Source organism: Bos grunniens, chromosome 7 (assembly GCF_055505025.1).
Source record: "Bos grunniens cultivar Pamir isolate PY7600 chromosome 7, Bosgru_T2T1.0, whole genome shotgun sequence".
Classification (NCBI taxonomy): Eukaryota; Metazoa; Chordata; class Mammalia; order Artiodactyla; family Bovidae; genus Bos; species Bos grunniens.
This window is the reverse complement of record NC_141171.1, coordinates 1,670,599-1,805,001: the sequence shown is the minus strand read 5'-3', so window position 1 is coordinate 1,805,001 and position 134,403 is coordinate 1,670,599. Positions and strand designations below refer to the sequence as shown.

General features: G+C 43.1%; 3 protein-coding genes, 1 long non-coding RNA gene and 1 pseudogene across 7 annotated transcripts; 2 read left to right on the top strand and 3 right to left on the bottom strand.

Moving 5' to 3' along the window:
• Positions 1-12,155: 12,155 nt before the first annotated feature.
• CBY3 (chibby family member 3) lies at positions 12,156-14,124 on the bottom strand. Its single transcript, XM_086407885.1, has one exon. The coding sequence runs from the start codon at positions 12,602-12,604 to the stop codon at positions 12,179-12,181; it is 426 nt and encodes a 141-aa protein (XP_086264011.1). The 5' UTR covers positions 12,605-14,124; the 3' UTR covers positions 12,156-12,178.
• Positions 14,125-35,428: 21,304 nt separating this feature from the next.
• Positions 35,429-67,810, top strand: CANX (calnexin). 4 transcript variants are annotated; one of them, XM_086407882.1, is made up of 17 exons: positions 35,429-35,617; positions 35,918-35,977; positions 36,663-36,768; positions 51,400-51,576; positions 51,838-51,911; positions 52,340-52,398; positions 52,877-53,018; positions 54,383-54,464; positions 54,930-55,122; positions 56,754-56,943; positions 59,361-59,474; positions 60,001-60,157; positions 61,246-61,461; positions 62,367-62,486; positions 63,367-63,493; positions 63,676-63,755; positions 65,648-67,810. In XM_086407882.1, the coding sequence occupies exons 4-17, from the start codon at positions 51,403-51,405 to the stop codon at positions 65,699-65,701; spliced, it is 1,782 nt and encodes a 593-aa protein (XP_086264008.1). In that variant the 5' UTR covers positions 35,429-35,617; positions 35,918-35,977; positions 36,663-36,768; positions 51,400-51,402; the 3' UTR covers positions 65,702-67,810. The 4 variants fall into 4 exon arrangements, with proteins under 4 accessions (XP_086264008.1, XP_086264009.1, XP_086264010.1 ...); XM_086407883.1 differs by having other exon boundaries at positions 35,918-35,983; XM_086407884.1 differs by lacking the exon at positions 36,663-36,768.
• Positions 45,165-45,255, bottom strand: LOC147367981 (U6 spliceosomal RNA; annotated as a pseudogene).
• A 1,883-nt stretch (positions 67,811-69,693) lies between the features above and the next one.
• On the top strand, positions 69,694-131,714 carry MAML1 (mastermind like transcriptional coactivator 1). The gene is made up of 5 exons (XM_086407880.1): positions 69,694-70,287; positions 120,676-122,082; positions 125,201-125,440; positions 126,513-126,609; positions 128,190-131,714. The coding sequence occupies exons 1-5, from the start codon at positions 69,967-69,969 to the stop codon at positions 129,167-129,169; spliced, it is 3,045 nt and encodes a 1,014-aa protein (XP_086264006.1). The 5' UTR covers positions 69,694-69,966; the 3' UTR covers positions 129,170-131,714.
• On the bottom strand, positions 130,217-132,889 carry LOC147367978 (uncharacterized). The gene is made up of 2 exons (XR_015166367.1): positions 131,205-132,889; positions 130,217-131,136 (listed from the first exon to the last, which is right to left on the bottom strand). It is a non-coding gene; the product is annotated as an uncharacterized LOC147367978 (long non-coding RNA).
• Between the last annotated feature and the right edge of the window lie 1,514 nt (positions 132,890-134,403).

The following is a 134,403-nucleotide window of genomic DNA, read 5'->3' as shown; positions in this document are numbered from 1 at the left end:
AAATAGCCTGACTTCCTCAAAAATTTAGACACAGAATTAGCATACTCAAGAGAAATGAAAATACATGTCCTCAGATGGCAGGGGAGCTTAGGGGAGAATAGATATATTATGTACGGTCCCTTTGTTCTTCACCTGAAACTATCAGCAGCTATACACCAAAACAAAATAAATTTTTTTTTTAAAAAAAGAAAAAAAACACGTCCACAGAAAGGCTTATACACAAATGTTCTTGGCAGCTTTTTTTTTTTAATAGCCCAAAACTAGGGAAAACCCAAATTTCTACCGATAGGTGAATAGATAAGCAAATTGTGGTATTTCCTACAATGGAATATCACTCACTGTAAAAAGGAATGCTGGTGTACAGAAAGTAGAGAGGGTTTTTTTTTTTTTTTTTTTAGTACATATTGAATAAATCCATTTGCAGAAATTTCTTAAAAATAAAAACTATTAATTATCTATATGTGACGAAAAGTAGAGTAGTAGTGTCCTGGGGGAGGGGTAGGACGGAAGAATTACTGAGGAACACAAAGAAGTCTGGGGGTAATGAATATATTCATGACTTGATTGTACTGTTGGTTTCACGGGTATATACATAAGCCAAACTCATCTGATTATATACTTTAAATATATGCAGTTGTTTACAAAAAGTAGATGAGATAATAAATAATACTTAAAATTTTAAAAACAATGAATGTTGTAAGAATTTGGAGGATATATTGCATCAAATTAGAAATTTATTTCTGTTTTTAGTTTATGATGAGATAGTGATAAAGAATCTGCCTGCCAATGCAGGAGACACAGAAGACTCCAGTCTGATCCCCTGGAGTAAAAAATGGCAACCCACTCCAGTATTCTTGTCTGGAAAATTCCATGGACAGAAGACCCTGGCAGGCTACAGTCTACATGGTTGCAAAGAACTGGATAAAACTGAGCGACTGAGCACACATGAGCGCAAAGTATTTATCAAATACATTTTTGGCATCTATTGAGATTATCCTACACTTTTTCTCCTTTAATTTGTTTATATGGTATATTCCATTTATAGATTTTCTAACATTAATTCATCTTTGTATACCTGGGATAAATTAAGTTTAATAATGACATTGTAATTTGAATGCACTGATGAATTTGTTAATTCTTGGGAAACTTTGCATTTATCTTTTATTTATAACTTCTAGTTTAACTGGTTCTGTCTTCTGGTGAGAATGGCCTGTGGTTTTCTTTTGCATACAGTCCTTGGCTGGTTTTGACCTCAAAGCTGAGGAATGTTCTCTTTCTGTTCCCCAGATAAGTTTGTTCTTTTACGGTTGGAATGATCCGTTCCTTGACAGTTTGGTGGAGCCTGCCTATGCAGACATCCGGGCTTGGTATTTTTCTTGTGAGGAGATTTCTAATTTCTAATTAAACCTCTGTAATGGTTACAAGGAAAATTAAGGCTTCCTTTTTCATTCCTTTGAAAAGAAATTTATTACAGAAAATATCAGTTATACACAAAATTAGAGAACAGTCTGATGAACCCTCATGTACCCATCACCCAGCTTGCATAACACTTCAGACCAAATCTTTTTCATCTATACATTTACCCACTATACCTACTCACTCCAAGACTTTGGAAACAATTCCAGACATCTTATCTTTTTAATCTGTAAATACGCCAGTAAATTGTTCTTAAAGAAGATTTTTAAAAATAATCTAATGCTTATATATCACACCTACAAAAATTCAGCAATTCTTTTTTTTTTTTTCTTGGTCATACCGTGTAGCCTGTGAGATCTTAGTTCCCTAGCCAGAGATCAAATGCGGTGCCCAACAGTGGACGTGCTGAGTCTCAACCACTGGACCACCAGGCAATTTCCTAGCAATTCTGTAATATTATCAAATATTCAGTCTGTTTTTAGTCCTTCCCTTATTGTTTTGCATTCCTTGTTTTGGTAGTGGGTTTTTTTTGTTGTTTTGTTTGCTTGAAGTCAGGAACCAAATAATGTCCATTCATTGTAACTAGCTGATATGTTTATAGGTCTGCTTATGGCTCAAGGGTTAGGCCCCACTCCCCTATCTGCCTTTCACTTTTTATGCTACACAGAGGCTGCACCCCAAGCCATTGACTTGCCTTTACTTTCTCTCTGGAGAGTTGTGGGACCATTGCTATGACCCCAGGACATGGATCTCAAAGTTCCAAACCCACCCCTAGTCCCTGTTGAATACACAGAAGTCCCATGAGCCTGTTTCCCTTACTTCAAGCCAGCCCTGGATGATTAGAGCTAGATCGGACATGGATCAGGTGAAAACAGACTGATGATACTACAGTATTGTTAAACTTCTGTAGAAGTTTCTTCTCTTCGGAGAAGGCGATGGCACTCCACTCTTGCCTGGAAAATCCCATGGACGGAGGAGCCTGGTGGGCTGCAGTCCATGGGGTCTCGAAGGGTCGGACACGACTGAGCGACTTCACTTTGACTTTTCACTTTCATGCATTGGAGAAGGAAATGGCAACCCACTCCAGTGTTCTTGCCTAGAGAATCCCAGGGACGGGGGAGCCTGGTGGGCTGCCGTCTATGGGGTCGCACAGAGTCGAACACAACTGAAGCGACTTAGCAGCAGCAGCAGCAGGTGCAGTATATTAGGAGAGGACAGAAAGCAGCAGACACACCACCGGTGGTGCCTCCCAAGCAGGCAGGAACCAAGGTTCCTAAACTGTGCTCCAGAGACAGCTGGTACTGATTCCTGCCCTAGCCCACTCCTGCTCCTGGTCCCATGCAAGGCCACCTCCCTCTCTGTCAGCACCATTCCTAGTGACCAAGCATGCTCTGTGGGCCTTTGGTCCCTGCCCAACCCCTCTGGTTGCCACGGACTTCTGTGGTAATCCCACCCACACATGTGCAGATGTACCCAGAACACCCGTGGGCACCGGCTTCTGAGTGATCTGCTCCATGTCCTAGACATGTCTGAAAATCAAAGGCAGGCAAGGCCATGCACAGACTGACTAGAGGAGAGCAGTCTTGGTAGGAGTGGCCCCAGGAGTACGAGGTAGGAGACACGTGAAACTGGTGGGGGAGGCAGGAGCAATGGTAAGTGACAACAGGAGGCTGTTCAGAGCTAAGCTAGATGGGAACAGGAAAAGCAGGGAAAGCCAGACACAGGGGGAACAGGTGGTTTTCTGGGGAACACCCTAGATGAACTGTGAAGTCGTTGTTTAGTCGTGTACGCCTCTGTGCGACCCCAAGGACTACACAATCCATGGAATTCTCCAAGCCAGAATACTGGAGAGGGTAGCCTTTCCCTTCTCCAGGGGTTCTTCCCGACCCAGGGATCGAACCCGGGTCTCCCGCATTGCAGGTGGATTCTTTACCAGTTGAGCCCCAAGGGAAGCCCAAGAATACTGGGGTGGGTAGCTTATCCCTTTCTCCAGTGGATCTTCCTAACCCAGCAATTGAACCAGGGTCTCCTGCATTGAAGGTGGATTCTTTACCAACTGAACTATCAGGGAGGCCCAACAGGTCAGCTGGGTCCCAAAAGGCAAGAGGGCATAGCCCCAACCTAACCAATGCAAGGCCAATGCCTTGGCTCTCCCAAACACATGACCATTTTCTACACCTGCTTGGAAGTCACATTCTGCTCCTCCCTCCTTTTATCCTACATGTATTCTAGAAAGCACTTCTATCCTGGGATTTGCAGGTTGTTTTGTGGTCACATACTCTTTTTCAGATTGCTTTTCTTCTTAAGAGCTGTTTTGCTTGCTTCTTATGCTCCTTTAGCTAATATTCTATTCCAGCTCCCAATCTCTACACAGTAACCACAATTTTTTTTTATTATGATAAAATACACATGACAAAAAATTTACTATCTTAATCATTCTTCAGAGTTCTGTTTGGTGGTATTAAACATACATATTCACATTGTTGTACAGTCGTCACCACCATCCATCCTCATAACTCTTCATCTTGTAAAAGTGAAACCACTGACGTTTTTACCTAGCCCAGCTGCCATTTATCACCTGGACTGATGGGTTGGGTTAAGTGGAGAGCACTGTGGCTGCAGGTAGAGGTGCTGGTCTCATCACTGCTGCCTGCTGGGCTTGATTCCAGTTCTGGGATTTGCCTCCTGTTGAGGACTGAACGTGTCCATAGCGTATGTCAAAACCCTACCCTGCAATATGATGGAATTAGGAAATGGGGCCTTAGGAGATGGTTCAGATTAGATGAAATCATGACATGGAGCCCACATGATGGGATTAGGGCCTTTATGAGGGTCACAAGAGAGCTAGCTTCCCAACTCTGCTCTCTGCCATGTGAGGATACAAGAAGTTGGCTATCTGCAAGAGGGCCCCACTTAATCATGCTGGCACCCTGATCTAAGATATCTACCCTCTAGAGCTATGAGAAACTAATTTTGGTTGTTTATAAGCCCCTCCCCGCAGTCTATGAAATTTTGTTATAGCAGCCTGAACTAAGACATCCACAGAAGGTCTGAATTTGGTTAGTCACTGTCACATTCATTTCTCTGCATGGCATACATCAGCATCTCACACTGTCCAGTCTCCTTGTTGATATCTGTGGTTGGTACCGATCTGCCGGGGTCCAGCCCTGGTGGATCCAGGGAATTCGAAGCGGGGACGGTGTCGGCGAGGATCAGGAAACAACTGCTTAATTAAACGTTAATTAAGGATATAAAGAGTAATAGAATAAGGATAGCTCAATGAGGAAATTCAGTGGAGAAAAGAGGCTGAAATAAGGATAGCTCAGTGAGGAAATTCAGTGGAGAAAAGAGGCTGAATAATTCAGCCAGAAGGTGAGAGAAAGAACGACATGGGGGAACCAAGTTTCCGTGAACAAGGCCCGCACTTTATTTTCCAAAGTAGTTTTTATACCTTAAGTTATGCATAGAGGATAATGGGGGAAGGGATAGAGTCATGCAGTAAGCCAGGCTTTCTTCCTGAACACTTATCATATGCAAAAGTTTAGGTGATTTGCATCATCTTCTGGCCCAGAGGCCTGTTAACATTTTAAGACCCTTTCTTCAGAAAACTTATTTTTCTCTAAAGGTGACTAGTCAGGCGCCACCCTCCAAAAGCATTAAAGTTGCATTCCTATAGGGCAAAGGTGTGGTGGGCTGTAACAAGAAAAAGAATTAACTCAAGGGTCCAAGATTACAAACATTAAAGCTACTACTTACACCAATTGTATTAATCAATACACTGCCAGGGACACAGCAGGTAAGGGATATGGAAACTTAGCAGCAAACATTGGCCCAACAAGTGAAAAACCCTTCACCAATACAATTTCTAATCAATCTTTTAACTGCTCAAAGGAATCTGTATTCAGACAGTTCAGAACATCTCATGCCTCTCACAGTTGGGAGGCTCTGAGCAATCACATGTGGCCGGAAAAACCTATTCAGGCAGGCTAGAGGATTTCCAAAGGAGTTTGTAGGTTGAAACACTGTCACACCCAGGAATTATTAACTGGAGCTGTAAGTTAACTTTTTTTCAGAGAGAGGTAGTGGGGGACAGCCCCCCGTAAAGTCAGAGGTGTAGGTGAGAGCACAAAGCAGAAAGTAGGCAGACTCTGGTTTTGGGGGTAGATGCTCGAGAATTTCCAGGGGGACTCCCGAGAGAATGCCGAGCCTCCTTCCTCATGACCTTTGCATGGGCGGAGTTCCTCACGCTGGCTCCCAGCAGTGATATAACTCTAGTTGAGCTATTCCAGATCCTGAAAGATGATGCTGTGGAAAGTGCTGCACTCAATATGCAATATGCAATATGCACTCAATATGCAATATGAAGGATCCCTGCACAGATCTTGCTCCATGTTCTTGGGTATGGAAGATATCTGGTTTTTAAGCGTTTTTCAGTAACTCAATTTGTATGTCAAACCTGCCACTCTACTGCAGTGATGGAAAAACTTGTCTATTTGGAGCATTTCTTACCCACCTTTCCTAGGATGTATCTAAATACTGATCTAATATTAAGCAAGGCTTTTTTAATAGCAAGACTGTCAGATCCCTGCTGGCACGTCTCATCCTTGTTCCCCACGCTTTCTATCACTTATTCTCTACCTCCACTGGCTGCCCATTTATTTTGCCCCCAAGAACACTGTCCCCATTACCATCATTACCACAGATCTTGTAGAAGCAAGGGCCCCCAATTTACCACTCCAATCTTGTGCAAAGTATGATTAAAATGCCCCCCTGGCTTCTGATTGGTAAAAGTCACCATCTGGAATGGTTAAATGCCATTCCTGAATCCCATCATCCCCAGTGACACTAAGGAGCCCAGTTCCACAGCAGCATTTCCTGCTTTCAAACCAGGCCTACTGGGGACAGCCATCAACACCTTCTAAATGAAGCAATGCCCACCCCCTACCCCCACCAACCCCCCTGCCCAACCACTGTCATATTTCTTCTGCCTTAGCCAAAGGAGCATCCTCTGGGAAGCTCCCAGAGGACAGTCAAAACGGTGAATCTTCTGGTCTCATGTAATAAACTCATTCTGATATTTCCACTTCCCTGTAGCCTTCAGACCCATTTAAAGAGCTCAGCCAAGGCAATTCTGGCATCTCCACCTCACTGACCTTAGACTACCATCATGTCCAAGTTACCAGAGTCATCAGCAGCACATTAGAATGAGTTCTGGGTGTTCTTGGCAGAACATTACATCTTGAGTCATGGGAAATGCTTCCATTGCAATCAACTTCCTGCTGCTGCTGCTAAGTCTCTTCAGTCGTGTCCGACTCTGTGCGACCCCATAGACAGCAGCCCACCAGGCTCCTCTGTCCCTGGGATACTCCAGGCAAGAACACTGGAGTGGGTTGCCATTGCCTTCTCCAATCAACTTCCTACCCAGTCTTATATACCTTCTCACCCCCATCAGTTACCCTCAAGATACCCTCCCTTGTCCGTTACCCCAGAGGTCCTGTGGTTAGACATGTCCTGCAACCTTTTGGGTAATCAAGTAGGGACTGTGCTTCATGGCTTGGGTATGCTGAGACTCAATACTAGTTACTGGTCTAGAGGCAATGAGAGGTGGAGCTTCATAAGGATTAGCATTGTTTTATAAGATGTCTACCTCGTTTACCTTGGTGAGATTGTTGTACCGTCTCCAGGAAAAATAAGGCTGTTCTTTTCTATCAAGCAAAAGAGTAGCTGATGCTAGCCAAAGGGTTTAGGAGCTCTGAGGGTTCAAGGTTCTTTGATATATCCACCCAAATATCCCCATGCCAGGCCTTAGGGTCCCATTCCTTCTCTTTAAAAGGCTTGAATTTAGTACAGGAAAGCTGTTAAGGATGCACAGGTCTCCTCTGCAGCTCTGTTGCCCTTGATTAAGCCTTGAGCCTTGTTTTCATCACACTTACTTCCTGGCCACAGAAGTGAGCATTTCATTACACGTTGCCTTGGGAGACTTTCTGGCTTTCGTATCATGCCCTGAGTGGAGTGGGCTAAGAGCCTTTCATTTTTTCTTCAAATCTTCTAAGGCAATTTGGAAAAGTTAACCACTTTCATAATCCTTGTAATTACAGCTGCCTTTATATCTTTCAAGTGCCCAAGCTACTAACTATATAAGCCAAACTTTCCCTTCAACTTCTATCTCCTTCCAGTCTACCAAAGAGTCTTATGCCAGGCTTTACTAGCATCCTACTCACCAACAGTGGTGAGAGGTCTCTGTTGCCTTTTGAATGGTGGGTGATCTAGTTGTAGATTCCTTTCCATATGGCCTGCCTTCTAGTGCTATGCTATGCTAAGTCACTTCTGTCCTGTCCGACTCTGTGCGACCCCATAGACAGCAGCCCACCAGGCTCCCCTGTCCCTGGGATTCTCCAGGCAAGAACACTGGAGCGGGTTGCCATTTCCTTCTCCAATGCATGAAAGTGAAAAGTGAAAGTGAAGTCGCTCAGTCGTGTCCGACTCTTAGCGACCCCATGGATTGCAGCCTAACAGGCTCCTCCGTCCATGGGATTTTCCAAGCAAGAGTACTGGAGTCCTTCTAGTGCTACTTCCTACTAATTGTCTTAGCTTCAATCTCCATAAAAGCAAAACCTAAGCTTAGAACTTGGGTGCAGTTTATTTGGTAGATGATCCCAGGAACTGAGAGAGAAGGAGTGAGGAAAATAGAAGGAAAGTTCAATAAAGTGTGTTTTGGTATCTGCCTTCTACTGGAGGTTGCCCCAGAAGGTATTAAGTCTCCTACATTCTCAGGCTACATTTGTGGGTTGAGAGAGCTGCTGAGGCTTAGGAGAAAGCCTGGAAGCAGAAAGGCACTTACTACACTAAGATACAAAGGAAAAATACAGGAAAAAACCTTTGGCTCAATGGTAAAGAAACTGCCTACCAATGCAGTAGCCACGGGAGACATGGATTCGATCCCCGCACTCGAAAGATCCCCTGGAGAAGGAAATTGCAATCTACTCCGGTATTCTTGCCTGGGAAATCCCATGGACAGAGCCTGGTGGGCAACAGTCCACAGGGAAACAAAGGACATGACTGAGTGACTGAGGACGCACGCACACACAAGCATGCACACGTGAAACTTACTCCAGTTGGGGCAGAGCGGGTGGAGGAAGATTGACAAAATATAATATATAGCATGTTAAGTGGTGACAAAGGCTAGAAAACAAAGCAAGAAAGGAGGGTGAGCAGTGCTGGTTTTGTTGGGTGTGGGGAGAATGTACATTCTTTTAAAATAATGTCGTTAGGGAAAACTTCACTGAAAAGGTGACATTTAAGTAGACACCTGAAGGAAGTGAGTAAAATCAGCAAAACACTGAGAAGGAGCGACTGTGAGGTAGGAGAGAAATCAGAAGAGGGTAGTGCCCTAGAAGCCTAGGGAAGACAAGGAGTCCACTGTAAGAAATGCTGCTGACGGGCCTAGATGAGGAAGGAGAACTGGCCAGAGGCCTTACCAAGACTGGAGTCAGCGTTATCCCGACAAGAGTGGGCTGGGAAGCATTGGAGGTGGGATTCAAAGCTGAGGGGAACTAAGAGCAAAGAGGAAGGGGAGGAATTGAAGACAGTGAACGTAAACAACTTTGGGGAGTTTAGTAACAAGGAAAGCAGAGAAATGGGGCAGGAGCTGGAAGGTAATGTAGGATCAAGGAAGGACTTTTTTCCATGATGGAAGACCTCCCAGGATCTCTACTTCCATTTCCCTTCATCTTTCCTCTTGCTATAGACAAATGTACAGCCTTTTCCACCTCTTTCCTCAAGCCCATAAAATATTTTTGCAAAGCTGTTCCCCAGAGTTCTGAGCTGTAGAAGAAAGGAAAGGAAAGTAGGTAAATAGTCTGCTTGCAATGTGGGAGACCTGGGTTTGATCCCTGGGTTGGGAAGATCCCCTGGAGAAGGGAAAGGCTACCCACTCCAGTATTCTGGCCTGGAGAATTTCATGGACTTGCAAAGAGTCAGACACAAGTGAGCTGTAGAAGAAGAAAGCCACAAAAAGTCCTTTGTTCCTACTTTCAGTTCTGTCACATTGCCTGGGGCAACGAGCTTGCTGCCTTAGTCAAGGGCTGAAACTTCAGAGCAGAAAGAACAAAGGCGGATATCTCAAAATATCATCCTCCCCATTTGATCTGGGTCCTTTATCCACTTGGATGCCCTTCCCTAAACATAGGGCTCTCCGTCTGTTGCTGCTCTGTCAGGGCAGATACTTTTCTCTGTTCTAGAGAATCAACTATTTGTTTTCAAGTGCTCTGACCAAAGCAACATTCCTTCAGGCACTCTCAGATCACCTTCATGATTTTTCCTATTTCCCCATACTGAATAGTTTTTATCTCAGGTTTTAATGTACTTTTCTCCTTAAAAACAATTTATGGCAGTAAAATTCACACAAGTCACTAACGTACAATTCAGTGGCTTTTAGAATGTACAACATTTTAGAATGTGCCACATTTACAATGTTGTACAACCATTACACCTCGAAAATATTTTTCTTCAACTCAAAAGGAAAGCCTGTTCCTGTTAAGCAGCCACTTCCTCCTTCCCACTCCCCTCGCCCCACCAGCTATGCATTTGCCTCTTCTGGATATTTTATATAAACAAAATCATACATGTGGTCCTGTGTATCTGGCCTCTTCCACTTAGTTTCTCCATCAGTGCCTTATATTGTGTTTTCCCCCTCTTTGGGCATTGTTTTGACTCCCTTCTCATTTCCTTTTCTGCATATTTTTTATTTTCTAAGTTATTCTCAAAGAAAATCTTAAGTCACCACTACAACTATTCAAAATATTTTAACCCATGTTGATATAAAATATTAATGCTGGCTTAAAACTAAATATTAAAAAAAACTAAGTTCATGGCATCTGGCCCCATTACTTTATGGCAAATAGAGAGGGAAAAGGTGGAAGTAGTAACAGATTTCCTTTTCTTGGGCTCTAAAATCACCACGGATGGTGACTGCAGCCATGAAATCAGAAGGCATTTGCTTCTTGATAGGAAAGCTATGACAAACCTAGACAGTGTGTTGAAAAGCACAGACATTGCTGACAAAGTCCATATGATCAAGGCTATGGTCTTCCCAGTGTTCATGTAGGGTTGAATCAGAAAGAAGGCAGAGCGCTAAAGAATTGATGCCTTGGAACTATGGTGCTGGAGAAGATTCCTGAGAGTCCCTTGGACAGCATGGAGATAAAACCAGTCAATCTTAAGGGAAATCAACCCTGAATACGCTGGTAGGACTGATGCTGAAACTGAAGCTCCAGTATTTTGGTCATCTGATGTAAACAGCCCACTCATTGGAAAAGTCATTGATGCTGGGAAAGATTGAGGGCAGAAGGAAAAGAGGGCATCAGAAGATGAGATGGCTGGATGGCATCACTGATGCAATGGACATGAACTTGGGCAAACTTTAGGAGATAGTGAGGGACAGAGAGGCCTGGTGTGCTACAGTCCATGCAGTCACAAAGGGCTGGACACAACTGGGTGACTGAACAACTACATAAATACAGAATTATTAAAATACAAGAGTACTACTCAAAAGAAATATTTTTAAGCTTAATGTCTACTGACATGTTCTGTGTTGTTTGGGCCCCATTTTGTACAAAGTAATGGTTTAGTAACCCCTAGTCTTTCTCCTGAAAGCAAGTTAGGGTAAGGCAGGACACCCACTTCTCTCACAGATTTCACGTGGCTCTAGGGAAATGTTTTGGAATCTTACTGGACTTACTGGATGCTGACATCGCCTGTCTGTATTCCGGGGAAAGGTTGCAGATACCAAAGATCAGTGTCATCAGCTCCTTGTGCAGCCACATCACTCACAAGTACCACACACTCACAAAAGGCACCTGATATGATACCCTGGGCACCGAGAGGGGGCCCCCGTATTCGGAGAGAGAACACCCATCTGGAACGGATCTAGAAGCAGTTCAAAAATCGGACACCTATAGGAGGAAACGAGTGAAGCTGACCAGGTGACGACAGCCACAAGTCAGGCGATTGCTGTTGGGCAAAACCAAGGTCCGTGATGGCTAAATTTCCTGGGTTTTCGGGAGAACACAGAAAATCTGTATTTTTAATGCAAAATCTCCAGATTCGTACGTGTTGGCAACTCACGCAAAACTGTAAAAAAGTGAATTGAGCAAATCCTATGGCTGGCTCCAGAGAGCGCTTATTTGTACCTCCGACCAGTCATTTTAGAAAGAAGCCGGTAAAGTGTCTCACCAAAAGCCATACAGCCAGGATGGGGAGGCAGAGGCCAAAGTTTCAAGAGGCTTCTGTCTCAAAACAGTTTCCAGATCGTAAAATACACTCCTATCCTGAACTCGGGCTGAAACCCCTCCAGGGAGCGCCTCAAGGAGGGAAGGGCCAAGTGCAAGGTCCTTGACCCGCCCGCCCAACCGCACCCTCTGTGCCTGCGCCCGGGTTTCCCCGCCTCCCGGACTTTGTCCTCCGTCTCTTAGGCCAAGAAAGCCTTCGCTGTCACTGCTTTTCACCGCCTGCCATCCTCGCCCCCTAGACACTGCCTGTTGCCAGCCTGGCTCCCACTGCGCGTTCCCAGCGGGCTGCAAACATCTTCCTACACAGCCCTATCGCATTCTCCCGAGACCGGCTGTGGGTGAGTTCCCGGTCCACCACAAGCCGGAAGTGATCTTCCCTAAACGCACGCAGCGTGCGCAATGCCTGCCAGGTCCCGAGCGACGCGCCTGAGGTGATGACCGAGGTGCGCATGCGCCGCACGGGTTTTATTGCGTCACCGCGACTCCAGAGCCCGCGGCTCGAGCCTGGGCAGGCTGCCCGCGCCTTCGCGCTTGCGCATCTTCCTCTGCCAGGAGCACGGCGCGGCCCCTGGGCCTGCCTCGTGGTCGAGCTTCTTCTCCAGCAGGTGCATTCGGGCTGTGGTCTCCGTCAGCATGTCCATAAGCAGTTCCTGCTGCAGCTTCAGGTAGTTGTTCTCCTCCAGCAGCACTTGGCTCTTGACTCGTTGCACCTGTGCCTTCCAGCCCGCGATGGTTTGCGAGGGCAGCTGCGGCCGCGACCACACTGGCTGGCCTTCGGAGGTCCACCGTCCGCCGCGGAACACGAAGGCCTCGTCGTTGAGGCGCGTGCGGGGCGAGCCGTAGCTGAGGCCCAGCTCCGCCTGGCGCGTCTGGTGGTCCAACAGGTAGAAGGTGGACATGGAGGAGATGCGGCGCAGCGGCGGGCGTCGCGGTGAGAAGCGCCGCGAGCAGTGGTCGGTCCAGAACTGCCGCAGCTGCTCCCACAGGCGGCTGGTGTAGCCCCAGCCCAGGCATCCAAAGGCCTCCAGGGCGAGGGCCGGCCGGGCCTTGTCAGGCGCACGGATGCCCGGAGCGTAGCCACGAGGACCCGGGTGACTCGGGCTGCGCCCTTGCTTCTCAAGCCCCGATGTCCAGAATGATAAAGGCGAGCCAGGGGCACTGCTGGGGAGCAAGAGTATGGGTGAGCAGCCTGCTCAGGCGAGCTGTTCCACCCCCTATTCCCTAAAACCACGAGGCCTGGTGGACAGGGCTCAGGCCTGCGACGGTGCTCAGGGCTAACAAGCTGCTGGCCACTGAGGAGTCCATCCCTGCCCACTCGCCTAGCAGCAGTCTTCCCGGAGACATCTCCAAAGACCACTTTCGGGTCTTGGGGCTAGATAGGCTGATTAAGCACCCCTGCTCTCTTGAGTGCTGAGTGGCTGCTGGAAGGGGTTAATAGGCCCTTAGGGAAGGAGGGAATGATAGCAGAGACAAGTAAAGAAGCACAGGAATTTTGACAGGTACGTTGGGGGTGGATAAGGGAGAGCCTCTAGGCAGAATGAAGGGCTGCCAGTGTTGTGCATGTGAGGAAGAGCTTGGGGTAGAAAGCTGGAAAGGGAGACCAGGGCGCTCTGTGAGGGTGCTGTACAGGCAGTCTCCAAAGTTTAGGCTTCCTTCTGTGGGTTAGAGGGCGCTACTGAAGGACTACAAAGGCAGTGCTAGGTCTACATTCTGAAAAGTATCTGGTGGACGTCTAGCATACCCAGCAGCGTTACTGCCCTTATCAGTCCCTCATTTTACAACTTTGAACTGACATCTGCTTTGTGCCAGGCTGTGGTTTGGGTAGAGGGTCCCAAGCATAGCCTATGCCTGCCCTCAAGATATTCCTGGTCCATCTGGGAAGCCTGATGTGTGTGTTTAGATCACAGTCCCTTGTAGTCAGTTCAGTGGAGGCATGTGCCATGGGCTAGGACCGATATATGCTTAGGACCTGAGCCAACAGTGGTTGTGCAGACTGGGCATGACTTTTATCCCAAGCAGACTACATGCTCAAGGAAACTAAAGTCCAGGTAACAGACATGTCCCATACGCCCTTTCCTCACTCCTATAAGTGCTGATTCTGTTATGTGAGAAAGAGGACTATGTTTTCTTTTAAATTCCTCTTTGCTCCATGGAGAGTGAAAAGAACCCTGGGGCAGGGTTCCCTCTGTTAGGTCTCCATTAATTCAACACACGCTTATTTTTCACACAAACCTGGGCAGTACTGTCCCCTTGATGTGGTTCAGGGACATGTCTCTGGAAGACCACATAGGGCCTTAGGATAGAGCCAGGCCCACCCTTGAGGTTGCATCTTTCCAGAGGACCCTTCCCCCATAAATCCTCACATGTCGTGCCTCACCTGGAGGATGTGTCGAAGATGCCAAGCTGCTGTCCTAGGCCTGGCCCCATCTCTGAACCACTCAGTTGCTTTTTACCAGCTATGACTCACAATGCCTCTAGGCCAGATCAGCTAAGCTATAAAACAGACCCCAGTGCACGCCCCTGTATTCATTCAGCACACAATTACTGAGGGCCTACTGTGTTCCAGGCGCTGTTCTTAGGGTGGGACAAAGATATTCCCTCATTATTCTTAGATGGGGAGAAGGTCATAAGCAGAACCTAAGAAAAGAATATGTTCCAGGGGGATGAGCAAAATAGTCCCTCATGAAGCTAACCAAGGGTGTCATGGGTCAGATTTCCCAGAAGCAGAGCCTGAGATGAGAATTTTTTTTTTTTTTTGAGATGAGAATTTTTTGAGGGATTTATTAGGGAAGTGATGAAAGCAGGACAGGGCAGGGAAAAAAGGTAAAGCTAAGCAAGAACGTGGCCTCAGGTGGAGACTAGCTCTATTCAGATCTCAGGGAACTGCACACAATTGTGCCACAGAGTTAGGGCTCCTTACTGCCAAGGAGCCAATCTTTTGTGCCCTTCTTCCCCCACCCACCTCTCATTTCAGTCAGTCATTCACAGGGGCAGCTGTGAGTTGTCAACCAACAGTTAAGGCACCTACAGGGTACGTGCACCTCCTGTAAAGGGATCTGTGGGATGTCAGCAGCATAAAAGAGGGAGGAAGCAAATAGATAATTGAAATAACTACATTAATAATTTCTGATTGTGATACATGCCATGAAGAAAAGAGAAATACAGGAAGTGCCTCTAGGACAAAATGAGGGATAGGAAGCAATTTAGAATTGGCACTCAGTGAAGGCACTTGATATTCATACCTAGACCTGAATGATGAGAAGGGGCTAGAGGTTCAAAGGAGCTAGGCTTATCTGAAGGACAAGTGCTGTGTTGAGCAGTGGAAGGAAATAATGTCAGCCCTGTTCTCCAAACATGCTCAGTCAATTGCCATCACCTCTATTTAACTTTGGGAGAAGGCAATGACACCCCACTCCAGTACTCTTGCCTGGAAAACCCCATGGACGGAGGAGCCTGGTAGGCTGCAGTCCACGGGGTTGCTAAGAGTCGGACACGACTAAGCGACTTCACTTTCACTTTTCACTTACATGCATTGGAGAGGGAAATGGCAACCCACTCCAGTGTTCTTGCCTGGAGAATCCCAGGGACGGGGGAGCCTGGTGGGCTGCCGTCTAAGGGGTCGCACAGAGTTGGACATGACTGAAGCGACTTAGCAGCAGCAGCAGCAGCTACTTAACTTTCCTTACCCCAGGGGTGTCCAGTGTCCTGATGGCCCTAGAAGGAGTCACCCAAGCTCCAGAGGAGCTCACAGTGTAGCAGAACCAAGTGGTATTGCTACCTCCCAGAAAACTTTTTTCTTGAACAGGTATGATTGACACAATAAACTACACATATTTATAATGTACTCTTTGATATGTTTGGATAATTTGATGTAAGAAATCATCACCAAAATCAAGATAATGAAGATATCCATTACTTTCAGAAGTCTCCTCTGCTCCCATGACTGTAGAGATTAGTTTGTATTTTGTAGAATTTTATATAAATAGAATTATTTAGTATGTACTTTATTTCTGCAGCATAATTATTTTAGGTTGAAATTCATTCATTCATTTTTTAGTGAGTAGTAATCCATTACTTGGAAATACCACAGTTTGTTTTTCCATCTACCTGTTGATGGAAGTTCGGGTTGTTGCCATCTGAGGGGCTATACAGCTGCTATAAATATCTGTATAACGTCTTTGTGTGGCCATATGCTTCAGTTTTTATTGAGTAAATACCTAGGAATAGGATGGCTAGGTAATATGAGGTGTATGTTTGCCTTTTTATGAAGTTACCAGTTTTCCCAAAATGGTTGTACCATATCCCCACCAGCTGTGAAAAAGTTTCTCTTCCTGTTCTTCAACATACTTGCCAACAGTTAGTATGGTAAGTCCTTTTAATTTTAGTTATTCTAGAGGGTGTGTCTAAATTGTGATTCTGATTTCTTTTCTCTATTGGCTGATAATGTTGAGTGTCTTTTCATGTGTTTATTTGTTACCCACCTTGCTGTTCATCAGTTACATGATGAACAATAAAGTTCAGGTCGGTGGCCTAGTCCTGTCCAACTCTGCGACCCCAAGGACTACAGCACGCCAGGCTTCCCTGTCCATCACCAACTTCCTGAGCTTGCTCAAAATCATGTCCATCGGGTTGGTGATGCCATCCAACCATCTCATGCTCTGTCATCCCCTTCTCCTCCCACCTTCAATCGTTCCCAGCATCAGGGTCTTCTCTAATGAGTCAGTTCTTCGCATCATGTGGCCAGTTTTGGAGCTTTAGCTTCAGTATCAGTCCTCCCAATGAATATTCAGGACTGATTTCCTTTATAATGGACTGGTTGGATCTCCTTGCAGTCCAAGGGACTCTCAAGAGTCTTCTGCACCACCACAGTTTAAAAGCATCAATTCTTTGGCGCTCATCTTTCTTTACAGTCCAACTCTCACATCCATACATGACTACTGGAAAAACCAAAGCTTTGACTAGACGGACCTTTGTTGGCAAAGTAATGTCTCTGCTTTTTAATATGTTGTCTAAGTTAGTCATAACTTTTCTTCCAAGGAGCAAGCATCTGTTAATTTCACCATCTGCAATGGTTTTGGAGCCCAACAAAATAAAGTCTCTCACTGTTTCCTCTATTTCTCCATCTATTGGCCATGAAGTGATGGGACCAGATGCCATGATCTTCGTTTTCTGAATGTTGAGCTTTAAGCCAACTATTTCACTCTCCTCTTTCACTTTCATCAAGAGGCTCTTTAGTTCTTCTTTGCTTTCTGCCATAAGGGTGGTGTCATCTGCATATCTGAGGTTATTGATATTTCCCCCTGCAGTCTTGATTCCAGCTTGTGCTTCATCCAGTCCAGCATTTCTCATGATGTACTCTGCACAAAAGTTAAATAAGCAGGGTAACAGTATACAGCCCTGACATACTCCTTTCCCTATTTGGAACCAGTCTGTTGTTCCATGTCTGGTTCTAACTATTGCTTCTTGACCTGCATACAGATTTCAGGAGTCAGGTAAGGTGGTCTGGTATTCCCATCTCTTGAAGAATTTTCCACAGTTTGTTGTGATCCACACAGTCAAAGGCTTTGGCATAGTCAATAAAGCAGAAATAGATGTTTTTCTGGAACTCTCTTGCTTTTTTGACGATCCAGCGGATGTTGGCAATTTGATCTCTTGTTCCTCTGCCTTTTCTAAATCTAGCTTGAACATCTGGAAGTTCACAGTTCACGTACTATTGAAGCCTGGCTTGGAGAATTTTGAGCATTACTCTGCTAGCATGTGAGATGAGTACAATTGTGCAGTAGTTTGAACATTCTTTGGCATTGCCTCTCTTTGATATTGGAATGAAAACTGACATTTTCCAGTCCTGTGACCACTGTTGAGTTTTCCCAATTTGCTAGCATGTTGAGTGCAGTACTTTCACAGCACCATCATTTAGGATTTAAAATAGCTTAACTGGAATTCCATTATCTTCACTAGCATTGTTCGTAGTGATGCTTCTTAAGGACCTCTTGACTTCGAATTCCGAACAATAAAGACATACCTACAAATAGTGAGGGAAGGCTGCTGCTAAGTCACCTCAGTCATGTCTGACTCTGTGCAACCCCATAGACGGCAGCCCACCAGGTTCCCCCATCCCTGGGATTCTCCAAGCAAGAACACTGGAGTGGGTTGCCATTTCCTTCTCCAATGCATGAAAGTGGAAAGTGAAAGGGAAGTCACTCAGTCGTGTCCAACTCTTAGCGACCCCATGGACTGCAGCCTACCAGGCTCCTCCGTCCCTGGGATTTTCCAGGCAAGAGTACTGGAGTGGGGTGCCATTGCCTTCTCCAGAGGGAAGGCTAGTCTTTTATAAATGGTGCTGAGTCAACTTGTCATCCGTATGAAAAAACACTATCAACAAAAATTAACTGAAAATGGAACACAAAATGTAAAGTTAAATGGTGAAATGTCTAGCTTCACAAAGCATTCTTAAATATTACACAAAAAGAATGACTCTCAAAAGTAAAAATTGATAAACTGGACTTTGTTCTTATCTTGTTGCCCTTTTTTTTTAAACTGGATTGTTTCATTGAGTATAAGTTCTTTAATGCTGGAAAAAGTCTGTCAGATATGTTTTGCAGGTATTTTCTCTCAGTCTCTGACTTGCCTATTAAAGCAAAAGTTTTTAATTTGAATAAAGTCCAGTATATCAAGTTTTACTTTTGAGAGTCATGCTTTTCACGTAATATTTAAGAATGCTTTGCCATACTAGAAATTTCACTTTTTAACTTTACATTTTGTGTCCCATTTTCAGTTAATTTTTGTTGATAGTGTTTTTCATATGGATGACAAGTTGACTCAGCACCATTTATAGAAGATTAGCCTTCCCTCACTATTTGCTGTTATGTCTTTTTTGTCCATCATGTGACTGTGTATGTATGACTGTTTCTGGGCTGTGTGTGCTCTTCTATTGATCTTTCTATTCTTGTACCAATACCATATTTTCTTAATTATTGTTTACAGAAAATCTTTATTTGGGAATGTTAAATCTTCAAACTTTTTTTTAAAGATTGCTTTGGTTTTCTAGGTCCTTGGAATTTTCATATAATTTTAATTCCACATAATTGAATTTCTGTCCCAATTTTAGAATTAAAATGTCAGTTTCCACAAATAAATCCTTATGCTCACTGTTCAGAGTTCTCTCTTATCATCAGGATAAGCTTGAATCAGCCCTCAGAAGGTTGTCTAATAGACATGGAATCAGAGCCCAGGAATATTTTAATCCAGCCAGTCACATTTTCCCCTTCTCTTCCTCAGTCCCTCTTCTGCTCCTCCCTAGTTGTGTCTATGTTATTAAAGCTAATTTTCATTTATACTCATGACATTTCAGGAAGATCCTGAGTGGTCATCACGAATGGTATACAGCAACTTTCAATTTCCCTTATTCCCATGGTCTGCAAAAAAGGAAAAGCTGCAAAACCCAAAGAAGTCTTTTTTGATGGTCTGAACAGAAGAAGTTTAGAGGAGGAATAATTCCGACTTAACATGTTAACTCCTTTCACAAGCAGACCTTACGTTTGAGGAAATTTAATGAAAAATATAAATTTTTTTTTTTTTTTTTTTGGCCACACAGTGCTACATGCAAGATCACAGTTCTCCAACTTGGGATCGAACCCATCCTTCCCCCCAAAAGTGGAAGTGTGGCGCCCCAACCACTGAACTGCAAGGGAAGTCCTGTAAACTGTAGAATTTAAGGATCCACAATCAATAAGAATGGTCCCTGGCTTCTTTGAGGGACTTGGTCTCCAAGTCACTGAAAAGACCAGACTTGGAGCATGTGAGGAAAGGAGTGAGGAAATCAGATCTTGACAGGCCTGAGTTTAAGGACATAAAGGTCATTCTGATGGCACAGAGAAAAGGAAGGAGGTCCTAAAAAAGAATTTTCTTGTCTTCACAGCTATTAATAGCTGTAAATATCAGTGGAGCCCTTCTCTTAGCAACCAAGAGTACTTATAAAGCCATGAAAGCAAAATCTTGTTCACCCTCATGATCATTTCAACCCAATTTCTAAGATAATCTGTTAGTAATATTTACCCTTCCCTGAAACAATGAAGGGTTGTTTGTGCTAATAGTAGCTTTTAAAAACATAAATATTTGCATTCATATTAAATCTGATAGAAACAGTAATTCAAGAGGAAAACATACAAAATACACATGCTTTCATTTTCCAATCAGTTGCCTGAAGTGACCTCTAAAAATGATACACTCTTTACTTGACCCAGAAAACCTCACAAAATCATGCAGATCAAGAGGTTCAGATCTTTGTGTTCACTTTAAGAACATTCATCAAACTGCCCAGGCCATTAAGGGTGTGCATATCCAAAAAGCCACCAAGTATCTGAAGGAGGTCACTTTCAAGAAGCAATGTATACCATTCCATCATTACAATGGTGGAGTTGGTAGGTGTGCACAGGCCAAACAGTGGGGCTGGACGCAGGGTCGGTGGCCCAAAAAGAGTGTGGAAGTTTTACTACACATGCTCAGAAATGCAGAGAGTAATGCTGAACTTGAGGGCTTAGATGTAGATTCTCTGGTCATTGAGCACATCCAGGTGAACAAAGCCCGCAGGACTTGCAGAGCTCATGGTCGGATCAACCCATACATGAGCTCTCCTTGCCACATGGAGGTGACCCTTACTGAAAAAGAACAGATTTTTTTCTAAACCAGAAGAGGAGATTGCACAGAACAAAAAGATATCCCAGAAGAAACTGAAGATACAAGTGCCAGGAATAAATGCCACAAAAAATTAATGCAAATAAAAGTAAAACCCCAAATACACATGCTTCACCTTGTACCTCCATTTTCTGCAAGGTTCCTTTTTAGAAAGAACAACATTAGCAGGAAAGAATGCCCATCCCCTATTTGGTTCACACTTCCCTTGGGCTTTTTCTTCTTTAGCTTCTCCTTCAGCCTTCCTCTTGGGCTTGGTGATTTCAGCAGGGCTGAGATGCAGTACAAGGGGGGGCTGTGGTGGTGATCGAGGGGTTGCTATTATTTCCTCTCTCATACATATGCTGCCTTAAAATTAGTTACCTCCACGTTCTTTGGAATCTGGAATACTCTGTGGAAAATGTTTAGATTTTCTGTTTTAAAAAAATAGCTGAGTCATATGGCAGTTCTATTTCCAGTTTTTTAAGGAATCTCCACACTGTTCTCCATAGTAGCTGTACCAGTTTGCATTCCCACCAACACTGTAAGAGGGTTCCCTTTTCTCCACACCCTCTCCAGCATTTATTGCTTGTAGACTTTTGGATTGCAGCCATTCTGACTGGTGTGAAATGGTACCTCATTGTGGTTTTGATTTGCATTTCTCTGATAATGAGTGATGTTGAGCATCTTTTCATGTGTTTGTTAGCCATCTGTATGTCTTCTTTGGAGAAATGTCTGTTTAGTTCTTTGGCCCATTTTTTTTTTTTTGGCCCATTTTTTGATTGGGTCATTTATTTTTCTGGAATTGAGCTATAGGAGTTGCTTGTATGTTTTTGAGATTAATTCTTTGTCCATTGCTTTGTTTTCTATTATTTTCTCCCATTCTGAAGGCTGTCTTTTCACCTTGCTTATAGTTTCATTCATTTTGCAAAAGCTTTTAAGTTTAATTAGGTCCCATTTGTTTATTTTTGCTTTTATTTCCATTACTCTGGGAGGTGGGTCATAGAGGATCCTGCTGTGATTTATGTCAGAGAGTGTTTTGCCTATGTTCTCCTCTAGGAATTTTATAGTTTCTGGTCTTAATGTTTAGATGTTTAATCCATTTTGAGTTTATTTTTGTGTATGGTGTTAGAAAGTGTTCTAGTTACATTCCTTTACAGGTGTTTGACCAGTTTTCCCAGCACCACTTGTTAAAGAGATTGTCTTTTCTCCATTGTATATTCTTGCCTCCTTTGTCAAAGATAAGGTGTCCACAGGTGTGTGGATTTATCTCCGGGCTTTCTATTTTGTTCCCACTGCTGGGCATACACACTGAGGAAACCAGAATTGAAAGAGACACGTGTACCCTAATGTTCATTGTAGCACTGTTTACAATAGCCAGGACATGGAAGCAACCTAGATGTCCATCACCAGATGACTGGACAAGGAAGTTGTGGTACATATACACAATGGAATATTACTCAGCTATAAAAAGAATGCATTTGAGTCAGTTCTAATGAGGTAGATGAAACTGGAGCCTATTATACAGAGTGAAGTAAGCCAGAAAGAAAAACACCAATACGGTATACTAACGCCTATATATGGAGTTTAGAAAGATGGTAACAATAACCCTGTATGCGAGACAGCAAAAGAGACACAGATGTATAGAACAGTCTTTTGGACTCGGTGGGAGAGGGCGAGGGTGGGATGATTTGGGAGAATAGCATTGAAACATGTATATTATCATATGTGAAACAGATCGCCAGTCCTGGTTCAATGCATGAGACAGGGTGCTCAGGGCTGGTGCACTGGGATGACCCAGAGGGATGGGATGGGGAAGGAGGTGGGAGGGGTTCAGAATGGGGGACACATGTACACTCATGGCGGATTCATGTCAATGTATGGCAAAAACCACTACAATATTGTAATTAGCCTCCAATTAAATAAATTAAAAATAAGTAAAATAAAAATGAATACTTCTAAAAATAAAATAAAATTTAAAAATAACTGAAAAAAGTGTTGATAATGTTCTGTCTGCTCTACATAACCACCAGGAAGTGCCCCAGAACCTGAGAGTTTTCACCTGGGTTTGAGTGGTGGCGGCTAACCAGAGGGGAAGGCAAGCAGATAGGCATGAGAGCACTGAATTTCCCTATGAATGGAAGATTTTAAGGTCTTCTGAAGAGTGGAAAGTGGACTAAGAATGTGCATCATGGCACAGCGTGAAGCGTGTACCAGCTGAACTTGAAAACATCTGCCTCAGGTCATTGGGAGCAGATGGCAAGTCAAATAGCACTTATTTCCAGCAGAAAAACATTTTTTGTTGTCCTATATAAGTATTAATTTGAATGTTTTATAGGTAATTTATAAATCATGGTTTTATATTTGTGTAACAGCTGTAAATAAATGTATGGTACGTTTATGTTTTTAGGCATTTAAACAAGAATGTGTGGTGGGTTAATATTTTGATTAGCCCATACATAGTTGTCCTGAATATTCCTTTTTACACAGACCTATTACCATTTAAACAGAGAAGGCAATGGCACCCCACTCCAGTACTTTTGCCTGGAAAATCCCATGGACGGAGGAGCCTGGTAGGCTGCAGTCCATGGAGCTGCTAGAGTCAGACACGACTGAGTGACTTCACTTTCACTTTTCACTTTCATGCACTGGAGAAGGAAATGGCAACCCACTCCAGTGTTCTTGCCTGGAGAATCCCAGGGACAGGGGAGCCTGATGGGCTGCCATCTATGGGGTCACGCAGAGTCGGACACGACTGAAGCGACTTAGCAGCAGCAGCAGCATTACCATTTAAATGAAAATCTGAGGCTTTCTGCAGAAAACAGAATTATTTGGAGGCTTCTAACTTTCAAAATAGGCTCTATAGGCTATGAATAACTCTAATAATCGTCTTGAATTGTGAGATCCTGGCTTTTTTTTTTTTTTTTTTTGCCATGCTGTGGGGATTGTGGGATCTCAGTTCAGTTCCCCAACCAGGGATTGAACCTGGTCACAGCAGTGAAAGTACCAAATCCTAACCACTAGACCACCAGGGAGCGCCCCTGGCCTTTTTTTTTTTTTTAACGTTATTTAAATTTAAAAATTGTGCAAGGAGGACTTCCCTGGTGGCACAGCAGATAGGAATCTGCCGGCCAATGCAGGGGACACAGGTCTGAACCCCGTTCTAGGAAGATTCCACATGCCGTGGAGTGACTAAGCCCTTGTGTCACAAGTCACAACTATAGAGCCCATGTGCTGCAGCTCCTGAAGCCTCACATGCCTAGAGCCTGTGCCCAACAAGAGAAACAAATGCAGTGAAAAACCTATACTGGCCAAAACTAGAAAAAGCCTGAGTACAGCCAAAAATAAATAATACGTAAAATCGTGCAAGGAAAAAAAATTTTTTCAAGATAACTTGTGCAGAGAACAATATACGCTTTATCTAGATTCTCCTACACTCAACATTTTACCCTATTTCCTTTGTCATTTCTGAACCTTTTATATGCATCATGGCCCTTTGCACCTAAATACTTCTGTGTGTATTCTCTTACAGAACCATGATACACAGTTATAACCACAATACAGTTACCAACCTTATAAATTTATGTTGATATACTACTTTATAATCAACCATCCATATTTCAATTTTGTCAGTTTACTAATAATGTCCTTTATGGCATTTTTCCTTCTAGAACAGGATCCTGTCTAGGGACAGGCATTGCATTTAAATGTTGCAAAGGAACCTTCCCTACTGTGGGTACTTTTAAGACCATTTAAATATGCTGTTCCTCAAAATTCCCCCTAAAGTTAGCATCCTTTGGTGACTCTTGTGTGATCCCATCTTTACCTTTATAATTGCCAAATTATGCTTTTCCAACACTAGCATTCACTTCATACTTATAAATTGGCCCTCAGCGTTCTACTGTAAGCAAGAGTTCTTTTGCGAGATAATAGAAAATATATGTCAGTCTCTGCCCCCAATTTCTGGCACAGAGTTCCTAAAACACTTGTAATTTCCTAAGTGTTAAGAGCATTAGGCATATCTTTTGTTTTAATATTTGGTCTTTGACCCCTGTTCCTGACACAGTTTCTAAACCCCTTGGAATTTCTTGAGTTACAGCAGTGTCTTTTGGACTAGAGAAGTGAGTCATGGTGCACTCCTAGATGGGAGCTGTTTACCAGAAAGACCGAGCCATGAACTTTCAGCCCCTCCTCCCCTCCATCATTCTCCAGAGAGGAGAGGGGCTGGAAATGAATTAATGATTGATCATGCTGCCATAAAAATCCCTTAAGTACTGGGTTCAGAAAGTTTCCAGGTTGGTGAACACATCCATGTTCTGGGAGGGTGACAGGGACAAAACTTGGTGCTCCAGACCCTCCCATACCTCACCCTGCTTATCTCATCTGACTGTTCATCAGTGTCCTTTATCGTATCCTTTAATAAGCTGATAGATGTAAGTAAGTGTTTCTGCATTCTGTGAGCTGTTATAGTACATAATCAAATCCGAGGGGAGGAAGTCATGGATACCTCAAATTTATAGACAAATTAGAAATTGTGGATAACTTGGGCTGGGGCCATGGTATTAGGCCTAGCTAGGTTTTGTGACGGAGAAGGCAATGGCACCCCACTCCCGTACTCCTGCCTGGAAAATCCCATGGATAAAGGAGCCTGGAAGGCTGCAGTCCATGGGGTCGCTGAGGGTCGGACACGACTGAGCTACTTCACTTGAGGATTCACTACTTTCGATTAGCATCTGAAGTGGAGTCAGTCCTATGGAACTAAGTCCTTAACCTGTAGGATCTGACACTCGCTATCTTCAGGTGGATAGTGTCAGAATTGAGTTACCTGGTAGGACCTGGTTGGTGTCACAGAATTGCTTGGCATGGGGAAAATTCCTACACATCTGGTGTAGGAAGTATTGTGAATGTGTTGGTAGTGTGACATTAAAGAAGAAACACAGGAGGAGTCTAATTTTTTATTTATAGATATAGACCTATTAAGGCTTCCCTGGTGGCTCACATGGTAAAGAATCTGCTTGCAATGCAGGAGACCCAGGTTTGATCCCTCAGTCCAGAAGATGCCCTGAAGAAGGGAATGGCTATGTTGCCAAAATCTTGGCTCTCTGTGCACCAATGCCAAACAGAAATATGGAGACAGAGTTATGGAGGAGAAAGAGTAGCTTTATTATTTTGCCAGGCAAAGGGGGAACACGGCAGGCTACCACCTCAAGAGTTGTGCCCCTCTCTCTGCTGAGTGAGTAAAAGTCGCTCAGTCCTGTCTGAGTCTTTGCGACCCCATGGACTGTACCGTCCATGGAATTCTCCAGGCCAGAATACTGGAGTGGGTAGCCTTTCCCTTCTCCAGGGGATCTTTCTAATCCAGGAATCAAACCCAGGTCTCCCGCATTGCAGCCGGATTCTTTACCAGCTGAGCCACAAGGGAAGCCCCCTCTCTGCTGAGTAGGGAAAGGTTATATAGTCAGGCAGGAGTATGTGATTAAGGATCAAGGCAGTAACATTTCATTCTTTCTTCTGCAAAGTTTCAAAACCACAGGGTTGCTGTCAAGTTAGGGTGTGTGCAGGGTCATAGGTGGTCTAGTTTTTCAATCTTGATGAGCCTCTCTGATCCTTTAACCTTGCCTCAGGTGGTTTCATTGCTATTCCTCCTTTGATTAGCAACTGTTCTGCCCTTTTGGAACTGAGAGGTCATGAAGGCTGGAGTCTTCCCTACAAGAAATCAGGGACAAAAAGGTCTCCGTGCCCTGGAGTCCCACAGGGTCCTGCTCGGCATCAGCTACCCACTCAGTATTCTTGCCTGGAGAAGTCCATGGACAGAGGAGCTTGGTGGGCTACAGTCCATGTCTCAAAGAGATGGACAAGACTAACACTTTTTATGGACTTATTAATTTATATTTTTCTTTTCCTTTTTAAAAATGTGCTAAGTAAGTGAAGTCGCTCAGTCGTGTCTGACTCTTAACGACCCCATGGACTGTAGCCTACCAGGCTCTGCCGTCCATGGGATTTTCCAGGCAATAGTACTGGAGTGGATTGCCATTTCCTTCTCCAGAGGATCTTCCTGACCCAGGCAAGAAGATCTGCTGGGTCTTCCACATTATAGACAAGACGCTTTACTGTTTGAGCCACCAGGGAAGTACAGTTCTCTTTTTCAGTGGTTTATAGCTTATTTATTTTGATTCTCAGATGGCTGGGCCCTCCCCCAGAGATTCTGATATAATGTTCAAGAGGTATAGCTTGGGCACTAGGATTTTAAAAGCTTTCTAGGGGACTTCCCTGGCAGTCCATCAGTTGAGACTAGGTGCTTCCAATGCAGAGGACACAGGTTCGACCCCTACTTGGGGAACTATGATCCCACATGCCTCACAACATGGCCAAAATAATTAAATAATAAAAAGCTTTCCAGGTACTTCCAGTGTGCAGCCAAGGCAAAAAACAAAAAACAAAGCAAAAATCTTAAAATGTAAAACATAGAGACCAAAGCATGGAAAACGAAAAAAACTGAGAGAAAACACATAGAGAAAACAGTTGTTGATTAAAAAGTGGTCTGCTGCAGTGAGGAGATCAGCAGATTCTCTCCCCAGAAAATAACTATGAGAATGGGAGGGAAATTTTTTTTGAAAGATTTCAGGTTCTGGAAATTGACCAAAAGTCATTGAGAAATTGAGAAGCATTTATTTATCCATGAAAAACTTCTGAAATCTGGTTAGAACAGTGAGCATCTGTGGCATTCTTGCCTGGGGCTGCTCACATTCCCATAGCTTGGGAGTGACAGTAGCTGTCCCAAAACTGGGTGGCGGTGGTCGTGTCCAACTCTTGTGACCCCAGGGACTGTAGCCCACCAGGCTCCTCTGTCCATGGGATTCTCCAGGCAAGAATACTGGAGTGGGTTGCCATTTCCTTCTCAAGTTCTCTGTCTTCAGAACTGGGGAGACTGTACAAATCAGCAGCTTCACTGCCTGAGGGAGCTCACTGAATCTGAAATAAATCACAGTGAGATACCACTCTACATCCACTGAAATGGCTGTAATCAAAAAGACAGGGGATAGCTGGTGTTGGTGATGATGTAGAGAAACTGAAACCCTCCAACATGGGAATGTAAAATGAGCAGCCAACTTGGAAAACAATTTGATAGTTTCTTAAACAGTTAATCATAAACTTAGCATTCAAGCCAGCAATTCAATTCCTATGTACTACCCAAAAGAACATGTCCATATACAGATTTGTTCAATAAACAAGGATGTCATCAGCAATTGCAGCCCTCCAGAGTGAGCCGGTGAACCCCGAGGAAACTCAGGAAAGAAAAGAATACCTGTCATCTAGTCGCCATCAGACTGCAGCCCCTCCATATGGTGCGCCCCGAGGAAACTCGGTGTGAAAACATACAATACTAGTCCCAGATAGCTGAAGAACATATCAAAGGAATGATTCAGTGAGTCCAGACTCTTGCATCTTTCCATACATAGAAAAGTGCTAAGTTCCTTAACTTGACATAGCTGATTTCTTTAATTAAGAGTAATCTTTTGATGTACCCAGACTACCCGGCCTTTGCTGCTAAACTCCTATATATCCTAGCTCCTCCCCTTGCCTCCTTGAAGCAGTTTCTCAGAGCTATCTGAAATGTTTTCTCCTGGGGTGTAGTCCTCATTTTCCCCCAAATAAAACTTACCTTGTAACTCTCACACTGTGAAATTTTTTTTCAACATATGCAATGTAATATTCAATAATAAAAAAGAATCAATCCTTGATACATGCTACAACATAAATTAAGTGCAGAAACATTATGCTAAGTGACAGAAGTCAGATATGATTCCATTAACATGAAATATCTAGAAAAGGGAGAAAGCAGTTTCATGGTTGCCTTGGTTAGCTGGGAATTAACTACAAATGGGGAACAAAAAATTTTTGATGATGGAGTTACTCTAAAATTGGATTTTGGTAACTTCCATAAATTTACTAAAAATCAATGAATCATTCACTTACAGTGCACAAACTTTATAGTATGTTAACTATATTTCAATAAAGTTAAACTATGTGAGAATAGAGTAAAAATACTTTTAGATGTGCAAGATTTCAAAACAATGACTACACTTTTTTTGGATGGATGTAACTATCAATTGAGGCAGTAAACCAAGAAAAAGTGAAGATGTTGCGTTTTAAGGGGAAAATAAAACATATGTTTATACAAAGAGTGGTACACCATGTCCATAGTAGTTTTATATCATATAGCCAGAAATTGGGAACAGTCCAGGTGTCTATTACGTGGTTAATATATAAAGAAACTGTGGCATACTTGTATAAAACACCACTACTCAGCAATTCAGTTCAGTTCAGTTCAGTCGCTCAGTCATCTCTGACTCTTTGCAACCCCATGAATCGCAGCACGCCAGGCCTCCTTGTCCATCACCAACCCACAGAGTTCACTCAGACTCACGTCCATCGAGTCAGTGATGCCATCCAGCCATCTCATCCTCTGTCGTCCCCTTCTCCTCCTGCCCCCAATCCCTCCTAGCATCAGGGTCTTTTCCAATGAGTCAACTCTTCGCATGAGGTGGCCAAAGTACTGGAGTTTCAGCTTTAGCATCATTCCTTCCAAAGAAATCCCAGGGCTGATCTCCTTCAGAATGGACTGGTTGGATCTCCTTGCAGTCCAAGGGACTCTCAAGAGTCTTCTCCAACACCACAGTTCAAAAGCATCAATTCTTTGGCGTTCAGCCTTCTTCACAGTCCAACTCTCACATCCATACATGACCACTGGAAAAACCATAGCCTTGACTAGACGGACCTTTCTTGGCAAAGTAATGTCTCTGCTTTTCAATATGCTATCTAGGTTAGCCATAACTTTTCTTCCAAGGAGCAAGCATCTTTTAATTTCATGGCTGCAGTTCCCATCTGCCGTGATTTTGGAGCCCAAGAAAATAAAGTCTGTCACTGTTTCCATTGCTTCCCCATCTATTTGCCATGAAGTGGTGGGACCAGAGGCCATGATCTTAGTTTTCTGAATGTTGAGTTTTTTTTTTTAATTTAATTTTATTTAATTTTTAAACTTTACATAATTGTATTAGTTTTGCCAAATATCAAAATGAATCCACCACATGTATACATGTGTTCCCCATCCTGAACCCTTCTCCCTCCTCCCTCCCCATACCATCCCTCTGGGTCGTCCCAGTGCACTAGCCCCAAGCGTCCAGTACCGTGCATCAAACCTGGACTGGCATCTCTTTTCATACATGATATTTTACATGTTTCAATGCCATTCTCCCAAACCTTCCACCCTCTCCCTCTCCCACAGAGTCCATAAGACTGTTCTATACATCACTGTCTCTTTTGCTGTCTCGTTCACAGGGTTATTGTTACCATCTTTCTAAATTCCATATATATGCGTTAGTATACTGTATTGGTGTTTTTCCTTCGGCTTACTTCACTCTGTATAATAGGCTCCAGTTTCATCCACCTCATTAGAACTGATTCAAATGTATTCTTTTTAATGGCTGAGTAATACTCCATTGTGTATATGTACCATAGCTTTCTTATCCATTCATCTGCTGATGGGCATCTAGGTTGCTTCCATGTCCTGGCTATTATAAACAGTGCTGCAATGAACATTGGGGTACACGTGTCTCTTTCCCTTCTGGTTTCCTCAGTGTGTATGCCTAGCAGTGGGATTGCTGGATCATAAGGCAGTTCTATTTCCAGTTTTTTAAGGAATCTCCACACTGTTCTCCATAGTGGCTGTACTAGTTTGCATTCCCACCAACAATGTAAGAGGGTTCCCTTTTCTCCACACCCTCTCCAGCCCTACAGCTCAACTCCAGAAAAATAAATGACCCAATCAAAAAATGGCCCAAAGAACTAAATAGACATTTCTCCAAAGAAGACATACAGATGGCTAACAAACACATGAAAAGATGCTCAACATCACTCATTATCAGAGAAATGCAAATCAAAACCACTATGAGGTACCATTTCACCCCAGTCAGAATGGCTGCGATCCAAAAGTCTACAAATGAATGTTGAGTTTTAAGCCAACTTTTTCACTCTCCTCTTTCACTTTCATCAAGAGGCTCTTTAGTTCCTCTTCAATTTCTGCCATAAGGGTGGTATCATCTGCATATCTGAGGTTATTGATATTTCTCCCGGCAATCTTGATTCCAGCTTGTGCTTCATCCAGCCCGGCACTTCTCATGATGTATTCTGCGTATAAGTTAAATAAGCTAGTTGACAATATACAGCCTTGACGTACTCCTTTCCCTATTTGGAACCAGTCTGTTTTCCATGTCCGGTTCGAACTGCTGCTGCTTGACCTGTATACAGATTTCTCAGGAGGCAGGTAAGGTGGTCTGTTATTCCCATCTCTATAAGAATTTTCCACAGTTTGTTGTGATCCATACAGTCAAAGGCTTTGGCATAGTCAAAGCAGAAGTAGATGTTCTTCTGGAATTCTTTCCTTTTCTATGATTCAACAGATGTTGGCAATTTGACCTCTGGTTCCTCTGCCTTTTTAAATCCAGTTTGAACATCTGGAAATTTTCGATTAATGTACTGTTGAAGCCTGCTGCTGCTGCTAAGTCGCGTCAGTCGGGTCTGACTCTGTGCGACCCCATAGATGGCAGCCCAACAGGCTCCTCTGTCCCTGGGATTCTCCAGGCAAGAATACTGGAGTGGGTTGCATTGCCTTCTTCACTGTTGAAGCCTAGGTTGGAGAATTTTGAGCATTACTTTGCTAGCAAGTGAGATGAGTGCAATTGTGCTTCTGTAATTCTCCTTCCATAAAACCCCCTAAGTAATGGTGTTTGGAGAGCTTCTAGCTTGTTCAACACATGCAGGTGCTGGGAGGTTGGCATGCCTGGAGTGGGTCTAGAAGCTCTACCCATTCACACACATATACACCCATAACTTGCCCTATGCATTTTTCCATTTGGCTGTTCCTTAGTGGTAGCTTTTTACTTTAGTAAACCTGTGATAGCAAGTAAAGTATTTTCCTGGTTCTGTGTGTTGTTCTCTGAACCTGAAGAGGTGGTCATGGGAACCCCCAAATTTGTAGCTGGTCAAGGTGACCTGTGGATAGCCTGTGTACCTCATCTGCAGCTGAGCATCTGATGTGGGGGCAGTCTTAGCCTTTAAACCTGTGGTGTCTGTGATTAACTGGGTAGTTAGCATCAAAACTGAATTGAACTTGTTACCAAGTCCAAGCTCACTCTGCTTGGCCCACAAGACACACCAGTAAGTCCACAAAATGAGGTGTTAAGCCTTGTAGACCTAGAAGATGGCAGACTTATGTCTCAAAATTACCATCTTATCTGGGTTTGGATGCCAGTTTCTTTTATAGAACAGAGAAGTGAGGAGGTAAAGAAAAACGGCCATTAATCTTAGAAATATCTTCTGGAATGGCCAGCCTGCAGGGATTTGTCCTCAACTTCTTAAGAACATTATGCTTTAGCAGAAAAGTCCCTAGCAGGACCAACAGTCCTGTTCTGTCTTGGGCCCAGACTCAGGATTCCCAGGATCAGCTAAGGTTGAAGTCCCCCTCTTTTAGGGCTCTGTACTTTACCACCAGTCATCTGGACTCATACTTTCATTGTTGCCTTTGGTTCTTCTTTTCCTAGATTTCTGAGTCCTATGGTGCAGTCTTCAGCATCAACATTTAATGCTTTGTTTCTAGACATCCTGTCATTCCCTAATTCTGCCCTTTAATCAACTTCAAGAAGTAGTTTCCTAACCAGACTCATAGCTGGTAGTCTCTCTCTCTTTTAGACTCCCTGGAATAATATTAAAATAAAGCTTCCCTAGGGAATTTCCTGTTGGTCCAGTGGTCAGGACTTGGCTTTTTCACTGTCAGGGCCGGGTTTGATTTCTGGTTGGGAAACTAGGATCCTGCATGCCATAGGCTGTGTCCAAATTAACAAATAATAATTATAATGCTTCCCTAAATATCTAAATCATAACTGAAATTTAAAATTTAACCTATCTCCGTAAAGACTCATTGACTAGGTCTTAACCCAACTCTCGAGCTGAGCAAGCTCCCATTACTTTAATGAACACGTACCTTTCTCCAGCCAAAATACATGATGTCCCCAAATATATGATACCCATTTTCCTGCCTTTTCGTATGCTTTTTCATATTTAAAGGAGCCTTTCTCCAACTCTCCAACTACAGAAAACCTGCATATCCTACCTTATCCAGTTCAAGTCACATATTTCCCTGTCCATTCTAGATGAAAGCAGTCCTTCCCAATCCCCTTAAATTCCCTTTAGTACTGCCATCTTTTAACATTTACCTTCTCATTTTCCCTTCCAAGATGGCAGGAGGGAATAAAGCTGGCTCCTCACCTAGAGCCAGACATCCTGGAATGTGAAGTCAAGTGGGCCTCAGGAAGCATCACTACGAACAAAGTTGGTGGAGGTGATGGAACTGCAGTTGAGCTATTTCAAATCCTAAAAGATGATGCTGTGAAATTGCTGCAATCAGTATGCCAGCAAATTTGGAAAACTCAGCAGTGGCCACAGGACTGGAAAAGGTCAGTTTTCATTCCAATCTCAAAGAAAGGCAATACCAAAGAATGTTCAAACTACCACACAATTGCACTCATCTTACATGCTAGCAAAGTAATGGTCAAAATTCTCCAAGCCACGTTTCAACAGTACGTGAACTTCGAGATGTTCAAACTAGATTTAGAAAAGGCAGAGGAACCAGAGGTCAAATTGCCAACATCTGTTGGATTATAGAAAAAGCAAGAGAATTCCAGAAAAACGTCTACTTCTGCTTTATTGACTACGGCAAAGCCTTTGACTGTGTGGATCACAACAAACTGTGGAAAATTCTTATAGAGATGGGAATAGCATAACACCTTACCTGCCTCCTGAGAAATCTGTATACAGGTCAAGCAGCAACAGTTTGAACTGGACATGGAACAACAGACTGGTTCCAAATAGGGAAAGGAGTATGTCAAGGCTGTATATTGTCACCCTGTTTATTTAACTTATATGCAGAGTACATCATGAGAAATGCCGGGCTGGAAGAAGCACAAGCTGGAATCAAGATTGCGGGGAGAAATATCAATAACCTCAGATATGCAGATGACACCACCCTTATGGCAGAAAGCAAAGAAGAACTAAAGAGCCTCTTGATGCAAGTGAAAGAGGAGAGTGAAAAAGTTGGCTTAAAACTCAACATTCAGAAAACTAAGATCATGGCCTCTGGTCCCACCACTTCATGGCAAATAGATGGGGAAGCAATGGAAACAGTGACAGACTTTATTTTCTTGGGCTCCAAAATCACGGCAGATGGTGACTGCAGCCATGAAATTAAAAGATGCTTGCTCCTTGGAAGAGAATTTATGACCAACCTAGGCAGCATACTAAAAATCAGAGACATTACTTTGCCAACAAAGGTCCGTCTAGTCAAAGCTATGGTTTTTCCAGTAGTCATGTATGGTTGTGAGAGCTAGACTATAAAGAAAGCTGAGCGCCGAAGAATTGATGCTTTTGAACTGTGGCATTGGAGAAGACTCTTGAGAGTTCCTTGGACTGCAGGGAGATCCAGCCAGTCCATCCTAAAGGAAATCAGTCCTGAATATTCATTGGAAGGACTGATGCTGAAGCTGAAACTCCGATACTTTGGCCATCTGATGTGAAGAACTGACTCACTTGAAAAGACTCTGATTCTGGGAAAGATTAAAGGTGGGAAGAGAAGGGGATGACAGAGGATGAGATGGTTGGATGGCATCACCAGCTCAATGGACATGATTTTGAGCAAGGTCAGGGAGTTGGTAATGGACAGGGAAGCCTGATGTGCTGCAGTCCATGGCGTCACAGGGTTGGACAGGATTGAGCAACTGAACTGAACTGGAGAAGCTGGGGTGTGTGTGTGTGTGTGTGTGTGTGCGCCTGCGCGCGCGCTTGCTAAATTGCTTCAGATCTGTCCAACTTTGTGCAATGGAGTGTAGCCTGCCGGGCTACTCTGTCCATGGGATTCTCCAGGCAAGGATACTGAAGTGAGTTGCCATGCCCTTTTCCGGCCTATCTTCTGGACCCAGGGATGAAACCCTGGTCTGTTACCTCTCCTGCACTGGCAGGCTGGTTCTTTATTGCTAGCACCACCTGGGAAGCCCATGGTTGTTGCTACATTTACCAAATACAGTTTTTTTTCACCCTACCATTCAGCCTTTGGGTATCCAAACAAATGGATGACAGAAACCAGGACATATAAAGGTCTAAAAAAACCACACACCACTTCCATTTTCTGAGGTTCTCAGCATATTGAAAACTGAAGATATGCTAAAAGTGAGTTACAAAAGTTGTGGTGTGTTTGAAATCTTTCCATTGCACCATCTTTTTTCTCAATATTGTTGTCAGTGTGTCTCTGTGCGCTTTATGTCTAATTTTACTGAAGAAAACACTGAAAATTGAAATAAACCTGGAGTGTAATACTGTCGACTGTATTTGAGCTTGGGTAACAAGGTGGCCTCAGGCTGCCGGGCCTAGAGCAATGACACTGCAGGAACCGTGGCGCCTGCTTACACAGCGCAGTGCAGTCGACTTTAGGCCGGACCGAGGGAGCCGTTAGCGCTGCGCACTCTCTGCATCGGGGGCAAGGCCCTTCCCGATGGTTCACCAGACTTCTCATCCCTTCTTGCCAGGTGACATCTGACCCCCAAAGAAGGGAACGGAATGCTAGATTCTGAGGCCCGGGTCTAGGCACAGAAGGTGTGGGAACCACAGAGACAGAGAGAGAGGCAACTCCTGAAAGCGCGCCCACTAAGGAATCAACGCAACCGCGCGCGGGAACTCCCGAACGGCTGGTCCCGCCTCAGGGCGCGCGCGCCGGGGAGTATTCCTTTCCGCCCCAGCCCGCCCCCTTCCCTACCGCCCAACCAACGGCCACTTCCTGCCTCACTCCCAGCCAATCCCCACGCTCCACGAAGAATAGCCCTAGGGGGCGTATGGGAAAGTCCTCAGAGCGATGGTCGCATTGACCAACTGAATTCAGAAGCTGGCGCGGGGGGGCTGGCCTTGGCCCTAGCCGTAGCTACTCAGGAGCGAGGGGCGGGCTCAGGGCCGGGCTTCGTGCGCTGGGGCTAGCTCGCGCGGCGGCAGCGGGAGTCAAGGCCTCTTGGTTCTGCGGCACGTGACGGTCGTGCTTCTTCAGCTGCTGTGCTGCCTCAGCCGCTGTATTCTCTGCGGCGCGGGGCCAGTTGTGCGGGTGGGAGCAGGCGCGGGCGCCACCGGCCGTCCCGCTGAGGCTCGAGGTGAGACGGGAGGCCTGCTTGTGTTCGGGCCTGCGAGGACCCTTGGGGGCCTGGATACACGGCGCCGCGACCGGGGGCCCGAAGAGTCGGGCGTGGCCGGGGCAGTGGGGTCCGGTTGGGTTTCGAAAGCTCAGGCCCAGGCTGGCGCTCCAGCCGTGTGGTGTGAGGCCGGGACCTGGGCCGCTTGAGTTAGGGAGCCAGGCCCAGGCCGCACCACCGGGGTCGGGAGGCGTGGCAGGTGCCTTAGAACCTCTTTTGACCTCTGAGAAAGCTAACTTCTCCTTCTGGCTTTGCTTCTAGGGCTTTCTTAAGCCTATTGCTGGCTACCTGTGAAGCTGGGAAGTGGCCTGGAGTAACTGGGTAAAGGTCTGGAATAGGATCGGGCCTAGTCGATGTCCCTTGTAGTGGGGAATAGTTGATAGTGGGTCGAGAGAAGAGAATATTTAGCATTAGAGGTTCAGTATTTGAAAATTAAAATCACAGAGTGAAGAGTGGAGTATGGAGAATGTGCTAGAACACGCAGTGGCTGGAAAACTTAAGCCCTGACATTTAATTATATCTCTTCATGGATGAGGAGTAAGTAATCTGGTTTGTAAATTCACAAAGACTGGCAGGAAAGCACCCAAAAGCTCTCTGGGCAAGTCATTTTATAGTGGAGGAAACTTGAGGCCCAGAGCTCTGAAATGATTGGGTCAAGGTCATAGGATTAATTTTATGATCACGTTGGAGTTTTAGTTGAGGCAGTTTTGATGTAGTGGTTAAGGCTAAGGCCCTGGTTCAAGTCGTTAATCTGTCATTTGTTGCTATATGAACTTAGGCAATTTACTTCTCCTCTGTACTCCATTTTTCTCCAAATAATGGATATAAAATCTGATGGTGGTGTTGTTAGAACTAAACTGTGTATAAAAAAGGACAGGAGGCACTTTGACTACTTGATAAATGATTTAAATAAATTAAGGCCTGAATGATGTTGGTCCCCTACATCAACATCCTCCTTTTTGAGTTGGTTAAGTTCTGGGACCTGAAGTCACGTTTATGGATATAGGAGGAAGAAACTGGACTTAGTGGATTAACTGCTGGGTATGACACAAGTGAATGCTGGCTGGAGGAAGTTAAACTGAGCTGAATATTAAAAGCTTGGGAGGACAAAGGTGAGCCACAGTTAGGTTTCTTTACCTGAGTTAGGAAATGGAACATTTTGCTAAATTTTTTAATAAGAATTAGTGGGCGGGAGGATTTGTTTTGTTTCAGGGTTTTTTTTAAAGGGAGGAACTGTATTGATCTTTAAAATCATTCTGTATATCAGTCTTTTAACAGCCATGTGTAAGTGCTATGACTAGAATCACTGCTGAGTTGTCCATTTGCTGTAGTAAGAGCAGAGGTAGAGAATTGTGTGGGCGTTCTCCTGTGCCCCAGCACAAGCAAACAAGTCAGGGAACTGGATTATGAGATAGCTAGAATGAACGGTGTATTGGAGTAAACGTGCCGCACAGCAAATGCATTTCCTAACCTGTCTGATAATGAATGTCAGCAACTCCCTACCTGACTATCTTGACTCAACAGTTTCAACTAGCACATTATCTTCCAAGGACCTTGAGGGGTAAACGTTTTGACGGAAGTTGTTGCTGCAGTTTTGGCAATCATGCTCTTGCGTCCTTTCAGTTACAGAGTTCACTTTGCCCTGAGAGATAGCTTAAGGGGATGAAGTGACAATTGGTAAGCACAAAAGCAGGCTGGAGAGACTTGAATTCCAGGCCCAGCGAGGTAACTGGCTTAATGAACAACATTAGTTTCCACATCTTAGAACAGAATGAGGAGTGCCAAGGATACCTTACCATTAGGGATCTTTTAGGAGAGACAAATAAGATGGGGAACATGAAACCGCTTTGAATGGCGTAATGAACTATGCAAGTAGAAGAATTGGCAGCTCATAACAACTCCTAGGAAATAACAGTGCCTGAACATAGTTACAACCTGTACAGCTTACTGTAGAGCTTTGTCAGAAAAGTGCGGGCTGAATGCTTTGTAAACTATAACAGATGATTTTTAAATTAAGCTTAACTGTGAAAATTATTTGGAGAATTTTATTTTTTTAAGTAACTTAGAATCTTTAGCAATGTTTTTGGAATCCACATTTTAAATCGACTTAGTTTATATGAAAAAGGAAAGTGCTATGGAAAGATACATTTTAATGTTCCTGTCAATCAAAAGCAGAATTCAGAACTGAACTAGGCAGTGTACATCTATTTTTTTAGTGGATGAGCATTTACAGTAAGGACCACTTTGAATTTTATGTACTTCCCTCCCACTATTAAGTGCTTTGATGTTTCGACTAGATGTAATCAAGAGGAATGAAAAGTAGTAGTAAAATAGTTATCTGTGACTGGAATCAAATTCCTTTTAAGTGGTTCCTTTTCAATCTAAGACTTCAAGTTTCTTATCGCTGTTAAAATTCAGTGTTTTAGGACCATCAAAGCTTAAACGGTGTCGCTGGGCAATACCTAGTAATAATAGAAATCACTGATAATGTTGCACATTACTGTAAGCCAGGTACTGATATGAACACATTGCATGCATTTTGTTTATATAGCTGTCCTAAGGTGTACACAGTGTAAATGTATCCCAGTGTAAATGGCTCAGATGGTAAAGCATCCGCCTGCAATGCAGGAGACCCGAGTTCGATCCCTGGGATGGGAAGATCCCCTGGAGAAGGAAATGGCAACCCACTCCAGTACTCTTGCCTGGAAAATTCCGTGGACTGAGGAGCCTGGTAGGCTACAGTCCATGGGGTCCCAAAGAGTCGGACACTGAGCGACTTCACTTTCACTTTAAAAAGTACACAGTGTTGTTGTTTTAGAGATGAAGAAACTGAGGCCCTGAAGTTAGTAATTCACCCAATATGCCAAGTTATTAAGTAGAAGATTAGGGATTGTGACTTCTGAGTTCCTGCTCCTTGTTGTACAGGAACAAAAGTTGTGTCTGACTCTTGTGACATTGTGGACTGTAGCCTGCCAGGCTCCTCTGTCCTTGGGATTTACCAGGCAAGAATACTAGAGTGGGTTGCCATGCCCTCTTCCAGGAAATCTTCCCAACCCAGCGATCAAACCGCGTCTCCTGCTTCGCCAGTGGATTCTTCACCGTTGAACCACATGAGAAGCCAGTCCTGCTCATTAACCGTACTTTTAACTGTGACCTTGGACAGTTTAGCTTTAGTTTCCTCATGTGTCACATGGATGATAGAAGCTCCTGGGGATCTTATGAAGATTAAATTAGACAATCTAAAGGTGTCTAAAATCAGTGAGACATAACATTTTAAAAGGGTAGATAAATGGATAGCCTACATGAAGGAAAGACTGCCTCGTTTTTTAATTACATTCAGCCTTTGGAAAAAAATCACTTTGTGGAATTCCCTGGTGGGCCAGTGGTTAGGACTTGGCTATTCCATTGCAGGGGGCACGAGTTCAATCCCTGGTTGGGCAACTAACATCCAGCAAGCTGCGCAGCCAAAAGGAAAAAAAATCACTTAAAAAAAAAAAATAACCAATTCTGCCAGCTAGGTCACTTCTGTTCTTTTTTCTGATTTCTCATGGGTTAAAGGAATTAGAGGTGACATTTCCTAACTACTTTTAAGAGATAAAATTCCAAAAAGGAAAGCTTCAGAACTGAATGATTTCACTAGTGAATTCTACCAGATACTTAGGGAAGAATTAATACCAATCCTTCACAAACTTTTCTAAAAAATAGAAGAAAGGAAAACACTTCTAACTCATCCTTTAAGGCCAGTATTACCATGATAACAAAATGAAAGACTTCACAAGAAAACCATAGAACAATATCCCTTAAGCAAATAAATGAAAAGTCCTCAAAATGCTAGTAAGTGGGATCAAGCAACATATAAAAAAGAATTATACACCACAGCCAAATGGGATTTAACCTAAAAATGTAAGGTTGGTTTACCATACAATAAAGAATGTAATATATTGCATTAATAAAGGACAAAAAACCTACACGATCATCTCAGTTTGATAAAGTGCAGCACCCTTTCATGACAGAAGCACTTAACAGACTAGGAATATAAGGGAACTTTGTTGACCCTCCTAAGAGAGAAATTCCTTTTGTGGGATTTGTTGTTCCTTTCTAATTTCTCATGGGTTAAAGTAATTAGAGGTGAAATTTCCTAACTACTTAAAAAAATGATTTATTTGGCTGTCCTGGGTTTTAGTTGCTTAGATCCAGTTCCCTGACCATCTGGGGCCACCTGCATTGGGAGCACAGAGTCCTAGCCATTGGACCACCAGGGAAGTCCCCCTAACTACTTTTAAGAAACAAAATCTTAAAAAGCCCAGAACCACGTGGGTTCACTGGTGAATTCTACCAAATGCTTAGGGAAGAATTAACACTAATCCCTCACAAACTCTTCCAAAAATAGAAGAGAGGAGAATAGTTTCCAATACGTTCTATGAGGCCAGTATTACCCTGATACCAAAACTAGACAAAGACTTTACAAGAAAGCCACAGACTAATATCTTTATGAAAATAGATGCAAAATAGACTATCTTGAAAATATCAAACTTTAATTTTAAAATAATTTGAGACTCCATTTGTTTTAAAAATCTTTTTTTTTGAATGGCCCCTTTGTGAGCATAAAGATACTGCCTATGAGAGGTGACAAATTTAATATTTCTTTAGTGTTTGCCAGTTCCTAAAGTTGCTCTAAATCAACTTTTGATTTGTTGAAATTCAATGCAGAATGTGTATGTTTCTAATAGAATATTTTGTGTTCAGTTGAAGTCTCATGTGTATTTTTCAGTATGTATAGTAAAATAATAGGACTCTTTAGAATGTGTCCTGAGAACAGAGTTACCATTAACCAAAAATAAATTTGGAGGAATTAATGAAATTGGTGGCAGAGCAGAAAATAAGAAAGTCACAGATAAACAGGGATATTTCCCTGTCCAAATGCTACAGTTGTATATACACCATTGCAAGGAAGAGTTAAAGAAAAAAAATCATAGAATATAATGAGAAGAAAGCTAGTTCTTGTTACATAAAATCATTCACCTTTGTTGAAATATGTAGGAGGTGTAGGCAGTCTGGGAATTGAAGATGTGGTTGTACTAATTGTGTATCAAAAGAACAAACCATTTGTGTACTTACGAAGTACTGGACTCTGATAGACTGTGTATTATCTTTTTGTATTTTCACAGCAAGCCTTTGAGCTAGTAGTACTACTAGCTACATTTATAAAATAGGGAAGAAAGACTCCTGTAAGTTCAATAAGCTGACCAAGGCTACAAAGAGGGTCAAGAAAGCCTTGAACCCAGATTTCTCTGACATGACAGTTTACACCATCACATACACTGTACTGCCTTTTGCATAAGGCCTTAATTTTCTGAATCGTCAGTTTTAAAATAGAATGCTTCCATTTCTAGAATAAAAGGTAAATTCACTCTTAAAAGTTAAAAAGTGAATAGATTAAGGTCTCTTGAAGAATCCTTCTGACCCTGAGATTTTGAGAACTGGGCTTTTTGTTCTGTCCTTGGAAAATTGAGATGCAAGTTGGAAATCATTTATATTATTTATAAATGTATATTACAAATATGCATGTATTTTCTTGGCTTTGTGTACATTTCTTGGCTTTGTGTACATTTGTCCATGTGATCCCAGTGGTAGAGATTCTTTGCCTTGGATATAGGCTGATAATTATATTTGATTATTAAAAGCAAAACACTTATTAACTGGAAGGAAGGGGGCAAGATGTTCAGATTTCTAATCCAACTCACACTTCTGGGTCTTTCTCTGTACTTCTGTGCTTTGAAAGACTGGGTCGATTGAAAGCTGGTTTCTATACAACTTTGATCAAGTCTTAACGAACCAACCATACTGATCCAGTAATACATTTTTTAAGAGAAGCTTTCAGGTTTGAAATAATTACAGACCTACAAAAGTTGCAAAATAGTACAGAGAGATCTCTTGTACCCAATACCCAGCTTCCCCAAGTATAGGTAGATAACTATAGTAAAATATCAGAACTAGGAAAAAATTGCATTGGTACAATCTACAGACCATATTTGGATTTCTCCAGGTTTTACCTGCCCTTGGGTGTACATAGTTACGTACAGTTTTATCATGACACTAGTTGATAGTTAACGTTTTTGCTTTTTGGTGTTTTTTATAGACAAAATATTCAGGCTGGAGTCTTAAGTAGTACTAACAGCTCTCTGCATGTTTTTTCCTAGTTAGATAAAAGGTTATGAGTTTATGTTATCCACCTCCAACTCCCCTGAAACTTGATTGGTAGAGCTAATGGTACAGAATATTCATGAACTCTGAAAACATGGGCAAATACATTTTATGTTTCCAGACTTTAAGGACACCCTTTATTGATCCTGAAGGTCAGAGTTTTTTTGTTGTTGTTTTTTTTTTTTAATATTTGATAACTAGTTGGCCCTCATGGAATTGAACACTATCAGCAAACATTCATTTAGTGTTTAATATGTGCCAGGTTTGCTGCTGGGCATTAGACCCATTTTCTCCTTTAACCCTTTGTAATACAGAATTCTCACACTTCAGTCTTGTGACTGCCAGGAAACAGTCTTGAGCCCTACCACCCAGTATTTATTGAAAGTCCATCTGAGGGAATTTCCTGGCAGTCTCACGGCTAGGCATTTTCACTGTTGGGGCCTGGGTTTGATCCCTGATGTCTCAAGCTATGCGGCACGGCCAAAGGGGGAAAAAAATCTAGCTGAGAAATATTTAATGAGTATTTGAAGGAAGTGCAGTCTGTTCACTTCTCTGGAACCTAGAAATTGTAAGTTTTATTTCCAGATCAAGTTCTGAATCAAGAGAAATCAGAACTTGGCCTGTATAGTCTTGGCCCTCATATTGTTGGTTTTATTGACTTCACTTTTGCTCTAGTTAAGGGATACTGTACGATAAAGCCACACAAAACTATATTTACATATAATTTGAGGGTATTTTTAAGAAAAGTTCACTTTGGTAGACTCATAAATGTTAAAAGATTTTCTTGTTTGTGGTTTTGATTTTTAATTGCAAGTCTCCTGGAGGTCTGTAAGTGATTTGTAATTTGGCCAAGACAGGACTTTAAACGGGCGCACTGAGAGACAGCTGGTGGCACTAAGCAGTTTAGTCATGAATTAGACATCCACCTAGCATTTGTGCCCAAGCTCAAAGGGGCACTGTGGTAGAGTTTAAGGTAATAGCCTTGCGGTGATTAAGAATAAAAATAAAAATGGCTCTTAGAGGAAAATCAGGAAATGAAGTACTCCAAGAAAATGATGGCTTTCAAGCAAAAAGTATGAGAGAAACTGCTATAATGGCATTCAGGAATAGGAGAAATCTTGCACTGGAAGAGGTAGCTTAGTGAGCATGATTCTTTACTGCTGGAAAGTGTTAACTTGGTTTACAGGCACATAATTTCTTTACTTTTATTCTTAAATATTTTAGATTTAGGAGTCATTTGCTCTGGGACTTTGGGGAAGTGGGGGAGTGGGGAAAATGTGCGGTTTATTTTTTTAAAGCATTATTGCTTTGTTATTGAGCTTCTTGTTACATATTTCCTGTTAATAATCTTAAAAATAGTGACAACAGAGAAATACGCTGTCTGCTTTGTTGTTTAGTTGCTAAGTCATGTCCCACTCTTTTGCGACCCCATGGACTGTAGCCCGCCTGGCTTCTCTGTCCATGGGATTTCCTAGTCAAGGATACTGGGAGTGGGTTGCCATTTCCTTCTCCAGGTTGGGATTTTCCCGACCCAGGGATTGAACCCACATCTTCTGCATTGCAGGCAGATTCTTTACCACTGAGCTACCTGGGAAACCCTTACACTCTCTGCTTAGGAGTTTCTAAGTGTTAAGACATGTGAGTTCTATTTATTTATTTTCCCAAAGTAATTAATTAGGCTGCAGTGGGTCTTCGTTGTGGGAGAGGGCGTGAAGGATCTAGGTCTCTAAACAGGGATCAAACCCGGCTCCCCTGTGTTGGAAGCATGAACTCTCAGCCACTGGTCCACCAGAGAAGTCCTTGAAGAGTTCTAAAGGGAGAAAAAAGCTGCTTCTTAGATGTCTTCTTGAACATTAATATAAGTGAAAAAATCATTTTGTGTATAAGACAAAAGTGGTGTAAAATTATCAAGTAAAGTATTGGGAGACAGGAGACTTGGCCTCTGCCCCTCATTTGCCAATAACCGTTTTTGGCAAGTCAGTCTGTTGGACCTCAGTTTCTTCTCTGAAAAGAGATTTAGACTAGATTCCAATAGTATATATTTCAGCCCTGGAATTTTTTTTTGGAGGCTGCTGCTGCTGCTGCTAAGTCGCTTCAGTCGTGTCCAACTCTCTGCGACCCCAGAGACGGCAGCCCACCAGGCTCCCCCGTCCCTGGGATTCTCCAGGCAAGAACACTGGAGTGGGTTGCCATTTCCTTCTCCAATGCAAGAAAGTGAAAAGTGAAAGTGAAGTCGCTCAGTGGTATCTGACTCTTAGCGACCCCATGGACTGCAGCCTACCAGGCTCCTCTGTCCATGGGATTTTCCAGGCAAGAGTACTAGAGTGGGTTGCCATTGGGATAGGAGACAAATATTTGATGCATAATAGTGGAACATCCTTTTTTTAAAAAATGAATTTTTTACAGAATCGTTTTTAAATCTATAGAATCATTTCTGCCATGATTAACATTAGTATAGTACATTTATTATAAATAATGAACGGGTAATGGTAATTACCAAAGTCCATATTTAATTCAGATTTCCTTTGTTTTTATTTGCTGCTCTTATTCCATGGTACCGTGTTACATTTAGCCATCATGTCTCCTTAAACTCCTCTTGACTGTGACAGTTTTTAAGATTTTCTTTGTTTTTGATGTCCTTGAACAATTTGAGGACTACTGGTCAGGACAGCAGTCCCTCTGTTGGGATTTCCTTGATGTTTTTCTCATGATTAGAGGGAATATGGATTTTGGGGAGGAAGACCACAGAGGTTAAAGTACTGTTTTTTTTTTTTAATATAAATTTATTTATTTTAATTGGAGGCTAATTACAATATTGTATTGGTTTTGCCGTACATCAATATGAATCCGCCACGGGTGTACACGTGTTCCCCATCCTGAACCCTGCTCCCACCTCCCTCCCCATACCATCCCTTTGGGTCATCCCAGTGCACCAGCCCCAAGCATCCTGTATCATGCATCGAACCTGGGCTGGTGATTGGTTTCACATATGATATTATACATGTTTCTCAATGCCATTCTCACAAATCATCCCACCCCTCTCCCTCTCCCACAGAGTCCAAAAGACTGTTCTATAATCTGTGTCTCTTTTGCTGTCTCTCATACAGGGTTATCGTTACCATCTTTCTAAATTCCATATATATGCGTTAGTATACTGTATTGGTGTTTTTCTTTCTGGCTTACTTCACTCTGTGTAATAGGCTCCAATTTCATCTACCTCATTAGGACTGATTCAAATGTATTCTTTTTAATGGGTGAGTAATACTCCATTATGTATATGTACCACAGCTTTCTTATCCATTCAAAAAATATAGAATGCTTCACGAATTAGCGGGGCCATGCTAATCTTCTCTTTATCATTCCAATTTTAGTATATGTGCTGCCGAAGTGAGCGCTGAAGTACTGTTTTCAATGACATCACTTTTGGTCTTTACCTTGAGCACCTGGCTGAAGTAGTGTTTGCTGGGTTTCTCCCCTGTAAATTCCTGCTTTTCCTGTTCCCGTATAGGAAAGATAGCGCTCTGTGGAGCCCACTTGTAAGGGTAGGGAGTTACGTTTCTCCTCCTTGACAGTGGACTGTCTGTATCTGTTACGTGGAATATTTCTGCCTGGGAAATTTGCCTCTTATTTGTTTAATCTCATTTATTTATTTATGCAGTAACGTAATGCGTAGATTGATGGGCATTTATTCTGTGCTTTGGAGTATAATCCACCAGCACTTACTTACTGCTCATGTTTTCCAGCTTTGGCCATTGCTCTTCCTTTTGTTCCTTTGATGTAGCCCCCCATCATTGTGGGTGTTTTTTTGTTTTGAACACTTCGTCACTTTCTGGCAGTACAAGATGTTCCAGGCTTGTCTTATATGTTTGCTGCCCTAATCCTAGAATCAGTCAAGGAACCCTGTTTCCTTTTTATTGGAGATGATATTGGAAACCAAAATCTTTGGTACTAGGGTATTTATTGTATTGCTACTGAGGTGTAGTTTCTTGTATGCCCTCTTAACTGATAGAGCAAGAAAATATATGTGTGTATACTAAGTGGTTTATATGCACATATCTATAAATATTTCGTATGTAACCCTCTGTATATTAAGATAAACGTGAGTTCATATTGTAGTCTCTTAACTCTTGCCCATTACCATGTGGATTATCTTAGCCTCTTTCCCTTGCTTGTCCGTAAAGTTCCCACGCTCAGCATTGAAAGTGGCTCCTACCATACACCATCCATTTACTTAATTGTTCAATTCTGATATATATGTATAGCAGTATCCCAATTGTTAACCTGTATACTCATGTGACGGAGAAGGCAATGGCAAGCCACTCCAGTGTTCTTGCCTGGAGAATCCCAGGGACGGCAGAGCCTGGTGGGCTGCCGTCTATGGGGTCGCACAGAGTCCGACACCGCTGAAGCGACTTGGCGGCAGCAGCATACTCGTGTGAATCAGCGTAACTTGAATAGCGCTTTTGTATAGTGTGGTTTTGCAGACTTGACTGATTTCCAGAGCTACTTAGGTTAACGTCTTTTCCCGCCACCTCTTTGAGTGAGGTGGTTTCATACATTTGTAATACAGTTGGGTTGTTTTGTCACATCCTGTGTGTATCCTGGATCACTCAACCTCTTAAATGATGTTTTATAATTTCCATACATCAAGATTCATTCTCTGTGCTGTTAAGTTTTATGGGATTTGAAAAATATGTAGTACCATGTATCCATAATTACAAGAGTATACAGAATAGTTTCTCTGCCTAAAAGAGCCCCCTGTGCTTACCTATTCAACCCGACCGCCACCTCTAAACCTCTGATTTTTCTTTTTTTTCTTTTGATATCTAGGGTTTGGCCTTTTTCAGAATGTACTCTAATTGGAATTATATAGCATTGGCCTTTTCAGACTCAGCCTTCTCTCAGCAGTATCCACTAAAGATTCAAGTCTTTTTTTGGCTTAACAGCTCTTTTTTTTTTTCTTAATTGAAGTATAGTTTATAGTTTGTTTACAGTGTTATGATAATGTCTGCTGTACAGCAAGGTGATTCAGCTTAGGAGCTAGTCTTGTAATTCGGAACAATATTTCATCGAATGGGCATACTACAGTTTGTTTACTCATTCCCCTACTGCAGAGCGTTTTGGTTTCTTCAAGTTGTGAGTTATTGTGGATAAAGCTGCTATAAACATTTGTGTGGCAGGTTTTGTCAAGTCGTAAGCCTTCAGATCAGTTGGGCAAGAACTTGGGAACATGATTGACAAATCATATAGTAAGTCTATGGTTAGCTTTGTAAGAAGTTGCCAGATATGTTCCAGAGTGCCTGAAATTTTAGATTTTCACCAGCACTGAAATGAGTTCCTGTTACTTCACATCCTTGCTAGTGTTTTGGATCTTAGCCGTTCTAATAGGTGTATTGTAGTATCTCATTGTTTGCAGTTACCTAATGGCAGATGAAAGCGCTTCCCCGGTGGCTCAGCGGTAAAGAATCTGCTTGCAGTGCAGGAGCTACAGGAGACCTAGGTTCTATCCCTGGGTCAGGAAGATCCCCTGGAGAAGGACATGGCAACCCACTCCAGTATTCTTGCCTGGAGAATCCCACGGACAGAGGAGCCCAGTGGGCTATAGTCCATGGGGTTGCAAAGAGTCGGACACGACTGAAGCGACTTAGCAATGGCAGATGATGTTTGATCTTCTCATATGCCATCTAAATATCTTGTTTGGTGAGTTTAGATGTTTTGCCCATTTTGTAATTCGGTGGTTTGTTTTCTTACTGGTTGAGTTTGTGTTCTTTGCACATTTTGGAAACCATTTCTTTATTAGATATTTATTTTGCAAATATTTTCTCCTAGCTTGATTTGTTTTTTAATTCTCAAGTTTCTTTCATGGAGTTAAAGTAAGTTCAACCAATTTTTTTCTTCTGTGTTTCTAGCTTTTGATGTATTGGAAACTCTTTGTCAAACCCAAGAATGTTTAAAATTTCTCCTATGTTTTCTTATAGAAATCGTAATAGTGCAACATCCTTTTTGATACAAGGAATGTGGGTAGGAGGACTGAAATGAGGGTGGGTTTTGTTTCTTGATAATATTGGATTTTTATTAATGAAGTGGAGAATTAAGATCACCTTAAAATATAGTGTTGAATTATTTCTAAGTGTGACCAAGTCTTTAACAAAATTTGGAATGTTTGGGCTGGCTTAATAGTGGCTCTTGAAACTAGACCTGTTTACTGTAGCATTTTCTTGGGAGTATTGGCAAATTACTTTGGCAAGTATTGAAGTAGCGTATGTAAAACTAGCAGTGGCTTAGGCTTATAAACACACAGCTGTGAGAATTGATTTGTCATGGTTTGGCAGTGGTGGTTCCTCCACGGCTTTAACAACCCTCTAGATGATGTGAAAGTTAACAGATACGTGCCTGAGACTTCTCAAACCTGAAAAACCAGGTCCTGAAACTCAGGGTGTAGGGGAAATGGTGGTGGAGAGAAGTGCATTTCCTGTTGTTCCTGACTGGGATGGTAGCCTTATGCTACGGGACAACTTTTACTTTTATTCTGCCTCCCCCACACAGATGCCATCTTTCCTGGGTTCCTTGGTCCAGCAACCTGTTCCGCAGTCACACTCTTCTAAACCCTGCCTGAATCCTCCATTCCAGACCACTCCCTTCAGGACCCTTCCTGACTAGTCTTTCTATCCTGTCTCTATCACACATGTTCGGGATGAGCTACATTTTGTCTAGTGTCATAGAAATAGGACATTTGAATTCTTTGACTCTCACTTATTGGTTGTGATATTGAGTAAATAATTGGGTTGTTTTCATTTCACTACATCTTAGTAATACCTCAAGGGAGGTTTACAAAATAATGAACTGCTTTTATAAACTGGAAAACAAAGCACAGGTTGATTGTTCATAAACCCTAATCAGTGGTTCTCAAGGTAGCAACCTTTGCATCCCCTGGAACCTGATAGAAAGGTAAGGGCCCAGCACGCACACTGAATCAGCAGTGTGTTTTAAAAAGCCCCCTGATGCATGCTCAAGTTAGAGAAGAGCTGCCTTGTGACTATGCTTAACCTAAGGAGAGTTGTATTAGGCTGCTTGGACTGCCATGACAGTACCACAGGCCGGGTGGCTTAAGCAACAGAAAAGTTTTTTCTTACAGTCTGGAAGTCCATGATCAAGGCGTTGGCAGAGTTGGCTTCTGGTGTGGCCTTTCTCCTCAGCTTGCGGAGGGCCACCGTCTTGTGTCCTCATTGGACTTAACGTCTGTGCACATGGATTCCTGGTTCTCTTCCTCTCATTATAGACACCAGGCCTATCGGTTAGGGCCCCAACTTTATGACCGCTTTTAACCTTAATTACTTCCTTAAAGGTCCTATCTAGTTATGTTGGGAGTTCGAGTTTCAACATACAGATGTGAGGTGGGAGGCACAGTTAAGCCTGTAACAGCAGTATATGTTGTATGTGTGTATTCTCAGTTGCTCACTGTGTGCAAATCTTTTACAACCCCATGGACTGTAGCCTGCCAGGTTCCTCCATAGGATTTCCCAGGTGAGAATACTGGAGTGGGTTACCATTTCCTTCCCCAGTGGATCTTCCCGAAACGGGCATCTCCTTCATTGGCAGACCAATTCTTTACCACTGAGCCACCTGGAAGCCCATATCATAGCAATAGTGCATCAACAAATTAACAATTACAGAGAAAAAAATCAATCTTCCTGTTCTGCAGTTGTTTTCTCCCTCACTAAACCCTACCTGAATCCCATTTTTGAAAGATGAGTAGTTAGTTCATCTCCCTGATTAGCTTTTCCTTGAGCAGCAGTGTTTTAACATCAGTACATAGTCCTTATTAATTCTTTGGTTTTGTGATTCATTTAATTGCTACTAGGCTTATCATATTTTGCCTTTTTGATTTAACTGTTTTGTGGACTAATTTGATTTATAGTTTATCCCTGGGAACCCAACTACCATTTATAGCATTATTTCTGTGAGGACTTGTTAGGTTGTATACAGTTGATTTAGATAAAAGTGTTGAATCAGCCTGTTTAGTTTCAGAGAATCCAGTGTAGTTGTAAATCAAAGCAATATTGCTATGCCATTGTATATTTTGGTGGTAGAGAATAGAAGCCTTACCAGTGAAAAATTCAAATTACTGGCATTTCTTGGTATAGAAGAAGCCATAGCAGAATGTTAACATTGAGAGTTTTTCCTAACTCCTAGGAAACTCCTAAACCAGTCTTAGGAAGGATTATGAGTGACTTTTTTTTTTTAATCTTTTATTTCTTTATTTTCTGTGCTGCCTAGGAGTCCAGTGAGCTTTACTTTCTTTCATTTTGTGAAAACAGTATCCACGATTTATAAATAAAAGAAATACCACCAGATGATACATGAAAATCTAGTTCTATATAGTTACTCACTTTAAAGGATTATAGCATTTATAAGGAATTAGGCGTTAAATTCAGCATTAGAATAAGTTGATTTACAAGTGACCACAAAAATTAAGCAATTTTCTTTATTTTTATTGTAGTGAAAATACTTGTAAGATTTACCATCTTAACCATCAAGTTCAGTGGCATTGAGTACGTTCACATTGTTGTACAGCTTTCACCTCCATCCATCTCCAGAAATCTTTTGTCTTGCAGAATTAGAATTCTGTACTACCTGCTACCAAATCATTTTGTGCATCCATGTAGCTCAGTTTTTATATCTTTAGATCTGTGGTTTTGGAGAGAGGATTGACTACCATCCATGACAGTCTAATATAATATATATGACACTTGAAGGCTTAGAAAAAAGAGATAAAAATAGTTGGTCTGTGGTTTAATATATTTTTTTCTTGAATCTTAAAACTGATTTATTATTTATTTATTTGGCTTATTGGGTCTTAGTTGCTGACAGGTGGGATCTTCATTGCATCATGCAGGATCTTTTTTTTTTTTTTTTAATGCAGAATCTTGTTGAGCATGGAGTCTCTAATTGTGGCCTGTGGGCTTAGTTACTCTGTGGCATGTAGGATCTTAGTTCCCCAGCCATGGATCAAACTCAAGTCCCCTGCTTTGCACGGGGTTCCCTGGAAGTCCCTTAAAATACTAATTAAAAACCATACCTATGCTTGTTGATCTTTGGACAAAAACAGCAGCATCTAATCTAAATTGAGTCTTTAATGTGAGGCAAGTTAACTCCTCTGTTATTTCATTGTAATGTTTTAACTCATTTAAACTATTCTGTAAAAGGGGCTTTGTCTATTGTAAAGCTCTTTACAAATGCAAGAAGTTATTTTGAAATTGTATTTGAACACCCTAGGTCTGTGTAGCCAACATGATATTCTATATGGGGACAATTGTTTATGTTTGAGTTATATTTTGAATTTTTTCTTAAAATTGGATCTTTTAACTAACTGATTTTAGGAAAACCTGTTATTCTGAGTTGACTTTCTTTATCTATAAAGTGAAATACAGTAAAGTTCCTTTCAGCTCTGATTTGAAAGCCTTAATTTTAAATAAGAGGGGTTCAAAATTTTTGAAAGGAGGTGATATATTTAACTACTTCTTTTTTCAAATACTTAGATCATGGAAGGAAAGTGGTTGCTGTGTATGTTACTGGTCCTTGGAACTGCTCTTGTTCAAGCTCATGATGGACATGATGATGATGTGATTGACATTGAGGATGACCTTGATGACGTCATTGAAGAGGTAGAAGACTCAAAATCGAAGCCAGATGCCAGCAGTCCGCCATCGCCAAAGGTTTGACGTGATCTTTGAATCTGTTCATTTTACCTCTTGAGATAATCAAAAGATGAAGGTACATTTTGGATCCTTACCACAGGGAAAGCAAAATTTGCTAAAATACTTACTGCTCTCTCTGTCAACCTTTGTTATGTTGTCCCAAAGATAAATTATATGGGTTGAATTTGAGGGCCAGTTATGCAAGTTTGAAAGCAAACCAAAAGAATAGATCCTACTGAGAATATTTTAATTCTTAATTCATCTTTATATTTAACACAGGTCACCTACAAAGCTCCAGTTCCAACCGGGGAAGTGTATTTTGCTGATTCCTTTGATAGAGGAACTCTATCAGGGTAAGTGTTTCATAGGGGGGAAAAATCTTAGAGGCAAACATCATGTAAATAAGATAGAATAGTAGATTCCTTTTTAGATAGCATTTTATATTTTTAGTCCCATTTAGGAAAAATCTTTTAGAACATGTGGTTCTTGCTTCCATTTCTTTTCCCTTCACCTTGTCTTTTCTTCTTTGAGAAAAACTTTTTTTTTCTCTTGAGTCTTAAAAAGTGAAATTATTTCATGTATTTGGTACTTTTTGTTACAGATTTTTGATTTGAGTATATTATCACTACTTGAAAGACATATTTAATAAAAGTTGAAAATAGAGTGATTAGATGGGCTAAGAAGAGCTGAATTGTCCCTGTTTTTATTATTATTTACATTGTTTCTTTTTATAGGCCAACTATAATTTGAATCTTAATTTGGGGGGATATCTTCATTACAGGTGGGTTTTATCCAGAGCCAAGAAAGATGACACTGATGACGAAATTGCCAAATATGATGGTGAGAGTTGCATTTGATTTAGATACAATAGCAGATTGAGATACGGTATGTTTCCATAGTATCTCAAGACTAGTTTAAAAGGAGTATGTATGTATACATTTTAAGGTTATTCCTTGGAAGTTTGCTATTTTTGCGTGTCCCATTATATTTTATAGGGTTAGACCTGTTTAATTTTAATTTTTATACTATAAAGTGGAAAGATAATTTATTACCCATGGTACTGTATTTTGGACATGGAAGGTCTTTTCTAGGCATTGGTACAATGCATGTGCTATGGGTTTTTAAAAACTATATCCTAATATTTATCAGTTATGTGTGTTTTATATTAATAGGCCGGCTCTTAGAGGTAAATGAAACATGTTAAACATTTGTCCGTGTGATGAATTTATACAACTCGGAGTTTTATTTATTACCATTTAAAGATCTTCAGAGGTGTAGTTAGGGAGTGAAATGGAACTTTTTTTTTGTTGTCTTGCAGGAAAGTGGGAGGTAGATGAAATGAAGGAATCGAAACTTCCAGGCGATAAAGGACTTGTGTTGATGTCTCGGGCCAAACACCATGCTATCTCTACTAAACTGAACAAGCCCTTCATCTTCGATACCAAGCCTCTCATTGTTCAGTGAGTAAAACACTTGCTTGATAGAAGCTTTCTTGGAAGAATGATAACATGTTTAAAACTGTTACTCTATGTAAAAAATAATGAGAATAATTACATGTTGCAGTAGAAGTTTTAGGATGTGTTTCAGCATCTTGTAACATTTTTTTTTCATGCCCAATAAATTATTTTGAAATAAAGCAGCCATTTTTCCTCCTGATACGAAATGAACTTCTGGATTTTGCGGGTTTTTTCGGTTTTTTTTTTTACTTATTTAATTTTGGAGGATTGGGTGGACATAACAATAGAAGACCACCTGACCTGCCTCTTGAGAAATCTGTATGCAGGTCAGGAAGCAACAGTTAGAACTGGACATGAAACAACAGACTGGTTCCAAATAGGAAAAGGAGTACGTCAAGGCTGTATATTGTCACCCTGCTTATTTAACTTATATGCAGAGTACATCATGAGAAACGCTGGACTGGAAGAAGCACAAGCTGGAATCAAGATTGCTGGGAGAAATACCAATCACCTCAGATATGCAGATGACACCACCCTTATGGCAGAAAGTGAAGAGGAACTAAAAAGCCTCTTGATGAAAGTGCAAGTGGAGAGTGAAAAAGTTGGCTTAAAGCTCAACATTCAGAAAATGAAAATCATGGCATCCGGTCCCATCGCTTCATGGGAAATAGATGGGGAAACAGTGTCAGGCTTTATTTTTTGGGGCTCCAAAATCACTGCAGATGGTGACTGCAGCCATGAAATTAAAAGACACTTACTCCTTGGAAGGAAAGTTATGACCAACCTAGATAGCATATTCAAAAGCAGAGACATTACTTTGCCAATAAAGGTCCGTCTAGTCAAGGCTATGGTTTTTCCTGTGGTCATGTATGGATGTGAGAGTTGGGCTGTGAAGAAGGCTGAGTGTCGAAGAATTGATGCTTTTGAAGTGTGGTGTTGGAGAAGACTCTTGAAAGAGTCCCTTGGACTGCAAGGAGATCCAACCAGTCCATTCTGAAGGAGATCAGCCCTGGGATTTCTTTGGAAGGAATGATGCTAAAGCTGAAACTCCAGTACTTTGGTCACCTCATGGGAAGAATTGACTCATTGGAAAAGACTCTGATGCTGGGAGGGATTGGGGACAGGAGGAGAAGGGGACAACAGAGGATGAGATGGTTGGATGGCATCACTGATTCAATGGACATGAGTCTGAGTGAATTCTGGGAGTTGGTGATGGACAGGGAGGCCTGGCGTGCTGCAGTTCATGGGGTCGCAAAGAGTCGGACACGCCTGAGCAACTGAACTGTATAAAACGTGATCAAAATGAGGGAAAGGGGAAATAAATTAATGCCATATGGTTTCTGCTTTTTTTTTTCCCCTAAAATTAGGTATGAGGTTAATTTCCAAAATGGGATAGAATGTGGTGGTGCCTATGTAAAACTACTTTCCAAAACCCCAGAGCTCAATCTGGTAAGTACTTTCTGTTTATGTGGCCACCCAATTACCTTTTAAGAATTTCAGAGAAAACGAAAGAAAATTTTCTAAGACCTGTGAAAATAAAGGTCTTCTTTCCTGCTGTTGAAATATCTTGGAAGTTGAAAATATCGACTTTGACATTTCTTTGCTTTTTATTTGAAATGTAAATTTCGAAGCTGTTTCTTAGTTTCTATCCTATGTAATTTTTAGTTTTAGCAAACTTTATAAAAGAAGTATAACTCTCTAGATAAATGCATTATTTTATGTTTTTAATCACTTTCATACAGTCTCAGTAAAATTTCTGGTAATTTCTGGTTATTACTTTTCACTGGTATCTGTACAAATCTCATAAATGAATAAATAGGACACTATTTGGGATTTTGTAAGAGGATATATCATACTTTTTGAAAAGTTGCTTTTCAACACTTTGAGTTATTTAATTCATTTTTGTTTCTGAAGGATCAGTTCCACGACAAGACCCCCTATACGATTATGTTTGGTCCAGATAAATGTGGAGAGGACTATAAATTGCACTTCATTTTCCGCCACAAAAACCCCAAAACGGGTGTTTATGAAGAAAAGCATGCTAAGAGGCCGGATGCAGATCTGAAGACCTATTTTACTGATAAGAAAACACATCTTTATACATTAAGTAAGAAAAACTGTTAATTAATTTGGGGGTTTTTTGGCACTACCCATTTATCATCCTTCTAAAGTTATAAACCTGCAAATAACAATCTCTATTGACTTAAAATCTTAGTGGTGAGAAGAACTTAATTTCTCAGCACTAAAAGAAATGTTTCTTCCTTAGGTTGAATTGAGAAACAGGTTTTAAGAAAAGCTTGTATGTCCTGTATAGAGATTCTTTGCTTGGTTTCCACTCATCTCCTGCCTTTGTTTATTTTCTTGTTGATAGAACATTAAGTAACAGGACATACAATAGAAATGCGTGTACAGTTTTTCTCAGTGTCTTCTAGTTGAACTTGTTTGGATGTTCCAACACCTAGACAGTTGAGAATAGTAATTCAGACATTGGAGTGGGGTTTTTATATTCATAAGGCTTTTTCTGCTGCTTTGAGATCACATATAGTCATGCCTCTTTTCCTAAAGAATGCAATAACTTTTTTTCTTTATAACAAAAGTATACATATTCAGCATAGAAATTTGAAAGGAAAAAAGATATTTAAAGTATCTGAAATATAAACATTGTGATATGTATTTGGCCATATGTGAATACATATGTATATATGTGTAAACACATATAATTTTATATTAACAGAGAAGGCAGTGGCACCCCACTCCAGTACTCTTGCCTGGAAAATCCCATGGACAGAGGAGCCTGGTAGGCTACCGTCCACCGGGTCGCTAAGTCAGACACGACTGAGCTACTTCACTTTCACTTTTCACTTTCATGCATTGGAGAAGGAAATGGCAACCCACTCCAGTGTTCTTGCCTGGAGAATCCCAGGGATGGGGCAGCTTGGTGGGCTGCCGTCGCTGGGGTTGCACAGATTCGGACACGACTGAAGCGACTTAGCAGTAGCAAGTATGTTTTATTTCTTCTCTTCACAAAAGTGTGAGAATTTTCTATGAGAATATTTCATTGATAATGTTGATCACCTTCATTATCGTTTAGGATAGCAGGATAGTACTGTGTTATCTTCCACAGTATTCTGGATGTGCTGTGATCTAGCCACTTGCCTATTAGACATTTAGTTGTAGGATCCAGGCTTTAGCATAATTCCACTTAAGATACCTTTATAGATTTAAAGTTATATTTGCATTCTTCACTGGAGTCCAAAAGTACAACCTGAGTAGATTTGTGGTTTAATAAATAAAAGGTTTGTGTGATTGGAACTGATACTGACTCAGAAGATGAGGAAATGGGCCTTTTCTACTGGGGGACGGTTATAATAAGAAAACTTATTTGCCTGTTGACCTGTGTGTACCCATTTGTGACAAACCAGTATCGCAGTTACTTTGCATATCTTTGGGTTTTTGATGTTTTTCTGTTCATATTCCATGTTCATGGAATATTTTGTTGTTTTAAAATTTTACCTGTTGTTTAATTTCTAAAAGCCTGAAGAACTAATGTTTATGATTTACAGATAAGGAAAAGACTACAAACTTGCCTGAGCCTCCATGACCATGTTCCGACTCTTAATACCCAAAGTCATTACTCCATGCTTCTGCCTTCTGTTAGAAATATGATCCTTTGTGGTAAAGAAAACTTGGGAATGAGTGGCTAATTAACTTTTTAAAATTGCATTTAATTTTTTTCAGTCCTGAATCCAGATAATAGTTTTGAAATATTAGTGGACCAATCTGTTGTTAACAGTGGGAATCTGTTAAATGACATGACTCCTCCTGTAAATCCTTCACGTGAAATTGAGGACCCAGAAGACCGGAAGCCTGAAGATTGGGATGAAAGACCAAAAATACCAGATCCTGATGCTGTGAAACCAGATGACTGGTGAGTCTGTTTTTGAATGCAATGGAGCATTTCATATATTTCATGTGGCTTAAGCAATCTTATGATGGTTGAAATGTGATAATTTGTATAATCTGTGATGCAGTCTAAATGTTAGGAAAAATGCAGACTACTATAGCTGAAAATAGAAGTGACCATATGGTGATCAGCAGGGCTGCCGAGGTCATCTGGACTGCCTCACACCATTTTACAGGCTACTAGATGCTGAAACTAATGATAGGGATTGCCTGTGGCAACGCAGTTGGTTTGTGGCAAAACTCCACATCTTTTGGCCTGGCCTTTCCCATGCTTCTGCAATTCAATTTAAAGCTGGAGTCCTAAAATTTTAATTTGAAAAATAACCTTTCTCCTATTAAACTGTACTCAGGAGATCTCTGCTCTCTGTTGGGCACTGGAATACAAAGCCACAGGCACATAGCTGCCTGCACAGCTCTCACCGTAGTTGTGAGACAGGCAACTGAAGTTGGCACGCTTATGGTGAATGATCTAATATGTGTTTCCATGGTGACCAGAGCACCAACTATACCAAACTTCAGTATTCTTAAATTGAGAATTGAAAGCGGGCAAGAGATAACTAACTGGTAAAGATGGGAAATGGTATTTCTGGTTGAAGGAGAATATCATGTGCAGAAGTAGAGGAACGGGAGCAAGCTTAACACACATGAGGGAAATTGAGCGGTCTTTTATGTAGGATGCAAATTGAAGAGTGGTAAGAAATGAAAACAGGTGGGTTGTCCTCTTGTATATGACCCTGTTTGAACTCTTGGTATGGTGACTTGTGGAAATGTTAGAAAGTGAACAAAGAGAAATGATAAAACTGACCTTCCATTTATAAAACCATCCTCTTAGGTTTCATAGTGAAATTCTAGTTGATACTTAGGTGCTGCACTGGTGTAAAGGGTGAGTTTAGATTTGGGCTCCCCTTGTTCAGTATTGTATTCCTTAACTAGCTGTTTTGTTGTGGGGGAGGAGAAGTAAATGTTCAGCTTAAAAGGTCAGCTGAATGATAGACAAGTTTTAGTCCTAACACAATTTTAAACTAGCATAGTTCTAAAACAAGCATAACCCTGACCAAGAATAGATGTCCTTGCTTACCAGCTAAAGTGGCACTGTCTTACAGTAACTGCATGAAGCTTTGAAATTAGGTACTTCTTGATAAACTTAGAAGGGTGACTGTAAAGTCATAATTGACACGCTGAAATCCACCCTTTTAAAATGTACAGTTTACTGGTTTAGTATATTCACAGTGTTGTGCGGCGATTACCACTAATTCCAAAACATTTTTATCACCCAAAAAGAAGCCTATACCCACGAAGCAGTTACTTCCTCCGTTTCTCGCTTCCACCAGCCTTTGGCAACCACTAATCTACTTTCTTACGGATTTGACTATTCTGGATATAGGATTAATAAGATATGTGGTCTTTGGTGTCTAGCTTCTTTGGCTTAGCATAATAATTTTAAGACTCATCCATGTGGAACCTTGAATTGATACTTTCTTTTTGTGACTGAATAATATTCCATCCTGTGGGTGATACCACATTTTATTTACCCGTTCCTTGTTTAATTGACATTTAAGTTGTTTCCCTTTTTGGGCTATGGTTGTGAATAATGCTGCTATGAACATTCAGATGAATGGTTTTGGGGTGAATATACATTTTCATTTCTTTTGGGTGTATTCCTAGGAGTGGAATTGTTAGGTCACATGGTAACTATGTTTAACTTTGTGAGGGACTGCCAAACTGTTTTCCAAGGTAGCTGCACCATTTTGCTTTCTTAGAAGCAGTGTATGAGGGTTTCATTTTTTTCCATATCCTTGCCAATACTTAAACTATCAGTCCTTTTTCATTATGGTCATCCTCCTGGTTATGAAGTGGTATCTTATTGTGGTTTTGATTTGCATTTCAAAATGATGACTAGTGATATAGAACATATTTTCATGTGCTTTTTGGGCATTTGTATATCTGAAGAAATGTTTATTCAAATCCTCTGCTGCTGCTGCTGCTAAGTTGCTTCAGTCGTGTCCGACTCTGTGTGACCCCATAGACGGCAGCCCACCAGGCTCCCCCATCCCTGGGATTCTCTAGGCAAGAACACTGGAGTGGGTTGCCATTTCCTTCTCCAATGCATGAAAGTGAAAAGTCAAAGTGAAGTTGCTCAGTCGTGTCTGACTCTTAGCAACCCCATGGACTGCAGCCTACCAGGCTCCTCCGTCCCTGGGATTTTCCAGGCAAGAGTAGTGGAGTGGGGTGCCACTGCCTTCTCCAGTTCTGCATACTAGGCCCTTGCATATGATTTTAGCTATTTTTAGGAGGAGCTATTTCACAAAGTGGGACCACACTGTCATCATTGTAGTTCTGTGGCCGGTGTTGTCATTAATTGTCTTTTTCTTTTGTGCTAAGGGATGAAGATGCCCCTGCTAAGATTCCAGATGAAGAAGCTACGAAGCCCGAAGGCTGGTTAGATGATGAGCCTGAGTATGTGCCTGACCCAGACGCAGAGAGGCCGGAGGACTGGTATGAGCACTGGTTAACTTTAACATTGCCTGCTTCTTACTGAAGGGAAAGTCAGTGCTGAATGCAGCCAGGGCTTCCCCGGGGGCTCAGATGGTAAAGTGCCTGCCTGTAGGAGGCGCTGGCTCACTTTAGCATCGCCTGCTTTTTTACTGAAGTGAAAGTCAGTGCTGAATGCAGCCAGGGCTTCTCTGGTGGCTCAGACAATGAAGCACCTGCCTGCAACGCGGGAGACCCGGGTTCAGTCCCTGGGTCAGGAAGATTTCCTGGAGAAGGAAATGGCAACCCACTCCAGTATTCAACTGCTCAAACTTAAGTGTAGAGCTCAACAAACTAAATTGATTACATTTTCATCTCTCTTTTTAATGTATCTATCACAGAAAATCCTTTGTTACTGGAAATGCAGAAACAAAATGATGCTTTGTAGTATGCCGCTGAATATTCCTACAGGATTTTAGGGAAGCCCTAGGGTAGCTTTTCATAGTCCTGCTTCACAGAATCCACCTGTAGTTTGTTTCTGTCTCCACAGGGATGAAGATATGGACGGAGAATGGGAGGCTCCTCAGATTGCCAACCCTAAGTGTGAGTCGGCCCCTGGGTGCGGTGTCTGGCAGCGACCCATGATTGACAACCCTAATTATAAGGGCAGATGGAAGCCCCCCATGATTGACAACCCTAACTACCAGGTTGGTACCTCCTGATGGTTGAGCTGCTTCATTGAGCTCTTAGTGTTCAGATAGTTCTCGAGTGTGTAGTGAGGCTGCCACAGATTGATCCTCTATATGCAAACAGTTGAATTAAAAACAAAGTAAACTTCAGAATTACGAGAGAACTTATGTGTTGTATTGAAAAGATGAACCTAAAAAGTGGAAAGACGAGCTTTCATAATTGCATTATAACTTAAAAACAAAAGGGAAGACGTGTGGTTTGGACGCCCTGCTGCCATGTGGCGGGGTGCTCCAGCGTAAATGTCCACACTGGCAGTCTCTGGTAGCGTGGATAGGGGACTGTGGTGAAAGTTGGTCCTGACCATGAGTTAGCCCGTTGTTTGACCTCGGTATCTTCAGCTATGAATGCTGAAGCTCAAATGAGATGATCATACCGGTGGTGATACCTTAAAGCTTCAGGTTTACCGTGGCTCTGTAACAGTTCCGACCCTGGTCTCACTTCTGTTTCTATCCCAGTCAGATTATTTAAAACCATTAATTTCTACTTTACAGCTTACTTTGAAATGTAAGTTGTATCTCTACATATAGACTGTGTATACTTTTCTGTTTTAAGTGTATTTTAAGTTGTGCAGGCAATAAGAAAAGTTGCCCCTTAAGCTGTTTTGTTGACGGCCATTTAGGTGAATTTCCATATTTGCTTTTAGAATCCTTGCTACAGTGATTTTCCTTGTACTTGTCTGAGTATATGTGGTAACTGTTTCTCTAGGTAGTTGTCTGAGGTGAAATATCTGGTTGAAGAAGTGTGTTCTGATTTATGCTCCCACGCCTACCAGCAGTTAGTTGATAAGAGTGAAAGCTCTTGGAATGTGCCAGGTAGAGCAAGGTGTAGGTCTGAATCAAGGTCATGGGTGAAACTGAAAGTAGAAATTGGAGGTAGTTGGAGTTCAGCCCTCTTAGAGGCATTAGTAGCATTTATTGTTTTCCTCCTGTTAAGTTTCACACGGTCAGCACTTACTTCACAGATAATGCAGAATTCATCTTATTTAGGTTCACTATAAATTTGTGTTGATCATTACTGAAATGATTTTTTTAAATACTTTCTCTAGGGAATCTGGAAACCACGGAAAATACCAAATCCAGATTTCTTTGAAGATCTAGAGCCTTTCAAAATGACTCCTTTTAGTGCTATTGGTTTAGAACTGTGGTCTATGACTTCGGACATTTTTTTTGACAACTTTATTGTTTGTGGTGATCGAAGAGTAGTTGACGATTGGGCCAATGATGGATGGGGTCTGAAGAAAGCTGCAGATGGGGCTTCTGAGGTTTGTGCTTCCTTGTTTCTTGTGCGTTTATCTCTTTTATAGGTAACTAATTGCTAATGTTGTGAAGAGCGAGCTTCTAAGATTTGTCTTTTCCCTATTTGGGAATGTTGTTATAGAAAGTGTGACCTGTGTTGACTGAAGACAAAATACTGGGGTTTTGGACATGATTTCATTAGGTTAATACAAAAATTTTAGAGTCTATATTTGTGTTATATGCATGGTATTTCTTTTTTTTTTTTTTTTTGCATGGTATTTCTTTTAAAATTGTGTTAAAATACAGTTAACAGGGATTGACATATATACTACTATATATAAAATAGATAACTAATAAGAACCTATTGTACTGCACAGGGAACTCTATTCAACACTCTTTAATGACCTATATGGGAATAGAATCTAGAAGAGGAGATATATGTATAACTAACTCACTTTGCTGTACAGCAGAAACTAGCACATCGTAAATCAACTATTCTCCAATTTAAACAGTGTAAAAAAAAGATTTAACAAAGTTTTCCATTTAGGATCTATTTTAATGCACTCTTAAATATTGAATCTTGGTTTATTAAATAAGTGGAGTTTTCAAATAATTGGTCATAAGGCCAAATTGAAAATTGGAGACACACTAAGAAAAAGAAATTCTTCATTCACTGATCCCTGAGGTTAAGAAACTTTGCAGGTAATTGGGAAGCCAGCTTTCACACCTAGGAAAGAGAAATACCCTTGTTGATAAAGACAGCAGGAAAACTGAGACTTTTATTTCCTTTTTACACTGTGTGGACATCTAGGCTTGAATCCTGAGAAAATGGTGTCTGAGCAGTGCCATGCAGGAATTTAACAGTGGGACAGTACTGCCTATATTTAGTGTCAGAAGCCGACCCTGAAATGAGTGCTGTCTTGTTTTCCAGCCAGGTGTGGTGGGGCAGATGATTGAGGCAGCTGAGGAGCGCCCGTGGCTCTGGGTGGTCTACATTTTGACTGTGGCTCTGCCCGTGTTTCTTGTCATCCTCTTCTGCTGTTCTGGAAAGGTATGAGTTGCCATTGCTTTGTTTTGTTTTATTTTGATTCACTCTTACCATGTTAAAAATAACCAAGATATATTGGCAGAGGTTTTTCTTTGTAGCAGCTCAGTAATGACTGGGCCACATTTGGTGCTGACTTCTGAAACCCTGTTATTTTCAGTGGCCATTTATTGTGCCCAGATGGAAGTAGGATTGTTAGCCCCTCAGTTGCTAGTCTAGTGTATTGCTCTCCTTCGTATTTGGCAGCAGCTTTCTGAAAGAAAAGAAGGGGGAAAAAAAAACTTAGATATGAAACTGACCCATCTGGGCACAAACTAGATTTTCCTGCTGGCATACCTGTTTCTGTTCATATACTTCATAATTCAGTCTTTGATTTCTCATTATCCATTTCTCTTTTCAATATTCCCCCTTTCCCCCAAACACCACATACAGGAGTAATACAGCCTTGATTGTAGTTTTTCTTGTTTAGTCTTTGTTATATGGAATTAAAAAAAGAAGAAGAAAATTTTGTTTAGGCCCTCTACTTCTGCTTAAAGAGACTTGTGCTTCATACTGCATTCAAGACGTTTTGTAACCTGATCCCCAATCTTCTTTTCCAGCTTTATCCTCTGCCACTATTCTGCATATTTGTTAGCTCAGTCACCTTTGACTAGCTAGACTTAGACATTCCTGCCTGACCCCTTTGCTTCTACTGTTCCTTCTACTTGAACCACACATGCTCACTGGAGAGGAAGCTCTCAGGCAGGAATTCCTTCTTACACATTTCATTGTACCTGCTCCAGCATACCACTTGTACAGAACTTTGCTCATAGGCATTCAATAATTACATGGTAATATAATACATAAAATATGAACAAACCTGTTGTGCTTTGGGGGAATATTTCAGAAACAGGCCAGCCCTGTGGAATACAAAAAGACTGATGCTCCTCAGCCAGATGTGAAGGAAGATGAAGAAGAAAAGGAAGAGGAGAAGGAAAAGGGAGATGAAGAGGAGGACGGTGAAGAGAAACTTGGTAAGAAGTAGACCCCAAAATATCTGCTCTGAGCCAGCACCCTAAGATGTTGCTTCAAACTCTTATACGCACGTTACTGTCAGGATTGTTTTAGACTCTAGAAGCGTGTTCTAATGCTAGTTTTCTAGTTACCAAAAAATAAGTGTAAGATTTTGCTCAGTTGTTTTACTTTGACTTCTTAGAAGAGAAGCAGAAAAGTGATGTTGAAGAAGATGGTGACACTGTCAGTCAAGAGGAGGACGACAGGAAGCCTAAAGCAGAGGTAATGGAAAGTGGCAGCTCAGGGGAAGGCGCACGTACGGAGAGTGTTTTCATAAGATAGTTTTCAGTGGCTACGACAGTAAAGATTCTGTTATAGCCAATTTTGTAAAAGTGGGATTCTTAGCATTAAAAAATTCAATTTTTTAATTTTAAATTATATCTGAATCTCAAAAATACTTTCTGTGCTGAAAATGGTTTTCTGTAATAAGGAGAAGGCAAGGAAGACTAATAAAGTGCTTTCTAGTAATGGTAGCTTCAGTTGTTTACAGTTCTGTTTCATCAACTGTCTCTCCTCACTGTGCCCTTAAAACTGTTTCTTGGACAGATCACTGCATTCTAAAATTTTTGTCCCTCTTGCTGATGAATTCATTTGTTCATTCATTCAGTAAATATGTCTGGAGTAATTGTTAGTGAACAAGACAAAAATACTCTACCTTTGAGGAGCTTAATTCTAGTGGAAGGAAACAGTAAGCAATGGGCATTTTAAGGAAGTAAATGAACAGTGTGATAAAAAGCAATGAGCTATGAAAAATAAAAAGAAGACAGAAAAAGGTTTTGGAAGTACTGGGAGCAGAGTGAGTTGTACATAATTTTAAAGATGATAGGCCTCACCATAGCAAAAACTTGAAAGAGGTAAGAGGCTTTGCCATGGAGATGTCCATGGGAAGAGAATTCTTGGAAGAGCAAACCACCACTAAAAGGACCTGAAATGGTAGTCTAGAAGGCCAGCATGGCCAGTAGATTACGAGGATGGAGAAGAAGAACATGGGGAGGGCTCCAGGTTGGGGGAGGCCTCTGAGGCTGTTGTATGGGACTTGGCTTTTCCTGCTAGTGAAATAGGCAGGCATCATAGTCTACGGGGCAAAGGACCGATGGGATCTGATTACTCTGGCTTTGATGTTTTCTGCAGACCAGGGAGAATCAAGGAGCCTAGTTAGATTACTGTACTAATCCAGGCAAGATATGGTGGCTCTGAGCAGGGTGATAGAGAAGGACATGAGTTTCTGATCTGGATTTCTGATCGGATTGGACAGACTGGATCTGATCCAGTCAGGTGGATTGGATATGAGGTATGAGGGAAGGAAAATAGTCCATGTCATTCTCACCACGGTCCCTTTTCTCAGCACTTCTCTTTCATTCTGATCCTTTCTGGAAACTACCCAGTTTTCATTTCCAGCTACCACAACTCTGCCCTTCTATTGATAAAGGTCAATGCTGCTTATATTTTCAATGGATATATTCTGTCTCAACTAGAATGCAGAATTCTTTCAGGTAGGGGCCAGTCTATTTTCATATTCCCCAAAATTCCTCACACAATAAGTGGGCGTAGCGTAGAAAGCACTGGATTTGTAGTCTTATTTCTTTTAGGCTGTGCCATGCAGCATGTGGGATCTTATTTCCTCAGCTAGGGTTCCAACCTGTGCTCCCTGCACTGGCAGCATGGAGTCTTAACCACTGGACTGCCAGGGAAGTCCCTGGGCTTGTAGTCTTGAATATTATATGAACTCTGCTTGGGCTTGGATAGCCTTTAGTCCTTATGAATCTGTGCTTTCTCAGCCTCAAAGTGGGACTAATATGTCCATAGACCAGTGGATTATTCAGGATTAAGCAGGATAACACATGATAGCCTGGTGTTTGGTCCTTTTTAAAGAAAATATTGATGGGTTAGGTTTAGAAAAGTGCACATTTATGGAAAACAAAGACTGAATAATAACACATGCACAGTTCTACCACCACTGACCCAATCATTGTTTTTGGTGCATTTTTTTCTAATCATTTGTTTGTTTTTCCTCAAATGAATTATACTCAGCTGGTTGATCCTGAAAACTTGGTGAATTTTTACTTTAAAAAAAATGCTAATTATAGTGAATTTCTTGTTTTTTCAACCAACAGGAGGATGAAATTTTGAACAGATCACCAAGAAACAGAAAGCCGAGAAGAGAGTGAAACAATCTTAAGAACTTGACCTGTGATTTTTCTCTCCCTCCCCTCCCCCTGCAAGTGTGGGTCCTAGGAAAGGACCTGGCACACCTTGGGTTGAAACTCAAAAAACCTTCCGATGCACCACCATCAGCAGGTCCCAGCTGAACACTCGCCCGTGTAATTTTAAACATCTAGCAGTAAATAATTGGAGTTGTGACATAAAGGACCCTGTTTCTGTAGAGAGAAAAGCTTAACATAATTGTTGTGAAATGTAACATGAAGCAACTAACTTGTAATTTTTTTTGTTTTTAAACATGTTTGTTTTTTTAAAATAGAGTGATAGAACTTTGCCAGTCTTTAAAAATCTTGGCTTAATTTAATATATTAATCTGTCCGTGCAGAAATAAAACCAACCTTTAAAAATGTTAGGGGAATGAATTTGAAGTTGGTGAATTGTAACTGATTTTAAGTTTGGTATTATGAAACATTTAAGTGTCTTTGTCCCCTAATTGATAATCCTGTTTAAAATGTAGTCATTTGTGGTTATAATCTTGTTTTGCTTGCTTCCATTATTCAGTGCCGCCTAAGGAAAGTGAGAGTGATCGGATGGAAGCCCAAATTTAAGTAAAGATTGTTTAAGTTATATTAAAAATAGACATACAAAAAGAAAAAGCATTTCACTTGTTGGTTAGACTATAAAGTATGTGTGTTCTCTTGCCCTTGGAACAGCTCAGTTCCCACACAGCTTTGCAGTTAGTGGAAGAGGTGGCATATATGGCACTCAGGCATCATGCCATCCTTCACACGCCAGGAGCGTCTGGGCTCCAGCCTTCTCACGCAGGTGGCTTCTCAAGGAGCTACCACCGTGTGTGAGCTCCAGAGTAGGTGCAGATGTTTTCATCACATCTTCCACGTTGTTGACACTGTCTTACCTTCTCAAGTTCCCCAAATTCCCGAGAGCTTTCTCCTCTGCTATGCATTTTGTCTTCACAGCGCAGCTTGCAGTCCCTTGCTAAAGATGATTATAAGCTCTGCATAGTGTTAAGCTTTATTGTGGTTATGTGTATGTTTCTTCTTCCTTTGTTAAGCAGACCCACACCTTTCCAGGTCAAAGTACAGGATAGAGTGCTATCCGTCATCTTTACCATTTCTTTTACTCCGTTTAAAGACTTCAGAAGTCTAATCCAGAGTTGAGCCAATTCAGAATTGACTGTAATTGAACACAGGCTAAAAGTATTTATGGGGGGAGTGACTTTTAGCATGAGTTTTCTGATTTTTGTAGCTGCTAACCTTTTAAATCTTTATTTGCAGTTCATGTAACAGTTGTCTTAAATTACATGATAAAGCAGTCCTGTTCAATTTTTTTTTTAATGTGGCTTGTAGAATTTTTAATAAATGAGCTTAGGTCTGTTTTTTCATGTGGAATGCAGATGGGTGCTATCAGAGCCTCTCCCCCATCACTATAGTGTAATAATATCATTATTACACCACACTGAAATGTATTCAGAACTAGATTTTTTTTATTTTTTAGCTTTATTGTTTCTTCAGAGGTGTTGCAAATGTACCGATGATACTGTTTCTTGCACTGAATATATAAACACTCCAGAGTGTTTATATTGGGGAGATATTGGGGAGGAAGTATATTCATAAAAGATGAAGGCTGTATCTGTTTATCTTCAATTTTTTACTTGTTCACTTAAATTCTTATGAGGGTGGGATGCATTTTCTTGCTGTTCAGTGCTTTATCCTTTTTCATCTGTCATTCTGTGGTCACAGTGACCTTAGCTATGTAGCAGACTTTCCCAAATGTATTGAGTGCAAATAAACAGTTACTTAGCAAGACCTGAAAATATGTCTGCAGGTTTCTCCTTGAAGTAAGCGTGTGGGATCGTTGCATTCTAGAAGTCTGCCGCCTTCACCCTGAATTGACATTGTATGTCATGCTTCCCTTACGGTTTCTTCCAGCTGAGTTGTGGAATAATGAGTATAAATCAGTAGACTGTTCATTTGCAAGATAATTTATCATATCCAGGGTAATTCAGCAATGTTTGTCTACCCTCCCCCCTAGTCCTTGGTCTGGGGGGAACCCACGAAAAAACAAAGCTAAATAAAAAGTCTTTTCTTGGTTCTGTATTCCACTTTGTTGAAGATGCAGCCTCCTAATTAGAAGTCTGACATTAATGAACGAACAGCAGCAGTATTCATCTCTTTAAAAGGCACTTATTTTATATGCTGGTTATCTGCCCCATTGATATAAAATGCCCACTGCATCAGATGTGTTCCTCAATTTCTCTTAACCATAACACACTCCACTTTTCTCAGATTGTTGGCTTTACTAAATGGTGTTCCATTAAAGTCCTGTGTTAAGCATCTGCTTTTGACTGAACTTCACAAATAACCTTCAATTTGTTTTACTGTTTCAGGAGTGGGTTAATCTTCCATTAATTGGCTACTACAGGAAAGTTTGCTAATACACAAACTGTTATGAACAGTAGAATAGTTATTACTTCATCTTACCACATGAAGGTGAATATAATTCAAAGTAGGCTTTGCATCTTTTTCCTGTTGGATTGGGGTTCAGTAATTTCAGTTGTATAGGATGACTAGCACCTCAGAAGAAGAGTGGTGATTTGTAGATAATATTCTTGTAGATTATGGAAACCATTTAACTTCAAAATTTTTATTCAAAAATAAATGACTTTTGGAATCAGACTCCATCTTTTATATTCCTATTTAGGGATATTTTAGAACATTAGGTCAAAACTTTATGTAGTATTAGGCTTTTGAATTGCTTTCTGGAGAGTACACAAAATGTAGTGCTCCTAGTTACAATTATCTTTCCCATTAGAAAGGAACTTTAAGTCTGGTGTAAAATTTATGTTTGAAGAATGGTAAAAGCAGGACTGTTACGGTGTTCATGAGCCCTAAGCACTTTTGCTTTGGTGGGTCACTTGTATTTTTTACAGCATTTGTATAAAAACAAGTACTATTTGAATAAAGACTTGATTTTTTCTGCTGCTTTTAAAACATTTTCATTGGCCTAGTAAGAAGTTACTGTACCAAATGTTTGAGCTGTCGATGGTGTGTCATTTTGTAGCCTTTTGGCACCTCCTGTTTGTCTTTAGCAGTTAGGGTGCCAACAGGTATTGGCACCCTAGTTTCTCTTGACCCAACAGACTGTCTAGTTTGATTGCTCCTGTTTTTACCCCGTCTCCCACTTCCTTTGCCTACTAGGTATAATACTAGAGTGTAATTGTTTTTAGTTGGATTTTGTCGTCTGATTCAGTTTTACCTAACAGACCATCTTTTAAACGTAAAACTTGCAGGCCAGGCTCCCCGTGTTGTTTTTTTTTTTGTTTGTTTACTAAGGCATCATCCTTTGCAGTTCTACTGTGCCCACCCCCTCCCCCAGGAGACTTCATATCCTTTTCATGTCGGCTTTTTTTCTTTTAGTAGTTGTAATTTTTGAAATACTTTGATATAAGGGCAGATACTCTCGATTCAGAACAGCGCATGAAGGAACCTTCAGCTCGAGTACGATTCTTAGCAACTGTGAGGCTGAATGTGAGAAGTGAGGTCGAAGAAAAACCGATGACACTGAAAAAGCGTGGCTACTGTTGAGCTTATCAAACCCGAATTTAAGAAGCGGTATGAAAATGGTGACTCGCTATGGTGCCAGACCAGCATTGGGTCTGGCGGGTTACGCCGCGCCTACTGCCCCTCTTTCCGCGGCGGACCCGGAAAGGCCTGTTCGCGTGAGGCGGCGTCTAGAGCCAGCTTCTGTCGGTCACACTCAGCTGAGAGTTGAGGGCCGAAGCCCGCCCAGCTGCTTCCCTCCGCCTGACTTTGAGAGTTCCTTTTAAACTCCGCAAGGGAACAGCCCAGCGGGCCTCTAGTGTGCGCGGCCCCGCCCCTCGGGCGGCCCGCTCTTCCTTCTCTAATTGGCCGCAGTGTCTGTTCATCAGCTGTGACGGCAGGGTCGGCTGCCGGAGCCCCGCCCTCTTCCGAGAGCCCCGAAAACAATTTTAAGATGGCGGCGGCGGCGGCGCGGAAAACAATGGGGCCGGGCCGGCGGGGACAGGCCGAGGCCTGAGGTGGGCAGCAAGCGCCTGCCCGGGTTGGGCCGAGCGGGGCCTGAGAAAGACCCCCGCCGCGCGCGAGCCCGTTCCGCAGCTCGCGGGACCATGGCGTGGCCGTGAGGCAGCCGGGCAGCCGGCGGAGAGCGGGGCGTGCAGTGCCAGCCGGCCCGAGAGGCCCGCCTCGGGCCTGGCCCGTGCAGCCCGCGGCCCATGGTGCTGCCCACCTGCCCCATGGCGGAGTTCGCGCTGCCGCGGCACAGCGCGGTCATGGAGCGCCTCCGCCGGCGCATCGAGCTGTGCCGGCGCCACCACAGCACCTGTGAGGCCCGCTATGAGGCCGTATCGCCCGAACGCCTGGAGCTCGAGCGCCAGCACACCTTCGCCCTTCACCAGCGCTGCATCCAGGCCAAGGCCAAGCGCGCCGGCAAGCACCGGCAGCCGCCCGCCCCGGCCCCAGCTCCGGCCCCGGCGCCAGCGGCGGCCCCGCGCCTCGATGCTGCCGACGGCCCTGAGCACGGCCTCCCAGTCGCGGTGAGTAGGACCCGGGGAGCAGCCCCTTCTCTGGAGATGCTGCCCCTCACGCCGCCCAGGGCCCTTTGAGCCTGCCCCAGTGCCCGCAGCCCCCTTGGGTCTCGCTCCGGGGAGGCTAACATGGCTGGGACTGAGCGGTTGTCATCTGCGGGAAATGGCACTGTGGCGTTGCCTTGGGAAAACAGGATCCTGAGGACCGACCTTAAGGCCCCGGCAGGGAAGGCTGGTGAACGGGCGGTGAAACAGTCTTCTTCCAGACTTGATTTCGAAATTCTGAGAACTCTGTTTTGGAACAGACTGGCATTAAAGTTGCCTGTGATAATGGCCTCATTTATTCTGCAGCTGTTGTTTGAGTCCTTGCTCTTTGCAGAGTCAGGGCTTAAATATGGAAATAAGACGGACTTCAATTGACCAAATGAAACTGTTCTGAATGGAAAGTCAAGAATCTTTGGAAATCTTCGTAAAGACATAGATGTACAAAAGAATTCTTTGTTTAGGCAGCTCTGAAATTTGTGGATTTGTGATTACAGCAGTATTTTTGGCAGTTCCAGTTTTAATTAGAAGCCTGTGTAAAACCTCTGATGATATTAGAGTTTGTTGGTAAATTATTACACCCTTTTGGGCTCTCAGTAGTGCTAGGGAAGTTTGTTGCTTAGAGGTTTTCCTTCCTGAAACTACTTAGAAGGTTCGTTGCTATTGTTTTCTTGGTAATTTAAAGTTTAGAACAAACGCTACCAATTTAATTTCTGTGTATTTTTATAATTCACGCCTTTATTCGGTCTCACCGGGCTGTTGGGAGTACTCTTCCCTAATTAGTTTTCAGGTATTTAGTCTTAACCCTTTAAATGCTATGACCCTCACAGGCCCTATGCTCGATTTGTATTATTTTTCCTATTCTCTCCCACACCAGTCAGGACGGCTGGACATCTCATTGCTTATTGTTATCAATTCTTATATAGTCAGGACTCCTCGTCCTCACTTTTCTTCTCTGTAAATTGAAGATGTGTCTGACTTCCTCTGGGATTCTTGTAAGATTCAAAAAAAATGAGTGTCAAGGTGAAAATACTTCATAAATGGGAGGCTGCCTGTAAGACCCACCCCGTCACCTCTCAGAATCTTGACATTCTTCAGGTCCAGTTCGTCTTCCTCTTTAAAACCAGTTTTTACCCTGCTCCACAGCAATTAGAATCTCCTTTGTCAGAACATTAAGCAAATGCATTGCCTGTGCTGTTTTAAATATTTTAAGCACATCATTGCATGCTACCTTAGAAGTGTCTTGAAAAACTAGACTGTAAGCCCTAGGAGACACGGAGGGGTGCAGCTCAAAGGAAGGACTTCAGATTTTGGGTGGTCATTCCATTTAAGTAAATAGTGAAAGCCCATTAAAAAAAAATCTCAGTTTTACACACAAATAGTTGCCTTGAACACCCGCTAGAATATACATTAGTAGTGATTCAGTTTGTTTAACAAGAGTAAGAATTTAGATCCTCTATGGTATTTTTAGCCCTAAACTACTAGAGAGAAGTTGGACATGCTGTTTGAAGAGAAATGAGTCCTGAGTGTGTTAGAACTTGAGCCTGGCCTGTTAGCTACTCCTTTGGGTGATCAGGTGTGTCGTGTTATGTTGGTGTCTTATCACATTAAACCTTGACCCGTGGGTTTCCTGAGTTAAACTTTAGAATGGAATTGCTCTACTGCCTCCCTGCTAGGAAGAGGGACCCTGTTAACTTCAGTCTCCACACGGTTCTAGGTGAGCTCTTTGGCTTTGGAGTGAAGTTTTAGGAATGGAAGATGAGTGTCTAGTAGAACCCGTTTTAGTGGCTCCTTCAGTTCAGAGAGAGGCAGAGTTCTTGCCTTTTGGCCTTGAGAGAAAGCACAGCTTTGCCCACAGAGATGGAGGGGAGAAAGTGATTATTGTTTTTTGACAATTCTGTGTATGTATTTGATCTAATTAATATTCTTTAGTGAAAGTCATTTCTGTCTCTTTGCAACCCCACGGACTATACAGTCCATGGCATTCTCCAGGCCAGAATACTGGAATGGGTAGCCTTTCCCTTCTCCAAGGGATCTTGCCAACCCAGGGATCGAACCCAGGTCTCCCACATTGCAGGTGAATTCTTTGCCAGCTGAGCCACCAGGGAAGCCCAATACTCCTTACATAAGGAATATTATTCTTATTTTTTCCAAAAGTCCTGTAGTACTCTTAGGCATCCGTTTCCTAGCAAAGTTACCATCAGCAAACCGTTTGTACAAGTGAAAATGGATCAAATCAAATTTACTAGTAGAGTCCACTCTCTGCTTGTTTTTTCCCCCTTCTTAGGATATTCCACTACAGCAAAATCTTGACCAATATCTATTTACGGTAAATACTGTTACAGATGAATCAGAAACTGTGCTTCAGACTTTTTCTACTCTAGTTGTCAAGGAATGACCTTATTAGGTTTTGTTTGTACTGCGTGTGCTCATTGAAAACCAAACAGTAATTTTCTAGTGACAGGATTGACTTCTTTTTATTAGGGATGCCAAATAATAGAGAATTACCACTCACTTTATACAAACATTAATTCTGTCATGAAAATAGCCTTCTACAATAGCTTCAACATTTTCTTTTGGTAAAATGTTACAAAGGTTTATGCCTGGCCCCCTTGGACAGCGTTGTCATACTTTTGCTGCTTACTTCTTAAGTTGTTGTAATAGTTACCAAGAAATTTGACAGTTCCATGTCAGCCATTCATGGAAGTTGCCTTTCCTGCTTAGTTTAGGAAATTATATTGTTTGTTAGGAAAGAATTACCAATACACTGTTAATTGTTTAGGAAATAATATTTCTGTCACTCTCTTTTTAACTTTTATCTATACATAACTACACAAATAGTGCGAAGAACACCTGCTTACCTTTACTTAGATTCTGCCCATTGTCGTCATCGTTCCTTATTTGCTTTATCGTGTCACACATACTCTTTCTGTCCTCTCTACCTTTCTATCTCCCTAAAAGTTCTGTTCTCTGAACCATCTGTGAGGACACTGCACACCTCTCTACCCCAAACACCTCAGTGTGTACCTTCTAAGAGTTAAAGATGTGCAGAATTTTAATAATTATTTTGTAGACTGAGCCTATGTAAGAATTATATAAATAATAAATTATTTTCAGAGAGTAGGTATTTCTGAACATGACAGACATTGTGGGATAATTTTAGAGAAAAGATGAGTAACATGGCTTCAGGATTGCATTTCTTCCTAGAACGTTCATGACCTTGTCCTAGCATCTTTCCTTTTTTATCAGTATCCCCTTTTCCACTGGGTCCTTGCCTTTAGCTTGAAGCATGAGCAGATCTTTTCCTTTCTTTTGTCTTTTCTCACCCTCAAAATAGTGTCCTAGCTCCTTCCTTCCCTTTGCCCTTTCCACCGCACTTCCCATTTGCTCATTTCCCCATTGTAATCTGCCTTCTGCCTCTTCTACTTTTCCGAAGCTGCCCCTTAAAGGACACCAAAGATGGACTTGCCAAATTCAGTGGTTTCTTAGTCATCATTCTTTTTGACTTCCTCCTTCCTAAGACTCTTCTGTTAGCTTCTACTCTCTTCTGATTTTCTTTCCAGCTTTCTGACTTTTCCTCCTGCTTTCCTTTATTAATTCATGCAAAAAATATTTGAGTGCCCACTGTAGGTCAGAACATTTTTTGGTTGCTAGGGATACAGCAGTGAACAAGACAGACTGAAACTCTGCTCTCATGGAGAGAGATCAATAATTTTTAAAACTAATTTTAAGTTATAATAAATGCTAAGAAAAAATGTAAAGTGATGTGATTCTGAGTGATTTATAGTAGCAGTTTTAGATATGATAGTAGCAGCTCTGTCTTAATTTGGGCTGAATGACAGAAGGTAATGAGTCAGCTGAAAGTTTCAGAAAAGAACATTCCAGTTAGAACTACCACCAGAAAGTTTCTGAGGCAAGAACCTTCTGAGCTTGCATGAAGGACAGAAAGGAGCGACAGTATGGGCAGAGCAGCCGGCAGTCGGCTGGTGTGAGAGCTGGGTAAGCGAGGGTCAGATCAAGTGCAGGATTTGAAGGGAAAACATCACATAATCTGACATTTTTTAAAGGCCACTCTGATGCTGGAGGGAGGGTGGGATCGGTCTGGGCATGAGTGGGCGCAGTTCGGGCTTTTGCAGTGGTCTAGGCTGGAGCCGTTCGTGGTAGTGCAGATGGAGAGGAGGTGAGTTCTGGAGAGCTTCCGAAGGCAGAGGTGACGGAGGGCGGTGAGGGGCTAAATGGATTGGATTGGAGGCACATGGAGGGAGTTGAAGGGAATTCCAAGTTTTTTGGCTTGAGAAATGTTCTTTGGACACTTAAAATAGTCATGTTCCCTAGTTTTTTCACTCAGTTTTCTTTTCTAGGGTTAATGTCATTGATTCTTTCATGCATCTATCACCTATAATAGATTCTTCACATCTCTACCCAGGGTCAAATGCAGCTGTGTACTGCACATTTCCACTTTGATTCCCACGTTATCCAAAAGGGACTCTCCGCTTTTCTTGCCAGTCTTACGTTTCTTCAGAGTATTTTCCCTTGTCCAGTCAACCAAAGTAGGGGCTTGGGAATTATCCACCCCTTTTCTTCATTTCCATCTTTTTGTTTTGGCTCTGTCCTGCAGCATGTGAGATCTTAGTTCCACAACCAGCGAGCGAACCCGTGCATTGGGAGCGCGGAGTCTTAGCCATGTACCATCAGAGTAGTCCCTATTTCCATCTTTGAGTTGGTCATTTGTTCACCCAACATTGAACTCCTGCTGGGAACCAGGAATTGTGGTGCCAGACCTATGTCATGTAGTCATCGCAAAGCCCTGTTGAAGGCTGTAAAACCTATGGGAATACTAGGAGAGGTGAAGTTTCACCCTTGGGTGAAGTTTGGAAACTGTTACTTCTAAAGTGGGTCTTAATATTTTGCCAGATGTTTTCCCAAAGGGTGTTAACATGAAGCACTAATTTCATGGGCTATTAAAAGAGTTCTAGAGTTGCACAGATTTGGGTGATACTGGAATAAACAAATTTAAACAGTTTCCTTTATTGAGGAGGTTTCCAAGCATTTAATAGCTTAATATGCATGTGGGCTTGCACTCATAAGAGCAGGGAACATCTAATAGGATTTTGATCCCTTTGGAAAACTAGGCAAAAGCACAAAACCATGACAGTGACTAATTCTTTGAATTTAAGACTTTAAGTGCCAGAGGCTGGAAGATAAAACTGGAAAGGGAGGAGTCATATCACAAAAAGCTTTATGTTTGATACTGGGTGTATGGACTAAATAATTTTGAAACATTGTGAACCTCCCTGACAGATTTTTGTTGACATTTTAAGCTTATCAGAATTATAATGCATATGTCGTGTTGATCAATAGTATACTAAATTACCATAACTCAATTTAAATGAAATATATGAACTAAGAACATTTATGTAACACATGAAGTACTACGTATGTTTAATGTGAATCAGCTGTTTTAAAAAGAGAAAAGGGCAAAAATGCTATTTATAGCGGCAGAGGATATAACTTCCAGAGAATCATAAATGTTAACATTTTAAAATAAAATGATTACATCACTTTTAAAAAATGTCTAGTGGAATCTGAAAACTTTAGTGATGTGCTTTTGTCAGCCACTTAAAGAATGCTTTTCTATAACAGAAATTTCATTTTTCAATTAATTGATTTTTCCTGGCTGCACTGGGTCTTTTGCTGCACGTGGGCTTTCTCTAGTTGTGGTGCGCAGGCTTCCCCTCGTTGCCGTGACCTCTTGCTGTGGAGCACAGGCTAGGTAGGGTGTGCAGGCTCGGTAGTCATGGCGCGTGGGCCCAGTTGCTCTGAGACGTGGGATCTTCCCAGACAAGGGATCAAACCTGTGTCCCCTGATTGGCAGGTGGATTCTTGACCACTGGATCACCAAGGACGTCCCGGACATTTTTCTCTTGAAACTTGCATTTCTTTTTTCTTTGTCTTTATTGAAGTATAGGTGATTTACAATGTTGTGCTAGTTTCAGGCACATAGCAGAGTAATTCAGCCATACACACATGTGTATCTATTTTTTCTCAGATTCTTTTTTCCTTATAGGTTATTAAAACTATGCAGTGAATTCCCTTTCTGCTCTTATTAAAGTCAATTTATAAGGAATTCCCTGGTGGTCTAGTGATTGGGACTCTGCTGTTTCACTTCAGAGGACCCAGGTTCGATCCCTGGTAGAGGAAAAAATCCCACAAACCCCATGGTGCATCCAAAAAAAAAGTTGATTGATACAAAAGAATATAGTAGCATTTATAAGATTATATGTGTTATATATATTTGATATTTTAATAAGTTATTATAGTAAATTAGTATACAACAAACAACATGCATTATGCATTTTTATAAATAACTTATGCAGAAAAGTACAGGTTTATTATACTTATCTGGCGATCACCAAAGTGGTTTTCCCAGGTCAGTCCTTCGCACTCCACATGTGCTGACTCCTGCAATTCCCCAGACGTGGGAAGTTCGCCTGCATAATTTGTGGTAGTAGGGGACTGTGTTCACGTGTTCCCCTGAAGAAAAAAAAAAGTACAGGTTTATTAGACTTGCCTCTCAGTGAGATGGAGGAGGCTTTTCCGCCTAAATTTGTTCACATAACTGTGGCTGAATATTACTTATTGACAAAATGACAGTTTTTAATTCTATTCCTATTTTTTTGTCTTTACAAATTTAAGTTCAAGAAATCCTTGTTTGCCTAAGCATAAAAGAAAGGAGGAAATTTAATTCTAGTAATGTTCAAGTTTTTGAAATTTGAATTGTATGCCCGAAATCACATAGTGATATGTATCATCAAAAATTAATTTGTTAATTAGACAACAACTTGGTTAGGTACACTGTCAGTTTTAATGAAAGCAGAAAATTAGAGACCATCTGACTTATAAAAGGATAATCTCATCATCAGTCATTCACTTTCTCACCAAGAAATGTAACAGAGGCTTTACCAAATCTTATCAATTGATTGTCGATTATACCTGTTATTCTTTCATTTAGAAGGATCTTGTATAACCTAATTACTCAAAATTGATTGGGAAAATAAAAATATTATTCACTTCAGTACACCTTTGGCAGTAGTTTTTGATAAATACTTTTATCCACTTCAGGTATGTTTTCATCAAAACCTTAGAACTGTGACTGTCACTTGTTCACTGTTTGCCAGTGCCTACCAGGTAACCCAGTTGGCAGAATCAGTCTTCATTGTCTGGTTAATCAGCTTCCTGTCAGAAAAGGTTTGACTTCATTTTTCAAATACACATAATACCATACATCCCATGAGTACCATCTCACTTCTGAATTCTAAGGGAGAGAGTTGAACAGTGTGGAGCCTTGTCGTGAGTTTTATTGTCCCATCAGACACTGTGCATTGCCTCCATGTGTCTTACTCATATTAAGCATTCTTTTGAAGCGCTGTATGTTATTGGTGAGTTGAGGATGGAAGAATGATGTTTCTATGATGAAAAATATCAGCACTCTGGCGGCCCACTCTGCGCAGTCTAATTGAGAGCGTCCCAACTCACAGGCTGAACTTTGGCAAGTTAAGTACTCAAGGCCCTTAAGTTAGTGAAGAACTACTGTGCCTAGCAGAGCAGTGTAAGACGCTGTGGTATTCAGTGAACTTTGGAGCAGCATCCGTGTTGCTGGCCTGGTGGAGCAGCCTGTCATTGAGGTATTACAGCAATTGGCACCATGGAAATGAAGCCCATATGCAGCACTCCAAGATCCCTAAAATGCTTGGATTGCAGTTCTTTTAAAATAACCTAATTTCTCTAGATGTCTTTACATGTATGCCCTTCCTTAGTCACATAATGGCTGACACCTGCTCACCATTCAGAACTCTGCTCATGTGTCATCTCCTCTAGGACCTCTTCTCTGAGGCCTTTCTCTAGCCAGGCTGGGTAATTAACCTCTGCCAGAACAACCACACTGTACTTTAATTGTTGTGTTTGCTGCTCTCCATTAGACTGAGCAACCTGAGAGCAAGACCAATAACGTAGCACATACCTGCTACATACTTGGCAGTCAGCAAGCATTTGTTGAATAAATGTTAATGAGATTGTGGAAGGAGCTGTGAATTGGGAGTCAGAAGCTGTATGTTTTTAGGCTGGAGTCATGTCAGAGGTGGACTTAACAGAGGTGACCGTAGCCCCTGATTTATACTGCCATGTTCATTGTGGCCTTGTTCATAATAGCTGAGAGGTGGGAGCAATCTTAAGTTTCCATCAGCAGATGAATGGATGAAGAGAATGTGACATATACATACAGTGGACTATTATTCAGCCTTAAAAAAGAGGGAAATCTTGTCATATGTTGAAACGGATGAATCTTAAGGACATTGTGCTAAATGAAATAAACCCACAATATTCAGATATCACAGATATCTGAGATATCTAAAATAGTTGAACTCTTAGAAAGTATAAAATGGTAGTTGCCAGGGGCTGGAGGGAAGGGGAGAATTATTTAATGGATGTGCAGTTTCAGTTTTGCAAGATGAAGAGCACCAGAGATTTGTTGCACAGCAGTGTGCATACAGTTAACACTGCTACTGCACTGTACACGTAAGACAGCTCAGGATGGAAACGTTTATCATAAGGCTTTTGGCCACCTTTTTTTCCTAAGTATAGTTGAGTTGCAGTGCTGTGTTACTTGTTGCTGTATAGCGAGGTGACTCAGTTTTACATACACACACTTTTTCATATTCTTTTCCATTATGGTTTATCACAGGACATGGAGTGCAGCTACCTGTGCTATGTAGCAGGACCCTGTCTATCCATTTTGTATATTACCAGTTTGCATCTGCTAATCCCAAACTCCCAGTCCAGCCTTCTCCCATTCCTCACTGCCTTGGGAACCACAAGTCTATTGTCTGTGCCCCTGATTCTATTTTCATTTCATAGATAGGTTCATTTGTGACCACAATATTTAAAAAGTATAATATACACAATATTTTGTATATTAACTACAAAACAAAAACTATAATTTTCTAAGTCATATGCCTGGAAAATTTTTAGCAGTTATAAGGGTTTTATTTATTGGCCACGCCATGTGACATGTGGGATCTTAGCTCTGTGACCAGGGATGAACCTGAGCCCCCTGCATGGGGAGTGTGGAGTCCTACCATTGGACAGGCAGGTGGACTGGATCCCGCATGCTCCAACTAAGAGCCTTCATGCCACGACTAAGACCTGGTGCAGCCGAAAGAAAGGATAAGGCTTGTCAATGGTGCTAGAAAGACCAGAGTCATTTTAAGTGTTAATAAACATTAATAAAGAAAGATATGATAGATGCTAAGATTTTCTGCCTAAATATAGTACAAGGAAGAACCTCATATGTATGTATCTCTAGTCCTATATCATATCTTTATTACCATATATGAATAAAGTCTGTTAATCTAAACAAAAATAAAGGTTGATGCTGTTAATGAGCACAATGCATGCAGGCGAGATAAAGCTGTTTATGGGCCAGGAGTCAAAAAACCTGCATGCAGTGAAAATTTTGGCCTAAAGTAATCTTGTGATTTTAGGCATGGCACTTACAGCTAATGCTGTAAAGAACAGTATTGCATAGGAACCTAGAATGTTAGGTCCATGAATCGAGGTAAAATTGGACATGGTCAAGCAGGAGACGGCAAGAATGAACATCACCATTTTAGGAATCAGTGAACTAAAATGGACGAGAACAGACATTTAATTCAGGTGGCCAGTATATCTACAACTGTGGGCAGGAATCCCTTAGAAGAAATGGAGTAACCCTCATAGTCAACCAAAGAGTTCAAAATGCAGTAGTTGGGTGCAATCTCAAAAACAACAAAATAATCTCAGTTTGTTTGCAAGGCAAACCATTCAACATCGCAGTTATCCATGCCCCAACCAGTAATGCCAAAGAAGCTGAAGTTGAAAGGGTTCTGTGAAGACCTATAAGACCTTACAGAACTATAAGACCTATAGACCTTATAGAACACCCAAAAAGACATCCTTTTCATCCCAGGGGACTGGAATGCGAAAGTAGGAAGTCAAGAGATACCTGAAGTAACAGGCAAGTTTGGCCTTGGAGTACAAAATGAAGCAGGGCAAGAGAACGCACTGGTCATAGCAAACACCTTCTTCCAACAACACAAGAGACAACTCTACGCATGGACATCACCCAGTGGTCAGTACTGAAATCAGATTGATTATATTATTTGCAGTCAGAGATGGAGAAGCTCTATACAGTCAGCAAAAACAAGACTTGAAGCTGACTGTAGCTCAGATCATGAACTTCTTAATGCCAAATTCAGACTTAAATTGAAGAAAGTAGGGAAAACCAGTAGGCAATTCAGGTATGACCTAAATGAAATCCCTTATGATTATTTAGTGGAAGTGACAAATAGATTCAAGAGATTAGATCTGATAGAGTGCCTGAAGAACTATGGACAGAGATAAGTAACACTGTACAGGAGGCGGTGACTGAAACCATCCCAAAGAAAAGTGCAAGAAGGCAAAATGGTTGTCTGAGAAGGCCTTACTAATAGCTGAGAAAAGAAGAGAGGAGAAAGAAGAAGTTATACACAACTGAATGTAGAGTTCCAGAGAACAGAAAGGCGAGATAAGAAAGCCTTATGTGAACAGTGAGCCTTATGTGAACAGTGCAAAGAAACAGAGGAAAACAATAGAATGAGAAAGACTAGAGATCACTTCAAGAAAATTGGAGATACCAAAGGAACATACCATGCAAAGATGGGCACAATAAAGGACAGAAATGGCAAGGACCTAACATAAGCAGAAGAGATTAAGAAAAGGTGGCAGGAATACACAGAAGAACTGTACAAAAAAGATCTTAAGGAACTGGATAGCCACGTTGGTGTGGTCACTCAACTAGCACTGGACATCCTAGAGTGTGAAGTCAAGTAGGCCTTAGGTAGCATTACTGTACAAACAAAGGTAGCAGAGATATGGAATGCCAGCTGAGCTATTTCAGTTCCTAAAAGATGATGCTGTTAAAGTGCTGCACTCAACATGTCAGCAAATTTGGAAAATTCAGCAGTGGCCACAGGACTAGAAAAGGTCAGTTTTCATTCCAGTCCCAAAGAAGGGCAATACCAAAGAATGTTCAAGCTACCATACAATTGTGCTCATTTCACATGCCAGCAAGGTAATGCTCAAAATCCTTCAAGCTAGGCTTCAGCAGTACATGAACTGAGAACTTCCAGATGTACAAGTTGGGTTTAGAAAAGGCAGAGGAACCAGAGATCAAATTGCCAACATAGAAAAAGCAAAGGAATTCCAGAAAAACACCTGCTTCATTGACTTTGCTAAAGCATTTAACTGTGTGGGTCATAACAAACTGTGGAAAATTCTTAAAGAGATGGGAATACCAGACCACCTTACCTATCTCCTGAGAAACCTGTATGCGGATCAAGAAGCAGCAATTAGAACTGGACAAAGAACAACAGACTGGTTCAAAATTGAGAAAGGAGTTCATCAAGTATGCATATTGTCACCCTGCTTACTTCTGTGCAGAATATGTCATGCAAAATCTGGGCTGAATGAATCACAAGCTGGAATCAAGATTGCCAGGAGAAATATCAGCAACCTCAAATATACAGATGATATCAATATAATGGCAGAAGGTAAAGAGGAATGAAAGAGCCTCTTGATGAAGTGAAAGAGGAGAGTGAAAAAGCAGGCTTAAACTCAGCATTCAAAAAGCTAATACCATGGTATCTGGTCCCACCACTGCATGGTAAATAGATGGGGTAAAAGTGGAAACAGTAACAGATTTTCTTTTCTTGGATTCCAAAATCATTGCGGACACTGACTGCAGCCATGAAATTAAAAAAAACAACAACACTTGTTCCATGGAAGGAAAGCTATGACAAGCTAGACAGAATATTAAAAAGCAGAGACATCACTTTGCCAACAGAAGTCGGTGTAGTCAAAGCTATGAGTTTTTCAGTAGTCTTTTGTGGGTGTGAGATTTGGACCATAAGAATTATAAGCACCAGAGCATTGATAATTGTGGTACTGGCGAAGACTCTTGAGAGTCTCTTGCACAGGAAGGAGATCAAACCAGTCAGTCCTAAAGGAAATCAATCCTCAATATTCACTGGACAGACTGATGCCGAAGCTTCAATGCTTTGGCCACCTGATGCAAAGAGCCGACTTACTGAAAAAGACTGTGATGCTGGGAAAGATTGAGGGCAGGAGGAGAAGGGAGCGACAGAGAAATGAGATGGTTGGATGGCATCACTGACTCAATGGACATGAGTTTGAGCAAACTCCACAAGTTAGTGAAGCACAGGGGAGCGTGGTGTGCTGCAGCCCATGGAGTGGCAGAGTCAGAGATGGCTTAGCAACTGAACAACAATTGTGTGATTTTAGGCATGGCGCTTACTTTCTGCTCCAACTTTTTTACCTTTCAAAGGTATTAAGGAAATACTCTAAGAGACCAGAAATTGTAAAATGAGTAGAAAAATTTTACCTCCAAAGGAGGGAAACTAGTCTAGCACAGTCTAGGCTCTGAGGCATGGATGTGAGTGGTTCAGGGGAGGAAAAATTGGATGATCTTTTTAAAACCAGAAGACCACGAACCATCTTCTCCCTCATTGGGAAAGCAGAGTCTCTGAGAGTTGCTGATTGGCTAATGATACCAGGGCCTTTCCACTACGGAAGCCACAGGCTGGCTGCAGACGGCCTGCTGTGGAAGGGGCCCGCTGTCTTGGACTCTGCCCTCAGCCACCTCTGCTGCTTATACACAAGGTGCCTGCTTTGGGATCATGGCGTCCAGTCAGGTCTGCTCTGATATAGGTGACCTAGCTGTTCATGTCAAGAGAATTTTGAAAGAACCAGACTCTTTTAAATTTATCGTCATTTAGTCCTCTTGGAGTCTCATAGGATAGATATTATATCCAGTTTTACGTGTCAGGAAACTTAAGACTCATAGATTAACTTGCCAGGATTGCCAGCTCAGTGATAGGACCAGAAATTCAGACCAAACTCCAGTACCAAAACTCTTTATCCTTCTACTGTGCCATTTGGCTTCTGCAGATGAGATCCTGCATGAGAAAGAGTTTCATAAAAATTAGATTTTTTTTTAATTGGTTAATATTTAGTGTAGAACAATGATTTTTCAAAGATACTCTGGCAGAGGGTCATGTATATCAGAATTACAGTGGTCCCCACTTAACTGCACTTTTGCTTTTGACTGTTTGAGTTACCTGAGGTCAACTATTGTCTGAAAATATTGAATGGAAGATTCTAGAAATAAGTCATAAGTTTTCAATCATGTGCCATTCTGAGCAGTGTGTGAAATCTTGTGCTGCCTCGCTCTGCTGCCTGGGGGTATGAATCACCCCTTTGTCTCACATGTCTATGCTGTGTGTAGACACACCCTGTAGTCACTTAGCCATCTGGGTTATCAGATTGATTGTCCTGGTATTTAAGTGTATGTGTTCATCTGACTCTCATTTTACTCAACAATGGTCCCAAAACAGAAGAGTAGTGATGCAGGAAATCCAGGGCTGCCAAAGAGGAGGTGTGAAGTGCTTCCTCCAGTGGGACGGGCCAGAGTTCAGCACCTTCCCGGCCTCAGCATCCACCGAGGGTGGCGCCCCACGCAGCACTTGGGGCATGTTTACCTGTGTATCTTTTTTGTCTGCAGGTACCCTCCCTCTTCCACCTCTCCCTTGACTTTCATCCCTTATCACTGCTCCAATGAGTCACTCTTATTGATGGGACTGTGTCATATCCCTTAGTTGTGTGGGGATAGCTTAAATGTTTGGTTTCAGTTTTTCACTCTTTGGGTCATATTATACACCTGCATCCTTGCCATAGCTTCAGAACAGGCAGAGTATACACCCCCATTCCTTAATTTGGAGCTTGGACTTATGAATTACTTTGGCCAATGAGATGTTATGAAACAGTGTTTTTTTTTAATTCAGAAAACAAAAGCTGAGAAATATTATATAATGTGAAATATATGTGTGAATTGTACATATGAAGTATGAGTAATTTTCCCAAAATTTAAAGAAAAAAAAGAGAAAAAGCTAAAAATCGAGAAGAAAATTTGAGGATGAGTGTAGGAGATTGAACATCAGAAAAATAGAAATGACTGGAAGAAAGAAATGATTTAACTTGAGAATTTGAGGGCGTGAGTGGCCAGAGTAAAGGGGCACATTGTGCTCAGCACTGGGGAAGAAAACAGACCCTTGGCAGTCATACAGTTTCTCAACATGAGTTTAAAGAGGAGAACAGACTTCCAGCATGGGGAGGGTACCAGCTCACATCTCAAGAATCAAGGGTATCTTTGGACTTCTAGGCATCAAGAAGGCAATAGTACGGTGCTGAAATTCTGAAGTAAAACGATTACCAACCTAGAATTACATAGCTAGCCAAAGTATACAGCAAGAATGAGTATAGAATAGTCATTTTCAGAAATCAGATATCTAAAAAATTTTAACTGTCACATACCTTTTCTTAAGTTACTGTAAGAAATACTCCATCAAAATTGAAAGAATAAATCAAGGAAGAATGAAACATGAGACACAGAAAATAAGAGACCCAACAGAAAAAAATGGCAAGGTTTCACTTGGAGGAGGAAGAAAAGTGATGCCAGCATGGTAGCTCTGCATCAGACGTGACAGGCAGCCGAGCCAGGCGGCTGCAGCGTGAGCCAGTGTGTGTACTGAGGGCAGAATGCCGAGAGAACCTGGCCCAGACCCTCAGCGGTGCCTGGCTCATCTTGATCATGTCTTCTATCCAGGCTTTGCCAAGGACACTCATGGACGTTAAAACTTTTCCCTGAGAGCAGGGGGTAGGCCACATTGGACTCAGAAGCCGAAGTGCAGATCAGCCCACTCTCACAGACCAGACTTCTGCGGCATGTCCAGTGCCTGGCCCGCACGCTGCTTGTCTTGCCGGGCTCCCAACTGTGGAAAGCACTGTGTTTCCCAGGACTGGCTTGTGACCTTGCTTGCATCTTCCTCAGAGGGGGCCTTGTCAACTTCCATGGAAGCGGAAGTCAGACCGTGGCCTGAGACTGCTCTGCTCTCCTCCTTCTGGAGCCTCCGTCCAGTGAGATCAGTGCTGCCCCCTCCTCGCGTGGCTGGTGTTCGCTGGCCCTCCGTTTCCAAGACGAGGCGCTATGTGGAGTGGGGATGGATTACATGAGGGTGGTAGAGCTATTATTAAAAGCGGTCAACACAAAATCAGGGTATTAATGATTTGTGGCAAGTGTTGAAGGGAAGAGAAATGGGCTTCTAAGGAAAACTTCTCCGACTTAATGTGCATATGAATCACTTGGAGATCCTGTTAAAACGCAGATTATAAGGCAGAGGAGGAAGCTGAGATTCAGCGCTTTTTAAACCTTCCAGGTGATGCTCATTCTTTTGTGGGACAATACTTTGAGTGCTAGCTTTCTAAAGTGCTGGACTCTTGTTTCTTAGCTTGAGCAGTTGATACACAGTGTTCATTTTATTATTACTCTTCATATATGCATATATTGTGATATCTTTCACAACAAAAAGATTTTAATTGCAAAGGAAAAATGTAATAGAAGAAAGATATATTGAGCAAAAATCCTGGAGATGTAAAACATGTCAAATTATAAAAGCCTTGACTACATTATTATATTAGGGTTCACCAGAGAAACAGTGCCATTAGGAGACATATATATGGGGCCGGGGAGGGGGGCAATGATTGGTTTTATTGTAATGAATTGGCTCACACAGTGACAGAGGCGGACAAGTCCCAAGATCTGCGGTTGCCAAGCTGAAGACCCAGGAGAACCAGTGCTATAGTTGCACAGTTTGGTATGCTCCAGACTCCGTGAAGAGCTGGGGTTCGAGGCCCCAGTGGAGAGGGGCCTCAGAATGACAGTAGTCAGTCCGCACAAGAGCTTGTCAGGAACACCAGACAGGTCCCCAAGAAGCTGAAGAGATGGAGTGTCTCAAGATGGAGATGAAATGCATATCTCAAGAGACACTTGGAGCACTGGCACAGAATCCGGTGGACAAATGTGTGGAAAACCACAGAAAAAGAGTGTAACCGTTTACACTGTTGTCCTAAATGTTTTTATTAGAAAGTCTAGTCCTAGGTTGGATTCTGAGGTGTAGCTTGAGCACATGTGTGCAGTCTGTTATGTGGAGAGTTGGGAATTTACGCGTGTTCTGTGCCTGTGCGGCCCCAGCCTGTAGCAGGGAGCTGTGACGCTGCAGGTGGGTGTTTGCGGCTCGTTTCTCAGTGTTCTCTATTGTGTCTTCTAGACGTGAGCAGTTATGATGTGAGCAGCTGTCACTCCCGTGGTCATTTCACACACACACTCTTCTGCCATTGCTTTTGAGTTACAATTACCGCTGATCTTCCTCTCGCTGTCTTTACCCTTTCTGAGCCTAAGTTTCCTTCCGTGTAAAATGGTGATAACAGCTGCTTTGCAGAGTTACTCTGCCTAGCATAGAATATATACTTAATAAATGATAACTGTTCCTGCTTTACGAGATTTCTTTTCATATTTATATTTTTAAAATTTTTCACTTATTCCTGGCTGTGCTGGGTCTTTGTTGCTGTGCTCAGGTTTTCTCTAGCTGCAGTGGGGTGGGGGCGCTGCTCTCTAGTTGGGGGCACAGGCTTCTCATTGCAGTGGCTGCTCTTGTTGCCAAGCACAGGCTGTAGGTGCGAGGGCTCAGTAGTTGCGGTACATGGGCTCAGTAGTTCGGGCACACAGGCTTAGGTGCCCTGAGGTGTGTGGGATCTTCCCAGACCAGTGTCTCCTGCATCGGCAGGTGGATTCTTAATCACAGGACCACCAGGGAAGTCCAGGGGATTTCTTTTTAAATGTTTGTTTTTATTTTGTTGTTTTTGATCTCCTGCTGACCTTTGTTCATCAAATGAAGTATGAACTGGTTTGGCAAACTTGGCAATCTGAACCACCAGGCAGAATTTAGAGATCTGTTTACTGATGAGCGTTAATGACTCAAGTCCCAATCTAGTGCTGAAAAGACAGAGTTGAATGAAGGAGTGACCCTTCCTTTGGGGCTAACAGAGACGGGCCATCCCTGTGCTGTGTTACATGTGCCACATTGGAGGATAACATGAAAAGCCAGTGGAAAACTCTGCAGTCGCCTCTGGGAATTGAGGAAGACTTTAATGTGGGCACTGGGTGCTCTTTACTGTGGAGTGCCGAGGGGTGCCCACATAGCTCCCTGTGTTCCTGGGACATCCACTTCTCTGCCTGCTCACCTCCATCCTTAGGACTCGTGGCCTCTCCCCATCGCAGGCCTGGGAGTCCCTCAGAACAGCGCCACTGAACCTGACCTCTCTGCTGCCACCGTCATTTCTTACTCTGCTCTACCCACACACGAGCCTGCCAGGTACACACTTTTCCCAAAGACCTTTGGGCAAAACCCTATCAGCAAACCTGCTAGTTCCACCTTCAACATACGTCCAGAATTGGCCACAGCTCTCCACTTCTGCTACTGTCACCCCGATCTAGGCCACTGTTTCTTTCTTTAGAAGAAAAAAGTATTGTTTCGGCTGTGCTGTCTCTCCGCTGCTGCGCAGGCTTTTTTCCAGTTTTGGCGCGAGGGGGCTGCTCAAGTTGCGGCCTGTGGGCTTCTCAGTGCAGCGGCTGCTTGTGTGCAGAGCACGGGCTCTAGGGCATGGGCTCAGCAGTTGCAGCCCTTGGGTTTCAGGGCTCGGGCTCCAGAGCTGTGGCTCACAACCTGAGTTGCTCCATGGCATGTGGGATCTTCCTGGACCAGGGATTAAACTCATGTCTCCTGCATTGGCACAGGGATTCTTTACCACTGGTCCGCCCCTGGTCCACTGTTCCTTTTACCTGGATCATGGCCTCCGGACCATTCTTCCTGTTTCCCTGTTCTTCTTGTGGTCTCTGTCCAGCAGCCAGCACAATTTTGTTTTCCTGCTGGACCCTGCCACAGGTTTTCCATCTCGCCAGCCTTTAACCAGAGCCCACAGACCCTGTGCAGTGTGGTACCCCTGTCCTTCTTGCCCCCTACTCCTCCTCGATCCTTTCTGGCACCATCTCTCCATGCTCCCCATCACCACCACTGGGCACACTCCCACTCAGCCTCTGAATCACTCTTTCAGGAGATGGCACTGCTCACTCACTCATCTCTCACAGATTCTAGTTCAGAATTCTCAACACTCAGTGAGGCCTTTACTGAGCAGACTTAAAAAATCATAAGCCCCACATAAACTCCCTTTCTATGCTTTATTTCCTTGGGAGTACAAGTTGATTAAAATTTCGACTCTAGGAAAGCAAGGGATGTGTCTTGTTTTGTTCCCTCCTATATCGCCAAGGCCCAGGCAGTGGCTGGCTTGGCAAGGGCTCAGTAGATTCTGGTTGAATACTCTGAATGAGACGAGAAGGAAGTTGGGAGAAACCGAGAAGGGGCAAGGTTGAGGCTTCCTAGCCAGGTAGCTGCCCATGCAGAGTCATTACAGGGCCTGGTGTGTTGAAGTTCAGCTTGCCTGACACAGGAAGGCAGGCTGTGAGAAGGAGCTTTGTGTGCAGCAAGGGGCCTGCTGGCAGAAAGAGGCAGCAGGTTTAGGAGCCCTCCCTTGTCTTAGTGTTGTCCTGGAAACTTAGCTTCAGCGCTGGTTTCTAGAGCTGTGCTGTCCTGCTGTGCCTCCATAGCCACCAGCCATGGAGGACTGTTAAATCTTTGAAGTTTGTCTGGTGGTTAGTCGGTAAGTCGTGTCAGATTCTTGCAACCTCATGGACTGTAGCCCACCAGGCGCCTCCGTCCATGGGATTTTCCAGGCAAGAATCATCACTTCAGTTCAGTCGCTTAGTTGTGTCTGACTCTCTGCAACCGCATGGACTGCAGCATGCCAGGCTTCCCTGTCCATCACCAGCTCCCAGTGTTTCCTCAAACTATGTCCATCAAATCAGTGATACCATCCAACCATCTCATCCTCTGTTGTCCCCTTCTCCTCCTGCCTTCAATTTTCCCAGCATTGGGGTCTTTTCCAGTGAGTCAGCTCTTCACATCAGGTGGCCAAAGTATTGGGATTTCAGCTTCAGCATCAGTCCTTCCAATGAATATTCAGGACTGATTTCCTTTAGGATGGACTGGCTGGATCTCCTTGCAGTTCAAGGGACTCTCCAGAGTCTTCTCCAACACCACAGTTCAAAAGCATCAATTCTTTGGTGCTCAGCTTTCTTTATGGTCCAACTCTCACATCGATACATGACTACTGGAAAAACCATAGCTCTGACTAGATGGACTTTTGTCAGCAAAATAATGTCTTTGCTTTTTAATATGCTGTCTAGGTTGGTCTTCGGAGAAGGCAATGGCACCCCACTCCAGTACTCTTGCCTGGAAAATCCCATGGGTGGAGGAGCCTGGTAGGCTGCAGTCCATGGGGTCGCTAAGAGTCGGACACAGCTGAGAGACTTCACTTTCACTTTCCACTTTCATGCATTGGAGAAGGAAATGGCAACCCACTCCAGTGTTCTTGCCTGGAGAATCCCAGGGATGGGGAGCCTGGTGGGCTGCCGTCTGTGGGGTCGCACAGAGTTGGACACGACTGAAGCAACTTAGCAGCAGTAGCAGCAGCAGGTTGGTCTTTATATGCAGAGTACATCATGAGAAACGCTGGACTGGAAGAAGCACAAGCTGGAATCAAGATTGCCGGGAGAATCAATAACCTCAGATATGCAAATGACACCACCCTTATGGCAGAAAGTGAAGAGGAACTAAAAAGCCTCTTGATGAAAGTGAAAGTGGAGAGTAAACAGGTTGGCTTAAAGCTCAACATTCAGAAAATGAAGATCATGGCATCTGGTCCCATCACTTCATGGGAAATAGATGGGGAAACAGTGGAAACAGTGGCTAACTTTATTTTTTGGGGCTCCAGAATCACTGCAGATGGTGACTGCAGCCATGAGATTAAAAGACGCTTACTCCTTGGAAGGAAAGTTATGACCAACCTAGATAGCATATTCAAAAGCAGAGACATTACTTTGCCAACAAAGGTCTGTCTAGTCAAGGCTATGGTTTTTCCTGTGGTTATGTATGGATGTGAGAGTTGGACCATAAAGAAAGCTGAGCACCAAAGAATTCATGCTTTTGAACTGTGGTGTTGGAGAAGACTCTTGAGAGTCCCTTGGGCTGCAAGGAGATCCAACCAGTCCATTCTGAAGGAGATCAGCCCTGGGATTTCTTTGGAAGGAATGATGCTAAAGCTGAAACTCCAGTACTTTGGGCACCTCATGTGAAGAGTTGACTCACTGGAAAAGACTGATGCTGGGAGGGATTCGAGGCAGGAGGAGAAGGGGACGACAGAGGATGAGATGGCTGGATGGCATCACTGACTCGATGGACGTGAGTCTAAGTGAACTCCGGGAGTTGATGATGGACAGGGAGGCCTGGCGTGCTGCGATTCATGGGGTGGCAAAGAGTCAGACACGACTGAGTGACTGAACTGAACTGAACTGAGGTTGGTCTTAGCTTTTCTTCCAAGGATCAAGTGTCTTTTAATTTCATGGCTGCAGTCACCATCTGCAGGGATTTTGGAGCCCAAGAAAATAAAGTCTCTCACTGTTTCCACTGTTTCCCCATCTATTTGTCATGAAGTGATGGGACCAGATGCCATGATCTTCGTTTTCTCAATGTTGAGTTTTAAGCCAACTTTTTCACTCTCCTCTTTCACTTTCATCAAGAGGCTCTTTAGTTCCTCTTCACTTTCTGCCATAAGGGTGGTGTCATCTGTGTATGTGAGGTTATTGATATTTTTCCTGGCAGTCTTGATTCCAGCTTGTGCTTCATCCAGCCTGACATTTTGCATGGTGTACTCTGCATGTAAGTTAAATAAGCAGAGTGACAATATACAGCCTTGACGTATTCCTTTTATCAACTTGGAACCAGTCTGTTGTTCCTTGTCCGGTTCTAACTGTTGCTTTTTGACCTGCTTACAGATTTCTCAAGAGACAGGTAAGGTGGTAAGGTGGTCTGGTATTCCCATCTCTTGAAGAATTTTCCACAGTTTGTTGTGATCCACAGAGTCAAAGCCTTTGGTATATAATCAGTAAAGCAGAAGTAGATGTTTGTCTGGAACTGTCTTGCCTTTTTGATGATCCAGCGGATGTTGGCAATTTGATCTCTGGTTCCTCTGCCTTTTCTAAAACCAGGTTGAACATCTGGAAGTTTACGGTTCATGTACTGCTGAAGCCTGGCTTGGAGAATTTTGAGCATGACTTTACTAGCGTGTGAGTTGAGTGCAATTGTGTGGTAGTTTGAGCGTTCTTTGGCATTGCCCTTCTTTGGTATTGGAATGAAAACTGACCTTTTCCAGTCCTGTGGCCACTGCTGAGTTTTCCAGATTTGCTGGCATATTGAGTGCAGCACTTTCACAGCACTTTAACATTTAACAAGAATGGATTGCCATTTCCTTCTCCAGGGGATCTTCCTGACCAAGGGATTGAACTGCATTACAGGCAGATTCTTTACCAACTGTGTGTCTAGTCCAAATTAAATTTTGCCAAAACTATAAAATTCATAACTGGGTTTTGAAAACTGATTACCAAAAAAAAAAATGCAAAATGTTTTCTAAAAATAATTTTTATTTATTTTTGACTTCACTGGTTCGTCACCAATGCCCATGGGCTTTCTCCAGTTGTGGCGAGTGGGGCCTAGTCTTACTGTGGAGCTCAGGGTCTAGGCTCACAGGCTTCAGGAGTTGTGGCACCTGGGCTTAGTTGCCCCTCGTCATGTGGTGTCCTCTTGGACCAGGGGTCGAACCCAAGTCCCCTGCACTGCAAGCAGATTCCTAGCCACTGGACCACCCGGGAAGTCGCACAAATTTTTTTTTTTTTTAATTTATTTTTCAGTGAAGGATAATTGCTTGACAGAATTTTGTTTTCTGTCAAACCTGAACACGAATCAGTCATAGGTATACAGCTAGCCCCTCCCTTTTGAACCTCCCTCCCATCTCCCTTCCCATCCCACCCGTCTAGGTTGATACAGAGCCCTGTTTGAGTTTTCTGAGCCATACAGCAGATTCCTGTTGGCTATCTGTTTTACATATGGTAATGTAAGTTTCCCTGTTAACTCTTTCCATGCGTCTCACCCTCTCCTCCCCTTTCCCCATGTCTACAAGTCTGTTCTCGATGTGTGTTTCTCCATTACTTCCCTTAAGTAAATTCTTCAGGACCATTTTTCTAGATTCCATATGTATGCATTAGAATTTATCTTTCTTTTTCTGACTTACTTCATTCACTCTGTATAATAGGTTCCAGGTTCATCCGCCTCATTAGAACTGACTCAAAGGCGTTCCTTTTTACGGTTGAGTAATATTTCATTGTGTATATGTACCACAACTTCTTTATCTATTCATGTGTTGATGGACATCTAGTTGCTTCCATGTTCTAGCTACTGTAAATACTGTTGCAATGAACAGTGGGATACATGTGTCTTTTTCAATTTTGGTTACCTCAGGGTATATGCCTAGGGGTGGGATTGCTTGGTCATATGGTGATTTTAGTCCTAGTTTTTTAAGGAATCTGCATACTGTCTTCCATAGTGGCTGTATCAGTTTACATTCCCAACGACAGTGCAAGAGCGTTCCCTCTTCTCCATACGCTCTTTTTGATGATGGCCATTCTGATTGGAGTGAGGTGATACCTTATTGTAGTTTCGATTTGCATTTGTCTAATAATGAGCGATGTTGAGCATCTTTTCATGTGTTTGTTGGCCATCTGTTTGTCTTCTTTGGTGAAATGTCTGTTTAGGTCTTTTTCCCACTCTTTGGGTTGTTTGTTTTGCTGGTACTGAGTTGTATGAGCTTCCTGTATATTTTGGAAATTAATCCTTTGTCAGTTGTGTCATTTGCTTTTATTTTCTCCCATTCTGAGGGTTGTTTTCACCTTGCTTAGTGTTTCCTTTGCTGTGCAAAAGCTGTTAAGTTTAATCAGGTCCCACTTGTTTACTTTTGTTTTTATTTCCGTTACTCTAGGAGGTGAGTCATAGAGGATCTTCGTTTGATTTATGTCATCGAGTGTCCTGCCCATGTTTTCCTCTAAGAGTTTTATAGTTTTAGGTCCTACATTAGGTCTTTAATCCATTTTGAGTCTATCTTTGTGAATGGTGTTAGGAAGGATTCTGATTTCATTCTTGTACATGTAGCTGTCCAGTTTTCCCAGCACCATTTGTTGAAGAGGCTGTCTTTGCCGCATTGTATATTCTTGCCTCCTTTGTCAAAAATAAGGTACCCATAGGTGCGTGGGTTTATTTCTGGGCTTTCTATCTTGTTCCATTGGTCTATATTTCTGTTTTTGTGCCAGTACCATACTGTCTTGATGACTGTAGCTTTGTAGTATAATCTGAAGTCAGGAAGCTTGATTCCTCCAGCTCCATTCTTCTTTCTCAAGATTGCTTTGGCTATTCAGGGTCTTTTGTGTTTCCATATGAATTGTGAAATTTTTTGTTCTAGTTCTGTGAAAGATGCCATTGCTAATTTGATAGGGATCACATTGACTCTGTAGATTGCATTTGGTAGTATAGTCATTTTTACAATATTGATTCTTCCTACCCAGGAACATGGAATATCTCTCCATCTGTTTCTGTTATCTTTTATTTCTTTCATCGGTGTCATAATTTTCTGTATACAGTTCTTTTGTCTCCTTAGGTAAGTTTATTCCTAGATATTTAATTCTTTTTGTTGCAGTGGTGAATGGGATTGATTCCTTAATTGCTCTTTCTGATTTTTCGTTGTTAGTATATAGAAATGCAAGTGATTTCTGTGTATTGATTTTGTATCCTGCAACTTTGCTAAATTCACTGATTAGCTCTAGTAATTTTCTGATACTATCTTAGGGTTCTCTATGTACAGTATCATGTCATGTACAAACAGTGAGAGCTTTACTTCTTCTTTTCTGATATGGATTCCTTTTATTTCTTTTTCTTCTCTGATTGCTGTAGCTAGGACTTCTGGAACTATGTTGAATAATAGTGATGAAAGTGGACAGCCTTGTCTTGATTCCTGATCTTATGGGGAATGCTTTCAGGTTTTCACCATTGATAATAATGTTTGCTGTAGGCTTAGCATATATGGCCCTTACTGTGTTGAGGTAGGTTCCTTCTGTGCCCATTTTTTGAAGAGTTTTAATCATAAATGGATGCTGAATTTTGCCATAGGCTTTTTCTGCTTCTATTGAGATTATCATGTGGTTTTTATCTTTCAGTTTGTTAATATGGTGTATCACATTGATTTGCGTATATTGGAAAATCCTTGCATTCTTGGAATAAACCCAACTTGATCATGGTATATGAGCTTTTTGATGTGTTGCTGAATTCTGTTTGCTAAAATTTTGTTGAGGATTTTTGCATCTATCTTCATCAGTGATATTGGCCTATAGTTTTCTTTTTGTGTGTTGTCTTTGTCTGGTTTTGGTATCAGGGTGATGGTGGCCTCGTAGAATGAGTTTGGAGGTGTTCCTTCCTCTGCAATTTTTGGAGAGTTTTAGAAGGATAGGCCTTAGCCCTTCTCTAAATGTTTGATAGAATTCTCCTGTGAAGCCATCTCATCCTGGGCTTTTGTGTTTTGGGAGATTTTTGATCACAGCTTCAATTTCAGTGCTTGTAATTGGGTTGTTCATAATTCCTATTTCTTCTTGGCTCAGTCTTGGAACATTGAGCTTTTCTAAGAATCTGTCCATTTCTTCCAGGTTATCCATTTTATTGCCATATAGTTGTTCCTAATAGTCTCTTATAATCCTTTGTATTTCTGCATTGTCTGTTGTAACCTCTCCTTTTTCGTTTCTAATTTTGTTGATTTGATTCTTCTCTCTTTTTTTCTTGATGAGTCTGGTGAAAGGTTTGTCAATTTTGTTTATCTTCTTAAAGAACCAGCTTTTAGTTTTATTATTTTTTTTACTATTATTTCTTTCATTTCTTTTTCATTTATTTCTGCTTGAATCTTTATGATTTCTTTCCTTCTACTAATTTTGGGGGTTTTTGTTCTTCTTTTTCCAGTTGTTTTAGGTGTAAAGTTAGATTGTCTATTCGATGTTTTTTTTGGTTTCTTGAGGTAGGATTGTATTGCTATAAACTTCCCTCTTAGAATTTAGAGCTGCACCCCATAGGTTTTTTTCTTTTTTTAAATTTTATTTTATTTTTAAACTTTACAAAATTGTATTAGTTTTGCCAAATATCGAAATGAATCTGCCACAGGTATACATGTGTTCCCCATCCTGACCCATAGGTTTTGAGTTGTGTTTTTCATTGTTGTTTGTTTCTTGAAATTTTTTAATTCCCCTTTTGAACATATTGTTTAGTCTCCATGTGTTTGTGTTTCTTACTGTTTTTCTTGTAATTGAGATCTCATCTTATAGTTTGTGGTCGGAGAAGATGCTTGATATGATTACAGTTTTCTTAAATTTACTGAGGTTTGATCTGTGACCCAGGATGGGGTCTATTCTGAAGAATGTTCCATGTGCACTTGAAGGTGTATTCTGCATTTGGATGGAATGTCCTGAAGATAGCAATGAGATCCATTTCATCTAGTGTATCTTTTAAGACTTGCGTTTCCTTATTAATTTTCTGTTTTGATGATTTGTCCATTGGTGTGAGTGAGGTGTTAAAGTCTCCTACTGTTACTGTGTTACTGTCAGCTTCTCCTTTTATGTCTGTTAGTGTTTGTCTTGGAGAAGGCAATGGCACCCCACTCCAGTACTCTTGCCTGGAGAATCCCATGGATGGAGGAGCCTGGTGGGCTGCAGTCCATGGGGTCGCTGAGAGTTGGACACGACTGAGCGACTTCACTTTGACTTTTCACTTTCATGCATTGGAGAAGGAAATGGCAACCCACTCCAGGTTCTTGCCTGGAGAATCCCAGGGATGGGAGAGCCTGGTGGGCTGCCACCTCTGGGGTCGCACAGAGTCAGACACGACTGAAGCGACTTAGCAGCAGCAGCAGCAGCAGCAGCAGCAGTGTTTGTCTTGTGTATTGAGGTGCTCCTATGTTGGGTGCATAGATAGTTACAATTGTATGTCTTCCTCTTGGATTGATCCCTTGATCATTATGTAGTGTCCTTCCTTATCTCTTGTAATCTTCTTTATTTTAAGGTCTATTTTGTCTGATATGAGGATTGCTGCTTAGATTTCTTTTGCTTCCCATTTGCATGGAATACATTTTTCCATCTTTTCACTTTCAGTCTATATGTGTCTTTAGGTCTGAAGTGGGTTTCTTGTAGACAGCATATATATGGGTCTTGTTTTTGTATTCGTTCAGCCAGTCTGTCTTTTGGTTGGACATTTAATCCATTTACATTTAAAGTAATTATTGATATATATGTTCGTATCGCCATTTTCTTAATTGTTTACAGTTGATTTTGTAGGTCTTTTTCGTTCTCTTGTATTTCTTGACCATATAAGTCCCTTTAACATTTGTTGTAAGGCTGGTTTGGTGGTACTGAATTCTCTTAACTTTTGCTTGTCTGAAAAGCTCTTTATTTCTCCATCAGTTTTGAATGAGATCCTTGCTGGGTACAATAATCTTGGTTGTAGATTTTTCCCTTTCAGTACTTTGAATGTATCCTGCCATTCCCTTCTGGCCTGCAGAGTTTCTCCTGAAAGATCAGCTGTTAAGCATATGGGGTTTCCCTTGTATGTTACTTGTTGCTTCTCCCTTGCTGCTTTTAATATTCTTTCTTTATATTTAGCCTTTGTTAGTTTGATTAGAATGTGTCTTGGCATGTTTCTCCTTGGGTTTATCCTGTATGGGACTCTTTCTGCCTCTTGGACTTGATTGGTAATTTCCTTCGCCATGTTGGGGAAATTTTCAACTACAATCTCTTCAAAGATTTTGTCATACCCTTTCTTTTTCTTCTCTTCTTAACTGGGACCCCTGAAACTCAAATGTTGGTGTGTTTGATATTGTCCAGAGGTCTCTGTGACTGTCCTCAGTTTCTTTTTACTTTATTCTGCTCTTCAGAAGTTATTTCCACCATTTTATCTTCCAGCTCACTGATTCGTTGTTCTTCTGCTTCAGATCTTCTGCTATTGATTCTTCCAGAGTGTTTTTAAGTTCAGTAATTGTGTTGTTTGTATGTTTATTCTTTAATTCTTCTAGGTCTTTGTTGATTGATTCTTGCATTTTCTTCATTTTGTTTTCAAGGTTTTGATCATCTTCACTATTATTATTCCGAGTTCTTTTTCAGGCTGTCTGCCTGTGTCCTCTTCATCTATTTGGACTTCTGTGTTTCTGATTTGTTCCTTCGTTTGTGTAATATTTCTCTGCCTTTCATTATGTTTTTTTTTTTAACTTATTGTGTTTGAGGTCTCCTTTTCCCAGGCTTGAAGGTTGAATTCTTTCTTCCTTTTGGTTTCTGCCCTCCTAAGGTTGATCCAGTGGTTGGTGTAAGCTTCATATAGGTTGAGATTTCTGCTGAGTTTTTTGTTTTTCCTCTGATGGGCAAGGCAGAGTGAGTTGGTAATCTAATCTGCTGATGATTAGGTTTGTATTTTTGTTTTGTTTGTTGTTTAGATGAGGCGTCCTGCACAGGGTGCTACTGGTGGTTGGGTGATGCTGGGTCTTGGATTCCAGTGGTTTCCTTTGTGTGGGTTCTCACTATTTGATACCGCCTAGGGTATCAGTAGTAGGGTACCGCTGCTTGGCTTGAGGAACCCTGGTGGCACAAAGTGTGCAGGGACACGGACTGCCTCTGCCCCAGGAATTATGGCCCTATCAGAGTCTTTTTTTCGAGCCTCTTGTAGCTGGTGGTCAGAAGGCCTCTTTGGCCTGTCTTTCTCCATACCTCCTCCCGTTCAGGCACTTAGAGGGCTCCCTTGCCTGGGGTCCTTCTCTGTTTTTCTGTGTGCCAGGCATTTGATGGTCCAGCCTCTCTATTTTTCAAGGGTCCTGCTCTGTAGATCAGCGTGTCAGGCACTTAAAGGGGCACCCTGGGTGGGGTCCTACTCTGTAGTTTGGCACATCAGCCACTTAAAGGAGCCCCTGGATGGGGCCTACTCTGTAGTTCAGTGCATCAGGCGTTTGAAGGGCCAGCCTCTCTATTGTTCAGCTGCCAGTGCTGGTGTGTGTGAGGAGAGAGACTCTGGTGATGGCTCCACCCCCTACGCATGACTCAGCAGTGTCACCTTGCTACTATGGCTGCCCTGCTTTCCTCCACACGCATTTCCCACCATAATCTCCTCCCTCACATCCCCTCGGTCCGTCTGTCCGTAGTCAACAGCAGCCCTGCCCCTGGGATTGCTCCACAATCCCTAAATTCCAACTTCCAGCCGCTGAGACTTCCAGGGGACCTGCGTCCCTGTCCGGGGTATGTATGGCTGCAGCAAGTTCTGATTCTCATCCCCTTTAGGCTGCCACAGATGAGCTGTTTCACTCCCAGCCTTAAATGTTTCTGCTCTGACTCAGACGTTTGCCCCATGTGGGGTTGGACCCCTGCTTCAGTTCCCCCACCTGCCAAGGGCAGGTCCAGTCCTGCTAACACTCCTGTGTTTCCCCCTAGTTCCTTCCTCCTCCCGAGTTTTGCGTGGGTCTATATATTCTTTTCCACTAGTCAGGTATTCCTGTCCGTTCTCAGCTGGTGTTCTGCATGCACTTCTGTGTCTGAAGGTGTATTCCTGATGTATCTGTGGAGAGAGATGTACTCCAAGCCCACCTGCTCCTCTGCCATCTTGTTCTCTGCAAAATCTTTTAAATATTACACTTGAAATAGCAATATAGTGAGTTAATAAATAAGATGTTAAAATTAGTTTCACCTGCTTGTTTTCATGTGATTACACTTGGCGGCCTTGTTAGAATTGTTTCCTGAGCCCACACCCACACTTCTCATTCAGTGGGTCTCATTAACCCAAGTCAGTGCCTCAGAGTTTGCATCTGACAGGTCCCCAGGTGACACTGCTGATCTGGGACTGCGCTGAGAACCACTGCTCTAGGCTCAGTGGTAAGGATCACCTGACAATTCCGGATACACGGGGTTGATCCCTGGGTGGGAAAGATGCCCTGGAGAAGGAAATGGCAACCCACTCTATATTCTTGCCTGAGAGATCCCATGGACAGAGGCTGCATAGGATAGTCCACAGGGCTGCAAAAGAATCAGACAAGACTTAGCAACTAAAGAACAACATTAAATTTTTCCTAAAAAAAAATAATAAATTTTTCCTGAGATGGAAAGGGGAAGAATTTGAAGGAAGAAAGTCTCAGATGAGGCAGGTTCAGAGAAAATAAGAAGGTGCAGCTGAAGGAAGTTAATCTTTGCAAGGTGAGATGTTTCCCTCCAAGAGGAGCGGGAAAGAAGAGCATTGATAAGTAAAGACATTAAGTTTTTTCTTTTTTTAATTGGAGGCTGATTACTTCACAGTATTGTAGTGGTTTTGCCATACATTGACATGAATCAGCCATGGGTGTACGTTAAGTTTTGAGGTTAAGTTTTAAATCAGATAGATCTGTGTTTAAATCCTGGTTCAGCACTCACTTTCCATTAGCACTAAGTCCATGACATAGGTAGTTGTGGAGATTAAGTGAGCTCGTACTGCAGAACTGGTACCGTCCATTATTGGGCAGAGCCCATGAAACTGAAGGACAGACATCCATGGGGCTGAAGAACCAGTAGAGTCAGACTGTGAATGGAAGTGATGGGGAAGGTGGGCGGGTTCCTTCTGGAAATGTTCATGGGGTACCTATAACTTTGAGCATTGGGTCCGGCACTGGAGATGAAAGGGGCAGGGCTGTTGCCCTCCGTGGGTGGAGGGAGATGCAGAGACAGATCAGTGAGTGTACAGTGTGACTGGTGGTGGAGTGTAAGTACAGAGTTCTGTCAGGGCGCTAGGGGGCAGCATAAGGAGCTTGGCCAAGTTTGGGGGAAGTGGCCAGAGAAAAAGTACTGCAGGGGAGTTGATGTTTGAGCTAAATATTAATAGTAGGAGGTTCCCAGGCCAGAGATACATTCTCAGTCCTGAAAGGAGTTCAGTTTAAGTCCAGGCTTCAAAGTACTAGCAGGAGATAAAGCAGAGAAGGTTACTGTGATCAGATCAAACAGGCCTGTACATGCTAACTTAAGGAATTGGAGCGTCATGTGTAAGTGATAGGGAAGTAACTAATTTTAAATGGTTAAAATACGTGTATTTTAGAGATCATGTTGAAAGTATAAAGAGTGGGTTAGAACAGAAGGAGAATAGAAAGAGATCAGCATGAAGTTATTTCAGTAATCTAGGGGGGAAAATAAAAGAACTAAGACGGAGGTGGCATGGAGGAATCTCACCAGAGAGTGATTAAAAAGATACAGTCAACAGAAATCAAGCCCTAATCATCTGATAGGTCAAGATTTCAGTCATGCACCGAGTCAGGGGGCAAGAAGGGAAGGGGCTGAGTTGGGGAGAAGGCAAAGAGTTGAACTTGGAGGGTGGCCTATCTAATCTCCATGTGGACATTACCAGTCTCCAGTTACGCGGGGCACAGGACAAGGGCTGGTTGCAAAGATGATGGTTTGGGAAATGTTCACTCAGTAAATATGTGAGTGCCTGCTCTGTGCCAGGATGTCACGCTGTGGATAGGCTTGCCTGGGGAGATGAGAACAGTGAAGAGGGACGCACATCCTGTGCTGTCATCCCTGAAGGAGCAGGCATGAGGTGCAGCAGCCTGCAAAGAGTGGCCTTGGAGACAGGAGCAGGTCCAGAGTGGTTGCATGGGCCTTAAGGAAGGAAGAAGTTTAGCGACGCTTGGAGCTCAGTGCCTCAAAAAGGTCAGGTAAATACAGTTTGAAAAGTGTTGCTTGGATTTGAGAACCAGGAGGTCACCTTGATATGACAAAATAGAGTCTGGTCTTTGAAGAAGCTCAATAAGAGGCAGTGGTGCTCCTCACAGTCCCTCCTCCCACCCTCCAGAAGTGGCTCTTCTCAGTACTCACTGCCCCGCCCCCGCCCTTGTTTTTTACAAGAAACCAAAGCTTCTCTGGATGTTTGATAGTTTGCCTGTGGGCATACAGCAGTTAAGCAGCCGAACCAGGGTTCAAGCTCAGCCTCCCTGTGCGCTTAACACTGTGCTCAATGGTGTGTAGAGTAGGATGGAGTTTAAAAGATTGGAGGTGCTGAGCATTTGTCAGTGCTTAGGGAAGGAACTGGTAAGGAGGGAAATGAATAGCAAATAGACAGTAAGATGGTAATTGAATGAGCCAAGATCTCATTGAAAGGCCAAATAGGGTGAGAATCCAGGTGGAGGGCTTGGCTAAGGTCATAGCCTTATTTGGTTGGTTTATTTTTTTAATTGTTCTAAGTTTATTTATTTATTGTTGGCTGTTCTGGGTCTTTGCTGCTTCGCCCGGCTGCTGTCCGGTTGCGGTGACCAGGCTTTTCATTGTGGTGCCTTCTCTTGTTGCAGACACGGGCTCTACAGCTTGGGCTCATAGTTGTGGTGTACAGGCTTAGTTGCTCTTCGGCACGTTGAATCTTCCCGGACCAGGGATAGAACCCATGTCCCCTGCATTGGCAGGTGGATTCTCAACCACTAGGCCACCAGGGAAGTCCTGAGCTCCTAATTAAGTCAGAATTTCCCCACAGATGGAATGATCATGGTGTTTATACTTTTAGTAGTTGTCATGATTGTTGTTCAGTCACTGAGTTGTGTCCAGCTCTTTGCCATCCCATCTGCTGCAGCATGCCGGGCTCCCCTGTCCTTCACTGTCTCTTGGAGTTTGCTCAGATTCATATCCTTTGAGTTGATGATGCTATCTAACCTCAACTTGTGCCACCCCCTTTTCCTTTTGCCTTCAACCTTTCCCAGCTTCACGATCTTTCCAATGAGTTGGCTCTTGCATCAGGTGGCCAAAGTATTGGAGCTTCAGCATCAGTCCTCCAATGAATAGTCGATTACTTTAGGATTGACTGCTCTGATCTCTTTGCTGTCCAAGGGATTCTCAAGAGTCTTCTCCAACACCACAGTTCAAAGCATCAGCTCTTTGATGCTCAGCCTTCTTTGTGGTCCCGCACTCACATCTGTGCATGGCCACTGGAAGAACCATAGCTTCGACTAGACAGACCTCGGTCTGCAAAGTGATGTCTTTGCTTTTTAATGTTCTGTCTAGGTTTGTCACAGCTTTCCTTCCAAGGAGCAAGTGTCTTTTAATTTCATGGCTGCAGTCACTGTCTGCAGTGATTTTGGAGCCCAAGAAAAAAAAATCTGTCACTGCTTCTACTTTTTCCTTATTTGCCATGAAGTGATGGGACTGGATGCCATGATCTTAGTTTTTTTAATGCTGAGCTTTAAGCCAGCTTTTTCACTCTCCTCTTTCACCCTCATCAAGAGGTTCTGTAGTTCCTCTCTGCTTTCTGCCATTAGAGTGGTATCATCTGCATATCTTAGGTTGTTGATATTTCTCCTGCAATCTTGATTCCAGCTTGTGCTTCATCCAGCCCGGCATTTTGCACGATGTACTCTGCATATGTTAAATAATCAAGGTGACGATATACAACCTTGACATACTTTCGGACTGGAATGAAAACTGACCTTCTGACCTTTTCTGGTTCTGGGGCCACTGTTGAGTTTTCCTTATTTGCTGGCATATTGAGTGCAGCACTTTGACAGCATCATCTTTTAGGATTTGAAATAGCTCAGCTGGAATTCCATCACCTCCACTAACTTTGTTCATAGTGATGCTTCTTCCTAAGGTCTACTTGACTTCGCGTTCTGGCTCTAGGTGAGTGATGACACCATTGTGGTTATCCCAGTTGTTAAGACCTTTTTAGTATAGTTTTCCTGTGTATTCTTGCCACCTCTTCTTAATCTCTTCTGCTTCTGTTAGGTCCTTACTGTTTCTGTCTTTATCGTGCCCATCTTTGCATAAAATGGTCCCTTGATAGCTCCAGTTTTCTTGCAGCGATCTCTAGTCTTTCCCTTTCTGTTGTTTTCCTCTTATTTCTTTGCACTGTTCATTTTAGAAGGCTTTCTTATCTCTCCTTTCTATTCTCTGGAACTCTGTATTCAGTTCGGTGTATCTTTCCCTTTCACCCTTCCCTTTTGCTTCTTTCTCCTCATTTTGCCTTTTGCTTCTCTCATTTTGCCTTGGAGTGCAAAATGAAGCAGGGCAAATGCAAACAGAGTTCTGTTAAGAGAACACACTGGTCACAGCAAGCCCCTTTCTCCCAACAACACAATAGACGGCTCTACACATGGATGTCACCATATGGTCAACACCGAAATCAGATTGATTACATTTTTTGCAGTCAGAGATGGAGAAGCTCTATGCAGTCAGCAAAAACAAAACCTGGATCTGATGGCTCAGATCATCAACTGCGTATTGCAAAATTCAGGCTCAAATTGAAGAAAGTAGGGGAAACCAGTAGGCCATTCAGGTATGACCCAAATCAAATCCCTTATGATTATACAGTGAAAGAGATGAATAGATTCAAGGGATCAGATCTGATAGAGACAGAGTGCCCAAAGAACTATGGAGGGAGATTAGTAACATTATGCAGGAGGCAGTGACCAAAATCATCCCAAAGAAAAAGAAATGCAAGAAGGCAAAGTGGTTGTCTGAGAGGAGGCTTCACAAAAAGCTGAGGAAAGAAAAGGATATCATGATACATTTTTCGTATTCATATTCCTATGCCTGATTGAATTCTTAGAACAGGGTTCCAGAGGATATCAGAGAGATCTAGTCTAATCAATAAGTGATTGATTATCTTCTGTTCTTTAAGTGAGCTCAAGTATTACTCTAAAATAACCCTCCTTTGACCCTCTTTGGCTATCAAGCAGTTTCTTTCCTCTGCTTTTTAAAAACAGATTTATTGAGACATAATTTACATAGCATCCATTTAAAGTGTACACTTCAGTAATTTTTAGTATATTCTCAGTAATTAATCGTGCCTAAGTGTGACCATCGGCACAGTCAACTTGAGATCATGTTATCACTGCAGACAGAAGCCTGCACCCCTCAGCCATTGCTCCCCCACCCGCTTTCCACCCCTAGGCGGCCACTAACCTGCTTTGTCTCCATTTCTCCCTCTGTAAACTCGATTATCCCTAGTCATGTTTCTATAATGTCTTTGTTTACATTTTTTTAAAAATATTTGTTTATTCTTGACTGTGCTGGGTCTTTCTTGCTGCACATGGGCTTTCTCTGGTTGCGATGCAGGGCTTCTCACCGCATGGCTTCTGTGGTTGCAGAGCACAGACTAGGGTGGTGGGCTCCGTGGTTGCAGCTCAGGGGCTCCAGAGCACAGGCTTGATAGTTGTAGCTTACAGGCTCAGTTGCTCTGAGATATGTGGGATCTTCCCAGACCAGGGATCAAATCAGTGTCCCTTGCATTGCAAGGTGGATTCTTAACCACTGGACCACCAGATAATCCCCTATTATTACTACTGACATTTTTAGCTCATATTTTTAAAGTACTTCTTTGGTGATTATCTTCTGTTTTCTTTTAAGACCTGAAGGCTCACCTTTGATTTATTTAATTTATTTATTTGGTTGTGCCAGATCTTAGTTGCAGCATGTAGGATCTTTGATCTTTAGTTGCAATGTGTGGGATCTGGTTCCCTGACCAGGGATGGAACTTGGGCCCCCTTCATTCGGAGCTTGGAGTCTTAGCCATACTAGGGAAGTCCCCGTGATTGTCTTTTAAAGAGCATTTATATTTTATCAATACATGCTGAAGTGTTTAAGGAGAAATTCTGTGATTCCTCGGCTAGCCCCAGGAGCATGGGTAGGATGTGAGTAAGGAAGGTGGGCTGTGTTGTCTCACTTGGGCAGAGTGTACAGAGAGGTCATGGTATCTTTCTCCTGTAGTGTATATTTGAAATTTTACATAATTTATTATGCTTAATTTTGTTTTTGTTTTGTTTGCAAAAGGTATTGATGAGACAGGAAAATGTGAACACTGATGGGATATAGGATAATAATAAAGAGTTAATTTTAAATTGTGGTAAAAGACATATAACAAAGATTTACCATCCTAACCATTTTTAAGTGTACAGTTCAGTGGCACGAAGTTCAGATTTGCAACCACACCACCCTCCATCTTCAGAACTTTTTCATCTTACAAAACTGAAAACACTATAGCCATCAAACAATAGCTCGCATTTCTTCCTCTCTCCAGCTTCTGGCAACCACCATTCTACCTTCCGTCTTGAACGAATTTGACTGCTTCAGGTGTCTCGTATGAGGAGAGTCACAGAGCGTTGTTTCGTCCTTTTGTGACTGGCGTGTTTCACTTACCGTGTATTGGGGTTCATCCCTGTTGTAGCATGCGTGCAGTTTCCTTGCTTTGAAGGCTTGTGTGGGCACACCGTGTTCTGTTTTATCCACGCATCCACTGATGGACGCCTGGCTTGCTTCTGCCTTTTGGCTGTTGTGGGTGGTGCTGCTATGAGCCTGGGTATACAAACCCGCAGTTTCAGTTCTTGTGGAAATGGAATTATCCTAGACGACAGGCTGCTTACCAGCACGGAGGGCTTGGTTTCGGGACCCGTGTTGTCTTCATAGCGCTGCAGCATTTGTACAGCCCCCGTTTTATGTGCACAAGGGTTCCCGTTGCTCTGTATTCTCGCCAGTACTTGTTACTTTCTGGCTTTTTGATAGCAGACATCCGCATGAGTTTAAGGTGGTGGTGATAAAAAATTATTTAGGATAAGCCAGAGACTTAGTAAATTAGATGTCTGCTCACCTCAGGGAAGAAAAAAGAAGTTGTAAAATACAATTTGAAAAAAATTTTTTTATCAGAATAAGATTTTAAAAGTCCCAAATGATTGTTAAAATGTTTTGGCTATTTAAAATCATTTAGTTAAAATAAAATAAAATCATTTAGTGTCCATTAAATAAAAAGTAAAAACTAATAAATTTTTAAAAATTAATGTTTTAGTTGTGATAATGGTATTGTGATGTTATACCCATGCTTATATGTTTAAGAGTTCTTACTTTTTAAAGATACATACTGAAGCATTTGTGGATTAAATGATGTTATGTCTAGGATTTGTTTTTTAAATTGTCTAGTTGGGGGAGGGGGTAGAAGGGGGAGGATAAGGAGATAGAATTGAATCAAAAGGACCAAATCCTAATAATTAAGGTGAGGGACAGGCATATTGGGATTCATTGTACTCTTCTCTCTAGTTTTGTGTATTTTATTTAACATTTTCCACTAAATCACATTTCGGGACAGTCACAGTCCATTCCAGCCTTTCAGCACTCCCTGTTGTGCCATTTACGCTTCATCGATGCTGAAGAGCTCATTTTGTTCTGCTTGCTTCCCTCGGTCTACCGCCATTCCGTGCTTATTTGTATGTTTTCGCCTGTGTCTCTCAGCCGAAGTGCCTTCCCCCTCTTCTGGATGGCTTCTCTGCGTATTGAATACCTAACTCAGTCATCCCTTTCTCTGAGAAGTCTACCATGCCATTCGCACACTGTTCTCTCCTCTCCTCCCATAATACTTCATTGATTCTCCATCAGATTCCAGAGGTAGAGCAGGAACTATGTCTTATTTATCTTTTTTTTTTTAAGTGAATGCTTTATTTATTTTTAATCATTTAATTTTTGACCGCACTGTGGCACATGCAGAAACTTAAATTTCCTCAACTGGGTTGGAACTTGCGCCCCCTGCAGTGGAAGCTTGGAGCCTTAAGCACCAGGCTGCCTAGGAGGTCTCATGTCTTGTTTATCTGTTTATCTCCAGTGCCTAGTGCTCTGCCTGGAATAGAGTAAAAACCTCCCGAATATCTGAATTCACCATGATTTTGTCCACAGCTTGTATAGGGCATTATGTGGCACATGGTAGGATCTTGGTAAATGAACCCATGAGGGTATCTCCCTCTGTTGTCATGATAACACCTGGTTCCTCCTGAACTTCAGTTCAGTCACTCAGTCATGTCTGACCCTTTGTGACCCCATGGACTGCAGCATGCCAGGCTTCCCTGTCCATCACCCACTCGTGAAGCTTGCTTAGACTCGTGTCCATCGAGTCAGTGATGCCATCTAGCCATCTCAGCCTCTGTTGTCCCCTTCTCCTCCTGCCTTCAATCTTTCCCAGTATCAGAGTCTTTTCTAGTGAGTCCGTTCTTCGCATCAGGTGGCCAAAGTATTGGAGCTTCAGCTTCAGCATCAGTCCTTCCAATGAATATTCAGGACTGATTTCCTTTAGGATGGACTAGTTGGATCTTCTTGCAGTCCAAGGGACTCTCAGGAGTCTTCTCCAAACCACATTTCAAAAGCATCAATTCTTCGGCACTCAGCTTTCTTTATAGTCCAACGCTCACATCCATACATGACTACTAGAAAAACTGTAGCTTTGACTAGATGGACCTTTGTTGGCAGAGTAATGTCTCTGCTTTTTTTTTTTTTGTCTGTGCTTTTTAATATGATGTCTAGGTTGGTCATAACTTTCCTCCCAAGGAGCAGGTGTCTTTTAACTTCATGGCTGCAGTCACCATCTGCTGTGATTTTGGAGCCCAAAAAAATAGTCTGACACTGTTTGCACAGTTTCCCCATCTATTTGCCATGAAGTGATGGGACCAGATGCCATGATCTTTGTTTTTTGAATGTTGAGTTTTAAGCCAACTTTTTCTTCACACTTCTCTTTCACTTTTATCATGAGGCTCTTTAGTTCTTCTTCGCTTTCTGCCTTAAGGGTGGGGTCATCTGTGTATGTGAGGTTATTGATATTTCTCCCAGCAATCTTGATTCCAGCTTGTGGTTCATCCAGCCCAGCGTTTCTCATGATGTACTCTGTGTATAAGTTAAATAAGCAGGGTGACAATATACAGCCTTGACATACTCCTTTCCCAATTTGGAACCAGTATGTTGTTCCATGTCCGGTTCAAACTGTTACCTCTTGACCTGCATACAGATTTCTCAGGAGGCAGGTGAGATGGCCTAGTATTCCCATCTCTTTAAGAATTTCCCACAGTTTGTTGTGATCCACACAAAGGCTTTGGCGCAGTCAGTAAAGCAGAAGTAAATGTTTTTCTGGAACTCTTGCTTTTTTGATGAACCGTGGATGTTGGCAATTTGATCTCTGGTTCCTCTGCTTTCTGTAAATCCAGCTTGAACATCTAGAAGTTCACGATTCATGCACTGTTGAAGCCTGGCTTGGAGAATTTTGAGCATTATTTTGCTGGCATGTGAGATGAGTGCAATTGTGCAGTAGTTTGAACATTCTTTGGCATTGCCCTTCTTTGGGATTGGAATGAAAACTGACCTTCTAACCTTTTCTAGTTCTGTGGCCACTGCTGAGTTTTCCAAATTTGCTGACATGTTGAGTGCAGCACTTTCACAGCATCATCTTTTAGGATTTGAAATAGCTCAGCTGGAATTCTGTCCCCTCCACTAGCTTTATTCGTAGTGATGCTTCCTAAGGCCCACTTGACTTCACACTCTAGGATGTCTGGCTCTAGATGAGTGATCTCACCATCGTGGTTATCTGGGTCATGATGATCTTTTTTGTATAGTTCTTCTGTGTATTCTTGCCACTTTTTCTTAATCTTTTCTACTTCTATTAGGTCCATACCATTTCTGTCCTTTATTGTTCCCATTTTGCATGAAATGTTCCCTTGGTATCTCTAATTTTCTTGAAGAGATCTCTAGTCTTTCCCATTCTGTTGTTTTCTTCTATTTTCTTTCCATTGATCACTGAGGAAGGCTTTCTTATCTCTCCTTGCTATTCTTTGGAACTCTGCCTTCAAATGGGTATAGCTTTCCTTTTCTCCTTTTCCTTTCACTTCACTGTCTATAAGGCACATAGCCCAGTTTCCTGGTGTTACTATACTGATTCCTTAGTATGATTGAATTGTTCCCAACATAGAGGAGACTTTAAACTTAAATTACCATAGCCTGGTGTTATCTTCATAAATCCATCCCATAATTGTGGGAGATTTTATTCCTTGGCTGAAGCTTTGCTTGTTGCTCTGATTAAGCTTGAGTAATAGAAGAAAACTCATATTTATGGCCAGGATCAGAGCAGGCATTGTTAATTGACCAGGTGAGGGGATCCCATCTAGTAATGTCAGGAGCAGACAGAACAGAGCTGAACTTTGCTAAAGGTCATCCAGTTCAAGGCTTGGAGGGGAGAGATCCACCAAGGTAACCTGGAACTACTTGATACAGGTAATTGGCCATAAAGCCAACAATTGGATTGATTTCTAAAAGTAACATTGGATCATGCCTACAATAGAAAAAAAAATGGATTCACACACAAAGGTCCAAGACATCAGGAAAACATAAATGATTGTATGAGTCACATCGAGGACCTTGGGCAAACTGTTTCTCTCTGACGTCGTCACCTTCTCATCCTGGTGTGAGTATAGTTCTGCCTTTGAGAGTCATTTTAAGATGATTTTGAGGGCAGCCATCTTCACGATAGACCAGTCCATTGCAGGGGCCCTGACAAGGGTCCTTTCATGCGGGTTGGAGATACTGCTTCAAAGAATTATGACTGATAACATTTTACCAGGATATATCAGATTTTTAAGAACTCCATATAATCTCTAGAATATCTGTATTAGTAATATTTATCATACAGTGTATCCTGAGAGCATTTATTACTCATTTGATAATATTTCCATATAATGTAACCAACCAAATGAACATAATTAGTTTAATATCTCTCTTTGGGATGTTTCGGGGCCCCTTTGAAGCATCTTAAAGGTAAGAAAGGTCAAAAGAACTTCAGTAGAATTTGATTTAGGATGTTTTGTCAAAAAAAATCAAAAGAGTTGAGAACACTCGGATTCAGCCGATGCTGGTGGGCGTGTCGCTCAGCTTACTGATCTGTCACAGTGGGTGTGCACTGCGGCTCAGGTCTAGTAAAAGTGCACTCTGCCATCTTGGACCTAGTTGGTTCTATGACGGCGTCATTCCTAACAAAATCGTTTACCCAACTAATTGTAATCCAATTTTAGAAAATCCTGATCATGCATAGCTTACTCATTTCAGTACTTCTTCATTTCTCACACCTTCTTTTACTGAAAACACATTTATTTTTCTTAGACGTTTTTCCACATTAAGTTCCTTTTGTTGTTGACAAATTTGTAAGAGATAGAATACGGTCGTATTTGACCTTAGTAAAGCTCGGTACAATGGAAGTGTTTTGCTTATTGATGGTTCTAAAGGCATGTCTGTATTACCAGGTATTAATTTAATACTAGCTGTTTCCCAGTTCATAAGGACCTGGAATTTATTTAGCTTAATTTAGAATTGTTTGATTTGTAAATGTTTACTTTTCCTTAAACCAATTAAGCAGAGCTCATTTACAAGTTAATCTCAACAATATTAACCAAAAACACAACAGAGAGACATACATCTATCTAGACAGAACGTGAAATCTAACTTCATTTTCTAAGCTTAGTTATGAATCAGATGTTGTTATATCAGATTCACTAGTTTATAAATGACAGTTGGAATAAATAGACTTTTAAAGGCTTCTTCCTGTCTCCCCCCAGTCTCAGGAGTTAGAGATCATCTAGGTCTAGTGTTCCTGAGAGCCTGGTTTCAGGGCACAGGGAGAGACAGTCAGCTCTACTAGAACTTGTTCCCCTCTGGCTCAAAATTCTGAAAGGTCTTTTAACCAAGCTTGCTCTTACTGTTTATGTAAAACAAACCAACTTTGGAACCAGTTTTTCACACTTTTACCTAAACCAGCTTTCTCTGAGGTCTAAACAAAATGGCTGTCACAAATCACAGCGCAGAACACAAAGTATAAGACACACAGGCCCGGTAGGCCTAGTCAGACACTCCCTTAAATACAAGAGTACAGGTGCTCAGAAAACCTCCTACAGGGACAAGTACCAACAGAGTAAATGGGAATATCTCAGGTCTTCAGAGATTCCAAAGGGAGGAAAGGAGGCCAGGTTGAAAGAAGAGAGGGAAGGAGGCTGGGGAAGGGGGACTAAAGGGATGACCTTACAGATGTCTCTTGCTACCTGCACACACCCAGGCATCATGGACTTTACCCTGAGGTTCCAGGGATGGGAGGACTGGAACTCGGCCCTACCAGAAACCACACCAGAACAGAACCAGAATTCTAGTTCTCTCTCTGCCAACCAGAGATGATCAAGCTCCAACCCTCAGCTCAGACTGAGGCCCTTTGACCAGACTCCTGCGTCCAGGACTGGGGGACTTAAAAAACAGGGTAGGATAGGAAGGGTTAAGGAGAGGAAAGAGAGAAGGAAGGGGAAAGAGGTCAGTGAAGTCTCTTGTTCCTTACCGGGTCAGGGCACTCTGGCCAGTTGTCCACGTCTGGAGAAGACCAGAGACAAAAGGGTCCGAGTTGCGGCCGCTGGGTCTGGTCCATCAGTGAGGAAGCGGGTTGGTCCCTCAGTACCCCGAATGGTTAGGATGTCAGTCGCAGCAAAGAACAGTCCGCCAGAGTCACCCTTCATTGCAGGAAGGGGAACCCCTTCCAGGATCCAAGAGTGGGCTTTTGTCTAACACTCAGAAATGGATTGTCCAAAGAGACGTATGAGCTGACGAAGCAAGAGACTTCACTGACGGGGCGCCCAGGCGGAGAGCAGAGTCAGGGAATCCAGGGGAACTGTTCTGCAACGTGGCTTGCACTCTCAGGTTTTATGGTGATGGGATTTCTTTGGCCAACCTCTCTTGACTCGAGGTCCTTCCTGGTGGCACATGCATTGCTCAGCCAAGACGGAAGCCAGCCAGCAGGAAGGATTCTGGGAGGCGGTAGGACCAGTGGCATCTCCTTTTGACCTTTCCCAAACTCTACTGGTTGGTGGTGGCTGGTTAGTTTCCGGTTCCTTACTAAGACCTGTTGTGAAATAACTCATGCAAATAGTTACTTTGGTGCCTGGCCAGGGTGGGCAGTTTCAGTCAGTGTGTTTCCCCAAACAGATGGAGGGAATAGAAACTTCCTCGGTGGTCCAGTGGTTTAAGACTCTGCCTTCCAATGCAGGGGATGAGGGTTCCATCCCTGTTCAGGGAACTAAGATCCCACATAGTTCTCGGTGCAACCAAATGAATGAGTGAATGAAGGGAGTCATTATGTGGCAGATGATAGAAGAGCGAGAGTGCAGTGGAAGGAAGAGACACAGTGTTAGACTGTGTTTGATAGCTTGAAGGCCATCGCCAGTCTCTGAGAAAGCAGTCCTCCCGTCCAACACTGAGTCACTTGCGGGTGGTGAACCAAAGCGCCGTCTGGCTCTCAGGGATGGAGGTGGTGGTGTTGGGCTGATAAAAGGGTGATGGAAGAGGGAGGGGGAGGAAAGCCAATGTCCAGTGAGAAGAGGCAGGAAGCGCTGGTGGCTGCCCCGGGTGACTGGCAGTGCCTACTGAACATTGATAGGAGCCACACCCCATCTTAATAGCCACAGCTGCTGGTGAACTTGGAGCGGAAGAGCTCTCACTTGGAAGAGTTGTACCACAGAGCAGCTGAAATTCCATTGGTAGGTGGTGGGAGTGGGAGGAAGCAGGGACGAGGAGAGGGACTCTCCTGTGAGGCTAGCGGGGGGACACAGGACACTGATCTGTTGTTCATAAGGCATGGCAGCTCCAGCTTGACTCAGCGTTGATAATCTGGGAGCCCCTCTCCCAAATAGAAGATGATGGGTGGCACAGGCGAGGGTAGGGGTCATGACTGGCTGGGTGAGCATTGCAGGGCCTCCAGTTTACCGTCAAAACATGCAGTATTCAACAAAACCTCTGTGTGAAGGAAGCGAGCTCCAGATCACATTATGCCAGAACTGAACCCCCAGAGACCCTGCTCATGGGGAGACTGTTTGGTAGTTACACTAGGACCCTCTGAGTGGACTGCCCAGGAGCACCAGACAGCTGAGGGCAAGCCAGTTGCATATGCTTTACAGCTCTTACCATGATTGCTCTTAATAATGTAAAATCTCTTCAGACCATTTCCCCATCTCGTTGCTTTCCTCTGCAATGCCCTGCACTCCTGCAAATGCTCAAGATGTAAAGGTCTGCCAGAGCCACCACATTCCACACTTCCCAAACCTGCCTACAGCACTCCAGCTAAATTTTGTGAGCAGTTGAGAAAACGACCAGGTGTTTCCTTTGGCTAAAAGCAATTGGTATTGCAAATTTAACTTGTTTGCAATTGTTTGCATGTGGATATTGAAAGAGGGAGTGGTAGCTTTTATAACTGTTAGGGCAAAGAACGGAGAAGGCAATGGCACCCCACTGCAGTACTCTTGCCTGGAAAATCCCATGGACGGAGGAGCCTGGTAGGCTGTAGTCCATGGGGTCGCTGAGAGTCTGACACGACTGAGCGACTTCACTTTCACTCTTCACTTTCCTGCATTGGAGAAGGAAATGGCAACCCATTCCAGTGTTCTTGCCTGGAGAATCCCAGAGACAGGGAAGCCTGGTGGGCTTCTGTGTATGGGGTCGCACAGAGTTGGACACAACTGAAGCGACTTAGCAGCAGCAGCAGCAGGGCAAAGAAGGATTCTTTTCCTAATCTGAGACAACCGTCAAGTGCGTTGACCTTTTAGGTGTCCATCTCCCCCACTTAGGAAAATAGAAAACTCAGCTTAGCTTCCAGGTTTACAAACAGCCCAAACCTGACACTGAGGAACACATGATTTTCCAGAAAGAATATAATAAAATTAAAAATCCCTGGTGGGAATGTAAATCAATACAGCCACTATGGAAGACGGTGTGGAGATTCCTTTAAAAACTAGGAATAAAACCACCATGTGACTCAGCAGTCCCACTCCTAGGCATATACCCTGAGGAAACCAGGGTTGAAAAAGACACATGTATCCCGTTGTTCGTTGAAACACTATTTACAGTAGCTAGAACATGGAAGCAAACTAGATGTCCATCAAGATGAACGGATAAAGAAGTTGTCGTACATATTCACAGTGTATACACAATATTACCCAGTCATAAAAAGGAACGCCTTTGAGCCAGTTCTGATGAGGTGGATGAACCTAGAACCTATTATACAGAGTGAAGTAAGTTAGAAAGAGAAAGATTAATATCGTATTCTAATGCATATATACGGAATCTAGAAAAATGGTACTGAAGAATTTACTTACAGGGCAACAATGAGAAACAGACATAGAGAATAGATTTATGGACATGGGGAGAGGAGAGGGGAGAGTGGGATGTATGGAAAGAGTAACATGGAAACTTACATTACCATATGCAAAATAGATAGCCAACGGGAATTTGCTGTGTGGGCTGAGAAACTCACGGTGGTGTGGTCACTCACCTAGCGCCAGGTGTCCTGGAATGGGAAGTCAGGTGGGCCTTAGGAAGCATCACTATGAACAAAGCTAGTGGAGGTGAGGGAATTCCAGTTGAGCTATTTCAAATCCTAAAAGATGATGCTGTGAAAGTGCTGCATCATCAATATGCCAGCAAATTTGGAAAACTCAGCAGTGGCCACAGGACTGGAAAAGGTTAGTTTTCATTCCAATCCCAAAGAAAGGCAATGCCAAAGAATGTCCAAACTACCGCACAATTGCACTCATCTCACACACTAGCAAAGTAATGCTCAAAATCCTCCAAGCCAGGCTTCAGCAATACATGAACCATGAACTTCCAGATGTTCAAGCTGGATTTACAGAAGGCACAGGAACCAGAGATCAAATTGCCAGCATACGTTAGAACATCGAAAAAGCAAGAGAGTTCCAGAAAAACATCTACTTCTGCTTTATTGACTACGCCAAAGCCTTTGACTGCGTGGATCACAACAAACTGGAAAGAGATTGGGAATACTAGACCACCTGACCTGCCTCCTGAGAAATTTGTATGCAGGTCAGGAAGCAACAGTTAGAACTGGACATGGAACAACAGACTGGTTCCAAATAGGAAAAGGAGTACATCAAGGCTGTATATTGTCACCCTGCTTATTTAACTTACATGCAGAGTACATCATGAGAAACACTGGGCTGGAGGAAGCACAAGCTGGAATCAAGATTGCCGGAAGAAATATCAATAACTTCAGATATGCAGATGATACCACCCTTATGACAGAAAGTGAAGAGGAACTAAAGAGCCTCTTGATGAAAGTGAAAGAGGAGAGTGAAAGAGTTGGCTTAAAATTCAACATTCAGAAAACAAAGATCATGGCATCTGGTCCCATCACTTCATGGGAAATAGATGGGGAAACAGTGGAAACAGTGACAGACTTTATTTTTGGGGGGCTCCAAAATCACAGCAGATGGTGACTGCAGCCGTGAAATTAAAAGACACTTACTCCTTGGAAGGAAAGTTATGACCAACCTAGATAGCATATTCAAAAGCAGAGACATTACTTTGCCAACAAAGGTTCGTCTAGTCAAGGCTATGGTTTTTCCTGTGGTCATGTATGGATGTGAGAGTTGGACTGTGAAGAAGGCTGAGCGCCGAAGAATTGATGCTTTTGAGCTGTGGTGTTGGAGAAGACTCTTGAGAGTCCCTTGGACTGCAAGGAGATCAGCCAGTCAGTTGTAAAGGCAATCAGTCCTGGGTGTTCATTGGAAGGACTGATACTGAAGCTGAAACTCCAATACTTGGGTCACCTGATGCAAAGAACGGACTCATTAGAAAAGACCCTGACACTGGGAAAGATTGAGGACGGGAGGAGAAGGGGACGACAGAGGATGAGATGGTTGGAGGGCATCACTGACCCAATGGGGACATGAGTTTGAGTAAACTCTGGAAGTTGATGATGGACAAGGAGGCCTGGTGTGCTGTGGTTTATGGGGTTGCAAAGAGTCAGACACGGCTGAGCGACTGAACTGAAACTGGATGGCTGATTCTGGTTGAGTTTTAACAGACAACAGCAAGATTCTGTAAAACAGTTATCCTTCAATAAAAAATAAATTTAAAAAAATCCGTTCAATATTAGCAATTCATTTTGATTTCCTTCTGACTAATTAAATGGGTATAAATTTTACTTTCCCCAAAGGAAACTTTTAAAACAATGGATCTTATGCAGGGTCCATTTTAGGATCATGGTTCCTTTTTCCCCCTCTTACCGCTAGGTGGCAGCAAGAAGCAGAAAAACCTACATGAAAATAAAGCACATGTCCTTGTGTTGCAGGGACTGTATTCTTAGTCCTTTTTTTATAATTGAAGTATAGTTGGTTTACAATGTTGTGTTAATTACTGCTATACAGCAAAGTGATTCAGTTATATGTATATGTGTGTGCATACTTCTTTTTTGTATTCTTCCCTATTATGGCTTATCATAGGATATTAAGTATAGTTCTCTGCTGTACAGTAGGGCCTTGTTTGTTCCTTCTGTATATAAGAACTTACAGGTGCGGGCCCCCGCCTCCCTGTCAGCCCTCTTCCCGCCCTCCCCTCTTGGCAAGCGTCAGTCTGACTGTTTCTATTTCACAGACAGGTTCATTTGTGTCACATTTGCCGCTGTTGTTGTTTAGTCTCTCAGTCGTGTCCACCTCTCCGCAACCGCATGGACTCTAGCCTGCCAGGCTCCTCTGTCCATGGGGTTTCCCAGGCAGGGTCTCTGCAGCGGGCTGCCGTTGCCGTCTTCTCCAGGGGGTCGTTAGGTCCCACATATAAATGACAGCACGTGGCGTTCGTCTCCCCTTCTGACAGACTTTGTTTAGTGTGATCATCTCAGCCGTGTTGCTGCAGGTGGCACTGTTTCCTCCTCCTCTGTGGCTGAGCAGTGTTCCACCGCGTACACGCCCCCCAGCATCTGTATCCATTCACCATCGATGGACATTTATGCTGTCTCCAGGACTTCGCTGTTGTGAACGTGCTGCAGTGAACATAGGGGTGCACGCATCGTTTTGAACTACAGTTTCGTCTGATAGATGGCCAGGAGTGCGACTGCTGAATCGTATGGTCATTCTGTTTTTAATTTTTTGAGGCACCTCCATACTGTTCTCCACGGTTGCTGCACCAGCTTACATTCCCACCACCAGTGTAGGACAACAACAACAGCATTTGTTATTTGTAGGCTTTTAAATGATGGCCATTTTGATCACTGTGCGGTGCTACCTCATTGTAGTTTTGATTTGCATTTCTCTAATAATTAGCCATGTTGAGCATCTTTTCATGTGCCTGTTGGCCATCTGTAGGTCTATTTTGGAGAAATATTTGTAGGTCTGCCCATTTTTTGATTGAGTTGTTTCAGTTTCTTTGTTGTTGAGTTGTATGAGCTGTTTGTATATTTTGGAAATTAAGTCCTTGAGGGTGGCATCATTTGCAAATATTTTCTCCCATTCTATAGATTGTCTTTTCATTTTGTCGATGGTTTCCTTTGCTGTGTAAAACCATTAACTTTCATTAGGTCCTATTTGAGGTTTTTTGCTTTGTGTTTTGGTTTATATTTCTTTTGCCTTGGAAGATCTAAGGAAGCATTGGTACAATTTAGAGCAAGGAATGTTTTGCCTATGATCTGTTCTGAGAGTTTTATGCTGTCATGTCTTATGTTTAAGTCTGTAAACCATTTTGAGTTTATTTTTGCGTATGGTGAGAGGATTTGTTCTAACTTCATTGATTTACATGCAGCTATCCAATTTTCCCAACATTACTTTCTAAAGAAGCTGTCTTTTTCCCCTTGTATAGTCTTGTGTCTTTTGTCGAAGATTAATCGATCACAGGTGTGTGGTTTAACTTCTGGTCTTTGGTTCTGTTTTATTGATCCATAAGTCTGTTGTGCCAATATCACACTTTGATTACTATAGCTTTGTAGTATCATCTGAAGTCTGGAAGGGTTATGCTTCCAGCTTTACTCTTTTTCCTCAGGACTGCTTTGACAATTCTGGGTCTTTTATGGTTCCATATGAATTTTAGGATTATTTGTTGTAGTTCTTTGAGAAATGTCATGGGTAATTTGGTAGGGATTGCATTAAATCTGTAGATTACTTTGGGTCATATGGCCATTTGAACTGTGTGAATTCTTCCAGTCCAAGGGCGTGGGATTACTTGACATGTCTTTCAGTCATCTTCAGTTTCCTTTTTTAATGTTTTATAATTTCCAGCATGTAAGTCTTTCACCTCCTTGGTCAGGGTTATCCCTAAGTGTTTTATTTTGGGGTTTACTTTTTTAAAAGTTTTTGTTTGTTTTTTAAACATTCCTTTTCTGTTATGACTTTTTGGGGCTTCCCAGGTGGCTTAATGGTAAAGAATCCGCCTGCAGGAGACTCAGGAGACACGGGTTTGATCCATGAGTCGGGAAGATCCCCTGGAGAAGGAAATGGCAACCCACTCTAGTATTCTTGCTGGGAAACATTTCGTGGACAGAGGAGCTTGGCGGGCTTTAAGTCCATGGGGTCACAAAGAGTCCAACACAACTGAGTGACTGAGCACACATTTTAGAAGGTGGTGGTGTTTTTTTTTTTTTTTTTCCATTCCCTTTCTGATGTTTCACTGTTGGTATAAAGACATGCAGTTGATTTCTGTATGTTAATCTTATATCCTGCTACCCTGCTCGAGTTATCAGTTCTAGTAGTTCTGTGTGAAGTATTTAGGGTTTTCTATATGTATTACCATCTGCATATAATGATAATTGTATCTTTTCTCTTCCAATCTGGATACCTTTTATTTCTTTTTCCTGCCTAATTTCTGTGGCTAGGACTTCCAGTACTGTGTTGAATAGAAGAGGTGAGAATGAGCATCCTTGTCTTATTCCAGAATTAGTGGGAAGGCTTTCAGCTTTTTACCATTGAATATTATATTGGCTGTGGATTTGTCATAAATTTATTATCCTGAGATATGTGTCCTTTATACACAGGGGCTGTGTTCTTGAGTTGGGTCCTAGGATCATGTTTTGCTTATACCTCTGACCTACAGTTTCATTTATTCAGCATTTATAACTTTTTCTGAGCTAACTTAAGTATCCAAATATCTATTTAAAGAAGTACTTAGCCAGAATTTATAGAACACTGTGCAGTCAGCTTTAACAGTAAATCTTGAAGGAGAGGGAATGGAACATTGAAACTCAGAGATTGATAAAATTACCCTCCTTATTTTCTTGCTCATTGCACATGTGTGTCTACAGGTAGTTTCTTGCTGAGAGCTGGTGCCCTTGGCTCCCTTTGCACCCCACTCCCACCTGGGGATCAGGTACCTCTGCATTCAGCCCCATGGAGGGGGTGGGGTGGGTCTTTGTGGTCCTTCTCTGCAGCAGAAGACAGCGGCGCAGGGTGTCCTGTGCTGTTCTCTGAACTCTACTTAATGATAATATTGAAAGCTGTTATTTGGAACTTTGTAAATAGCACTGTATAGATGCTTAGGGCTAGTGGGGGGTGTGGAATTGAGAATGGGGGATAAAGGATAAAAGATGTAACAGAAGGAAGCATCGGCAAGGAGCAGCCACGTTTAGAGGTTGCGTGTTGGTGCCTCTGTGAGTGGAGGAGTTGAGTCCTGGCAGCTGGAAGCAAAGCTGGGAGATGTGGGGAGATGACACCGCTTGTCTTCCCCACCTCCACTGCCGTGCTGTCTCTGTGAAGCGCCTGTCCCTGAACTCTCAGGGTGCTCACTGCTCTACTGCTTGCATGGAGTGTTCATCTTATTCTGTAGCTATGTCCTAGAAGATTGGAAGCCCATGGGACCGCCTCATTTGTCTTGATATCCCCACAGCACTTGTCCCTGACACATGGTAGACTCTTAATGAGGTTAGGTGAACAAATGCAGTTGAGGAGAAGATGAGAGGTAAGGAACAATGCCAGGAAGATAGGACTGTATTGGAATTAGCGGTCCTGTTCAGAAGCGGTGGGGTCTGTGAGGGCTGGTGACTGGGTTCAGGGGGTGGAACGTGCTCAGGGTTGGTGGGGAGGAGAGTAGGACAAAAGGCAGAGGACCTGTGAGGCGTGTGAGGAAGCAGCCAGGCCACCTGAAAAGACTGGGGAGGGCATGGGAGTGCTGTGCTCTGAGAAGGAGCCTGGAGCACATGGTCAGCCCCCGACAGGGTCCAACCTATGCCAGCCAGGTCTCCTTCAGCTGTGAGCAGCAGAAATCCAAGTTAAACCAGCTTAAACATAAGGAGGAATTCGTTGGTTCCTGTGAGTGAAAAGTTGAGGGGGATGGCTGGTCTTAGGCATAACCTAGATCCCAGGACTTAAATGATGTTCTCAAGAATGTATATATATTCTGTGGCTCTTTATCATTGGCTCCATTATCAGGCACACCCTCAGGTTAGATGACTCTGGGCCGCATCAGACTTGTGTCCTACAAAAAGACCTGCATATGTCCAGGGAATGACTCACTGACTGCAGCTGTGTTGCTTAGCCACAGCTGAGCTAGTCCTGATTCAGGCAAGGCCACAGGAAAGGAGAAGGGGAAGACAGCCCTGGAAGGGAAATGGGAGTGTGTTCCTGGAAGTGGAGAGTGTAAACTAGGCAAGCAGAATCGGCAGGAGAGCGTTCTAAGGGGTACAGACCCTGGTCTAAGTCACCCTCAGAAGCAGAGGGATCACATACGTGGTGCTGTATATGTGAGTCACTCTTTTTCATGTTTTTCAGCATCTCCATGATACGGTAAAGAGGAATCTCGACAGTGCCACATCCCCTCAAAATGGTGATCAGCAGAATGGCTACGGAGATTTCTTTCCTGGGCACAAGAAGACGCGCCGAGAGGCCTCTCTGGGAGCCGCCGTCTCTTCCAACGGCCTGCCCCCGGCTTCCCCGCTCGGCCAGCCCGACAAGCCTGGCCCTGAAGCCCTGCAGGCCACTGGGAAGCATGCACTGGGGCTGGACTCCATCAGCAAGAAGTGTCTGGCAGACTCGAGCCTCCACCTGAACGGAGGCAGCAACACTAGTGAGTCATTTCCCCTGAGCCTGAATAAAGAACTGAAACAGGAGCCCATGGATGACCTGCCTTGCATGATCGCAGGGGCCGGAGGCTCCATCTCTCAAGGCAACCTCATGCCTGACCTCAACCTCAATGAGCAGGAGTGGAAGGAGCTCATCGAGGAGCTGAACAGGTCAGTTCCTGATGAAGACATGAAGGATCTGTTCAATGAGGACTTTGAAGAGAAGAAGGACCCAGAGTCTTCTGGTTCTGCCACACAGACCCCCTTGGCACAGGACATTAATATTAAGACGGAATTCTCTCCAGCGGCCTTTGAACAGGAACAGTTAGGCTCTCCACAAGTGAGGGCTGGGTCTGCAGGACAGACCTTTATGGGGCCTTCATCTGGCCCTGTGACCACAGATTCACCCAGCCTCGGGGGCTCCCAGCCCCTCTTCCTCACCGCTGGTCAGCCTGGAGTGGATAGCCCCAGTCCCAGCCTGATGCCGGCATCAGCCCAGGCTCAGAATGCACAGAGAGCCCTCTCCAGTGTGGTGCTGCCTAGCCAGGGCCCAGGCGGAGGCTCAGAGCTGTCCTCTGCCCACCAACTCCAGCAGATCGCTGCCAAGCAGAAGCGTGAGCAGATGCTCCAGAACCCGCAGCAGGCTGCCCCAGCACCCGCTCCAGGCCAGATGTCCACGTGGCAGCAGACAGGCCCCGCCCACAGTCCCTTAAACGCCCCTTACCCCGTGGAAAAGCCAGCCAGCCCTCCTGGTTACAAGCCAGACTTCACCACTTCCAAACTGCTCATGATGCCCAGTGTCAACAAGAGCTCCCCTCGACCTGGAGGCCCCTACCTCCAGCCCAGCCATGTGAGCCTCCACCAGCCGCCAAGTAACTTGAATCAAAACCCCGTGGCTAGCCAAGGCTCGGTGCTGGACTATGGCAACACCAAGCCCCTTTCTCACTACAAAGCAGACTGTGGACAAGGCGGCCCTGGGGCTGGCCAGAGCAAGCCGGCCCTGATGGCTTATCTTCCCCAGCAGCTGCCTCATCTTAGCAGTGAGCAGAGCTCCTTATTTCTGATAAAACCAAAGCCAGGAAATATGCCCTTCCGATCACTGGTTGCACCTAGCCAGGTGAGCACGGGTCTTTGCTCTGATACTCTGCATTCACATACACCCACCGAGTGGTTTTTCAGGTCCCAGATAGTTGGGGAACAAAGGGAGTAAGTGAGCAGCTACTTTTTGACTTCCAGCTCCCTTGGGAATGAAAATCAATCAAGCAAACCAGGATTGACTCTCAGTAGAATAGGATAGAACCCCTTGCACTTGGCCTGATGTCTCTCTCATGCCACACAACTTAAATCATTCGTGGCCGTGTTTTAAAGGTAAAGATCATCTTTAATGTCCTTAGAGGCTCTGTTTTTTTTCTTTTTTAAACAAACTTTCAGATATGTATGTCCAAAATGCCCTAAGTTTTAGTAAGCTTATAGCATTTAGGTGAATGCTGCTTTCTAACAGGTCTCAATTACATGGTTATTTACTTAAGGCTCTCAAGCCTGGCAGAATCACTGGGTCTGAAGGGTGGAGGATGGTCGAGAACCGTTTTATCACGATCATTGTCTGCATTTCTACTCACATTCACGTTCTAAAGTGTCCCCCAGCCCCGGAAGAGTAAACAAACAGCATTCCCAGCCTTCCTCAGAGCTAGCGCTGGCTTCTGTCCACCGCGGTGTGTCCTGCACTGCCGTCCACACTGTCCACATAGAGGGACCCACTGACACTGAGCTGACAGTCATGTGACTTTATAACAGTTGTATGACAGTTGTTTTGTCACGGTGCAGTGAGGTATCTCCTTCCTTTCGCTGCTGTAAGTAAAAGGCTGCAGTGAATGAACCTTTGTGTATTTGTAACACTAACATTTTAAACTCATCAGATTTCCTGTACAGATATTGCTAGATAAATTAAAATTATTTCCAAAAATAAATAAACTCATCAGTGGCCACAGGACTGGAAAACGTCAGTTTTCATTCCAGTCCCAAAGAAATGCAGTGCCAAAGAATGTTCAAACTACTGCACAATTGCACTCATCTCACACACTAGCAAAGTAATGCTCAAAATTCTCCAGGGCAGGCTTCAAGAGTACGTGAACCAAGAACTTCCAGATGTTCAAGCTGGATTTACAGAAGGCATAGCAACCAGAGATCAAATTGCCAACATCCGTTGGATCATCAAAAAAGCAAGAGAGTTCCAGAAAAATATCTACTTCTGCTTTATTGACTTACACCAAAGCCTTTGACTGTGTGGATCACAACAAACTGTGGGAAATTCTTCAAGAGATGGGAGTACCAGGCCACCTTATCTGCCTCCTGAGAAATCTTTATGCAGGTCAAGAAGCAACAGTTAGAATTGGACATGGAACAACAGAGTGGTTCCAAATAGGGAAAGGAGTACGTCAAGGCTGTATATTGTCACCCTGCTTATTTAACTTATATGCAGAGTACATCATGAGAAATGCCAGGCTGGTGGAAGCTGGAATCAAGATTGCTGGGAGAAATATCAATAACCTCACATACGCAGATGACACAAAACTTATGGCAGAAAGTGAAGAAGAACTAAAGAACCTCTTGATGAGAGTTAAAGAGTTGGCTTAAAACTCAACATTCAGAAAACTAAGATCATGGCATCTGGTCCCATCACTTCATGGGAAATAGATGAAGAAACAGTGGAAACAGTGACAAACTTTTTTGGGAGCTCCACAATCACTGCAGATGGTGACTACAGCCATGAAATTAAAAGACACTTGCTCCTTGGAAGGAAAGCTATGACCAACCTAGACAGCATATTAAAAAGCAGAGACATTGCTTTGCCAACAAAGGTCTGCCTAGTCAAAGGTATGGTTTTTCCAGTGGTCATATATGGATGTGAGAGTTGGACCATAAAGAAAGCTGAGCACTGAAGAATTGATGCTTTTGAACTGTGGTGTTGGAGAAGACTCTTGAGAGTCCCTTGGACTGCAAGAGATCAAACCAGTCAATCCTAAAAGAAATCAGTCCTGAATATTTGTTGGAAGAACTGATGCTGAAGCTGAAACTCCAATACTTTGGCCACCTGATGTGAAGAACTGATTCATTGTAAAAGACCCTGGTCCTGGGAAGGATTGAAAGCAGGAGAAGGGGATGACAGAGGATGAGATGGTTGGATGGCATCACTGACTCGATGGACGAGAGTTTGAGCAAGCTTCGGGAGTTGGTGATGAACAGGGAAGCCTGGCGTGCTGCAGTCCGTGGGGTCGCAAAGAGTTGGATGCAACTGAGCTACTGAACTGAACATTTTAAAAACAGAAAAACTCGATGCTAGTAATATCTGAGGAAATTGACATGTTTCAGATCATAGTAAGGATGTGTAAATAGGCACAGTGCTTTCAGAAAGTAATTTGACATTATATAGTTTTCATAAGCCATAAAAATGTTTGTAAACATTGACACATTATACCCCTGCAAGAAATAATACCAAAAAAAGAAAAAGAAGAATGTTATGTACAAGATGTTCATTGCATGATTATTTCTAATAGCCAAAAACTGAAAGCAGTGTAAGCATCTCTCAGTAGAAGAATGTGTGTGTAATGTCCATCCTTCTACTTATTTCAGCCACTATATTGTCACATGGACAGAAGAGCCTGGTGGGCTACAGTCCATGGACACGACTCAGTGACTAAACAACAACAACACATCTGACAGAAGCCAAGCAGTCTGTTCCCAGGAAAATGCTGTTCGTAGGTGGACAAACCGTTAAGTCCTGTTGCTTCAGGGACAGCCCTGCCTCCAGGGGCCCAAGGTTTGCACACTCGGTGTAGCCTCTCCATCAACCAGTGTCCCTCAGAAACTTCTTCTCTGGGGGCCTGTCTGTGCCCATGCATTCCAGTAAGGGAGCATTTAGAAGCTGCAGTTGCTTTTGGAACTGGGTATGCAGGTATACAAGTTTAAGTTTAAGCCACTGGTGAATTGTAGGAAACAAAGCTAACACTCAGCTACTAACTGTTCGTTGCCGTGCCCGGGCACTCAGGTGTCAGTGCTTTTGGTCTCAGCCCTGCCTTGCAGTGTGGTTGCTCTGGAGTCACGTGCCGAAAGAGCAGCGGCCTCAAAGGAGAGCCTGGAGCCAGGCTTTCACTAGGCAGAGCTCGTCCGCTCTGATCAGGGCTTATAGTCCCCAGTGTGTCCCACCTGACTTGAGACCCCCTTGTCTCTGTTGACAGGACCAGAACCCTCCCAATGTCCCTGTACCAACCCAGGCTGCCAGTGTGGGGACTCAGCCGCCCGCTGTTTCCGTGGCCAGCACGCACAGTAGCACCTCCTATCTCAGTAACCAGCAGCAGGCAGCGGTGATGAAGCAGCATCAGTTGCTTTTGGACCAACAGAAACAGAGGGAGCAGCAACAAAAACATTTGCAGCAACAACAGTTTTTGCAAAGGCAACAGCACCTTCTGGCAGAACAGGTAAAGAGAAAGGCGGGAGAAAACCCGACCCCCACCTCTTGCCGTGTTTGCCTGCGTCCCAGGTCACTGCGGTGGCCGCAAGCTTCGGTATGTATGTGTGTGGATTTGTGCTTATTTGTATGTCTGGTTTTAGAGTACTCTGGGAAACAAGAGTGTGCTATTTCTCAAACAGTGGTAGCCTGTGTCAGAGCAGCTTTATGTCACTTAGTGGGGATTAATGAAAGTGGAATCGCAATGTATTAGAACCATTTTTCCAGCAGCTACCAAAGCACTGAGCTCACTGATCCACCAATTTTCTGTGAGATCCTGCTTTGTTGTAGTTTGCTATAAGGCAGAACATAAAGTAGGGAAATGAAGATATCCCTGAGGTCCTGGGATTCGAGAACCCCAGGTTGTCAGGGACTGACAGCCCCCTCCTAGTCCTGCAGTTTGTTTGCCCCCTCGGTCATCAGATTGTCCTACGCAGATTCCAAGGTTACAGGAATTCTCAGGACTTTAAATTACATCCTTAAGACAGAAGAAAACTAGTTACCCAGAGGATAAAGTTGATTGAGGATGACTTTAAAACTCATATTACTGCCTCAGTTTCACCATGTATTAAATAACAGCTTTTGGGGGTATAATTCACATGACATACAATTCACCCATTTAAAGTATACAATTCAAGTGGTTTCCAGTTTAGTCAGAGTTACGCACCATCACCATAACCAGTTTTAGAACATTACCTAAAAGAAACCCTGTACCCATTAAAAAGTTATTCCTTCATCTTCCTAAGCCTAGGCAACCACTGTCTACTTTTTATCCCTGTAGATTTGCCTGTTTGGGACATTTCATATAAAGCATTCGAGATTCAGCTGTACTGTCTGTGTATCAGAACTCCGTTCCTTTCTGTGGCTCCTTAGATCTCACCCATCATTCTGTGTCATACTGTTTATTAAGAATCCCCCAAATGAGATTATGAACATTATCTCCACAGATAAAAAATTGTCCACTTGGACAATTTACTTTTCTCTGATCGCTTTGTTTTTGTTTTATGTGGGTCTTGTTTTCTGTTGATCTTGGCATTTTCTAGGAGAAGCAGCAGTTTCAACGCCATCTGACCCGACCGCCCCCCCAGTATCAAGACCCAACACAGAGCACCTTCCCACAACAGGTTGGACAGTTCACAGGTGAGGAGTGTTTGAGACGATGATGTGGGGCAGGGCAAGGCAGGCGCTGAACAGACGTTCCCCTCGTGCTGACTTTCTGCTGCCTGCTCAGCTTTCCAGTATAGGTGCCAAATGGACTCACATGCTCCTGTAGCTTCAGGCTGCGTAAGGAGCCTGGCTCTCTGGGTGCCCTGTAGGTGAGCCAGAGAAGGACAGAAGCAGGCTGCTTTGGCTGGGTCCCTGGCTGTATAGTCGTTTAAGGCAAAATCATCTCTAGTTGATAGATATCTTATCCATAGGAAGTGGCTTCTGTAATTCTTAAGAAAGTTCTTTGCTTCTACTGTTATGTGTCTCTTTAAAAAATGACCTTGTCCTATTTTCCAGATAAGGAGAAACTTCATGCACTTGTGGCCTTTTGCTTCTTTTCTTCTTTCTGTCTACTCATGTTGGTGTTAGCAGCAGACAGTTGATCTGGTGGGGGCAGGAAACATTCTGAGGTTTCAGCTGTCATGTCTCAGATATGTGAGAGAACCTGACCAGCATTGCTCAGGCTGTTGCTCTAGAAATAGAGAGTTCAGTTGATAGATGCAGAAAAGTCCAGGCCATACTTGCTTTTCTAGCTCTTGGACTATCTTCAAAACCTGTGCTTTCCTTGGTCAGTGACTCTTGCTATAACATGTCCTGATGAAGTTGCCCACAGCCGTGCTTCCAGAGGAGGCTGAGTGGGTTTTATGTTATGCTGACAGGACCAGGGGATTGAAGTCTGTGGGCAGCTCAGAAGATGAGCCTTGGCCAGCTTTCCTGCCTTCACCCCATTTAATGTTGCTGTGTGTTATCATTGGGAAAGAAGTGGATTATTTCAGCATTTCTCTCTTTTTCAACTCAGTTTTTAGTTAGGTGCTAATGGAAAGCAGAAGAGGAGAAACAAAGTGTACCCAGTTGTGGCCAACTCCTGAACAGCCCCTCTCCTACGCACACAGTGCTGTCACCACGCAGTCACTGCTTGAGACAGAGTCCCAGGTGGCAGGTTCCCCGAGGACAGGCCCTCTGTCCCCCCAGCACGGCCTGCGCCACAGAGCAGGCGCTCAGTACACGTCTTCTGGTGGCCCCCCTCCCACACCCTGCGGTACCACATCGTGTGGGCCCTCATCCGAGTGGTCCTGTCAGTCCCCCGCCAGTGAGGTCTAAACCAGCCACAGTCCAGTTACCCTGCGGCTCTACAGCCCTGTCCCCATAAGGGGGCTGCAGCTCCTCTGAATCTGGCCAAGACTATCTCTTCCTTTTATCCCAGACACTCTCCCCACATCCTAGCCACAGAGTTTTCCCCTTCCTCTGTGCCTTTTTTTTTTTTTTCTTTTAATGTACCTGTCTTAATCTCCTTATTGCGGGCTCCATTCTACCCTGTGGGGAACTTTTGGCCCCCAGGGCTCTCTTAATGCATTAAGGTTGCAGTGATCATGAGGTATCTGGTGAGGTATCAGAACACTGACTTTGCCTTTCATGCCTGTAGGATAGCAGTTGCTGTGTGGGTCTTAGATGTATCTCCATAGTGGTGATGAAGAAATGCTAGCTTGGCTGACAGCACTTTCTCTGTCTTCTAGGGTCCTCTTCTGCCATGCCTGGCGTGAACAGCTTGGGTCCATCTAACTCCAGCTGTCCCCGAGTGTTCCCTCAGGCTGGGAATCTGATGCCAATGGGCCCTGGACACACTTCAGTTTCTTCTCTTCCCTCAAACTCAGGCCAGCAGGACCGGGGTGTGGCTCAGTTCACTGGCTCCCAAAGCATGCCACAGAGCAGCCTCTACGGCATGACTTCCAGCATAACCCAGATAGTTCCCCAGCCTCCGCCACAGGCCACCAATGGACATGCCCACATTCCACGGCAGACCAGCGTGGGCCAGAACACCTCGGTTTCAGCTGCCTATGGACAGAACTCGCTGGGGAACTCTGGTCTCTCCCAGCAGCACAGTAAGGGGACCCTGAACTCGGGTTTAACTAAGCCACAGGTCCCCAGGGTATCAGCAGCCATGGGAGGCCAGAATTCCACGTGGCAACATCAGGGAATGCCGAACCTGAGCGGCCAGCCCCCGGGAAACAGCGCCGTAAGCCCGTTCACTGCAGCCTCCAGTTTCCACCTGCAGCAGGCCCACCTGAAAATGTCCAGCCCGCAGTTCTCTCAGGCGATGCCCAGCAGGCCCATGGCCCCCATGAGCTCAGCAGCTGTGGCAGGGTCCATGCTGCCCACTGTGAGCACACAGCAGAGGACCAGTGCCCCTGTGCCAGCACCTCCCCAGGGAGCCCCGCAGCAGGGCTTGTCGGGCCTGAGCCCGGCGGGGCCTGAGCTGGGGGCCTTCAGCCAGAGCCCTGCCCCAGCCATGGGCGGCCGGCCAGGCCTGCACTGTGCCCAGGCCTACCCCGTGCGGACCGCAGGCCAGGAGCTGCCCTTTGCCTACAGTGGGCAGCCGGGCAGCGGCGGGCTGGCCAGCATGGCTGGGGACGCCGACCTGATCGACTCCCTGCTGAAGAACAGGACTTCCGAGGAGTGGATGAGCGATCTGGACGACCTCCTCGGGCCTCAGTAGCAGGAGGATTTGTGGTATTTTCAGTGTTCACACAGCCTGTAGTTTTGTTCTCAGATTCAAGAAAGAGTAACTGCTTTGGACCAAATCCCACAGCCCAGGGAGCCGGGCAGGCAGAGCTAGAGCCGCAGAGCCGAGGCCTGGTCCTCCCGGGACCGTGGGGCCCACGGCTCCCAGCCAGCAGTTGGGATGTCGGGCTGGCCCCCCCATCTGCTGGTGTCACTGTATGGGGTTGGGACAGCAGGACTGGGTTCTACGGGGGTTTTTTCTATCCATAAGACCAAAAAGCCAACCGTAAAACCCCACGACGCCAGCTTTATAAAAATCTGTGCTATCATTTTGATCTAATCCAAGATTTCTCCACTTGGCCCAGTGTTGGGACAGATTTTTGTTGAAACTTTATAGTGGAACTATTTGCAATTTGTAGCATAGAAAAGATTTTTTAAAGGTTTTAAGGTTTTAAAAGAGGTTAGGGTAGGTGGTTAAAATCTATAAGTGGCATTGGAAACTTAGGGTTTCCTTTTGATTAAGAGCCTTTTTTATTCCTGCTCTTTGTCAGCTTTCAGGACAAAGAGAGGCTCACTGGAAAATTGCATGTGCCAAAAAGGAACAGGATGCCGTGAGAAGCAGAGCTAGTGGCAGAGATGCAGTCGTTACTGCAGCCCCGCGTTCTCCCAGAATGCTGTTCTTCCAGGTTGGCATTTAGGAAGACTTGGGCTGAGGAATCCCTTCCTCCAATGTTTTCAGAGCAGGACCCCAGGCTAAAGGCTGAAATACAAACTGGGGTTCCTGTGTCTCTTTTGTTGTGACTCCTCACCTTTTGCAGTTTCTCTGGAGACTCGTATTTAATGTATTAGGAAGGTGATCATTGTTGAGTTGTGCACAGATGTCTTTTCTTTCACCCTATCTTCATTTCCCATAACCGTTCTTTCTGCCTCCTGTTCTTTATATCTCCAGCCCAAGTGGAAAACCTCCTTATGGCACTAATTTACTAGATTGGAGAGGAAAAGAGTCATTAGAATTCCCCAGGGAACCCTAGCGCTGTAAGGAGGCGGGTGTCCCCTCCCCAGAAAGCAGAGGTTCAGGGGAAGGAGGGAAAAGGACACAGGCCAGAGGAAGGGCCCCCGCTCCACTCTGCTCCCGCTGCCTCTTCAGACGACTTGCACTTTCTAGAGAGAATTGCTGTGTAACACTAACACGTCCTTGCTAAAAACTCAAGTGGATTTCTCTTTTAAGGTCTGTGACTGTCTAGGTCTTGACTAAGCTAAGAGTCCACATAGTATTACCTGTGGGCTGTTTGTGGAAAGTGAAGACGGAGAGAGCACTTCAATATAGCAAAAGCAAAATGGTAAGCATAGGGTGGAACTCTTTCAAATGGAATATTGGAAGGAAAATAGTACACTGAAAAGAGTGGCTTATATGCAGAATGATCTCTGGCAAAATCACCACCCCATTTTTATTTCCCTGGAGTTTCAAAATGGATAATTCAAGGAGTATCATACGTAAAGAATTGAGCCAAGAAAAATGCTCACACAGCCAGCTTGAGTGGCTTTGAGGGGATGAAGGGTTGTGCACACATTGGTCGTTACTTTGCACCAGCAGTGCCTTTCATGGGGGTGCTTGGACCCTCAGGTCTTCTCTAGTAGCCATTTGCCGCCGTGAGTGGCGTTGGGGCCATTTCCCTTTTATCTCCCTCAAAGCCTTCCCCGGAGGCTGAATATAGCTTAGAGAAAGGGATGCATCATAAAGCCAGTGAAGACGCCACCCTCTGAGTGAGTTCCCGAATCTGAAGGGGAAGAGGGTGACTTCAGTGGGTTTTTTTTTTACCAAAAATAGCGGGCTGGAGGCTGGTGGTGGGTCCCTGTTCCTCTCCCGGTCTCCCTCTGGCTGCCGCTCACCTCTGTCCTCGGCACTCACACCTCTGCCCCCCCTTTTGGGGAGGGCTGCCCCTGCCTTAGTTCTGGGGCCACCTAGACAGACGGCAGGCTTCTGCCCCCCCTTTTGGGGAGGGCTGCCCCTGCCTTAGTTCTGGGGCCACCTAGACAGACGGCAGGCTTCTCACCTGCTGCAGTGTCAGAGCAATAAATGTGATGCTTGGGGTCCCCCCAGGGAGCTGCCAATGGCTTTATTTATGAATCTGGTTTTTGGGTAGTCAGGGAAGGAGACAACTCCACTTCAGTGCAAATCCCCATCTTCCAGGAGCCATGACTCAAAAGAAAAGGGTGCTCGGACTTTTGTTATACACATTTGCTTTGTGTAAATAAATGTTTACAATTTTATATTAAAGATGGAATAAGCGTTAGAGCTTCTGACTGTATATTTTTTACTTTTATAGATTTAAAAACTATGATCCTTTATATATGTGTTTTGGGGGGCTATAAGTTTTATGACAAACAGTTGGTATTGTTAACTTTTTACTGTCATCAAAGTACATAAAAATTCTATTAATTCCCTTATTCTTTTACTTCCTTAACTCTGGTATACACCAAAAAGAAGTCTTTACTTTCCTGTTTTATCACTATAAAATAATAAAAGTATTTTGCTAGTATGGAAACTGCCCACGTATTTTACTTCACATGGCCACGCCAGCAAGGCAGGAGGCGGACCAGCACGCAGCTGCTCTGCTTGGTAGTTGTGTGATTTGGCTGCTTTCTTAACGGACATTGGTGGCGGGGGTGTTGGGTTTGGTTTCCCTCAGAGTGACTTTTACTTTTGATGCTGCTAAGTCACTTCAGTAGTGCCTGACTCTGTGCGACCCCATGGACGGAAGCCTACCAGGCTCCCCGTCCCTGGGATTCTCCAGGCAAGAACACTGGAGTGGGTTGCCATTTCCTTCTCCAATGCATGAAAGTGAAGTCGCTCAGTCGTGTCTGACTCTTAGCGACCCCATGGGCTGCAGCCTACCAGGCTCCTCCATCCATGGGATTTTCCAGGCAAGAGTACTGGAGTGGGGTGCCATTGCCTTCTCCGTTACTTTTGATAGATAGATAGAAAATTAGCACTGACTTTGCCCAGGGCTGCCGGTCTTTCCCCTCTGGCTCATCCATGTCCTGAGTCTAACGTGAGGAAAGTTGGACCAGATAACTCAGGGATACCTTAGGTCCTTAGCAGTTCAAATGTTTCACTTAAAACCCTTGGGTTTATTGTCAATGCAGTTCTCTGGGTCTTGTTTCGTTTCCTTTTTTTATTGTAAGAATACGTGTGCTCTGGCACGTTCACCCCCTCACTCCTGTTGGTATCACATTGTCAAGGGCATCAAATGGAGACACACCAGGAACCTGGAAAGCGCGTCTTCTCAGTGACCTCTCACCTCAGGCACAAGCTGGAAGAGGGTCAGGCCTGGAGAAGCTGAAGCTCTCGGGAGAGCAGGAGAGAGCAGCCTTCAGGGAGGAAGCCTGTCACGTGGTGGAATTAAAGATATGATTACTCTGATGAAGCCCTGAATGTAGGGCACAGGGAAGGGAAGAACACCAGACTCATGAAGTCTTGGCTGAGAATGCACAGAACGTGTGCGGGGGGCAGGGGGTTTGCTGTCCTTAGTGGTCAGAGAAGTCCGAAACAGAACAAAAGTGAGGCGGTTGTGCTGGTCAGAGCAACAGAGCTAAGAGTGCCCGCTGCAGCGTGATGAGGCAGGCTGCGGTACGACGTTCTCTGTGGGAAGAGATTTTGAAAAAGGTAGTAAGCTCCTTTAAAGTGTTCATGCCATCTGTCCACCCCAGCAATTCCAACTCTGAGAAGCCATCCTTGAAAATAAATCCAGGAGCAGAAAAAGTTGACGACAGTGGTGTTCCTGGTAGTAGTGTTTGTAACCGCAGAAAACTAGGAGAATCGGACAAAGAGTTGTCAGAAGGGATTAGTTAAGTAAGTTGCCGTACTTCCACCTGATGAGATATTATATATATATATTTTTTTTAATATTCAGAAGGTTTTTAAAAAATTTTAATTGGAGGGTGATTGGTTTACTGTTGTAAAACAGCGTGAATCAGCTATGCTGCTGCTGCTGTTCAGTCACTAAGTTGCGTCTGACTGCAACTCCATGGACTGTCGCCTACCAGTCCATGGGGTTTTCCAAGCAAGACTACTGCAGTTGCCATTTCCTTCTCCAGGGGATCTTTCCAGACGAGGGATCAAAGTCGTGTTTCCTGCTCGGCAGGCAGATTCTTAACCACTGAGCCACCTGGGAAGCCCCAAATCAGCCCTAAGTATACATAAATTCCCTCCCTTTTGAGCCTCCCTAGCGCCCCCTCATCCCACCCCCACCCCAAGTCATGGCAAAGTGCCAAGTTGACCTCCCTGTGCTGAACAGCTGCTCCCACTATTTGGGAAGGATTTGAACATAGTAACTTTTAGTGCTGGTTTTATCAAGCTTCTGTTGGGTGCAAACAGAAAAACTGGCTAACCCTGAAAATTCCCTGCCCCCAGTCTGCTTTTTAGGTTACTAGGTAACTCCCAGAATCAAAGGAGATGTTGAACAAGCTAGGCCTCAGGAGTGCCAAGGGTAGGTAGTTCTGGTGTGTTGAGAGTCACCAGGCAGGCTTGTGTGGAGGCAGGTTCACTCACCTGCTGTGAGCGTGTGCTGTGCCTGGCCAGGCATTGTGTCAGGAGCAGGGGGTGCAGCTGCAGTGCGGGAGAACAGGGCCCTGTTGCGGGGACTTCTAGTAGCATGTGGAAGGGGTGTCCTAAATGCGTGACTGGTTTCAAAATGATGAAATGTCAGGAAGGGACTGAAGCAGCGATAAGATTGTGCTGGGGCTACCGGGAGGGAGGGGGTTGGGGGAGGCCTGAGAGGCTTGAGATGTGGTGGGCCCTGGACAGAGATAACTAACAGGCCGGCTGCCGACGGGAGCCAGTGAGAGGCCTGGGGAAGTGCACTTCATAGCCACATGGAATGGGAGAGGAAGTTCCCCAAAGGCGCTGTGCTACGTCGCTTCAGTCGTGTCCAACTCTGCAACCCCATGGACTGTGGCCCTCTAGGCTCCTCTGTCCATGGGATTCTCCAGGCAAGAATCCTGGACTGGGTTGCCATGCCCTCCTCCAGGGGATCTTCCCAACCCAGGAATCAAACCTATGTCTCTTATGTCTCCTGGATTGGCAGGTGGGTTCTTTACCTCCAGTGCCACTTGGGAAGCCAGTCCCCAAAGGAAGAGGGTGCTGTTAACAGGAAAGAAGGAGTGCTGAGAGAGCAAAATGAACAGATGCCCGAAAAATGTTCAATTAAAAACTGCCCCTCTCCAGGT

Bases quoted from the DNA above. Each gene is read 5' to 3' on its own strand.
- CANX (XM_086407881.1), top strand. From the start codon at position 51,403: ATGGAAGGAAAGTGGTTGCTGTGTATGTTACTGGTCCTTGGAACTGCT. The intron at 52,399-52,876 runs GTGAGAGTTGCA...GTTGTCTTGCAG, and splicing joins CGAAATTGCCAAATATGATG to GAAAGTGGGAGGTAGATGAA. The intron at 55,123-56,753 runs GTAAGAAAAACT...AATTTTTTTCAG, and splicing joins AACACATCTTTATACATTAA to TCCTGAATCCAGATAATAGT.
- CBY3 (XM_086407885.1), bottom strand. From the start codon at position 12,604: ATGTCCACCTTCTACCTGTTGGACCACCAGACGCGCCAGGCGGAGCTG.
- MAML1 (XM_086407880.1), top strand. From the start codon at position 69,967: ATGGTGCTGCCCACCTGCCCCATGGCGGAGTTCGCGCTGCCGCGGCAC. The intron at 70,288-120,675 runs GTGAGTAGGACC...CATGTTTTTCAG, and splicing joins AGCACGGCCTCCCAGTCGCG to CATCTCCATGATACGGTAAA. The intron at 126,610-128,189 runs GTGAGGAGTGTT...TCTGTCTTCTAG, and splicing joins ACAGGTTGGACAGTTCACAG to GGTCCTCTTCTGCCATGCCT.